This window comes from Acomys minous (genome assembly GCF_964271855.1).
Source record: "Acomys minous genome assembly, chromosome: 11".
Classification (NCBI taxonomy): domain Eukaryota; kingdom Metazoa; phylum Chordata; class Mammalia; order Rodentia; family Muridae; genus Acomys; species Acomys minous.
The window spans coordinates 61,096,590-61,239,813 of NC_140492.1; the positions used below are offsets into that span (position 1 = coordinate 61,096,590).

At 44.3% G+C, this 143,224-nt stretch overlaps 3 protein-coding genes across 9 annotated transcripts in view; all 3 read left to right on the forward strand.

The window, feature by feature from the left end:
- Positions 1–3,605: 3,605 nt before the first annotated feature.
- ATP13A3 (ATPase 13A3) lies at positions 3,606–98,793 on the forward strand. Of its 5 annotated transcripts, none has more exons than XM_084801720.1 (34): positions 3,606–3,995; positions 23,612–23,655; positions 47,530–47,630; positions 49,571–49,744; positions 50,679–50,861; positions 51,185–51,255; positions 52,908–52,988; positions 54,780–54,849; positions 56,264–56,398; positions 57,991–58,063; positions 59,007–59,138; positions 60,204–60,383; positions 60,499–60,656; positions 61,593–61,781; positions 62,480–62,541; positions 66,038–66,188; positions 66,742–66,858; positions 67,688–67,705; positions 67,799–67,952; positions 68,044–68,164; positions 71,370–71,494; positions 73,239–73,414; positions 73,712–73,834; positions 73,907–73,986; positions 75,049–75,091; positions 75,180–75,289; positions 76,000–76,096; positions 76,945–77,017; positions 79,179–79,347; positions 80,690–80,877; positions 84,113–84,201; positions 87,328–87,408; positions 88,610–88,699; positions 95,291–98,793. In XM_084801720.1, exons 3-34 carry the CDS (start codon positions 47,580–47,582, stop codon positions 95,486–95,488), a joined length of 3,762 nt encoding a protein of 1,253 aa, XP_084657846.1. In that variant the 5' UTR covers positions 3,606–3,995; positions 23,612–23,655; positions 47,530–47,579; the 3' UTR covers positions 95,489–98,793. The 5 variants fall into 5 exon arrangements, with proteins under 5 accessions (XP_084657846.1, XP_084657850.1, XP_084657849.1 ...); XM_084801722.1 differs by lacking the exon at positions 3,606–3,995 and adding an exon at positions 8,720–8,741; XM_084801721.1 differs by lacking the exon at positions 3,606–3,995 and adding an exon at positions 22,791–22,894.
- A 1,943-nt stretch (positions 98,794–100,736) lies between these two features.
- Positions 100,737–103,722, forward strand: GP5 (glycoprotein V platelet). The gene is given in 3 exon segments (XM_084801727.1): positions 100,737–100,866; positions 101,724–103,402; positions 103,405–103,722. Coding segments are annotated over 3 exon segments (1,800 nt in total). The 5' UTR covers positions 100,737–100,772; the 3' UTR covers positions 103,432–103,722.
- A 26,051-nt stretch (positions 103,723–129,773) lies between these two features.
- LRRC15 (leucine rich repeat containing 15) overlaps positions 129,774–143,224 on the forward strand; it is a 14,491-nt gene continuing 1,040 nt past the window's right edge. Inside the window, exons 1-3 of one of the 3 annotated variants that reach the window (XM_084801310.1) lie at positions 129,806–129,882; positions 134,006–134,088; positions 138,794–143,224. The exon at positions 138,794–143,224 is cut by the window's right edge and continues 1,040 nt beyond it. In XM_084801310.1, coding sequence (XP_084657436.1) covers positions 138,797–140,539 — 1,743 coding nt within the window. In that variant the 5' untranslated portion in view covers positions 129,806–129,882; positions 134,006–134,088; positions 138,794–138,796 and the 3' untranslated portion in view covers positions 140,540–143,224. Of the gene's footprint in view, positions 129,883–133,999; positions 134,089–138,793 lie in introns of all 3 variants that reach the window. The other 2 variants (XM_084801311.1, XM_084801309.1) reach the window with 2 other exon arrangements.

The following is a 143,224-nucleotide window of genomic DNA, read 5'->3' on the forward strand; positions in this document are numbered from 1 at the left end:
AAAAGTATTGGGGCGAGGAGGGCAGAATTGGGGGGGGAGGGGGAGGGCAGAATTGGGAGGTACATTCTGAGCAGAAGTGGAACCATTCACTCAACATTTTCTGTACACAGTTCTAGGCACGAGGGACAGGGTGGTGGGTTAAAAATAAAATAAAATAAAATGTCCTTATCAGCATTATGCTCTAGCAGGGAAGACACTTATCGACAATAAGTAAACTACTGCCTGCTCAATGGAAGATGTAAGTGATTCTACAGAGAGGAGTAAGTTTTGGCACGGAGCTGAGGTGTGCCCAGAGAAAGGGCTGCAAGCGCTCACTGCACAGGCAATGTTTAAGAAAAATCTGGAAGAGCTTGAAGAGAAGGCTCAGTGACTAAGAGCATGTGCTGCTCTTTCAGGGGACCTAGGATGGGTTCCCAGCACCCACACGACAGCTCACAAGCATCAGAAACTTCAGTTCCAGGAGATCCAATGTCCTCTTCCAGACTCTTCAGACCCTGTGAACATGTGGTGTACAGACATACAGGTAAGCAAACACTTGTACACATAAATAAAATAAATAATTTTTCTTTCTTTTTAATCTATGTGTAGGGGGTGTTTGGGTTACATGTATGTATGTATGTCTGTGTACCATCTATGTGCAGTGCCTGCAGAGGACTGAAGAGGGCATCTGATCTACCTTGGACTGGAGTTAGAGACAGTTGTCAGCTGTCATGTGGGTGCTGGGGACCAAGCTGAGATCCTCTGTAAAAGCAGAAAGTGCTCCTAACCGCTGAGCCATCTCTCCAGCCCAAATAAACTAGATACTTAAGACGGAAGATTTGAAAGGAGTAAAGGGACCCCAGTGTTATGGCTGCCTTGCTCCCTGCCACAAAATGGTCATAGATTCATCCCTAAACTCCAAGTAAGCCCCCAATTAGATGACCTTTTAAAATATAAGCTGCCTTCTTTCTTTCTTTCTTTCTTTTTTTCTTTTTTAAAAGATATTTTATATATTATGTATACAATGTTCTGCCTGTATGTAACACCTGCAGGCCAGAAGAGGGCACTGATCTCATAGATGGTTGTGAGCCACCACGTGGTTGCTGGGAACTGAACTCAGGACCTTTGGAAAAGCAGCCAGTGCTCTTAACCTTTGAGCCATTTCTCTAGCCCTAAGTTGGCTTTTTTCATGGTGTCTTCATAGCAATAGAACAGTAACTAAGACACTCCTATGAGCTATTGCTGAAGAAGCCCCCAGAGGCCCCCCTGTCTTGCCACACATGCACAAACAACTCAGGACACTGTTAGCTCATCAGATCTGGATGGTAAGATCCTACTGGTGAAGACACAGAGCCCTTTGGGTGCAAGGCATAGAGAAATTAAGATGAAACTCATCTGGAAATGTTCTTCTTTCTGGCTAGCTTTCCAAGTGCCAGGAGGGTGCTATACAGTCCACTGGGAAAGGAACGCCATTAATGTTATCACCTGGCGGTGACTCCTGCATGCTGCAACACCAACCTGCCAGGAAGATGTACCCACTTGGTGCAACAGTGGCATGGGTTATGGGGGTAACCAACTGATTTCGGATTGGATTTGAGGCCTGGTCCACAGGAGGAACTCATGCCTGGTATTGTAAACCCAGTCAGAAGCTTATGGTTTTGGAGGTTACAGGTCCTCAGAGGGAAAATACCTCAGTAGTCTTGCTAAGTGGACATGTCAAACTGCCTTCTCGTTTTCTGTTTTGTTTTTGTTTTTTGTTTTTGTTTAAGACTACACACGGTTTTTCTGTGTAGCCTTAGCTGTCCTGGACTCACTTTGTAGACCAGGATGGCCTTGAATTCACAGCGATCCTGAGTGCTGAGATTACAGGCCTGGGCCACCACACCTACCTCTCAAACTACCTTTTTTTTTTTTTTGGTTTTTCGCGACAGGGTTTCTCTGTGTAACCTTGGCTGTCCTGGACTCACTTTGTAGACCAGGCTGGCCTCTGAACTCACAGTGATCCGCCTGCCTCTGCCTCCCGAGTGCTGGGATTAAACGCGTGTGCCACCACGCCCGGCTCAAACTACCTTCTAAATATTTGTTTATAGATTGATGCTGCCTTATCATTCTGTGTCCAACAGGCTGGTGGTCTGCTGGTCCAGGCACTGCTTGCCTCTGGATGAGAATAGACAGAGCTTGGGATCAAAGGTCCCAAGGGCCTGTTTCTCACTCAGGGGTGAGCTCTTTAGGCCTGTTGCCTGGGACCAATTCCAGGTTTCCAGTCTCTCTGGAGGCTAGCACGGAGCTAGCAGCAGGAGTAGAGCAGACCTCAAAGGCTGCAAAGGCAGTTCCGCCATTGCTGCCTGACCACTGGGTGTCCAATGGTGGTTACCCCCAAGAATAAATGGAGGAGTCTCAGATGGTCATGGTGAAAGAATGGTGAGCAGGAGAGGGGGTGCAGCATGCCAGTCAGCCTTTGTTTATAAATGATGGACAAGCCTGGTGTGGTGGCGCACGCCTTTAATCCCAGCACATGGGAGGCAGAGGCAGGCAGATCACTGTGAGTTCGAGGCCAGCCTGGTCTACAAAGCGAGTCCAGGACAGCCAAGGCTACACAGAGAAACTTTGTCTCAAAAAACCAAAAAACCAAGCAAACAAACAAAACCAAAACCAAACCAAACCAAAACAAACCAAAACAAAACAAAAAAACCACATGGGCAGTGGGGAGGGATTTGAGGGTGAATGTGTTGATTTCGATAGGACTAAGGGTATTTAATCTACAAAGAGTGGTACAGAATCTCATTTAGAATCACTAACATGGGGCCCTATCACCAGAAGGAGAAAACAGTAGTTAATCTGTGTGTGAAGGGATGACTTCTAGGTACAATTAAAGATCCTTTGCAGGAAGCTAGAATCTCCTCAGCATAGGGTGGGTACCTCCAGGAATTCCCTGTGCTTGTTGAAGAAGTTCCTTATCAGGAAAGGGTGGGACCTGTACCCTTCCTTGAGGGCTATGTGCCACTCCTTACAACATCTGAGGTTACTAGATCAGGTGGAGTGGGAACCCGGAGGAGAAAAGAGAGTCTGCCTTCATAGACTGAGGTCAGAACAGCTATCCGGAGAAGTCAGACTTCAGCCTTATCCAGCAGGGTCCCACACTGTCCTCCATCTTAGCCAGAGAAATGTATGCTCTTTGTAGTGGGCAGCATTAGTGCGGAGTCACATAACTAGTCAAAGGGCTCAGAATAAGTGACTACTGAGTGTTAGGTCATAAATGGGACACCTATGCCACTGCTCCTGCCCCTAGGCTCTGGAAGAGGGGTTGGAACAAACTCAAGAGACAGAATTTTAGAGAGGAGCGTGAAGGAATGCCATCTTCTGAGCATAACATGGCTGCTGTGCTCAAGAACTCATGGGTTTTGTTTTGTTTGTTTGTTTGGCTGGCTGGTTGGTTTCATTTGGGTTTTCAAGACAGGGTTTCTCTGTGTCATGTTGGCTATTCTGGACTTGCTTTAGAGACCAGGATGGCCTTGAACTCACAGCGATCCACCTGCCTCTGCCTCCAGAGTGCTGGGATTAAAGGTGTGGATCACAGCACTGGGCCTTAATTCAGCAGAACTTTTTCTTCCTTTTTTTGAAACAGGGTTTCTCTGCGTAGCCTTGTCTGTCCTGAACTTGCTCTGCAGACCAAATTAGCCTGGAACTCACGGCAATCCTCTGCCTCTGCCTCCTGAGTGATGGGATTAAAGGCGTGTGCCACCACGCCTAGCTCCAGGAAAACTTTTGAGGTAGGAAGACGCACCTCTGATCTGGCCCACATCTGCTTTTAAGGACTTGGAAGAAGGGAGCTTTTGCTCTTTGCCTGCTTGTTTCAGCCTTGCTAGCAAGTCCACGCCTTCATTGGGATAGAGCCTACTTTGGAATTCCAGTGGGTACTGAAGAGCAGCTGAGACTTCCAGCCTCATGGACTGAACAACTACGGGATTCTTGGAGCTTCTTCTGTTCATAGGCAGCCAAGCTGGACCACACAGTCTGTGAGTCATTCTAATAATTTTCCCGTGTGTGTGTGTGTGTGTGTGTGTGTGTGTGTGTGTGTGTGTGTGTGTTCATTCTACAGCTTGTTACTCTAGAGAACACCAACTAATACAGTCTTAGTCTGTAGTCCAGGCTAGCTTCAAACTCATGGTCATCTGCGTACCTCAGCCTCCCAAATACTAGGCGTACAGGCATGTACCGCTCGCTCTATTGGACTTAAGAAATTTTTTACTTATTTATATTTACTTTATGTGTGTGAGTGCTTTGCTTGCATGTATGTCCATGTACCATACGCATACCTAGTCCCTGTGGAGACCAGATCAGGGCATTGCGTCCTCTAGAACTAGTGTTACAAAATGGTTGTGAGTGTTAAAGCAACTCTTTGTTTGTTTTTTGAGACAGGGTTTCTCTGTGTAGCCTTAACTGTCCTGGACTTGCTTTGTAGACCAGGCTGGCCTTGAACTCACAGTGGTCGGCCTGCCTCTGCCTCCCAAGTGCTGGGATTAAAGGCGTGCACCACTACAGCCCTGTTAGTTAAAGCGACTCTTATTCTGCTGATTTAATTGTTGTCTCGCAAGCTTGCTGCCTCTGTCTACTAACCTAGGCCTAGTCCTGGAATCCTCTAACCTCCATACAATCTACCCTACGCCTTGGATGTTGTCAGCCTCCGAGACTTTACTGTTGGATAAGCTCACCCTTTCCAGTTCTTTCTGAACTCTGGCTGGCTGGCTCAAACTCTTCTCCCAGCTGACTGATTCAAATTGGCCCCTCTCTCAGGCCCTGATTCGCTCTGCTTGGCCTCAAACTAACTCTAGCAACTTGTTCTAATCTTCTGGCTCTTCCTCATTCTCTAGCTGTGTCTAACTTGTTCTCTCTTCAACTTCTCTCTGTAAAACCCTCCCAGGAAAAACTGCCACAAACTGAACCCCACTGCACTGCCTCTAAATTCCCAGACTCATCCGAACTGCCTAACAGAACTGACTAGAACTCCGAGCTATCTGTCTGCCTCTCTGTGCTGAGAGTCAGGACTAAAGGCATGCTCCACCATGCCTTGACCTAAGCTTTGCTTTTCCTGAAACTTTATTTATACCAGGCTGGCCTCGAACTAAGCTATATTGATAGCGCTCCCCACCCCACCCCCACTCCCACACTGTCAAGGTTTCTCTTGCAGGCCTTGACTAGCTTTGTAGACTATGCTGGCCTCAAACTCACAGCGATCTGCCTGTCTCTGCCTTGCCTCCCAAGTGCTGGGATTAAAGGAGTGCGCCACCACACTTGGGCTCCCTTTTTTTATCCAGCATTTTCTGCAATTCAGGCTGTCCTTGAACTCCTTATCTTCAAGCTTCTAAATCCCAAAATCTAGGACTGCAAGTATGCACCGCCACACCTTGCTGAAAAGGTTTTCTGTTTCTGTTTCTGTTTGTTTGTTTTAAAGAAACCCTTGAGCTTGGCACTTGGTATACATAGGATGTATTCTTGCTTGGAATTTTAGTTCAGTGGTAGGATACTTGGCCTACCTACTCGGTGGGAAGCCCTGACTTGCGTTGCCTAAGAGGAGGGTGCCAGGGGGGATGAGAGGAAAAATAGTCTCCCGACTTTTTTCTTCCCTATGTCTGTGACAATCCAGCAAGATATGAGCAGGGCCACTGGCTTGTCACCATGAATGATGGCCAATAATAATTTAAGCAAACCTATACCAACAGAACGCATGGGGCAGAGACGTCTCTTGTGACTTGAGGACATGTCCAAGGCCACTGTGTGTGGCATGTGTTGGCATGGAAACACACATTTCTTCAGAGCTTTCAGAATCCCTTGCTAGTCAGTACACCTGTTTTTGTTCGTTCGTCTGTTTTAAAATTTTATTTATAGCCAGATAAGGTGGCGCACGCCTTTAATCTCAGCACTCGGGAGGCAGAGGCAGGTGGATCACTATGGGTTCAAGGCCAGCCTGGTCTACAAAGTGAGTCTAGGACAACCAAGGCTAACACAGAGATACCTTGTCTCGAAAATCCAAAAAAAAATTTTAATGTATTTATTATGTATATAGTGTTTTGGCTGCACATATACCTGCAGGCCAGTAGAGGGCATCAGATCACATTATCGATGGTTGTGAGCCACCATGTGGTTGTTGGAAATTGAACACAGGACTTCTGGAGGAGTAGTCAGTGCCCTTAACCTCTGGGCCATCTCTCTAGCCCTCAGTCTATCTGTTAATGTACAACTTCAGGCCAAGGGGAGACAATATGCAACCCATTTACAAAGGAAGAGCACCGCCAAAACACAGTCATCTTTCACAGAGAACCTGTTTTCCTTCTGAAGGTTAGTCTAGGTTTCTGGCGGGGCTGAGTAGCAGACTCTCACAGGCACACTTGTAGATGAAACAGATCATCTTGAAGGTTGCCGGCTCCCAGGCTCCTTCCCAAGTTTTAAACGGTGCAGAGTGGCATGTGGTGGTGCACATAGCTGCCCCCAGCACATGGCAGTGGCAGGTGGGTCAGAGGCAGGCAGATTTCTGCGATTTCAAGGCCTAGCCTGGTCTATACTCTTAAGTCAGCCAGAGCGGCCCACAGCAGGCTCAGGGCTGGCCCCAGCACGACTCTATTCACACATTGAGAACGCGGAAAACCCGGCACCTCAGGGAAAGATGGGGATCTTGGCAAAACACAGCTGCGAGCTGCGGCTTGTGTGTGGACATTCTATGTCACACTCGGGCTGTTTTCCAATTTGCTTGTCTCTGAAGGTTTAGCAGGTCAGGCTTTAAACTTAATCCCAACAGACCCGAGTTGATGCCTCTTAGTTATGTCTGTGATGTAGTAAATCAACAGCCTATTAGGAAGTTATTCAAGTATTTAATATCTAGGAACTTATTACAAGAAAATTGCAACATGTAAGCCTTCAGACAGGGCTGAGAGGTTGCTAATTTGGGATGGGTCCTGAGCAGAGCTAGCAGGCATCCTGCAAAGCAGGGCTGGGCTTTGGGTCATATTTACATTCATATGCTTCCTCAAATCAGCGGGGTTTCAGGTATCCTCTGGTGGCCTCAAACTAGACTTATTGAAGGGCTTGACCTTGGCCTGCAATCTTCCTGCCTCCACCTCCAGGCATTATAGCTATGTAATAATAAACCCAGTTTACACCACATTGGAGATCGAATCCAGGGTTCCCTCATTCCAGGCACGTGACTAACTTAGTCTCACATTAGTCTCTTGACCCTGGACAAGGCTTATTTCTGAACTTTTCTGAGCTTGATCATTCCCCAGGCTATCTTCTGATTTAGGGCCCTATGCCTTTAAGCAGTTATCAGCAACATGTGATTTGAATAGGAAGTAAATAAAGGCTCAAGGCCTTAGCTTTTCTGGAGTCAGCGGGGCCTCTTGGTAATAAGTCTGAGCAAGTGCAGTGGTATGAGCCTGAAGTTCCTAGTTCCTTGGGAGGCTGAGGCAGGGTTACTGCTTAAGCCCAGAAGTTGGAGACCAGTACAGTGAGAGCCATGGCAGTGAATTATCTGCAAACTAACACCCCAGATGAACGCAGTGTTGTTTTTTTGTTTTGGTTTGTTTTGGTTTTTCGAGACGGGGTTTCTCTGCATTTTTGGCTGTCCTGGACTTGCTGTGTAGACCAGGCTGGCCTCAAACTCACAGAGATCCACCTGCCTCTGTCTCCTGAGTGCTGGGGATTAAAGGTGTGGGCCACCACGCCTGGCCAGACCACTTGTTCCTGCAGAGGACCCAGCTTCCATTCCCAGTACCCATATGTAACTCCGTCTTCAGGTGACTCTGAATTCTCTTTTTGCCTTCACAGGCACCAGGCACAGATGAAGAGCAAAGACGTAGACACCAGGAGTGTGTGGAGGGTCCGGTGGTGTCGGTCTAGGGGTCTCTGTGACTACCAAGGCCAGCAGAATGTCACACACTAGACATGACAGGACTCAGTAGCCAGTGTTGGTTCAAACTTTGATAGTCTGAGCCTGAGTAGTTTATCTTAGGAATAAAACAAACTTTAAACAAGTTCCCTGGTGATAATTAGCCCAATCCCATTTGCACAGCAAAGCTTAAGACATGATTACATCTAAACTCTTAAAAAAAAAAATACAAGTGACATCTTCCATAAAGATAGGTTCCACAGATTAGCTGAGGGAGCAGATCCAACGCAAACAAGCTCATGATAAAGGTCCGGGAGAGTATGGTGCTATACATTGACCGAGACAAGCAAGCCTGAGATAAGGGTCTTTATAGGAGCTGAGCTGGTTGGTATGGCCTGGTCACACAGACAGTACAAAGGTCACCAGGCTATTACGGATGACATCCATCCCCAGTCATCTGGGCAGAAAACACTTCTCTCCCTTTGAAGTGACAACCCTTTGCGCTTAACATTCCTGGCTTCCCTAATGCTTATCTGTGAGCACAAGGACCTATTTGCCTCCTACAGAAAGGGTGGTACACACATTTAATGCTAGTACCTGGGACGGTAGGAGCAGGCAGATCTTTTATGAGTTCAAGGCCCGCCTGGTCAACGTAATTAAGTTTCAGGCCAGCCAGGGCTACATAGTAAGACCTTGTCTCAAAAAAAAAAAAAAAATGAAGGCAAAGCACCCATACATATAGATAAAACTAAGTAAATAACAATAACAAAAAATAATAATAAATTTGAGGCTAGGGAGATGGCTCAACACGTAAACTGCTTACCATACAAGCATGAGGAGCTGCATTCCAATCCATAGAGCCCACATAAAAGCAGGACACATGGTGAGTACCTGTAATCAGATGTAAACAATACGTAACAGACACACTAATAAAAGAATAAAAAACCCTCAAGCTAGGGGCGTGGCTCAGTGGCTAGAATGCTTGCCTTGCATGGATGGATAAGGGCCTGGGTTCCTCAGTTCTGGGGTTAAGGTGTACAACACCATGCTGAGTGTACATTGTACTGGGGAATCAAATCTAGGGCTCCATACATGCTAGGCAAGCAATCTACCAACTAACTAAACCCCAGGCCAGTTTGTGCCTTTCTAGCAACATAAACATTTATCTAGCTATCTGACTTCTTGGCAGTTGATTATGGTATTCCTCCACAATCCTTTTTTTCCCCTTTCTTCATAAATATACAACTAAATATGTATACAATATCCTATCATATTGGTGTGTTCCAAATTACATTCTAATTTTGCTGAATATTGTTGGAACTTTAAGGTCCTCCTCCACAGGAGAAAGATCCCATGCTATTTCTTCTTCTTCTTCTTCTTCTTCTTCTTCTTCTTCTTCTTCTTCTTCTTCTTCTTCTTCTTCTTCTTCTTCTTCTTGTTTTTCTGAGACAGGGTTTCTCTGTAGCTTTGGCTGTTCTGGAAAACCAAAAATAAATAAAATAAGAAGGTGGCAGGGAAAGGTCTTATATAGAGGTCAGAGGTGAAATGTTTGCTTATCGTGCACAGAGCTCCATATATCCTACGTATAGTATTGCAAATCATCTTTGCCATTACCACCATGTCTGTGATGGGTGTTAGTAATGTGCCTTAGTGGCATAGCACTTACCTAGTATTCATGAAGTTCTGGCTTTGGTCTCCAGCATCAAACGCCCCCCCTCCTCCCAAAAAAAAGCAAACTGGAGCAGAGTAAATAAACTGTGTATGTGTGTGTGTGCGCGTGCATGTGCAAGTGTGTTTATGGAGATCAAAAGACAACTTTGAGTGTCACTCCTCAGGTGTCACCCACCTTTTTTTTAGGGGGGGCGGGTGTATTTCTAGACAGGGTTTCTCTGTGTAGCCTTGGCTGTCCGCGACTCCCTTTGTAGAGCAGGCTGGCTTTGAATTTAGAGAGATCCACCTGCCTCTGCCTCCCGAGTGCTGGGATTAAAGGCATGTGCCACCACTATCCAGCTTTTTTTTTTTAAAGATTTATTTATTTACTTTATGTATATGAGTGCTTCATCTGCATGTACACCTGCAGGCCAGAAGAGGTCATCAGATCACATGATAGATGGTTGTGAGCTACCATGTGCTGCTGGGAATTGAACTCAGAACCTCTGGAAGAGCAGCCAGTGTTCTTAACCGCTGAGCCATCCCTCCAGCCCTCAGAGGTTATCTTTTTATCCTGTGTCATAAAAATGCCTGCTTTAGGAAGGAGAAGCTGGAAGCTCATTCAGAGAAGGAAAACTCTCTGCCCAGAAACTCCAGCACGACAGTTTCAGCTACGAGTCCCCAGCCAATTTCTGCCAGGTGGTGCAAGCCCCTTGACTCAATACATGACTTTTGTTTACTCTCTCAGTTGGGCTACTCCAGTCTAGAAGTGGGATTTGGATCCCTTGAAGGCCCAGATACCGCTGTTTGTGAGCTATCTGTGGCGCGTGAGTGCCCTGGCCTGCAGGGTTCAACTAAAACTCGGGAGGGAGGTCACCTGTGGAAAATGCAAGACACAAGAAAGGAGAGCAAGTCTGATTGATCAAACTCTCAAACTTTATTAGTCAGGCAGCAGCTTTTATAAGTCAGAAGGCAGGGAAGCATATTGCTATAGCAACCCAGCGGCAGGCTTTTCTCAAAACACAGGGAATTCCAGGCAGAGTCATAACGTCCTGCCACACAGGGTACCTGGCTCCCTCTTTGTCTAGTCTAGCTGCTAAACCACAACAGGGTTGCCCCATCTCTATCTGTCTTTAGTCTAACTGCTGACCCACAACAGGGTCAGCTAGTTTTTGGTGAAAGGCCAGCTCTGGGAAAAACAGAGACTTAAAGGTGCAGGCTCTGACAAGATGACTGAACATTGGCCATGTGGCCTATTGTCCCCCAACATGTGAGGATGGAGCGCTGGTCCTTTGGGAGAACAATGAGCACTCTTAGCTGCTAAGCTGTCCATCTCTCCAGTTCCTCTGCCATCTTCCAAGTGGTCACTCCCTGCTACTTGCTGCCCCAACTGCCCGGGGTATGGGACTCAATGGATGAAGTCCCAAACTTCCTTGAGGTTGTTTCTAGAGTTTTCTGACCTTTTCTTCACAATGACTCTGCAGCTAAGGTAATTCAGTTGCACCTGGCCCACTAAGGCACTTTCTTTTTTTTTTGTCTTTTTTTTTTGTTTTTTGTTTTTGTTTTTGGAGACAGGGTCCTCTGTAGCCTTGGCTGTCTTGGACTCATTTTGTAGACCAGGCTGGCCTCGAACTCACAGTGATCCGCCCGCCTCTGCCTCCCGAGTGCTGGGATTAAAGGCGTGCGCCACTACGCCCGGCTCACTAAGGCATTTTCAACATAAGATTTTTAAAATTACAACAGAGTTATCATTACATATTGCATCATGTGCTGAGGAGTTCCTGTATTAAAAAAAAAAAAAAAAAACAAGCTAAGGGGGCTGGGAGGTTGAGAGCACTTGCTGTTCTTGCACAGGACCTGGGTTCAGTTCTATATGGCAGCTCACACCTGTGTGTAACTGTAACACCAGTTCTATCTGTAATTCCAGTTCCAGAGGATCTGACGGCCTTGTCTCCATTGACACCTGTACATATGTGTTGCACATTGCATACTCTCAGACCTACACACATAAAATAAAAGTTAAAAAAAAAAACTATCCAGAGGCTGGAGAGATGGCTCAGTGCTTAAGAGTGCCAGCTGCTCTTCCAGAGGTCCTGAGTTCAATTCCCAGCAACCACATGGTGGCTCACAACCATCTATAATGTGATCTGATGCCCTCTTCTGCAGATAAAGCACTCATATACAACAAGTAAATAAATATTAAAAAAAGAAAACTAGCTGGGTGCAGTGGTGCACGCCTGTAATCCCAGGACTTGGGGAGGCAGAAACAGGTGGATTGCTGTGAGTTCGAGGCCAGTCTGATCTACAGAGTGATTCCAGGACAGCCAAGGCTACACAGAGAAATCCTGTCTTGAAAAACAAACAAAAAGCCAGGTGTGGTGGCACAGGTCTTTAATCCCAGCACCCTAGAGGCAGAGGCAGGAGGATCACTGTGAGTTTGAGGCCAGCCTGGTCTACAAAGGGAGTTCAGGACAGCCAGGACTACAAAAGAAACCAAAGGAAAAAAGAAAGAAAGAAAGACAGACAGACAGAAAGAAAACAAGAAGAAGAAGGAGGAGGAGGAGGAGGAGGAGAAGAAGAAGAAGAGAAACCAAACTAAGGCCATAATTTTTTTTAGATTTACCTTTAAATAAGTTTAGGGCTTGGGCTCTAGCTCAGTGTGTAGAACGCTGGACTGACATGTTCTAGGTTCATTCCATAGCACTTGAAAGTAAACTTACCCACACACTTGTTGAGCATCATGGCACACACCTATTACCCCATCACTCAGGAGGCTAAGGCAAGAAGACCATCTTGAGTTTGGAACTTTTTTTTTTTTTTTTTTTTTTTTTGAGACAGGGTCTCTCTGTGTGTAGTCTTGACTGTCCTGGAATCACTCTATAGACCAGGCTGGCCTCGAACTCACAGAGATCCGCCTGCCTCTGTCTCCTGAGTGCTAGGACTAAAGGCATGGGCCTCCACCACCCAGCCCTCTTTCTATCCTCGACACACTCTGTGGACCAGGCCTGCCTCTGCCTCCTGAGTGCTGGGATTAAATGTATGCACCACCCTGCCCGGCTGAGACACAGCCATGGCTTCCCGGAACTATGTAGACCAGGCTACCTTTGAACTCAGAGACCTACCTGCCTCTGCCTCCAAGTACACAGGTGCATGTGCCACATGCCTGCTGGCTGTGACCCTATTTTTGTTCCCTCTCTCTCTCTCTCTCTCTCTCTCTCTCTCTCTCTCTCTCTCTCTCGGCACTGCTTCTTGACCTACCAAGATCAAGCATTAAAAATGAACTTGTAGTTCAGTTCCAGGAGCTTTCACTTCATTTCACCTGCTAACTATTTAAATCAACCCACGGTTCACGTGGCCTAAGCTCTCCTCTGAACTAGATAGAGCCTGCCTGGCTTCTCCTTAGGTGGTGGCAGCTGTCTTGCACTTCGCAGAACCTCAAGCTATTTGGATTCTGCTTCCTCCACTGGGTTAGATTACAGGTAACGCCAGGCTGGAGGCGTGTTTTGGACAGGCTCACTTTTGAAACGTGTATGAAAGAAATTCTTTGGCAGGGGAACCCCCACACTGCAGCCGGTGATCAGTATTGCCGGAACATACCAGCTCTGTGGAGGTATTTTGCTTTGAGAAGGGGGAAAAAACAAAGAGCAAATGCCTCCCTTCTCTAACCGACAAGGAAGCAACTGCCTTAAGCAAACAGATGATAACTGCCTCTGGCTATCTAGCTCTTTCGAGAATATCTACAGAATGTGTCATTCGGGCTCCCATCTATCTGTCCTACTGTCCTTCCAATGAGCAGTCTTCTTTTGGAACTAAGAGCTAAAACCCCGGAGACCACCCCCAGAGGCTGGGTGTCCCATGTTTGCTCTAGAAGCCAGAGCCGCCAGCTCTGAAAATAGTGAAAATAGGCCATGGGTGACGGGCAGTCCCTCAGAGGCTCATAGGAAGTAGCTACAAAGGTCAGAGGAAGTTTTTAACGACTGACTGGAGGCCTATGAATGGCCAGGCTCTTCGGAATGTCTGTGTTTGGAATGTGAAAAGGACACTTGAGAGGAGCAGCCGTGGGTGCAGGATGACAGGTGTTGGTGCCAGCTTAATGCTTCAACCCCGTGGGAGAGCTAGCTGGCTTTGGGTGCGAGGCAAATAGCCCCTCTGCAGGCAGGGGAATCCCCCAGCAGGACTGCAGTCATGAGCGATGTGCTGTGCTAGCTTTAGAACCCCACCATGGTATTCCCTAGAGGACAGCCTGGATGAGCAGCCTAATCCCAGCACTTGGGAGGCAGAGGCAGGCGGATCGTTGTGAGTTCGAGGCCAGCCTGGTCTACAAAGGTGAGTCCAGGACAGCCAAGGCTACACAGAGAGACCCTGTCTCAAAAAAAAAAAAAAAAAGAGAGAGAGAGAAATTCTCCTTCCTTTCCTTTCCCTCTCCCCACTTCAGGATTGAACCTAGACCCTCACACAAGAGAAACAAGAGTCCCTACCACAGAGCTACATCGCTGCCCCAACCCTGTAATCACCTCCTACCTCTACCTCCTAAGTGCTGAGATTACAGATGCTTTGGACTCACAGGGTCTCACATAATTGTCCATCGTGACCTTGAGCTTCCTTTGTAGCTCAAGCTTGAATTTATACCCCACCCCTGTTTCATTCTCCTAAGCGACTGGAATTACAAGGTGGGGTTGCAGGCCTGGCTTTGAACCAGAAGATATTAGGATCCCAAGAAGTAGGAAACACAAGTATTCTCTCTGTCTCTGTCCCTGTCTGTCTCTCTAGATAGAGAGTTTATTAAGAATGAGAAAGATAGCTGGCCATGGTGGCGCACGCCTTTAATCCCAGCACTTGGGAGGCAGAGGCAGGTGGATTGCTGTGAGTTCGAGGCCAGCCTGGTCTACAAAGCAAATCCAGGACAGCCAAGGCTACACAGAGAAACCCTGTATAGAAATACACCCACACCCCCCCCCCAAAAAAAGAGAGAAAGATACTACTGAGAATCTGAGAAAAGACATCTACTCAAGGCCTTAAACCACAGATTTTTGTGGCATATTTGTCAACAAAAGTCACACCTTATGCTATTTAGAATGCCATTAGAGTACAGATGCTGGCTGGTACAGTTACTGCACTGACATTATTATGCTCATTGTTTTATTGGTCAGCAAATGTAATTTCCAAACCACTTTCACCCAGGACTAGTAACCAATGTCTCACCCCATACACATAGGCTGGATACCACGGAACAGAAGTCATCCAGCTTTCTCTGTGAAGAGCCAGATAGTTAGTGTTTTGGCCCATGTGTCCCATATTACAATTCCTTGCCTCTCTAAAAACTGCTACAGACAAAGCAACAGTGAGCGAACGAGTGTGGCCGTGTTCCAGTAAACGCTATAAGATTAGTACATTGGGTGGGGTGTAGCTCCTCGGAATACGGGGTGTAGGCACAAAGGCCAAGGATGGCTCCTAGCAGTAGCTAACCATGAAAACTCTAAAGAGAAAGGAAGGAGAAAAGGAAGGAAGGAAGGAAAAAAGAAAGAAGAAAGGAAGAGAGAGAAATAAAGGAGGGAACCAAGTAGTTAAATGACTTGGGGCTTAGACTTTAGAGCAGTGGTTCTCAATCTGCCTAATTGAGACAGTTCCCAGAGAGTGGCCCTTTAAGACAGTTCCTCATGTTGTAGTGACCCCAACCATAAAATTATTTTTGTTTTGTCTTTCAATACAGGGTTTCTCTGTGTGGCCCTGGCTGTCCCAGAATCATTTTGTAGACCAGACTGGCCTCGAGCTCACAGAGATCCACCTACCTCTGCCTCCTGAGTGCTGGCATTAAAGGTGTGTACCGCCACACCTGGCCCAATCTTGGTTTTTAAATCTTATTTGGGGCTAGCAGGGAGGTTCCTACCAGAAATCAAGTTTACAAACAACTTACCTGGGATTCATACATCTCTAGACATCTTGTGGGCAAGCAGTATGATTGAAGTATGTTATGTTATTGTATTCATCATCATTACCATCACCACCACCATCATCATCATCATCACCACCACCATCACCATCATCATCATCACCATCACCACCACCACCATCATCATCACCACCATCACCATCACCATCATCATCATCACCATCACCACTACCACCATCATCATCACCACCACCACCACCATCACTATTATCATCATCACCACCACCACCATCACCACTACCACCACCATCACCATCATCACCTATTCTATAAAATGCTGGGTGGTGGCAGGGGTGGCAGCGCACGACTTTAATCTCAGCATTCTGGAGGCAAAGGCAGGTGGATCACAGTGAGCCTGGTCTACAGAGTGAGTTCCAGGACAGCCAGGGCTGCACAGAGAAACTCTGTCTCTGAAAAACAAAACAAAAACAAGAGAGAGAGAGAGAGAGAGAGAGAGAGAGAGAGAGAGAGAGAGAGAGATATTCCTAAGGCTATTGTTAAATATTGGGTGAAATATTACATTAAACTAGTTAGAAGCCTAGAAACAAAAACATGAATAAGTCAAGTATGGTAACACATGTGCCTGGCATTCTAAGTGCTTGGAACAGAGGCCAGAGAATCAGGAGTCCGAGGGCAGCCTCAGCAACCTGGTAAGACTCAGGATCTTATCTCCATATAAACAAAGGGAAAAATCCCAAACCAAAAATGAGCAAGAAAAAAAAAAAAAGAAAGAAAGAAAAAAGAAATTTACAAGTAAATGCAGAGAAATGGGAGCTACAAACACTAAATGGATTCGAGGTTGTAAATGTAGGGGTGTGCACTTCTCCTGTGTGTGTGCATGTCATGGTGCACAAGTGGAGGTCAAAGGACAATTTATGGGACCATGTGGGTCCCAGGGATCAAATTCAGGCCATCAGGTTTGGCAGCAAGCATCCTTACTCCCTGACCTATCTCACTGAGCCTGGGTTTTTTGTTTGTTTGTTTGTTCTTCTTATTTTTTTTTCAAGACAAGGTTTCTCTGTGCAATAGAGTCTGGCTGACTCTGGCCTTGGCCTCAAATTCACTGCATAGCCAAGGCTGGCCTGGAACTCCTCTTCATGCCAGGATGATAGGAGTAGGTCAGGTCATCCAGCTGTAACTTAAGAAAAAAAATATTAACGAGGAGGGGCACACTGTGGAGGACAGAGGACTGGTTTAGGCAGTTGGTTCTCACCTTCTACCTTTTACATGAATTCCCAGGATTGAATGTGTGTTGCCAGGTTGTGCATCAAGTGCCTTGGCTAGCTGAGCCAGCGCATCAGCCTATCATCGGTCACTTCCAATGCCTCTTCTAGAAAAATGCTACAGCTGCAAATGGACTTAGTCTGGGCCCCACCCACCTACCTGTTAGCGCTGGGGATTGAACCCAGGGTCTTGTGGGTGCTCAGCAAGTGCCTTGCCACTGAGCCAAACACCCAGTCTATGGTCCCCATCTTTCCGGAGGTTATACTTTAACAGGAAAGACACATTTAAATAAACACACATTGGCAAGAAAGACTGGGACAACGATTACAAAGGGGTAAAGGAGATGATAAGAAAATAGAGGGAGAGAAGCAAAGGCCGGTGCCTTCTTAAGATCTGATGTGTGAGTGTTTAAGCCAGAGCTGAGCTCCTAAGAGTTAGCGTACAAAGGAGAAAAGGGAAGGCTGAGGAGGTTGTGCAAGGACTCTGAAGCAGGAAGGAACTTGGTGCATATGAGGAACTGAGAGAGGACCACGTGACAGATGAGGAAGGTGGACAGGGGACCTGGGGTGAAGGTGGCCTAGTGCCAGCGAAAGGGGAAAGGGTTGGATCTTGTAGGCCAACCAAGTGTACATTTTATTCTCAGCGAGACGGGCAGCCGTTGAAAATTGTCGTCAGTAGCTATGCTCCGCTGCAAGCTCGGTGACACTTTAGTCAGGATGCGAGAGTGATTGGAAGTGGCAAGGGTGACAGTGCAGGAGTCAGCTGGCGGCAGTTGCAACGAGATGAAGGTGACTGGCGTTGTTCCAGTGGTGATGGACACCGAGAGGTGTGGACAGATTTGTAATGGACGTGATATTAGTGGGCGGTGGGTAGCGACAGACTAGGAGATACAAGGAATGACATCCAAAAGGAAATGAGATCACCCCACCCCGGCTGGGATGCCTCACTCTCATGCTCGCGGCAACGAGATTCACTATAGCCAATATACAGACTCAGCCGAGGTGTCCTCTGAGAGAGGTGACTGGGCAAAGTGCAGTACATTAGCAGGCCTGATTACACATGCTTCTAATTCCAGCACTTGGGAGGTAGGAAGGTCATCTTTACCTGCATAGCGAGTTTGAGGAAAGCCTGGGATACATGAAACCCTGCCTCGGAACAACAGCGAGTGTGCTCTGGAGGCAGCTTAGTTGGTAAACTATGTGTGTGGCCTTCACGGAGCCCTGGGTCCTGTCTCTAGCATGGCATAAACCAGATATGGTAGCCTACACTTCTCTCCCTATGCTCTCTCAAGGGAGTGGAGGCAGAAGGACCAGAAGTTCAAGGTCATCTCTGCTTTTATAACAAACAAATTCAAGGCCAGCAAGGGAAACAGGAGACAACCTCCCCTCTTTAAAAAAAAACAAATATATATATATGTGTGTGTGTGTGTGTGTGTGTGTGTGTGTGTGTGTGTGTGTGTGTGTTGGCACATGTAGTCTAAGCACTCTCAACTAAGCAGTTGCGAACACTGCGATGTGCTTAGGAGGTCACGAGTGTTCTCAATGTCCAGTGATACTTTGTGTTTCTAGCTCTCTAGTGCCCGACAGAATACATCCCACCACCTCTCACTGTTATGTAATTATATTTTGTCTTATGCACACCAGTGTTTTGCCTGCATGCATGTCTGTGTGCCATGTGCCTGACAGGTGCCTTTGGAGGCCACAAGGGAATGTCACCGCCTGCAACTGGAGTTACAGACAGGCGTGAGCTGCTATGTAAGTGATGAGACTTGAACCCGGATCCTCTGGAAGAGCAGCCAGTTCTCCGCGGTGCATTATTCAATTTTGAGACAGGGTCTCTCTCTGTCACTCTGTCTGTCCTGGAACCCACTATGTAAGCCAGAATGCCTTAAGAATTTGTGGCAATCCTCCAGCGAGTGCTGACACTGCAAGCTTGGCCCTCTTCGCCCACCTCTCCCTCTTTGAAACAAACACCTTTTCTTTCTTTTCTTTTTCTCTCAAGCTGTCCTCAAACTCACATAGATCTGCCCTGCCTCTGCCTCCCTGGGGTGTGGGCCACTGTGCCCCGCTCTTCCGTGTCTTTAGAATAAGAAGTAGATGTAGGACTGTTGTCTGAGTCTGTGGTGCTGGGCTGAGCGTTTGTTGTTGCTGTTTGGTTTTGTTGTTGTTTGTTTTAGTTTTTGGTTTTTTGAGACAGGGTTTCTCTGTGTAGCCTTGGCTGTCCTGGGCTCACATCAGTCCACCTGCCTCTGCCTCCCGAGTGCTGGGATTAAAGGTGGGACCAGAGGCATGCGCCACCACCACCTGGCTATGCTGTTGCTGTTTTTTTTGTTTGTTTGTTTTTGTTTTTGTTTTTTTTAATATTTCTTTATTACATATACAGTGCTCTGCCTGCGTGCACACTTGCAGGCCAGAGGAGGGCATCAGATCACATTATATCACATTATAGATGGTTGTGAGCCACCATGTGATTGCTGGGAATTGAACTCAGGACCTCTGGAAGAGCACTCAGTGCTCTTAACCGCTGATCCACCTCTCCAGCCCCATTGTTGCTGTTTCTATTATTGTCTTGTCCTTTCATTTTTTTTAGAGGCACAGTCTCCATATGTTGCTCTGACTGCCCTTGAACTCCAATACTCATGTGCTCCTCCTGTAGATTCAATTTTAGGTGTGGACACTTAGCCTGAGTTGGGCCTTAAATTGTGATCAGAAAAAGGAAAGCCCCGATCCAGAATTACAGAAGTCTGGGGCTCAGAAATGTGATAGGTTGAGTATCACTCAAGCTTTCAAAAATTTGTAGACCGGCTTTCATCTCTGTGTCTTCCCACAGCCTTTAAACATGCCCAAGACCAACCCAACATCCCCTCCCAAGCCAGCGTCGACATTCTCTTTCCTCCATACGCAAAGCATACGTAGCAAATAACTTGTTTGTTTTCTCAAGACAGGGTTTCTGTGTGTCCTGGCTTCTTGGCACTTGCTTTGTAGATCAGGCTGGCCTCCAACTCACAGAGACTCACCTGGCCCTGCCTTCCGAGTGCTGGGATTACAAGCATGTGCCACCACGCCCGGCTGTAAAGAACTTCTTGACATATTTAACTGCTGTATTTCTTCCTGGAGTTTCCTTGCCCCGTGTGAGTTGCCTTAGCTCGAGAAATGTGGCTGCATCTTGAAGTCTGGGCTTTCCACATGTGTTTGTCTGGGTTGTTGTTTTGAGATAGAGTCTCATAGTCCAGCCTGCCTCAACTCACTATGTTCCTATCAGCTAAGTGCTGATTTTATGACTTTTACAGGCATGGTTCACCGAGCATGGGCTCTTAGTATCTTTTAAAAGCCTGAGTGCTGGTCTGTGGGGTGGCAGGTATCGGTAATTACTGCTGAGCCTGGCCACCTGAGTTCCATCCTTGGGACCCACAGGGTGGAACCAGGGCACCAAACTCCAAAACACTTTCCTCTGACATTCACACTTGTGCCATGGACCCCCAACAAACACATGTGACGACAAAACAAAGAAACAACAAAAAGCCGGAGTGCATTGACCATAGGGCTTTAAGTAGGTGTGTGTTTTTTAGGCAGGACTCTGGAGGCTGCCAAAGCAGCATAGCTCAGAAAGGATGGGTGCCAGTGGAATGGAGGTAGGAGTCTGAGGTGAAACGGACAGGGCTTAGTGATTCATCTTGGGTGACTCATTCATTCCTGACTTCCTAGTTCAGATGGCTGTGTGATGCTGGTGCTAACAGCTCCAGGAGGGGCAGTTACAAAGGCAGAGAGCCAGTTTAGTTCTGCACACAGCATTTGCTGTTTCCCTGTGAGCTCTAGATAGTGATGCAGGGCAGGCAGTTGGATATTTGGTTCTCCTGATTCGGGCCTTCAGAGCAAGGGTGGAGATGATCCTCCCAGAGCGAGGGAGGCAGAGAGGGTTACAGCTGCAGGCTTAAGAGTGGCCTCCCTGCATCGCAGGTGCTGCTCCACAGCTGGGGGCACTTGAGGGCGCCGCTGAAGAAGGCAGAGGTTGTCTGAGTTACTGAAACTACTTGACAACTGGGAGAGCAAAAATCCCCTGCAGACTGAGGCAGGAGAGTGATTTTAGAAGGTGAGAACATCTATAGTGTCAAATGTAGCAGAGGGGGCCGGGCATGGTGGCGCACGCCTTTAATCCCAGCACTGGGGAGGCAGAGGCAGGCGGATCGCTGTGAGTTCGAGGCCAGCCTGGTCTACAGAGGAGGGTCCAGGACAGCCAGGGATACACAGAGAAACAAGAGGTAGTGCTGAGGAAGAGGTAAGGTAGTTCTGCCTGATGGTGGGTGACATGGAGGTCATGGGTTACTCTCACTTGACAAGGTCCCCCCCCCACCCCATCCCTCTCTCCCTCTCCCTCTGTCACTTTGCCAAGAGCTGAGGAATGGAGAAGTACAGATAGGCAGTGGGAGACCACTGTTTAAGAGGTGTGCATGAGAGGACCAGGAACACTTGGTGGCAGCAGGCGGTTTAAGTGGATGGTTGGGTTGACAGTTTTATTTATAGGACCTGGAGAGGTTTGAGCTTTTTTTTTTTTTTAAGATCTGAGAGGTAAAGAACCAGAAGTCAAGGGAGCAGGAAAGAGTATGTGCAAGGTTTGCTCAGCCCTACCCGGGCTTCCTCAACCACAATCTCATTTACTCACGTCAGCACAAGCGAGGTTTGAAACACATTGCTGAACAGGAGGTGGGAATACACAGCTGTGTGGCTCATGTTTATTTACTGTGATGTCCCTGTCACCTGGCAAAAAGAGATGCCAGGGCCGTCCTCCATGCCCCACGGCCACCGATGGAGAACAGGAGTAGCATCCTTCTTGCCCCCAATGAGGTTTATTTGGGACACAGGTGAGGTGCCAGTCTGTGCTGTGGACCAGGAGGGCATGTCTTGAGAGGTGTCCAGGCTGGATGTTCCTTGCTCTTGTATTGAGGGAAACAGGAGCTGATCACACGCTCTTCCCTTTTCTAAGATGGTCAAGCAGTAGGAGTTATGTTTGCAGGAAGGCGGGAGAACAATAAGAAAGTGGAGGCCAGGTCGTCTAGGACGCAGGTGAGGTTGACTCAGGATGGAAAGATGGCGGAGCTGGAGGCAGCAGGTGGCAGGCTTTGCTTCCCGCGCTCGGCATGGAGCGGAAGGCTGTGAAAACCAAACCCGCCGATTTGGATATCCGGTCGGGGCAGTGCCCCGAGATAAATCTCTTGTGGAGCGAAGTATTTAGTTTGCACCCAGCGCTGTGGAAGAAACTCCTCCCCGAGTCCCGGGCGGTCTCGGGTCTGGAAGCTTTCTCTTGCCTACCTGACTCCGTTGTCTGTCCCACGTCAGCCGAGTGGGCGAGGAGTTGCACTGGGATTAAAGTGTTCTTTTTGGTGTAGATGGGGATAAAGGAGGGAAAGAATCTGGACCCGGAGCTAGGACTTCGCTCTCACTCTCACCTTACCAGCACAAGCGTCCTCTTTTGACTACCACTCTGCCTTTACCACTGGGCCTCAGTTTCTTTGTTCTTAAAATGGGGGTTTGGACTATGATCTCTTGGCAGGGCAAGGAAGATAGAGTTCATCGCCTTCCGCAGAACGAGTCCTGAGCAGCGTCCCGTTAAGCGGTTCTAGTTTAAGCGGGCTGGGGGGGCCCGACAAGAGGAGGTGGGCGGGACTGGAGGGTCGCCCCGCCCCCTGACGGCCCCTCCGCGCTGGGCGCTGGGGATGAGGCAATCACGTGACCTCACATCCGGCGCGGGAGTCCTGAGCTCGCGGGGCGCTCCCCGTGTGCCCGCCGGCCCTCCCCGCAGCGTGACCGGGCTCCGTAGCCGCGGGGAGGGGGTCCGCTTCGTCGCCGTCTGCGGGAGGTCGCTTCGCAGCGCAGACCGACCTCCCCTTTCTCCCCAGTCGGTCTTCCGCGCCGCGCTCCCTTGTTCTCGCCGGGCCCGGCTGCACGCCGCAGGCGCCGACAGCGGAGCGCGGACGCCCCTGCGCCCGGTGCGGCCCGGGCCCCGTCGCGGCGCCTCTTTCCCCGCTGCCGGAGCCGCGACGCGCGGCGGCGGCCCCTCGAGCCCCAGCGACCTGCGGCCGCCGGCGCCGGCCGAGGGCGATGGGGCTGGGCTGAGGAGAGGGGGCGGCGGTGGCGAAAGCGCCCCCCCGGCCCCCTGCGGCCTTTTGGCTGCCCCGGCCCGGAGGCTGCCGAGGAGTACGCACCGCGGCCCGGCTGGTGAGTGACTTGACTGGGCGAGCGGGGTGTGGGGCAGGCGGCGAAGGTGATCGGGAGGCTGGAGGAGGCGGACGGTGTCGCCCAGGTGGCGGGTACCTGGTGGATGTGCGGCTGTCTCCTTGGCCTGAATTGGACATCACCTGTCCGGGAAGGTGTGTGCGTGTGTGACGGGGAGAGGGCGCGGAGACCCGACACTGTCTGGGACCACGTGTGGCCGTGGAGGCCTGGAGTGGACCCGTTTCGTGCGGGCAGGGCGGGTGGGCCAGCCAGCTGCTCTAGAAAGTCCAAGAAGGAGATGTGCCCCGAGGAAGCCTGTGGGAAGGGCCCCAGATGGGTTCGCGCAGGTGCTGAGTGTCCGAATCCTAGTGCGACTCCAACCACTGAGAAGTAAATTATCCTGCCTATCAGCACACTTTACCCAGATAACGGAGGCCCAGAAAGGAAAAGTGACTTCGGGCTTGATGAGGTGTCAACACTTGAGATTGTGAGGAGGAAGGCTGACCCCTGAGGACTAGAAAACGCCCCCGACCCCTTTCTGCTTGCACACTCTGGCCTTCACACAGTCTGCCTGTTGGCCGATGATACCTTTTCTGGTGGGGTGTGGAGTTGGGGGGCAGGCTGGGAGGAATTGCATTGGCGATTGACGGGTAACTGGGTTGGGACTTCCCGATTTGGAAAGCTTTTGTGACAGGTGTTCATTGTTTACTTTTCCCTTAGGTCTGACAGAAGCATCCTAGGATCTTAGTGTCTGGGCATAAGAGGTATGAATCACTTATATAATTAACTACGAATCGTTAATGTTTAGAGCTATATTTAGTGGTTTATGTTACTGCAAAATGAATGGATAATGGAGTCATAAACCTAGAAATATACATGATTCTGAACATTATTGAACATACATGTATGTTAATGGTGATTTTTTGATCTATGAAGGACAATAGGATTTTTTAAATCAAAGGCATGTGCGGACCTTTCTAGAGGGTCTGTGGCTAACACGAAAGGTTATTAGTAGTTTTAAGTATGTGGATACCCTCGGAGGCCAGGCCCTTTGGAACTGGAGTTAAAGATGATTGGGAGCTGCCTGTTGTGGGTGCTGGGAGCCGTACTCAGGTCTTCTGAAAGAGCAGGAAGCACTCTTTTACTGCCGAGCCATCTCTGTAGCTCCAGTGTGATTTTATTTTGGGAGGGCCAGTCATTAAAAGCTCTCCATCTCCGATTTAGAATCAAGATTTTTTTTTTTTTCTAAAACACCCATTAATTTTGTTTTACTGAATATGTATGTACGTTCTTTTTGAGGATTGTTGCTTTCCTGAATAGGTCATGGTTGCCAAAATAGATCGGTGGACATCAGTTTCTGGAAGTTTTTTGAAATAGTAAAACTATTAATGATTGTGTAGAAGAAGGAAAAAAAAAAGCAAAACAAGGTTTGCTTGTTTACAGCTCCGACTGGTCTCTAATTCCTGATAATCTTGCCGTAGCCTCCTGAGCAGCTGCACCACAGGCAGCACCACCACCTCGGTCCTAGAAGCTTCATTCTGCTTCTTTGCTGGCATTATCATCTGCTCCTGCCCCCATCCTTCATCATTAGATTAGCCTGAGGGTGTAGGTAAAGTAGTTGAGGTTTTTAAACGTTATTAGAACAGTACCAATGCCTGGTTTTGGTTGTGGGATAGGGCAGGAAAAGTGATGAAAATATTAAGCAGTATTTTTTTTTTTAACAGAGCTGCTAGGCTTCAAACCAGGGTGCTATGTTGTAGGATGATTTTCTTTGCGCAAGCCAACCAGTAACTGAAATTTGAAGTTTTATTTTATATATATTTTTTGGGGGGGGGGGGCTTGAGACATGGTTTCTCTGTCTAGCCTTGACTATCCTGGACTCGCTTTGTAGACCAGGCTAGCCTTGAACTCACAGCAATCAGCCTGCCTCTGCCTCCCAAATGTTGGGATTAACGGCATATGCCACCACCGCCTGGCTTATTTTTATATATTTTGTAATTAGAGTTTTTAATTTAATTTTTTTGAAATTAGAGTTTTAATTTTTTTTTGAAAATGAAGTTTTAATTTAGAACTGGTTGTGAAATAATATAAATTCTTATAGTGATAAGTTTAATAGTAGAGGAAAAAACTCATGTCTGATGTGTTGCTTGGATCTGTTGTCAGATACTATCACTAACAGAATTCAGCTGATCTAGTTTGCCCTTAATAACTATGTAATGTCAGTTTTCCAGATGTTTATCTGCATGTATATCTTTGTGTGAGGGTGTCAGATTCCCTGGAACTGGAGTTACAGACAAGTTGTCAGCTGCTATATGGTGCTGGGAATTGAACCCAGGTCCTAGAAGAGCAACCAGTGCTCTTAACTGTTGAATCATCTCTTCAGCTCAAAATGTTTGTTTGTTTTTGTTTTTTCAAGACGGGGTTTCCCTCTGTGTAGCCTTGGCTATCCTAGGCTCACTTTGTAGGCCAGGCTGGCCTCAAACTCACAGCGATCCGCCTGCCTCTGCCTCCCAAGTGCTGGGATTAAAGGTGTGCACTACCACGCCCAGCAAAATATTTATTTTTTTAAATATTGATTCTTCTTGGTGTTGGTGTAGCTCAGTTGGTAAAGTGCTTGCTATGTATAAAGCCCTGTGTAAAATCCTGGGTGTGTTGTCAAATACTTGCAGTTTGTACAGGAGGCATCAGAAGTTCAAAGTGTTAGCCACACTTAATTTAGGGCTAGCCTGGGCTACATGAACCTGTGGTGGCCACATGCCTTTAATCCCAGCACTCAGGAGGCAGAGGCAGGTGGATAGCTGTGAGTTTAAGGCCAGCCTGGTCTACAAAGCAAGTCCAGGACAGCTAAAGCTACACAGAGAAACCCTGTCTCAGGAAAAAATAAACACACATACGTACACACAAAACCAGGAAAAAGGAAGAATGTGTGTTGACACTATAGAAAATTGTAAGAGAAAGAGTTCCTGGGGATTTGGGAATCAGACCTGACCACTGGGTTTCTTGATTTTTGCCAGTGCCAATGGCTTTTGAGATTATTATGTGCTAGGCTCTGAAGTAAATCCTTGTTAGTTATTTAACTTTGTTTTCTTCTTTTTAAATATATTTTATTCATATTACATCTCAATGGTTATCCCATCCCTTGTATCCTCCCATTCCTCCCTCCCTCCCATTTTCCCCTTACTCCCCTCCCCTATGACTGTGACTGAGGGGGACTTCCTCCCCCTGTATATGCTCATAGGGTATCAAGTCTCTTCTTGGTGAACTTTGTTTTCTAGATGAGGAAACTGGGGTTTTGTAATAAGTTCCTAGTCATATACTTTCACAAACCTAGAAATGAGAACTCTGTTATAGACATTAATATTAAACTTAGATTGTGGTTGTCTTCAGAGTCCTTAGACTATAGTAGCTTAGCTGTTTCCCCCCTTTTCCTGTTTCATTTCAATTTACAAAGAATGATATTTCAAAGAGGCCTGAGGGTAACTGAGTGTATGTAAAGGAACACGCAGTTCGCTCTTCCTGATACTTAGAGTTCCTTTCTTCTTCCCATTCTGTGTATTATGCTTCTGTATCATGCATGGTAGCTTTGTAGCCACTGAAGAGCGAGCTTCATTCCTGAAATAAATGGTGAGCTTAGCCATATGCTGGAGTCGCGTTACTGCACTTGGAGAACCCAGTCAGCGGTCTGACTGCAAGAACGAGTAGTGACAGAGAGCCAGCTGTGGAACTTGGTCTTCCTCTGTTTTTTTTTATTTTCCTTAGTGTTAGGTGAGGGTGAGATAAAAATCTGAAGGACCGCTAAAGACAGAAAATAGAATTTCAACGTTATCTTAATAATATCTGTTGTTTTTGTTGTATTTGAATTTGAATTCAGAATTTCACAGGCAGACATTATTTGGGCCTACATCCCCATCCCCTTTTGTGTTTTAAAATAAACTGTTTGGTATAAGGTCTCAATGCTGTTGTTCAGGTTGACTAGCCTTAGCTTTAAATTCTCCTGTTCCTTAATTCCTAAGTAGCTGGGATTATAAGCTATAGAGCCATTGTTTGGTACTGTACTTGGTGGACTACACTAACTATAAGTACTAAATATGAGCTGTGCATGTGACTAGACCATACATTGAGCAGGAGTTAGCAGCTTGTCATTATTTGACAAGAACATCCTTATAACAGTTCAGAGGTATGCTAAAAGTGGTTAATTTAGCATCTAACATCTGTTAAATTGATGCACTTAATGTATCCTAGAATTCTTTTTTTTTTTTTTTTTTGTTTTGTTTTTTGAGACAGGGTTCCTCTGTGTAGCCTTGGCTGTCCTGGACTCACTTTGTAGTCCAGGCTGGCCTCGAACTCACAGCGATCCACCTGCCTCTGCCTCCCGAGTGCTGGGATTAAAGCTCTCTCTAACCTCTCTCTCTACCCTCTTCTACCCTCTCTCTACTCTCTCCTTACTCTTCCTGTCTCTGCCTCTGTCTCTCTCTGGGGTACGCCTCCCCCCTTTCCTTCTCCCCGCCCCCCTCCCCACATTCTTATTTAATAAACTCCTCTACAGTATCCTAGAATTCTAATGATGAAATGTATTCTGAATACAATAGTATCTCTTCTATACAGCTCCTACTCATGAAAATATTAAGTGGAAAATCCCAGAAATAAACAGTCTAGACCACTGGTTCACAACCTGTGGGTTTCAACCCCTTTGGCAAACCTCTATCTCCAAGAAATTTATATTATGACTCATAACAGTAGCACAATTATACTTATGAAGTAACAACAAAAATAATGTTATGGGGGTCACCACACCATGAAGAACCATTAGTAAAGGGTTGCAGCATTAGGAAGGTTGAGAACACTGATCTAGGCGCTTACGTTTTGTGTTGTTTTGAATGGTGATGAAATTTTATACTGCCAATTGTTCTGGCCTTGACATGAGTCAGCCGTTGGTCCAGTGTACTCAGTGTCTGTTCCTACTAGTTGCTTATTAGTGATTATAAGTATCCCTGCTTATTTATATAGCTTGCAATTCATGTTATCTAAAGAAAACTAGAAATTGCTTCCTTAAATTAAAGGTAAGATATTTTAATAGAAAAATAAATGGAGGACTGGAGAGATGGCTCAGAGTTGGGCTGGAGAGATGGCTTAGAGCTTGAGAGCACTGTCTGCTCTTCCAGAGGTCCTGAGTTCAACCACATGGTGGTTCACAGCCATCTATAGTGAGATCGGTGCCTTCTTCCATCAGGCAGGCACACATGCAGGCAGAACATTGAATTAAATAAATTGTTAAAGAGAGAGAGAGAGAGAGAGAGAGAGAGAGAGAGAGAGAGAGAGAGAGAGAAATAGATTTAAAAAAACAAAAAAGAAAAAAAAATAAATGGAGATCACATTCACATAGCCTCCAGTATATTATAGTGTTAAGTTGCTTCATTATTGTTGATAATCTTACTGTGCTTAATTTATAAGTCAAGCTTCATTATAGACGTGTATGTATAGAAAATAGTATATACACAGTCTGGTACTTCTCCAGTTTCATGTGTGCATTGGGAGGTCTTTGGACTATCCAGCTGGATTTTGGTTTGTTTGTTTGTTTTCTGGTTTATTTATTTATTTATTTTGTTTTTTTTGAGACAAGGTCTCTCTGTGTAGCCTTAGCTGTCCTGTCCTTCCTTTGTAGACCAGTCTGGCCTCCGATATAAAGAGACCGCCTGCCTCTGCCTCCTAAGTGCTGGGATTAAAGGTGTGCGCCACCACCAGCTGTCCAGCTCCTTTAAGGGGACTCCTGTATCCCATATGTGATCTGGCTAAATCTTGACCTAAGAGGTGGTTACAGGATTTAGCCTTGGGTTTTTTGTAACTTTCTGTTATGAAGTTAACTGTCCTGCATATACAGGGAGTAACTATGTATCATCGAAGTCATAGTCTTGGATTCTTGAATTCTCTTACTTTGAGAGAAAAGTTCAGGATTTAGGTCCATTTTAAATTTCTGTTTGTTTGTTCGTTTTGTTTTTCAAGACAGGATTTCTCTATGTAGTCCTGGCTGTTCTGGACAAGACTGTCCTCAAACTCACAAAGATCCATTCTGCTTCTGCCTCCCAAGTGCTTGGATTACAGGCGTGTGCCACTGCACTCAGCTCACATTTTAATTTTTTAGTTCAGTTTTAGGTTAAACAGAACAAACAAACAAACAAAAAAACCCCAAGTGTTCTGGGCTTAGTCTTTTAAAATTTTATGAGTGTTTTGCCTCTATATACATATGTGTACCACACCAGATGAGAGTATCCGATCCCGGGAACTGGAGTTATGAATGGTTACAAACCACCATGTGGATGATAGGAATTGAGTTCAAGTTCTGCAAGAGCAACATTTGGGCTTTTTTGTGTGTGTGTTTTGGCAGGGGGTTTCTGAGACAGGGTCTCTAATGACTGGTATGGCCTTGGATTTACAGAGATCCTCTTGCCTCTGACTCTCTGTGTAGAAAAATGGGAATGAAGAAGAGATATATTCAAAATAACTGAAACAAAAGTTATTTGAGCTTGTGAGGCAGAGGCAGGCAGAGACTACACAGAGAAACCATGTCTTGAAAAAATAGAAACAAACAAAACACCAAAAATTATTTGAGGATGGGAATTGTTGGAGAGTTCCACAGAACAGTTCTAACACCATATCTCTTAGTATCTTAGACCTATAGGTTATATTGGGTCCTTAGGTAGAATCTGAAGTGGTAAAACATCTTAAATAGATCTTAGTGTATGAGTTTTTTCTGTTATTTAGAACTTTTTCTTACATTCTGAAACTCTTCCTTTGGAATGAGCAGTCTTGTGACACACAGAGTAGTTAGGAAAGCAAGTTTATTTATTTATTTATTTATTTATTTATTTTTTGAGACAGGGTTTCTCTGTGTAGCCTTGACTGTCCTGGACTTGCTTTGTAGACCAGGCTGGCCTTGAATTCACAGAGATCGGCTTACCTGTGCCTCCCAAGTGCTGGGATTAAAGGCGTGGGCCACCACTGCCCAACTTAGAAAGAATTTAAATTGTGTCTTAATAGTAGGTTGGATTTATTCTTATTTTAGTATTTCTTGCTTTTTTTTTTTTTTCATAAATGCACTGGGCATTAAAGTAAAGGTCCGAGTGTAGAAAATAATAATGCTGAGAGGTTTAGACTTGCTCACTCTTACAGAAGGAGCTGGTGCCTGGGGAGTAAGCAGCAGCATGCTAATAAGGCTCTCGGTTGACTTCCCATCCTTCTTGGTCAGGCTCTGTACTCTAGTAGTGGCACTGTAACCAGTGTGGCAGAGGTGGGGATACTCTAGAGAGACACTTGTGTCCGTTGGACTCTTGAAACAGTAGCCCCCCAAAATTGGAGCTGCACTCCCTCCCCGCTCCAGGAATCTCATGTTAGGAGAAGGGAAAGCCTATAGCCTAAGCCCTGTTGGGGAGAGGAGGGAGGATAGGTGGGCAGGGGCAACACTCCTCCTGGAAAGAAAACTCCTTTAGAGGAGAGAAAGCAGAACCATACCTTGACCTGGTTGGGGCTTCACCCTCTTCTTTAGCCTCACATTGGGACTCAGAAGATGGGTCTGACCAGGGGTCACTGGATCTCTTCGCTCCTCCTCACACTGTTTGACTCTGTTGCCTTATTGTGTGTCTATGGATGGTCAGACCTGACTTGTTGAGACACAGGCTGTGATCCGAAGACCATAACAGCACATCCCAGAATTCAATGTGATTCTCTATGACCCCCTTGGGGGTCACATCAGATATCATGTATCAGATATTTTACAGTATGAATCATAACAGTACAAAAATTAGTTATCAAGTAATAATGGGTCACCAAAATCTGAAGAACCAACTATTAAAGGGTTGCAGCATTAGCAAGTTTGAGAACCATTCTCCTCCCTGGAGAACCTTTTTTTATTTTTAAAGGGTACAGGTGTCTCAAGCCAAGGTTGCACTGTGTAGCCCCAGACTCAAAAGATCTGCCTACTTTTGTGCTGAGATTAAAAGCTCCTGGAGAAACAACTTTTAAGAGTTGCCTTTGCAGCCACATGTGCAGTGCATACTTTAATCCCAGCACTCGGGAGGCAGAGGCAGGCTTATGAGTTCGAGGACAGCCTGGTCTGCAAAGTGAGTCCAGGATAGCCAAGGGTATACAGAGAAACCCTGTCTCAAAAAACAAAACAAAATAAAAACAAACAAACCCAAAAAAACCAAAAACAAAAACCACAACAAAAAGTTGCCTTTGCTTGCTTGTCAAATTGCTTTTAAAATGTTTTCCTTTAGAATTTTTTTTTTTTTTTAAACAGCCTGGCATCCTAGCTCTCAGGGAGACAGAGGTAGGTGGATAGATGATAGTTCAAGGCCAGCTTGGTAAAAAAAAAAAAAAAAGCGAGTCCAGGACAGCCAAGGCAACACAGAGAGACCCTGCCTTGAAAAACAAAAACAACATTTATATGTGTGATTGTTTTGCCTTTATGTATGTATGTGTGTGCACCTCGTGCATGCCTGGTGCTCACTGAGGCCGGAAATGGGTGTCTCAACCTCTGGCATATGAATTACAGATGGTTCTGGGAATCGAACCCAGATTTTCTGGTAGAGTAGCCAATGTTCTTAACCTCAGAGCCATCTCTCCAGTTCCTTTAGTGTTTTTTATAGTGTTTTGGTTTTTCGAGATAGGTTTCTCTGTGTCACCTTGGCTGGCCTTTGTAGATAGTTATGAAAATCTGTCATCTTCCTAGGGTTATACCAAAGAATGAAACATAATGAAAAGGTTAACTAAAAGTCAAGACTAGTAGTAGACTGTTGGTAATTTGTGTATGTATGTATCTGTCATATGTATATGTGAATATAGGTGTACATGCAGGCAGATATTGTGTCCACATGCGTGCACACTTGTGTGGAGGCCAAAAAACCTCAGTGGCTGTTTGCCCTGATGCTGGGGAGGGTGTGGATGTTTTATGGGTCAGAGATTGACATTGGGTGTCTTCTCCACCTTTGTTTTTTGAGATAGCGTCTTTCTCACTGAACCTAGAGCTTACTGATCAGCTAGACTATCTGGAAGTAAGCTCTTGGATTTGCCTGTCTCCCTTGCAAGCCCTGGTTTTACAGATGCCTTCCATGTCTGGCTTTTATATGGGGCCTAGTGAACAGAACTTAGCTTTTGATGCTTGTGCAGCAAGACTTTCCTTCTGAGCTCTCTCTGCATCCTCCTACCGTGTGTGTGTGTGTGTGTGTGTGTGTGTGTGTGTGTGTGTGTGTATGTATGGGTCTGTTTTCTCAGTTTCCTGATTCCTGGAGGAGCTTGTGAGCTACCTGATAGGGGTTCTGGGTCTCCTAGTAGAACATGAAGTGCTCTTAACTGCCGAGCCATCTCTCTAACTCCTTTCTTTTTACCTTACTTTTTTTTTTTTAATGTTCTATGTTGCGTTTTATGTGTTTTGTCTGTGTGTATGTCTGTGCACCATGCACACATGTACTTGGTGCTTGTGGACGCTAGAAGAGAGTGTTAGATTCTCTGGAACTGAGTTTAGAGTTTCTTGTGAGCCACCATGTGGGTGGTGGGAATTGAACATGGAGTCTCTCAAAGAGCAGACAGTGCTTTAAAAAAAATTTTTTTTTTAAAGTCAAGTTTCTTTTTGTGTAGTCCTGGTTGTCCTGGGAACTAGATCTGTCTGCCTGCCTCTGCCTCCCAAGTGCTGGGATTACAGACATGAGCCACCACTGTCCTTGCCGGTGCTCTTAACCACTGATCATATCTTCAGCCCGTCTGTCTTGTTTTTAAGACCGTCTTTCTTACTCCTTTGAGACTAGCTGGCTCATGAACCTCAGGGATCTATCTGTCTTCAGGCTGAGTCCAAGCCCTGGTTATTTTGCATCAGTTCTGGCCCTCTTTACCACAGGTCTTTGAATCCTCTTCCCCAGTCCCCAGCTGCCATTTCTGTGTCCTTAACTTCTGAGCAGAATGACTCTTGAGCAGTGGCTCTCAGCCTGTGGGTCATGGGCTCTTTGCAGTCACATATCAGATATCCCTCATACTTTATGATTCACAACAGTAGCAAAATTACAGTTATGAAGTATCAGTAGAATAGTTTTATTGTTGAGGGATACCACACCACAGAATTAAATTGATGGGCATAAATAAAATTGCGATGGGTTTGTATAGGGAGGGTTACAGGTCAGGAAGGAATCTGGCTAAGTTAGTTGGAAAAAGGGCATAGGATTGAGATGTGGGAGCCCAAACCCAAGATTTTGCCCAGAAAAACAAAGATTTCACCTCTTGTTTTACCTCATTTCACTCATTTGCTTGCATTACCAGGTGCTGGCTTGAGTCTTAACTTAAGCTCCCCCCCTCCCCATTTTTTGAGACAGGGTTTCTCTGTGTAGCCTTGGCTGTCCTGGCCTCACTTTGTAGACCAGGCTGGCCTCGAATTCACAGAGATCCGCCTACCTCTGCCTCCCCAATGCTGAGATTAAAGGTGTGTGCCACCAGGCCTGGCTAACCTTAAGCTTTTAAAGCCGAGTTTGATGTCTTTAGTAACTGCTCTGACAGTCGGAGTAGTGGGAAAAGTGGTAGGAGTCCTCTACCAGGAGGTGGAAAGAACAGTCAACGCTTAGTGGCTTGAGTTGGCTTGAAGGATTAATAGCAGCTCCTTAGCCAGACTAGGCTTGGGAAGGCATTCCTGGCAAAAAGAGTATTGTATACAGAAGAATGGAGTCAGGAAGTGGTAGGGCAGTTTGAAAAGCTGCAAATTGTGCTCTGTGTGAAAGGGATGTAAAGTTTTTAAGTGGTAATGATACCAGTTGATAAGTGGTGATTCTAAAGGCTCTTACAAGTCTCATAGTTAGTATTTACTTTGTACCACACTTCCACATTGGTAAGGAAAGAAACAACATACTTTCGCATTGTGAGACTTCAGATGCTAGCTAGAGAGCAGTGTTTTAACTTTGTTTAAACTACATTTATTCAATTTATATGAGCAAGGAATCTTGAAACCTTTTGGAGGTACTCTTACTAATTTGAGAAATGATTGTAGACAGTGGCAGACTATTAAGACTATACACAGGGAGAGCAGAGGTCATAGTTGGTTTGCATATATAGATGCGAATGAGGAAGACTAGGAACAGGACCTGAATTAAGGCAATGTTTGTAGAGATAGGGCTGGTGAAGTGGAGCAAAAGGCTGGAAGGTGTTATCATGGAGTCTAGGGTGACGTGTAAATTTGTTTTAGACAATCATAATCATTAAGTGGTAGAATGAGTTGATAAGTTAGAAGGGCAGGATATTTTGAAGAAAGGTTGAATTTTGGTTGTCTGTAAACAAACATGAAGAGGTTGAATCTGTGGTTGCGAAAATTGAGAGATGAGTGCAGAAAACTGATGGGTGGTTGTTGCCATCATAGACATTCCAGCAGCGCTACACTTTGTCACTGCTGACATGGTTACCAAAACAGCCCAGGGGACATTAACAGTTAAGTGATCATACAAGATAGCAAGGCTGGAGAGAGGGCTCAGCCGTTAAAGGCTAGGCTCACAACCAAAAAATATAAGGAAGCAGTAGCTTGGTCGCCTGCCTAATTGCCTTTCTTTTTAGGCTAGTATAATGTAAACTGTAGTTAAGCAGAATTGTGGGACATAGAAAGGGCATGTGTGGGCCATCTCGGAAGCCTGGTTACTGTTTTTTTTTTTTTTTCACGAGTAGATGGACCAGCTCTTTTAATAGCAACAGTTGATTTAATGGATTTTTGGGAAGTAATCCCATGAAAAAGTACTGCTGTTGTTGTTCTTTAACTTGTTGGAAAGGCTTTTTAACTTAGTTTTATCTCACACTTGCCTTTCCAGAGAACATGTTCTTGTTTTTAAGAAGATGCTTCTTAGGCCTGGAAGTGTGCTAGAGTGGCCAGGGGTAGAGTGCTTGCCTAGTGTGGGCAAGACCTTGCTTCAGTCCTCAGCACCTCAAACAACTAAGCTGCAACACAACAAAATGGCATTACATTATTTGTAGTTGTGTAGATGCCTGTGAAGGTGGCTTATAGACTAAAATATACGTGTACAGATGTCAGTTATTGTTTTTTATACTTTTTAGCCTTTACTGGCTGGGACACATTCAGTAGAGCAGCCCTGGCTGTTTCTGCCTCCTGAGTGCTGTGATTACATGAGAGCGCCACCACCATACCTTCCACCACCAGCCCAGCCTCCAAAAGGCATGGCCCTTGCTAGGAAGCACTGACTGGCCTTTGCTACCTGAGTATATTTTTAAATTTTTTCATAGATTATAGTTGTTTGAGGTCTTATATTTTGCAGGCTTTAGTTGAGGAAAGGAATAAAGCAGAAAAACAAATTCATACAATTTCTGAAGTTCACATAATCCAAGTGCATGTGCCTTTATAACAGCTGCCTGGGAGGCTGAAGTAGGAAGATTCACAGGTAAAGGCCACCCTGCGCATTATAATATCTTACCTCAATACGAGACTCTCCAGTTCTGACACACAGTTGACCTAAGTGCTTGTTGGTTACAATTGTACATATACAAGATTGTGTCTTTTGTAAAGAATGATTTCCTACTGATTTTGTGTGTCTTTGCGATTGAACCTTCCAAGTCATCAAGCCTGGAAGAGTGAACTATGAGTCATACTGTAGTAAAGATCATGAATGAAACAACAAAAAAAAATTTTTTTTTTAAAGCAGTGCAGTAAGCCTGAAGCAAATCATGCTGAGCTACTGTAAGCATTAGGCTTTCTGTTAATGTATGTATGCGTGCGTGCGTGTATATAAAACTGAGGTGCTAAGGAAGTAGAGCTTCACTAACACATGCAAAGCTCAGGGTTTTAAACTCCCTACCCGAGTGCTGGGATTAAAAGCGTGCGCCACCACACCTGGCCATTTCTGGGGTTTCTATCTCCCAAACATACTGAAGGTTTAGGAATAGAATACATTCTCTGGAAAACTTTCTTCTCTTGTTTTCTTCTTTTCCTTGTTGTTCTGTATTTACCTGTTCTTCCTGCCCACTCTGCGGCTGTATTTTGAGTCCTTTCTGTGCATGCTATTACCTTTTTTTTTTTAACCTTTATTTTATGTGCCTTGGTGTTTGCCTGCATGCATGTCTATGTAAGACCATCAGGTTTTGGAGTTACAGACAGTTGTGAGCTGCCATGTGGGTGCTGGGATTTGAACCTGGGTCCTCTGGAAGAACAATCAGTGCCCTTAATCACTGAGGCATCTCTCTAGCCCTCATGCTATTACTTTTTGTTTGACAATCCAACTGTAGTGTAGTCGTTTTAAATGCATTAGTAACATTAATAATAATGTACACATACCACTTAATTTTGAGAACTAAGAGCAGTGACACCAGCTTTGAACACTCTGTGCAGTGACCCGGTATCACCAGTCACTCACTGACAGCAGCAATAACATTTAAAAAGCACTCCAGTTTTAGCTGTGGTAAAATGTGGAAAACAGCAGTCTGAGAACTAATGCATTTAGATTTCAGCCATCAATTTAAATGTCAACTGAGTTATTAGTGACTTTAGTTAATAGTATTGCAGTTTTAAGCTGGCACTAATTTGCATTAATTGAGAGAACTTTTCATTTATTTATTATTCACAGAAACCCTTAACTTTAAATCTGAATTATAGATTTTAGGTTGGAGTAATTAGACTTATTTGGCAATTTGTCTTGTTTACATAGACTATTTGTTTTCTTAATCTTTATTGTATTCAGTCAGTGTCTCTGTTATACTATTTAACTTTTGCTTGTTTTAAAATAAGCTTTTACTTATTCCAGTGAGTTTTTACTTTCAAGTTCCATTGTCACCCTGTAAGATAGGGGGAGATTCATAATTTTACACTCAATTATAAAGAGGAACTTGAAGTTTATGACACTGGTGACCACTACTCTACAATACTTATTACACTTCCTGAGTTAATGGTAATACTTTGGTGAATTGTCTTACAGTGCTCCTCTGTCCCTTTTCTCTCCCTCCTTTTTTGAGACAGGATCTCACTATGAAACCGTGGTTAACCTAGAACTCACTCCCTAAACCAGGCTGGCCTAAGACTCACAGTGATCAGTATACCTCTGCCTCCAGAGTGCTAGGATAAATACATATATGCAACTTTTTGATTACTACAAAAGTTGTGCATTGGTCATGTTTAATTTCATAAGTTGTCTGTGCATTCTGTTTTCAGACATTGAGATAGATTCTAAGGGGCTTAGGCTTTGTTACAAACAATGCAGTAGGAAATGTTTTATGTACACATTCTTTTCAGGTTTTTGTTTTTTTGTTTTTTGTTTTTGCTTTTCAAGACAAGGTTTCTCTGTGTAGCCTTGGCTGGCCTGTCTTGAAGTTGCTTTGTAGACCAGGCTGGCCTTGATCCACCTGATTCTGCTGAGGTTACAAGCCTTCACAGGGCTCATTATAATTACTTTTGAGTTGACCTATAAAGCAATAATTTTATTATGGCATATGTGTGAATGCTCAGACACATACGTGAGTAATTATACTTTGTTTTAATTAGTGTCTTTCCCCTACTACCCTCTTCAGAATTCAATTGTATTAAGGGTATCTCTTGCTCGCTCCTTCCTTCCTTCCTTCCTTCCTTCCTTCCTTCTTCTTTTTATTACCACCTTAAAAGCTAGGTGTTTTACCATATACTTTTCTTTATCTATTTGTGTTTTTAGTTTTGAGAGGGTCTAACTATTGAGCCCTGGTTGGCCTGGAGCTCACTGAATAGACCACTCTGGAATTGAACTCAGGTTGCCTGTCTCTGCTTCCAGTTGCTGGGATTTTAAAGGCCCATGTCAATCATGCCCAGCTCTTATTATGGTTTTTGTTGCATATCTTATTTTTCTCTTGATATGTGAACATGAAAGCAAACCCTTTTCATATTGACATCTCCAGCCTTACTAAACAGATTGGTGTACTATGCCTTAACTTTAATCACTGAACATTTAACGGAAGCCCGTCTCTTTTTCCTTAGCAGTGTTGGAATGCCACCTACAGGTGAAAGAATGCAACAGCAGGCTGTACGAAGTGCCCGTGCTGGTTTGTTTGTTGGTTGGTTTGTTTTTCTCTTCGAGACAGAGTTTCTCTGTTACACAGAGCCCTGGCTGTCCTGGACTCTTATTTGTAGACCAGGCTGGCCTCACAGAGATCTGCCTTACCAGTGCTGGGATTACAGGTGTGTGCTTCAACTGTTTTTGTTTGTTTGGTTTTTCGAGACAGGGTTTCTCTGTGTAGCCTTGGCTCTTCTGGACTCCCTTTGTAGACCAGGCTGTCCTCAAGCTCACAGTCCGCCTGCCTCTGCCTCTTGAGTGCTGGGATTAAAGGCCTATGCCACCACCCCTGGCTGTTTTGGTTTTTTTTAAAGAGACAAGATCTCTGCATAGCCATGGATGTCCAGGAGCTCAGGATATAGACCAGGTTGGTCTTGAGCCACCTGCCTCTTTCTCCTGAGTGCATGTGCCACTACATTTGGTGCCTGTGCTCTTGTAATGCAAAGCCTTTTCATGGTTGAATCCACCTTGGGCGTCATTTCATCAGCTTTGTAGTAGTGGAGACATTGAGACCAAGATAAAGGAAAGGACATGTGTAATACTTCTACTGGATTGTCTCTGTGGACAAGTTAAAGCTAATGCTCCTGTTCTGTGGCCTTTTGTTTGCTTTCTTTGGAAGGTAGCAAAGTTACATTCTGCTTTTTGTTGTTTTTTTAGTTTCTCAAGACAAGGTTTTTGTTGTTGTTGCCTTCTTTTTGGTTTTTTTTGTGTAGACTGGCTGCCCTTGAAGTCACAGAGAACCACCTACCTTTCAGCCTCTCAGTGCTGGGATTAAGGTTAGTGCCATCACCTGAAAAGCAAAATACAAAAACAAAAACAACAACAACAACAAACAGCAACAACAAAAAACAAGGTCTCTCTCTGTAGCCTTGGTTGGCCTGGATCTCACTTATGTAGAACAGGCTGACACTAAACTCACAGAGCTCTGCAGCCTCTGCTCCTGACTGCTGGGATTAAAGATCTGTATTACCACACCCAGTTTCTTCTGCTCTTAATATGATATACTTGCCTACTTGATTCTATAGATGAATTCAATTAAAAAAAAAAAAAAAGAATATGCAGCCAGGCAGTGGTAGTGCACTCCTTTAATTCCAGCACTGAGGTAGAGGCAGGTGGATCTCTTGAGTTCGAGGCCAGCCTGGTCTACATTTCAGGACAGCCAGGATTACACCGAAAAACCCTGTCTTGAAAAACAAAATAACACTTTGCTAACTTTAACGCTGAGTATAGAATTTGGAAATGTCATACACATAAGAAATAGGAGACTTCTAGGACTTGAATAAGTAGACTTGATTTTTTTTTTTTTAAAGTCCAGATCATATGAAGTTGAAGCTGAGGTTGAACTCCCACGCACCTGAAGAGATCTTGAATTTTTGTTTTTGTTTTTGTTTTTTTTTCCAGACAGGGTTTCTCTGTGTAACAGCTCTGGCTGTCCTAGAACTCGCTGTGTAGACCAGGCCTGCCTCGGACTCACAAAGATCCACCTGCCTCTGCCTCCCAAGTGCTGGGATTAAAGGCGTGTGCCACCACTGCCCGGGGAGATCCTGAATTTATGGTCCTCCTACCTCCCCCTCCCAAGTACTAGCATTACAGGCATGCACCACCATGGCCAGCTTATTTTTTAAATTATTAGGTTAGCATACAGAATAGTAGTTTTCGGTATGGTGCTTTCATACATGAGCATTGCTGTCTCACTCCTCACTCCTCTACTGCCTTTCCCCATTCCCCTTTCCTCCTTAATGTGCAGACCAAACTGGGTGGTGTGGCACATGCCTACCTAAATCCCAGCACTCTGGAGGTAAAGGCAGGAGGGTCGTGTGTTCGAGGCCAGCCTCAGTTGCATAGGAAGTTGGAGGGCAGCCTGGGTTACATGATATTTTGCTTTTTTTTTTTTTTTTGTGGGGTGGTGGTGGTGGTTGTGGTGGTGATGGGGTTCAAGACAGGGTTTCTTTGTATAGCCTTGGCTGTCCTGGACTCCTTTGTAGACGAGGCTGGCCTCAAACTCACGGCGATCCTCCTGCTTCTGCCTCCAGAGTGCTGGGGTTAAAGGCATGTACCACCAAACCTGGCTGAGACTTTGTCTTAAAAAACCTTAATAAGCTGGACATGGTGGTGCATGCCTTTAATCCCAGCACTCAAGGCAGAGTTGAGGCCAGCCTGGTCTACAAAGCAAGTCCAGGACAGCCAAGGCTACACAGAGTAACCCTGTCTTGAAAAACCAAAAAAAACAAAACAAAACAAACAAACAAAATACCTTAATAACTAAATAAACCAAACTTACTATTAGATAAACTATTTTGTCTTTGAGGACAGTCTTAACCATATGGGATACCTCTAAATAAAAGTGTTCATTTAAGAAGTTATATATAATAAAAGTGATTTTAAAATAGTGTAGACTAAACTCATTCTTCATATTAATCCTAACACAGGTAATTATAGTGTGTGGCCTAATTATATTTTGTTATGCCTATCATGTTGCTCTATAAAATAAAAAACATATTATAAAAAGTCTTCACTTGACAAATGTAAATAGAGTCTTGGTTTGGTGTATATTGGACACAATAGTCTTCCTTAAGCCTAAACACAGAAACAAAAGCATGTATTATAAGAGAAAGTCTGAGATGGGAAGTGATAAAATGGGTATTGAGTAAACCTTTGTTAAAATTTAGCTGGTATCTTTGTAAAATTTCCAGGTATTCATTAAGTTATATTATGTCATTTTTATTGTTAGGAGCTGATTTGAAGTTACGTTCTGTCCTCAGAGTTGTTGGAAGATTTAAGACTTTATTATTCTTTTTACATAGATACTTGTATAGGTCACAAAACTAGGATTGTTCACTGGATTGAGTTAGAACTTAAATGTACCAGAGCATATTTTATTTCAGTTGCAGAGTAGAAATTTTGAATTGTGGGTTTGTGATGGGTGTTATAAATTTGAAAATAAAAAATATTGAGAATGCCAGTTGTAGTATTTATAATTCAGGACCTTTGAGGCATCTTTTGCTTTTGTCCTTTGTATTTTAGCTGGATGAGGTGGTAAATGCAATTGGAAAACTCTCAGCACTTGGGAAGTTAAGGAAAGAGGCTGGGACTAATTTAGACTATATATGGAGAGACCTTACCTCAAAAAAGGGGCAAGGATGAAATGTTTAAGAAGCTTTATTTGTACATGTCATGAGGGGGTGTGGCATGGATGCAAGTATATACATGTCGCATCACTTCCGTGAAGGCCAGAAACACCTACATAGTAAGTGCAGGTTCAGCCTGGGCTGCATGGGAGTCTTCACAAAGAAAAACAAAATGTAATATGTAAAATTGCTACATTTAAAGTTTTACTTCAGTTACTGACCACTGAGTAAAGTACCTTAGGAAATTAATCCTTTGGGAATTAGACAGTTTAAATTTTCATGTCATGCTATTTTGATACAGGCCTCAGACCGACCTTGAACTCATTATTCTGACTCAGTCTGCCTGTTGCCTTGTTTTAAGAAAAAAGTCTCAAGCCTTTAATCCAGCACTCAAGAGGCAGAGGCAGGCGGATCTCTGTCAGCTGGAGGCCAGCCTGGTCTACAAAGTGAGAGTCAAAGCTACACAGAGAAACCCTGTCTTGAAAAACCAAAAGAAAGAAAGAAACAGTCTCACTAAAGACTATTTTCAGTGGTTCTTAATAATTATGGAATGTGGGTGTGGGGAGTGAGCATTATGTTAAACTTGATGACTTTCGTTTCATAGCTTCACTTTGTCCTCCACTGCATTTTTTTCTTTCCGTCCCCACGAAGCAAATCCATTTCATTATAAATTCAGGGAAGGGCTTGGTTAAGGACAATAGCCTAGCCCTTTGCTGCTTAGATAACATCAAGATTCAGGCATGCACTGTGGCCGGAACTTGTGTTGTGTGTGCTAGCAGGATAGGATTTACTCAAATAGGAGTTCTGCCAGTGACAAAGGACAGAGCGTTTATCTTCTAAAATCCATGTAAATTTGCAGAATTAAAAAGTCCTAAATTTTAATATCTTAATCATTTTGAAGCAATTTAAACAGAATTAATATTTGGCATAAAAGTTTGATGTCTGTGTGGATTTTTATGGTTTTATTTTATATGAAGAGCCAGCTTTTGAAAGCTGAAGTACCAAGATCAGAGAGGAATAGTGGTAAGAAATATTTATTTTTTATGAGAAATTGACTTGATTGGAAAAAATGCACTCTAGCAAGTTACCAAAGGTGTACTTTACTTAGTGTATTTTTGAAGCTTGCTGTTAATGTTAATGCTTCAAATGTCTTAATTGGGGGTATAACATAAAGGTATTTAATATGCATCTTGGCTACATTGTATTTTAATATTTTATTTTGTCTTTATGGAGTCTTTGAAATGTTAAAGGTTTATTATTTATATAAACATTTACATTTAATTATATACTTATAATATCCATGATTTAAATGTAAGCACAGTTGGAATTACTAGTTTTATAAGTGTATTTGAAGAGTTAATTCTTGGCAATTTTGTGATGTCTATGATTATATTTAAAGTTATGACAATGCATGATGTTTAGAACAATTTTATATTTAAATTAATTTTATTATGTTGCTAACTTTGGTAAAATTTGGTAAGGCATTATTTTTCTCTTAAAGCGGTTGACTTGCAGAGAAATAATTCTTGTATAAAAAGCAAAGCTGCACTGTGTCAAGGCTAACACAGAGAAACCCTGTCTCGAAAAAACAAAACAAAAAAAGCTGCAATGTAATATGGTCAGTGATTGTTTAAGAAAATTTAAGCACAGGTTGTCCTACGCAATAAATTACCATATGATAGAGTATTTCTTGCTTTTTTTTTTTTAAACTATTTAAGATCTTGGGAATGCTAGACTATAGTCAACCTGTTAAAGAAATTTAGAGAAAAAAATTTAAGTAGTAAAGGGGCCCACTGAATTTTAATGGCAGTTTCAGCTAGTTATACTGGTTCATTTCTATAATCTCTGGAGGCTGAACTAAAAGGATTGCCATGAATTTCAGCTAGCCTGGACTACATAATAGTGAGTATGATGTCAGGCATCTGTACATAGCAAGGCTTATGGGAAAAGAGCAGAGTGTATGTGTGTTGGGGCATGGGTTTTGGCACTGACAATATCTTGGCAAATACTGATCAGTAAGTATTCAGTTGAAGGCTTTAGGCCAGGTATGGTGGAGAATCTCCATATGGTGGCAGGGCTTCCCTGCTTTTGTTTTTTCGAGACAGCCTCTGCCTCCTGAGCGCTGGGGTTTTGTTTATTTATTTGTTTGTTTGTTTTTTGAGACAGGGTCTCTCTTTGTTAGCCTTGGCTGTCCTGGAGTAGCTTTGTAGACCAGGCTGGCCTCGAACTCACAGCGACCAGCCTGCCTCTGCCTCCCAGGTGCTGGCTGGCAGGGCTTCTCTGAAGCCAGCATGGTATACATAGTGGGTTTGAGGCCATACTTTACCGTTAGTAAATAGCTAAACCTTACCCAAAAAAGGCGGGGCTGCGCTAAGGGACCTTCTTTCAGATCTTTTCCTTTCCCCTTGTCTGTGTTTTTTCAGGCAGAGTTTCCTGTAGCCCAAGCTGGCCTGGAACTCGTGGTAACTGAGGCTGACCTTTAATTCTTCTCCTTCTGCCTCCACTTTCTAGCTTCTAGGTTTATTACAGGTGGCCCCTTGCCCACATTGCTCTTTATTTGTGTACAGCTCTTCTGTGTCTCCCGTGACTCCCAGCCTTAGCAGATGAGGGACTCTGGGCCTTGTTGTCCTCAGTGAACTGGAACATGTGTAGAGCTTACTGGATTAGCTTCACAGAGCTCAGTTACAAGTTTCCGTCATTGCCTGATGTTTAGTTTTTAAAGTCATTATGCATTTTTTGGTTTTTGTTTTTGTTCTTTTAGACAGGTGGAAAACTGATAACTATTAGAAACTGAAGATTATAAAAACCGGAAGCAGGGGCTAGTGAGATGGCTCCGTGGGTGTGAGTGGGGGTCTCATAAACCTACTGACCCGAATTCAATGCCTGTCACTCAGTAGAAGGCGAGAACTGACTCTGTTGTCCTGATCTGCACACATTTTGTGAGCTGCCCATCTGACTTACCCTCTGACACGGGCAGGACTGCACTGTACCCTACAGGTTCAGCAGTGCCTGCTGATCTTCATGGTAGGGAAGGGTGCTGGGCTTGCTCAGTCCTCCGTATTCTAGATAGATAGCCTTGAGAGTAACTGCCACCGAGGCAGAGGTTTGATGGGCTGTTACATTGTGTGTTGGAATGACTATCAGGTGTGCTCGTACCTGAGTGCTGTCCTAGACTGAGAAGACATTATTCCAAAACTGGTGCAAAGGGTTTGGATGATCACCTGACTTGTTTTGGGGAAGATGGACAAGATACTTATAAAGCCCATTCTGCAGTGAAATTGAGTTTAATGTTTTTCTTATTGATAAACTGTTTTAAACAGTTTTATATAAGGGGCAGCTTAAAATTCATTTGAATTTTACTTTGTCATGATGAAAAATGTTGTTGTCGCTGGGTGGTGATTGCACTCAGGAGGCAGAGGCAGGCAGATCTCTGAGTTTGAGGCCAGCCTGGTCTACAAAATGAGTCCAGGGCAACCAAGGCTACACGAAGAAAAAACAAACGAAAAATAAAAATAAAAATGCTGCTGTCTTAGCACAAATACCTTTGTCAAAAAATTAACAGTGGCAAGTGTGGTGGCTCAGGCCTTTAATCCTAGCACTCAGGAAGAAGCAGGTGGATCTCTGTGAGTTGGCGGGCAGCCTGGTCTAAGGACAGCCACGGCTCTGTTGCATGGAGAAACCTTGCATGAAAATCACAAAAAGACCCAAACAAATGTTCTTCTGAGTGTCTATGTGCCAGCTGTGATGTTCATTGGTTGGAGGAAAGTGTGCCATCTAAATTGAGGGGGGTGATAGTGTCCCACTGTGTTCTGCAGAAACAAGCCTGTTTTATTTTTTTAGTGTGGTGTGTGTGTGTGTCGTGCATATGCATACTCCCTGTGGAGTTTATGCTGGATGTTAGAACAATTTTCAGGAATCTCTTCTCTTTCAACTGTGGGTTCAGAGTGTCAAATTCAGGTCATTAAGCGTCTGTGGCAAGGCCATCTCACCAGCTCCCTACTCTTGTTTTAAAGCAGTGATTCACTCAGACCTTTTAGATTTAGTCTTTCCTGTAGACTTTACTGTTGGTGTTAAAGAGGTTTTGTTTACACTGGGTATGTGTATTGATACTGTATTACAAGTTAGAACTTTCCAAGTGTGGTGAGTGATGCCTTTAGTCTCAGCACTCAGGTGGCTCCATGAATTCAAGGCCAGGCTGTGAACTGTACGTAGTGAACTGTAGGCTAGTGAGTAAAGAAGCTGTTGGAACTGATGACTTAAATGTACCTGGCCATTACTATTGTGGAGGACTCATGTCAGTACTGCCAAGTGCTAAAGTCTGAGGTGCTTGATGGCTTCTTTCAAGTGGTGGAGTGTTTGCTCTTTGCTATTCCCAGCAAGAAACAAGTGTGCATGTTCAGTTCAGGTGCTTCCTTTTCCTGTATATTTTTGATTCCTGGTTAGTTGAGTTCACTGGAAGTCTTCTGAGGGCTGCAGATACGGATGAGTGGGAGAACACTCAGCGTCACACACAGTGTCCTGGCAGGCTTCCCCGGCACCTCAGAATCACAATGAGTGACATGCCACTTTTTGGCCCTCCACTACTTATGGCCATAAAACTGAGTATGCTTCATTAACCTATACCTGCTGCAGCTTTGATATGTAACAGTTTAATTACTGGGAGAAGTAATATTTTTTCATCTTTAGCTTACTCATCTACCTCTAGCTGAAATGCTTTAGAGCAAAGCAGCAAGCACCAGCCAGAAAACCAATCTTAATAGCCTTTGTGGGGGGCGCGTGTGAGGTGGGAGAGGAAGAGTCTCACCAAGCCCATGATTACCCTGGCTCTGTCTCTCGAATGCTGGGGTTATAGGTGTGCATCGCCGGGCCTGTGTCTCAAGATACTTGCTGAATGTGTTACATACATAATAGTAATTACTAGCCCGATTTTTATTAGGATAGCACTCAGCCAACTATTCCAGTGCACTGAGCAGTCCTGATTGTTTCTCTATGAAGCTTGTCTAGGGTGAAAACTCACAGAGGTCACTGATTCCTAGCCAAAGAGATAATAAAAAGGGGAGATTACTTTTATTACTAAAAGAGAATATAAAAGAAATTAATAAAATATAAAACACTATCATTTTTCTTGCCAAGGTAATAGACATTAAAATTTGTTGAAAATTTTTGTTTGGCTAGGTGGCGGTGGCACACAGTCCCAGCATTCTGCAGGCAGAGGCGGATGGATCTCTGAGTTTGAGGCAAGGCTGACCTACAGAAGGAGTTTCAGGACAGCTAGGCTACTACACACAGAGCGAAACCCTGCCTTAAAAAACAAATCTAGTGAGTTTGAGGCCAGCCTGGTCTACAAAGGGATTCCAGGACAGCCAAGGCTAACACAGAGAAACCCTAAAGCAATTAAAGGTGGTGGTTGTGACAGGGTTAGAGTTCACTATGTAAACCAGGCTAGCCTTGAACTCACAGATTTGCTTACTCTTGCAATGGACTAGCTACCACACCTGGTGCACTAAAGAGTTTTGTTTTTGTTTTTATGATTACTTATTCATTCTTTGACGATTTCATACACACACAAAACATATTTTTACACACACCCCTATTGTCTTGCCCTCCATTTCCACAGAATGTTTGGGTTTTTCCCACAACCTCTCTTACTTTCATGTTCTTGTTTTGTCTTGGTATTACCCACTGAGTTTAATTAGGATTGATTCCACTGAAGAAATTTATTCTCCTCCCCTAGCAGCCATTAACTGCCAATAGCTCCTCGGGGCTGGGTGGCGTCCCATGAGCCCCTGTCCAGGATGGAATGCTGCTGGGCATATTTGCCGCTGTGAGTTAGTGAGTGCTGCTGTCCTGTGCGGAGGACAGGGTTTCACAGTGTTGCTCCCCATCTTTTGGTTCTTTGTTTTCTGTTCCCTGCCTGTTGTAATTCCATGATCTCTGAGCTGTGGATAGGGTGACAGAGATGTCCTGTGTAGAGCTGAGCTCTCAGCAGTTACTTACTCTACCACTGTACTTAACTGCAGGAAGATGTTCCGTTGCCCAAGCCGAGAGCAGCGGTAATCTATGGGCATAAACATTTGAAGGTAGTTTGGACAAAATAAGAATAATAGGTTCGTTCACTCCAGGTCCTGAGACCTCCCAGCTATGGGCTGGAGTCCAGGTTTACAGGTCAAAGCATGATTTCACCCCTGTGGAATGGGCCCCAAATCCAGTCAGAAAGTACTTGGTTAGACCAGTCATGATGCTATTGTGCCCGTGAGAGTATTTTGCCTGGCAGGTTGGTCTGCATCTGGGTAAGACTTCTCTCCAGTAGCAGCCTGCACAGCACCTTTTGGCACTAGGAAAGCTACCCACAGGGGACAGTTTCTAGCTCAGTTGCAGCTTGATTTCTCAGTGGTGGTGTCAGCAGCAGTGGGGTTTACCATCTAACAAGACCTGTTTTTAAAGAAAGCCAACATTGTTTCTTTTCCTGCAGTTATCTTCACCTGTCGTGTGAAGCACAGCACCTTTCAAGCCACTGTAGAAATGGACAAGGAAGAAAGAAAGACTATCAACAAGGGTCAAGAAGATGAAATGGTAACCAGCTTTCATCATTTCTGAGGGATTAAAAAGATAGAATTAAAGAAAAACCAATGCAGGCTGGAGTATAGCCCAGTGGTGGAATGCCTGTCCAGCTAATATATTGGGTCAGCCTGAGCGCTGAGATGTGAAGCAGGAGCCATCATTTCCCGTTTTTCTTTCCTGAGTAAACTGAGGCCACCTGGGGACAGAAAAGCGGTTTTGTATGTGGTGATTTACAATGTTAGCTAGTGCCAAAGTATCTTACACTTTCTTCTTGACAGGCTCTCTTTATGTAGTGCTGGCTGTCTTGGGACTTGGTACATACATACATCTATACTTCCTGAGTCAAAGTTTCTATTTGTGGTTTATAAAGTTGAACAATCAGCCGGGTAGTGGTGGCGCACTTGGGAGGCAGAGGCAGGAGGATCTCTGAGTTCAAGGTCAGCCTGGTTTACAGCTAGAGCTGTTTGTTACACAGAGAAACTCTGTCTCGGGGTTGGGGGTGGGTGGGGGGAGTTGAAAAATCAGCTTACTTAAAACAAAAACCTCAGTTTTTTTGTCAGGTAAAATAAATGCCTTTAAAACAATCAAAGAATAAACTTTTCTCCTTACTATAGCTCAGGGTGTCCTCAAAGTCACAATTCTCTCCTATTTTAGCCTCCCAAGTGCTGATATTATAAGCATGTATCACCACCATGTTAATAGGTTTTAGTATATCGCAGATGTTGCCATGGGATAAACAAAATTTCCACTGCTTGCAATGTACACTTATCTAGGCCTTCAGTGGTTTGAAATGCTGTATTTGGCCTCCTCTGTGGGTATAAATGCAAGAATATTTAAGATTTAGGGAGTGAAGTTAATCAATTACAGTGTCATTGGAACAATTACCAAGTCGCTTAAAGAAAACAAGAAACCTATCCAAATGTACAGTAGTGCTGGGCATGGTGATGCATATGTTGCAATCCTATAGGCAGGAAGCTGAGGAGTTGGAGGCCAGCCTTGAGTACATCACTTATATGTGAGATCCTGTCTCATGACAAACACTTTTACTGTCTCAGCCATCTCAACAGTCTTAAGACTGTTTCATTCAATCAGCCCACCACAATCAACCCACCAACCAGTCAGTCAGTCAGTGATGTAAGTAGGAAAACTGGTGAAATCTTGACATGGATTCACTGGAGCACTGTGTTTTTGACAGAAGCACCAGATGTTAAGGTCAGAGGAAACTGGAGGAAAGAAACACTTATCTTTTACAGTTTGCTGTAAATTTGAAGTGGTTATAGAATAAAAACTTTATTTTATAAAAACCTGTGTGGAAGACTTAAACTTTTAAAAATGAAATGATAAAAATTATAAGGTATGGGACTAGAGAATTGGCTTGGTGGGTGCCTAAGAGCCTTAGCTGCTCTTCTAGCGGACCCAGGCTTGAATCTCAGCACCACATAGAGGCTTACAACCATCTGTAACTCCATTTCCAGGGGTCGCCCATTGCCTATTTCTGGTCTTAGGACACTATACACATACAGTATATAGACAGACATGTAGACAAAGCACGTGTGTGTGTGTGTGTGTGTGTGTGTGTGTGTGTGTGTGAGAGAGAGAGAGAGAGAGAGAGAGTGTGTGTGTGTGTGTGAGAGAGAGAGAGAGAGAGAGAGAGAGAGAGAGAGAGAGAGAAATATAAATATGTACATTACTATGTATCTTGGAAGCAAGGCCTTATTTGCTCATTAATCATATATATACACACACATATATATTGTGCTAGTAGCAAAGAATTTATTAGACATAAATACAAAACAAATTTTACTATTAAATCCAAAGTTGGTATAGTGAACTTACTGAAAATAACTTTTAGGTAAATTATCAGTTGCAAAATTAGTACATAGCTTAGAAACAAGTTTTAATTTGTCTGCTTTATCATTTGCTCATTATCCTGTGATTGCCTTACTGTGTAGGAGATTCATGGCTATCACTTATGCCGCTGGAAGCTTGCCATGGTTTCTGTAGGAGCGATTTGTACTGGTGGTTTTCTTCTCCTCCTTCTCTACTGGATGCCCGAGTGGCGAGTGAAAGCCACGTGTATTAGAGCTGCAGTTAAAGACTGTGAAGTGGTGCTCCTCAGGACAACTGTAAGTGCATGCATGTATTTACTAGTAGCTGATTATTCAAAGAGTGAAATAGTGGCTTTGTGCAAACTGTTCAGAGTAAGTCACTGGGGCTTTATTGGTAGGACATAGTGAGGAATGTTTAGTACTTACTTCTCAAGTATGGCTTTGATGTGAATACTGTTCCAATGATTAGGATAAAAGGAGTCTTTTTAAAGATTTATTTATTTCTTTTTATGTATACAGTGCTCTTCTTGCATGTACACCTGCAGGCCAGAAGAGGGTATCAAATCACATTATAGATGGTTGTGAGCCACCATGTAGTTGCTGGGAATTGAACTCGGGACCAGTGAAAAAGCAGCCAGTGCTCTTAACCTCTGAGCCATCTCTCCAGCCCCAAGATTTATTTATTTATTTATTATATGTTGTTATGTATTTATTATGTGTTTATTTATTATGTATTATGTATGGGAATTGAGCTTTGGACCTTGGAAGAATAGGCAGCACTCTTAACTTCTGAGCCACCTCTCCAGTCTGATAAAGCTAATGAGGTTAGCCTCTTATAGCTCTTCACATCCAAGGTAATAAAGATGCCTTAATTGTCTTTTAAGCCCTTTAGGACTATAGTCCAGATGCCTTATTGCCTAGGCCAGCTATTGACTGTGATGTCGTATCTTTAGCAATTTGTTTAGAACCTTAACTGGAAGCACTTTTTAAGAGGCTGTAATATTAAATGTTCAGTATATAGGTAAGTGAATTAGGGAATTGTGAACTTTTATGCAATCTATTGATAGTCATATTGATAAAGTCTGTCAACATTGAAATTTTTCATGCTAAGTAGGAAATAATACTTTCTCAGTAAGAGAACTTGTAAAATTTGTAAATAATAGGGTTTGCATGAAAATATAGGCAGTTTAATATGCACAACTTAACTTGATCTTTCTCTCTTCCTTCTAAGGATGAATTTAGAACGTGGTTTTGTGCAAAAGTCCACTTTCTTCCTCTGGGAAATCAACCGAATTTGAATGCAAAATCTTTAGCTAATAAGGTTTCTAATGGCCATGCTGTTCATTTAACCGAGAGTCTGACTGAAGAAAATAAACACGAGATAAATAAATATTCACAGACCCAGTCACAGCAGGTACTGTGGTGGAATGCCAAAGCTTCTTTGAAAAGCTGCATTTAATATTCTACATTATTAAAGATACATTATAATTTTACATTTGCAGTTACTGCTAGCGATAAAATTATATGCTTTGTAAAATATCTGTGTCACTAAACAAAACCTTAAGGGTTTATGGCTTTTTTGTTGTTGTTTTTCTCTCATATACTACATCCTGACCACAGTTTCCTTTCCCTCCTCTCCTCCCAAAACTTTAGGATTAATAGAAACAGTTTATTGTTTTGACATGTTATAAGAGGTGACAATAAGCCTTTTGATGTAGTATTATCTGTGTTCTACAGATGCGTTATTTTACCCACCATAGCGTAAGATATTTCTGGAATGATGCCATTCACAATTTTGATTTCTTAAAGTAAGTATCTTTCTTTCTTTTGTGTGTCATAAATATTTTGTAAATGCTTTAGTAGTAAAAGAAAGGTTATATTCTAATGGTAACAAAATCAAGGAGATTTTTTTTCATTATTCACTTATTAACAACTCTAGTTTTATTTGAAGTTCTATTAACCCTTTTAAAGTGAGTATCACCGGCAACTTGTACCTTGGAATTTTTTTTGCATAAAATGTAGAAGAAAACTAAATGTAGGGGTGCATGCCTGTGACCTCAGCAGTCGGGAGGCTGGGGTGTATGGAGAATAACTTGAGTGTACTTTACAGCTTAACTTTTCAAGTCAGCCTTGTGTTGTTACTTTGTTTTACTTTGGTTTTGGTGTGCACTAGGCTGAACAGCCTAAGCAGTGACTCTACCACTGAGCCCACCCCCTAGTCCCTATGCTGTTCTCCAGAGCATTGAATTATTTCTTCCTTTGTTGATAGTCCCATTTAGTTGTATTTAAAGAATCATGTACCATGTATTCAGAAAATTTTACTCTCTTGATGAGAAATGACACCAGCAAATGTATTATCTTTGGCTAGGACAAATTGGAGTAATCCCTTACTTGTGTTATTTGTATGTGTAGAGATCGAAGTTATATAAATGCTATAGTTTAGATTTTATTTATAGGTTGAGGTCTTGCTATTTTTCTCAATTTGTATCTAGTTTCCTGTCTTAGCCTCCTAAGGAGTCTGTTTTGCTCTTATTCACTATTTTAAACACTCATAGAAAGCCTGAGAAGTTTATAAGTCTTAACAGTAAAATAAAAAATCAAACATATTTAATTTGATACCTGGAATGCTTGCCTGGAATACTGAAGAATGTTCAGGAATAGGCCTGATGATTTTCTCAGGTCTGGTTCTAAAGTTGAACCATTACTTTAAGGAAAAATTCCAGTGTCCTGCAGACTTGTTAAATGCTTTGTTGCTAGTCCCTCTTGTTGCTGCATTCTGGAGAAATCATCAGCTCAGGTGGGGAGAATGTCTTACATACTTTTGTGTGATGTAACAAATTTTAGAGCTTAGCTTTCCTATATGTAAATGTAGAGAATAAGTTTATTTCTCTTCGCTTTAGAGTTGTTTGGCTGGTATCAGTTAAAATAAGCGTAATTATGACATTTTGGGGGAGAAAGCAGATATGTTAGTTGGACCATAGTTGGGATTGTTCTGGGTTTCAGACGCTTATGATAGTAAATTCTCTACTTTAAAACTAGGTATGTAGTAGTTTGAGAAAATACTTATATTGGTGTATTGTGAAAGAAAATGAATAGGATTTCTGAATTTAAAGCCTAAAAGATGATAAAAATAAAGTCTTTAGTTTGGAATTCTCATTAGTTACAAGTTATCTTGTTTTATTAGTTGATTGTTGACTCAAGCTTTAGAAATTAAAAGATAATGCTACTTTGTATGTTTATTTATATATGCAGTAGATAACATAGTTGTGTTTTGAGACTTAAAACTATTCATTGTTTCATATTAAGAATTTGAGATTTTAAAAGTCTCACAGGTTGCTTTTTTGTTGTTAAGAACTTGTAAGGAAGTTACAGTTTAAAAGCAAGTAAATAGCAAAATGAGGCATTAATAAATTTGGATATTTTAAACTTTGTTTAAAGTAAAAACTTTGGATTTATTTAGGGGACTGGATGAAGGTGTTTCTTGTACATCAATTTATGAAAAGCATAGTGCAGGACTGACAAAGGGGATGCATGCTTACAGGTAACTTTATCCAACTCAAGTAGATCTAATCCCTAAATCTAGCATATGTAACGTAGGCACTTAAATACTACATTCTGTTAGTTACTTACTGATATTTTGAGCAAAACTCCTTCAGTTAAAGAATTATATATATAAAAAAAGTTAAAGCTAATATCCCTTAAATTTTTACTATTTCATCAATTCTAAGATGCAAATTTCCTCACATTTTCCCGTCTCTGAAGTTGGGATGTGTTGTGCAGTGGGTGGAGTGTCGTTCTAAGTCACGTGTGAGATAATGGTGCGTTCTGTGAACTAGTAGTACCTTAGATTTTCTGAAACGGGAATTTTAAGCATGAACTGGGATTTCCCACTATAACTGAAACTATAAACTGAGTCTTTTTTTTTTTTTCTTGCTGACACCTGTTATATATAAAAATATGCCAGGTGTGGTGGTATACACCTTCAATCTTAGCACTCTGGAGGCAGAGGCAGGTGGATCTCTGAGTTCGAGGCCAGCCTGGTCTACAGAGTGAGTTCCAGGACAGCCAGGGCTGCACAGAGAAACCCTGTCTTGAAAGAAACAAAGTGACAAAATGCCAATGTATTGTATACTTCAAAGACAAATGTTTTCTAGTTGAATTGGGAATTTTTGTACTATTGTAACATGTTTTTCAATGTTTGAACAAGAAAAATCAGTCTTAACACCTTATAAAAGGCTACAATTAGAATATATCTAAAGTACTATTTCAAGAGATTAAAATGGCTAACCTATGTGCTTTAGAGGGAGCAGAGCTAGGGTGGAATTCAAGGCCTTGCTGGGGTAGGCAAACACTCTACACTGAGCTCTGTACATCCACAGGCCCTGATGACACCCCCCACCCCCCCCCACCTCCCCACCCCCCCCCACCCCCCGACACACACACACCCCTTTTATTTTGACAAGGCCTCAGGTAGCTAACCCTGAGCTCACTCACTGTGTGCCAGGAGTGGATGTCATAGAACTCCTGATCTTGCATTTGTTTCCCATGTGCTGGGCTTCGAGGAAAGCATCACAGCACACTCGGTTTATGTAGTTCTTTGGGACGGAAGCCAGGGCCCTGTGCATGGTTGGTAACTACTCTGACTGGAGCAGCAACTTTAAGAAAGTGTTTTCTAAAAGCTTTGTAGTGTGCAGTATTTTGAAATGAACTTTCTTAGTAAAATATTCTTGCTAGAAAAAAGTAGGGTAAGATCAGCAAATGCATTTAATTTCTTACAAAAGTTAGTTGTAACTTAGCTCTTAATAAAATTAGTTTTGTTTTGTTTGGGTCTGGAGAAGATGTCTCAGTGGTTAAGACAGCCTACCCATCACAGGACAAAGGGCCTTTTACTTCCATGGGTATTATTGACTAGTAAGAAAGATACTTGCTACATGTAAAAGTGGGAGTCAAAATGAAGTAAGCTGCCAAAATTTTGGCAGTTACCATAATTGACTTCTTTGATTTAAATAGCCTTTTAATTTAATTTAATTTTCCTTGCTTATTTTGTTTTTTGAGACAGGATTTCTCTGTGTATTCCTGGCTGTCCTGGAACTCACTCTACACCAAGCTATCCTTGAACTCAGATCCAGCTGCCTCTCCCTCCTGAGTGCTGAGATTAATGGTTTGCACCACCATGACCCAGCAACTTTTTATCTTTTAAAGTAGAGAATTTTAGTCATGGAACGTGGGATTTTAAAAACACGAATCTAAGAATGGTTGGCTTTAACCATATCTAGCAATTCTTTTTCCAGATCATACTATTAATACAGTTAATTGTGTTTTTCTGTCATAGAAAATTGCTTTATGGAGTAAATGAAATTGCTGTGAAAGTGCCTTCTGTTTTTAAGCTTTTAATTAAAGAGGTAAGACTTTATATATAAATCAACAGTAGACTCATCAATTTCCAAAGAGTCATGTTTAAGAAGATATGCTTGGCTTTTCTATTCCTTTGCTTCATATTTTATTTGGAAAAAAAAAGTTCTTGTCTGGTAGGAAAGGTAGGAGTATGAAACTTTTTTAAAATGCAGATTTCTTTTTTGTGTCTCACATCTAAGTCTTACAGGTGTGTGTAACGCCTTGCTCCTTTCTTCACACAGTCTAGTACTGGGCACTTGACTTTAAACAATCGTACTGAAAGGCAGCATGTTAGTTCATGCAGTGAGTGCCTTAGTGAATAAAGGATTATAAATATGTAAAGGAAGTTGGTGAGTAAGTGCCAAGTAGAAAGGCTTGCCAGTCTTTGTTGAGGTTTTTGGCTAGAAATAAAAGTTGTGTTGGGTGGGTACTTTACTAGAAACACGATTGTTTTCCATCAGTGGACATTTGTTGCTCCCAGTAAGCATAGTTTAGTGTATGATTAAGACGTTAGGGGCTGGGCATGGTGACACCCACCTTTGAGCCCAGCATTAGGGAGGCAGAGGCAGGCAGATCACTGAGAGGCCAACCGGGTGTACTAAGAGAGTGCAGGACAGTCAAGCCTGTACAAAAAACCCTGTCTCGAAAAACCCATGCTTTATTAATCATCTTTGATTTTTTGTTTTATTTTGTTTTTTGCTTTTTCCAAGACAGGATTTCTCTGTGTAGCCTTGGCTGTCCTGGACTCCTTTGTAGATCAGGCTGGCCTAGAATTTAGAGATCTGCCTATCTGCTGGGATTGCAGGCATCTACCACCATCACCCACCCTGCTTTTTTTCCCCTACCTGCTATTCCTATTATGAGTAAAATTGGAATAATTTAATCTCATTTGGGCTTGAAGTAAATTGGTACTATATACATGAAAGTGCTTTGAAAAGCTCAAAAGCAGCAGTTGAAAGATTTATTTAAAATCAAATCCTGAGACATTTCCTTTGAGACAGCAAAGTACTTTCCCCTTTATCACATATTTATGTTTTTATATATCAACAGACTTTTGAAAAGTAAATTTTTCTATTGAGTTCATTAAAAGCAAACATTTACTTTGTTTGATTAAAAGTTTTCTGTTTTAGCTCAGAGCCCAGCATTTATTACAAGTAAATTTACTTTAATGAAGTACAATGCAGAACAGCTAAATCCCTACAGGCTAGCTTCTTCTCGGTGAACCTGCGTTTGGGTTTGGTGTGAATCTAAACAAGCTAAGCTTATTGGCCCACGGTTAGTATTTAACGGGAAGGAAAATCAGAGCTCGCCCTTCAGTCACCTGATTTCTGTGAACCGGTGGGGAGTCCATGTGTCTACACCTCCTACTTCATTTTTGACTGTTAGTAATAGCTTTCTTTCTTTTTTGTTTTTATTTTTTAGGTTCTTAACCCATTTTACATTTTCCAGCTGTTCAGTGTTATCCTGTGGAGCATTGACGAATACTATTACTATGCTCTAGCCATTGTGATTATGTCCGTAGTGTCCATTATAAGCTCACTGTACTCCATTAGAAAGGTAAGTCAGGAGTTGTTACATAGTTCACGGATATATTTGACTTTTAAATAACATGCAAGGCTTATAGAAAGAACAGTACTTGGTTTAAAGTAGACTTAATGTTATTTACATAAGCAAACACAGACCTCCCTTTTGTTTGTTTATTTGAGACAAAGCTTTGGGTTGACTTTAACCAATCCTCCTGCTCTGCCTGGCCTTTTAACATTTTGTTTTGTTTTAATGTGTACTGATATTGTGCCTGCATTCATATCAGTGCACCACATGTAGGCCAGGTTCCTGTGAAGGCCAGGAGAGATTATTGGATTCCGTGGGATAGAGCCACTATGGTTGTGAGCCGCTGTGTGGGTGCTATCAAACCCAGGCTCTTCTGAAAGAGTAGACAGTGTTCCTAACCACTGACCTCTGTCTTCAGCCCTGGCCTTTTTTTTGGGGGGTGGGGTGGTAAGAGAATCAGTGTTATTTACTTTTTCGGGTACTAGAGTTTTTCTTTTTGGTTTCTCTGTGTAGCCCTGGATGACCTGGAACCCTCTTTGTAGACCAGGCTGGCCTCTAACTCACAGAGATCCTCCTGCCTCTGCCTCCCAAGTGCTGGGATTAAAGGCACACACTACCGTTCCCGGCTAAGGTTCTGGAGTTTGAACCTAAGCCTTTGCATATATATGTTCACTGAGCTATTCTCTGAAACATGGTTTTTAGAGTCAAATTGCCGCATGGTTATTGAGAATCTATAGACATTTGCTTATCAAAGGCTGAAGTGCTAAAAGGATGTACTGTTGGTTGTTCACGGCTGCCTCATTTAAATGCTTCTTGTTGAGCAAAACAGTAATTTTTGAATCTCTGATTTTTTTGGGGAGGGGCGCTTTCATGGATGTGTTCACGTGTAAATGAGTCCAGTTGTGCCTGGAGGCCCCAGCCCCAGGTTGATACACTTCCTGGGATTGCTCTCTACCTCATTCATTGAGGCAAGGTCTCAGTCAACCCAGTGCTCACTTACTGGGCTAATTCAGCTAGGCAGCTTGCTCTAGGAATCCCCTGTCTTTGCCTCTGGAATTATAGGCAGGCTGTGATGCCCATTTGGCTTTCACATGGGTGCTCAGATCTGAACTATCTTAGTTAGAGTGTCTGTTGCTTGAAGAGACACCATGACCACAGCAACTCTTATAAAGAGAAACATTTAATTAGGGCTGGCTTACAGTTCAGAGGTTTAGTCCAGTGTCATGGCGGGAAGCATGGTGACATGCAGCAGCCGTGGTGCTGGAGGGATAGCTAGGAGTTCTGTATCTGGATCAACAGCAGCAGGAAGAGTGTGACAGCGGGCCTGACTTGAGCTTCTGAAACTTGAAAGCCCACCCCCAGCGACACACTTCCTCCAACAAGGCCACACCTCCTAATATGCCACTCCCTGTTGGTCTATGGGGCTGTTTTTATTTAAACCACCACAAATAGCAAGTGCTGAGCTATCTCCGGTCCCTCAACTTTATACCTTTTATATGGGCTAGTAATAAATAATGATCACAGTAATTGAGCTTTTCTCTTCCTTTTTATATTGAGGTACAGATTTGTATTTATTTTTGATTTCTTTCTTCTTTCAGCAATATGTTATGTTACATGACATGGTGGCAACTCATAGTACTGTAAGAGTCTCAGTTTGTAGAGTAAATGAAGGTAAGTACTCCAGATGAGGGATTATAGAGTAAATGAGCACAAATGTCCAGTTAAATGCTCATATATAAAAGTAAGATCATTTTGTGTGTGTATATGCATATTATTTTTTTAAATTGGATTTATTTAATAGTATGTTTGCATAGTAAGGCATATATATATGGAGATCAGAAGACAACCCATGGGAATAACTTCTCTTTCTGCCACATGGGTCCTGGCATTAAACTAAGATACTAAAGTTTGGTGACAGCCACCTTTACTCTGCACCACCTCACCAGCCCTATCACCACCATCATTTCTTTCTTTTTTTCTTTTTTTTTTTTCTCTTCCTTCTTATTAGAAAATAACACATCTAGATTCTGGAATTTGTGGCTGGTTTGTCCCTTTATATAAAATTGTATCATTTTGTACAACTTAGAAGCACTCTGCTAAGCTCTAGGGAAATATGAATTCATTTTGCCAGCTTGAGTGGAATTTCCCTGTGGATTCATTCTTGTATTTTAAGGTAGCTGATAGTCAAAGGTGGTGATTGACAGGAATATGGAAGTATGATGAGGACTTTCTGTCAACTTTGCTTATTCAGCATACTGTCAGGAGACAAGCCAGCTGACATTTCTCAGTGCTGGTGCCCATGGAGGCCAGAAGAGGGCGCCAGGTCCCCAGGAGCTGGTGTTACCTCCAGGTTGGCACTGAGAATTGAAACCAGGTCGCCTGGAGAAACAGCTAGTGCTCTTAACTGCTGAGCCATCTCTCTAGCATTTATGCTAATTTGTTAACGTATAGTTGAATTAGTTGAGACTATTCATGCGATGCAGTTTTGTTCTTAACCTCACTGTATCAATTCTTACTGAGAACAAGAGAGTTTTAGATAGGTCATTTGTTTATTTGCTGTGTTTTTATTAGAAATTAAAGAACAATTTCTTCTAACTTTTTTTTTTAAATTCAGAAATAGAAGAGATCTTTTCTACAGATCTTGTACCAGGAGATGTCATGATCATTCCATTAAATGGGACAGTCATGCCTTGTGATGCAGTTCTTATTAATGGTACTTGCATTGTAAATGAAAGCATGTTAACAGGTAAATGCAATCAGCAATATAATGCTTATTGTTTATGATGGTATTAATAATAAGTAGTTTACATTTTTCAAGAACATATTTCTATCATTTTCCCATAAATGTGGTGGGTAGTGATTTTGTGTGTATGAGTAGACAACATTCTGAGATAAAAACTATAATTTTTCTACTGACCATATTCCTGGACCTGCTTCTTGCCACTTCTTAGACATGGGGAAATGGTTTACAATAAGGGAAGAGGAAAGAAATCCTTTGCCTACAGAGGTTACATGTTAATTGGGAAGAAGTAGACTGTATGGTAACTCTGCTGGGAATTCACAGTATAGAAATGGATCTTTCTGCTTTTTAAATTGTGAAATTTTTCTTTTAGTATTATAGTTTGACTAGAAATTATTTTCTACATAGTATATTTGAGGCTTAAAACACACTGTCGTATGTATTTTCATCACTCTTGTCTTTGAAAAAATGGGACTGCTATAAAGAATTAAATTAAAGAACCTCATACTACTCACTTTTCCTTCTTCCTTGTCCAAATTTTCTGTGTGTCTTTCTCTATAGTGGTGGCTAAAGATATCATGACATCACTGGGTACAGAAAGTAAGAGTACTATTAGTTCTGTTCTTTGTTTTTTTTGAGACAGGGTTTCTCTGTGTAACCTTGGTTGTTTTGGACTCGCTGGCCTCGAACTCACCTTGATCCGCTTGCCTCTGCCTCCCAAGTACTGAGATTAAAGGTGTGTGCCACCAAGTCTGGCTAGTTCTGCTCTTTTTTTTTTTTTTTTTTTTTTTTTTTTTGCTAGTTCTTTGAAATCATTTGAAGGTTAATAAAAGCAGTGTTCAAATAGTGGCAGACATTTATGAATTATGACTCAATCACTCTCTGGAATTACTGTGGGAAACAGCTTTATTTCTCAGTGAATCAATTGATGGAAAAAAAAGATGATTACACTATGTTGTCCATATATAGAGCAGTTATTAACTACTTTTAATAATTGAAATATTTTACTATTTCAGTATTTATTTGACATTGATTTCTAATCTATCCTTTAAATTTTTATTTTCCTAATAGGAGAAAGTGTTCCAGTGACAAAGACTAATTTGCCAAATCCTTCAGTGGATGTAAAAGGAATTGGGGAGGAGTTATACAGTCCAGAGACACATAAGCGACACACTTTGTTTTGTGGGACGACTGTTATTCAGACCCGTTTCTACACTGGAGAACTTGTGAAAGCCATAGTAGTTAGAACAGGTAGATAAAATTGCTTTTGAATTTGAAACCCAACTGGATGTTTACAAAGGGATTCTGGTGGGGAGGTAAATTCTTATAAAAACATGAGTAATTTTTCCCTTTAATTTTTTGAAAGGATTTAGTACTTCCAAAGGACAACTTGTTCGCTCTATATTATATCCCAAGCCAACTGACTTTAAGCTCTATAGAGATGCCTACTTGTTTCTGCTGTGTCTTGTGGTGGTGGCTGGCATTGGCTTTATCTACACCATCATCAATAGCATTTTAAATAAGGTACGTAACTTCTGACAACTTTGTTCCTTAATTATTTCATATGTGGTGAAGTTAATTTTAATTCTGAAGAAAACTATGACACTAGTATTTCATATATTAGAAAACAAAAACATATTGGGTGAGCTAGGCAGGGAAATAAGAAGTTCTAGGCAAGCTTGGGCTATAGCAAGACTCCATCTCCTAGCACTCGGGAGGCAGAGGCAGGTGGATTTCTGAGTTCCAGGCCAGCCTGGTCTACAAAGCGAGTTCAGGATGGCCAAGGTAACATAGAGAAACCCTGTCTTGAAAAAACAACAAAACAAAACAAGACTCCATTGCAACAGCAAAACATAAAACAATCATAAAACATTTCCACCATAGCATACAGTTCTTCAGCGTGGGTCAAATGCTTTTTCTTATTTGTGGGATACACTAAAATAATATACACATTAATAACTTGTTTTTTGTTTTTTGTTTTTTTATTATTGTACCTTTCCTAACTCTTCATCTTAAGCACTGGGATTATTAAAATTATGCTAAAACACTTAATTGAAGGTTCATGTAAGAGGCCATGTTCATCATTTTTTCTAGGTTCTGTGAAAACTTGCCTAGGTGCTTGTGAATTAAACAGTATCAGATAAGACTTGTTCAACTTGATTTGGAAGGTAGTCATGAAGAACCCAACCTGTTAAAATGGGACAAGCTCTTAGTCTCCCTTAGCTGACATTCTGTTAATCCATTGGACAGTTCATTGAATCTTCTGTTTGTAAAGAATTTCCACCCCCTTTCCAGCATTGGAGTTTGAACCTAGGGCATCAAACATGCAAGCATTTATATGTCTTTTATAAAATCTGAAGAAAAATTTATATCAATGATAGATGAATGTATATATTTACAAAATACAAAAAGTATTTATTGAATATTGGGGTTTGACATTTATTTTTATGTTAATTATAGAAAGAAGTTCAGGAAATAATTATTAAGTCTCTTGATATCATTACAATTACTGTGCCACCTGCACTTCCTGCTGCAATGACTGCTGGGATTGTATATGCTCAGAGAAGACTGAAAAAAGTTGGAATTTTCTGTATTAGTCCCCAGAGGATAAATATCTGTGGGCAGCTGAATCTTGTTTGCTTTGACAAGGTTGGTTTGGTTTCCTAATCACCACTGTGTTACTTTTACATATTTATGTTTACATTTCCTTTATGAATTAATTTAGCCTTATTTTTAATTTTTCTGTAGTTATCCTCTTTTCCAGTTATTTACATATGCATAGTTTGAATATTTTTCTCCTTTCCCTCTCCTTCTCCCTTGAAATGAGTTTTCACTATACAGTCCTGGCTGTCTTAGAATTCATTTGTGTAGACTAGGCAGGCCTCAAACTCAAAGAAACCTGCCTTCCTCTGCCCTCTAGAGTGCTGGGATCAAAGGCATGTTGTACTACCATGCCTGACCCCCTTTCTAGCCTCTGTTTGTTAAATCTCTGTGGTGTTTTGCTTGCATCTTTGTTTATACAGCACGTGTGTGCCATGCCCACAGTCTAGAAGAGGGCCCTACCATTACCCTTCACCAGTATAGACACTGCTTGTTGGTTGACTTTGCTTAAATGCAGTCAATACAAGTAGATGCCTTCTTGTACTTGAAGGAGGGAGCCATAGTGAAGGTACTGTTCTGTGTAGTTCTCACTGTGGCCATGTCCTCAGTAGTCTGTGTGACTCCTTTCTTTCAGGCTCTGTGGCTCACCATTGTGCATACGTAGTATAGTTTTACTGATTTGGTTCTTTGCATTTTATTTTTCTAAGGTATTGTCCTTACTTTGTGCATGTGTACTTTTTATTTAGACTGGAACTCTTACCGAAGATGGTTTAGATCTGTGGGGAATTCAGCGAGTGGAAAATACCAGGTAAATATTAGCTACATTTTATAGATTATTAGTCTAGTTTATTTTTAACCTGTTAGCATATTCAACATTCTAACACAATAGGCAACTGTGTATCTACCCCCAGCAGTAACAGTTCTGTATAAAATCTCAGGTGTGTGTGTGTGTGTGTGTGTGTGTATGTGTATGTGTGTGTGTGTGTGTGTGTGTGTGTGCGCGCGCGCGCGCACGCGCGCCAGCATTCCAGAGTGTGCTTGTAGTCAAAGCCCCAAGTGTTTGTTTTTTAAATAGACAGATTTTCTTTATGTGATCCTGGCTGTCCTGGAACTTGCTGTGTAGATCAGGCTGATCTTTAACTCACAGAGATCCTCCTGCCTCTGCTGGGATTAAGGGATTAAAGGCACGTGTCACTACTCTTGGTCTGGAAGTTGGAATGTTTCTGTGAAATGTTGACTTAGTCCTTGGGATATAGATCATAGAGTGTTAAAGCAGGGTTATGTGGTAATTTAGAAACCTTCATACTTGTTTTCGTAGTGGCTCAACATAAGGGTTCTTTTTTTCTTCACATCTTCACCAGCATTGGCTGTTTGTTTTGTGGGTGGTAGCAATCCTGACTGGGTATAAGCTGGTATCTCAAACATAGTTTTAATTTGCATTCCTTGCTGCCTAAAGGTAAACACTTTTTCAAGTATTTCTTGGCCAGATGGCCTGTATTTTTTCTGTTGATAAAGTGATTTGATATTTTGTTGTTGAAGTTTTGCAGTTATTTTTATGTTCTAGATCTTATTAACCCTCTGTCTGCAGTAACTGGCAAAGCTCTGCTCCCACTGTCTAGGGCCTTCCTCATTCTGCTGACAGCTTCCTTCGCTGTGGGAAACTTCTTAATTTCATGTAATCCCTTTCCAGTTTTTGGGTTTATATCTTGTGTTTTTGGGATACTTTAAAAAACTTCTGTCTATGCATGTATCTTAAAGTGGTTTGCTTATGTTTTCCTCTAGTAGTTTTACAAGGTCAGGTCTTCTGTTAGCCGTGTCCATCCTGAGTTGGCTTTTGTGGAGGCTGTGGGATGGAGGAATAGTTTTACTCCTCTACATGTAGACATTGATTTCCCAGCACCGTTTGTCGCTTCCCCACTTTTTAATTTAATATTTCTGGCTCCTTTATTCATTCTCATACTACTTTAGCAGAGACTCCGAGCACTGCAGTAAGAGTAGAGAAAGTGGGCATCTTTGGTTTGTTCCAGATTTTAGAGAAAATGTTCTTATTTCCCTAAGTGTGTTGTGTTGAGGCGTGTTCCTTCCATTCCAGTTTCTTTGTAGCTTTTGTCTTGAAGGCTGTTGAACTTTGTTAAGAGCCTTTTATATATAGATTGAGATGGTGTGACTTTTCTAATTAAGTATATTTATTTGCTGTATTGCCTTGTCTCACCCCTGAAACCAACTTGGTGTCATGTACATAATTTTAATGTGTGGGATGTTGGTGGTGGGGTGGTGATACAAGCACCATGTCACCTAAGCTGGCCTCTAACTCATTGTGTAGCTGAGAGTAGCTGTGCCCTCCTCCTCCTGCCTCCATTTTTCAGGAGCTGGGATCTCAAGCATGTGCCATGCCCAGCTGTTCTGACTCTTGGTTCTGCACGATTGCAAGGCTGAGCACTCCACTTCTGACACATTACTGCTGCTGAGAAGCCCCATTCGGCTCTAGTAATCTTAATCCTAGCACTCAGGAGGCAGGCAGATTGATATGAGTTCAAGCCCAGCTGATCTACAGAGGGAGTCCAGGACAGCCAAGGCTACACAGAGAAACCCTGTCTCCAAACAAACAAGCAAACAAACAAACAAGAATCCCAACAAACAAACAAATTTTTTAAAGACATATTTACCCTAAACTCTAATTTCACTGTCTTTTTATATTTCCTAGGCATGTAGGTCAGTAGTAGAATGCTTGACTAGCACGCACAGGGCCTACCACTGACCTACGTTCTCTGCGTTCATTTGCTGCTTGATTCCAAGGATTCCTCATTGTGCAGCTTCTGGTGCATTTCAGCCTCTTCTCCTTGATTATTTCCTTCTTCCTTATGTGTTTTCTTTCCATCTGGAAATCCTTAGTGAACGTTCATTTGTTTCTTTCTAGATCTTCCTATGATGTGTTCTGAGAGGAGTAATATTTTTATTTTTATTTGTTTATTTTTATTAAACATTTAAAATTTTACATACACCTTTATATTATTACAAGAAGCAATAATTTTATGTGTGGTGCATGTGAGTGTGCAAATGTGTCTGCCCTACCCTGCACATGCAACGAGCAGAACACAGGAGGTCTTCTCTTTTGCTTCTACCCTACTGCCTTGAGACAGGGTCTCTCCCTGTACCAGAAGATCACTGCTTTGGTCAAGCTGGCTGGTCATCCCTCTATTGGTATGAATGCAGCCCCCTCCCCCATATGTGTGAGTGTTGGTGCTGGCGTTCTTAGCTCCTGAGGCATCTCTCTATCCCTTCTAAGTCTAGTTTTAAAACGCCCCCCCCCCTTTTGGACATTTTTTCCAATTGTCATTTTATTATTTCAGGTTTACAGAGTTCTGTCTTTATTGATGTCTGCACACTTTCCTGATGAATTGTTTCCTAGTGTGTTTTCAGATTACAGGGTCATCATTGGTTGGATGTTTGTATTATACTCTCGTAGCTGAGTTTATGGATGCTGTCTTGTAGAGATTGGGACTTTGCTTAGCCAAAAAGCACTGGTGGTTTTCATGTTACCAAATAAGCTTGACTAATTTTTTATAATTTGGGGATTTTGGACCAGACAGTAGCAGATACTCACATCCAAAATTAATTCTGTATAGTATAGCAATTCAGATATTTTACAGAGGACACTAAATCTCCTATGTTTCTGTCCTTGCTCTGCTAACTTGGGCTGTGTAACTTACAGAAAACTACTTGGCTACTGTACTTCAGTTGCCTTATCTGGAGTGGGGACAATAACCTTCCTGGGCTGGAGATATAGCTCATCTGCCTCATATTTGTGTGTGGTGCATGTGTAAGTGATTTCAGTATCCAGACTCTGGAGTGAACAAATTAAAGCAAATGAAATGAGTCTGTGTGCAACCGTTCTTAGTTGGTGCCTGGTACATTATACAAACGAAACAGCTTGCCCAGTGGGCTATTTTCGTTTAGTTAGTTGTTTTGTAGCAGTCTCTTAACTATTCTACTCTTGTAGACTGAACTCCTGATCATTTTGCCTCTGTCTCTTTTGTCCCTGTATCACTGCACCTAGCTTAAAGTATATTTCATATATTTTACTGTAAATAAAATACAATTTTCAAGTTCAAGTCTCACCTTGAACTCCTGTCTCCAGCTCCTAAATGATGGGATTACAAGTAGTCACCACCCAGCCCAGCTTACTCCCTTGCCCCCGCCCCCCCCCCCCTTTTTTTTAAAGTACAAACCTTTAAAGGCATGTTAGGATGTTGGCTTTGGTCTAGAGGCTTTTGGACCTAATTCAGTGTGTATTCTCTGTTTAGATTTCTTTTACCAGAAGACAATGTTTGCAGTGAGATGATGGTAAAATCTCAATTTGTTGCTTGCATGGCTACTTGTCATTCACTTACAAAAATTGAAGGAGTTCTTTCTGGTGACCCACTAGATTTGAAAATGTTTGAAGCCATTGGATGGGTAAGTTCAACCTTTTCTTTTTTTAATTAAATTTTTATTTTGTAAACTTTATGTATGTCTGGGTGTGAGGTCGTATCCCTGAAGCTGTCATGTGGGTACTAGCAGTTGAACCCAGGTCCTCTGGAAGAGCGACCAGTGTTCTTCCTGCTGAGCTACCTTTACAGACCCAAATACAACCTTTTTGTATTTGAAAACAAGGTTTTGTGTAGCCTAGGCCTACCTTAAACACAACTGTCTTGCTAGGATATCCTGCCTTTACCTCCTCCTGAGTCTTGAGCCCTTATATGTGGTGCTAGGCTGTATTTTCACCAGTGGCTTTTCCAGCTGCTCTCCCTAGACTCCAGCCCCAACACGGTGCCAAGCCTTAGCTGCTCTCCCTGACCCCATTCATGCCTTCAAAATGAGTACCACTTAAACAGTTCAGACACATTGCCAATTCTGGGTGTCATCATAAGATGCAGCCTTGGCTACCCTGGACCATAGCGTTTTTTAATGGTCCACTTAAAAATGAAACGAATGTGGACTTTTGTGATGTGTTATATTTTCCTTTTAGATTCTGGAAGAAGCAACTGAAGAAGAAACAGCACTTCACAACCGAATCATGCCCACAGTGGTTCGTCCTTCCAAACAGCTGCTTCCTGAGTCAACAACTGCAGGAAACCAAGAAATGGTATGATGTCACTTAGTTCTGGCAAGCATGGTGGCTGCTCGCTACCAGGTCTACTTTGGAACTATCTCTAGAAGAAGAAGTCGGCTGTTTCATTTTACTCTCATGCAGTTACAGTTATTTTAACTGAGTTTTAACAGAAAGGTTACCCTGATGTGCTAAGGCATTCTCTGTAGTGTTGAAATTCAATTCTCAGAGCCCTTATGTTCCTTTGCCATTTACACATGTGATAGTTAATCTTTTTAGTATGCATCTGTTAACTAGAATTGCATACAAAGAATGAATATATATATAATCTTATAGTTTTACTTTTAGATAACCTTTTCAGCATTCTTCTCATTTATTTTAGCTTTTTTTCTTTCTTGTTTTGGTTTTATTTTTTGTTTTGTTTTGTTTTGTTGAGACAAGGTTCTTCTGTGTAGCCTTGGCTGTCCTGGACTCACTTTTAGACCAGGCTGGCCTTAAACTCCCAAGATCCACCTGCCTCTGCCTCCCGAGTGCTGGGATTAAAGGCATGCACCACCACACCCAGCTTATCGTAGCTTTTAATGTGTCTATATTTTATGATTCAAATATTTGAAAGTGTTAGAACACCATTTCCCACCCTCCTCTGCTAGGAATTGAGCTCTGGCCCTTATGCATTCTGGCCTGATGGTCACACCATGGAGCCCACCTTGGCAGTACACCTTTTTCTTGGGAGGAGCTATAGTGGGACTCTTAGGTTCTGACCTAAACAGCCGAATTTGTTTGATGCTTTCTAAATGTGTTTTCAAGATGTTGTAGTTTTTCTAGCTGGTGTATATTAATCTGTTCTTTATTCTCTTGTCTTTAGGAGCTGTTTGAACTTCCAGTAAGTGAAGAATGCTTTCTTTTTAGATAAGTACATTTGCTTTTATTCTTAAAGAATAATAAATCTTTTGTGTGCATTTTTGAAATTAAATAGGCTATTTATGAGATAGGAATTGTTCGCCAGTTCCCATTTTCTTCTGCTTTACAACGGATGAGTGTGGTTGCAAGGGTCCTAGGCGATAAGAAAATGGATGCATACATGAAGGGAGCCCCTGAGGTCATTGCCAGTCTCTGTAAACCCGAGACAGGTAAGGAAATAAGTAGGCTCCGGGTAAAGTTCTGATATGTATATGAACTTACAGCAGCAATTCTAAAATTAAAATTTTTTTATTTTAAAAGTTCCAGTTGATTTTGAGAAGGTTTTAGAAGACTATACCAAACAAGGCTTCCGTGTAATTGCTCTTGCACACAGAAAATTGGAGTCGAAACTGACATGGCATAAAGTACAGCATATTAACAGGTAAGGCTTGGGCAACATTCCTACAGTTCTCAGTAATGCGTCACTTACTCCCTATAAGTCATGTACAGCTATGGCATGTGATCGTATATTATTAAAGGTTGAATGTGTGAGGTGTTTGTATTGTTGCTTTGTTTTAGGTAAAACTATGATTCCCCCCTCCCCTTTTATCGTATATTGCCAGTTTCTCTGTATCCTGGCTATCCTGGAATTCACTGTGTAGACCAGATTGGCCTGGAACTCCCAGAGCTGGGATTAAATTCTGTGCTACCCTACCTCACTCTCTTTCTTTCTTTCTATTTTTTTTTTTTTTTGGCCTGTGTTTTATGTTCCTGAAATAATTGTCTGCTTTTTAAAAAGAAGTGTAGAAGTACTACATTTTTCTGATTTTTTAAAATTATGTGTAGTCTGTGTGTGAATTTGTGGATATGAATGTAGGGTCCATGGACTCCAGAAGTCAGTGAGTGATCTCTTGAGCTGGAGTTACAGGTGGTGACCGCCTGTTGTAGGTGCTGGGAGCTGAATTTGGGTCCTCTGTGAGGAATGGGGCTATGTACTCTTCACCAGTGAACCATGTCCTAGGAATAGTCAGCTGTTATGTTTATTTTCCCTAAAAGATACCACCCTGGCGCTGGAGAGATGGCTCAGAGGTTAAGCACTGTCTATTCTTCCAAAGTTCATGAGTTCAATTCCCAGCAACCACATGGTGGCTCGCAGCCATCTGGTGCTCCCTTCTGGTATGCAGGCAGGATGCTGTATACATAATAAGTTAAAAAAAAAAAAAAAAGATACCACCCAATGGGAAACAAATACAAAGTTGGCTGGTGAACTGTTAACCTGCTATTGTTCACCCCCCCTCCCATTTTTCTCTGCCCTTTGTCAAACGATATTACTGATGTCTTTCTTTTCCTGTACAAAATGGCTTTAAATTTGACTTAGTTTCTTTTCTATGATAAAGCTCTCTGACAAAAGCAACTTAAGGAAGAAAGGGGTCATTTGTTGTGGGGCAGTCAAGGCAGTGGGAGCCTGAAGCATCCAGTCTCATCACAGTTAGGAAACACAAGTGTGAACAGGTGCTGCTGTTCTATCTTCTCTTTTCCATGTCTGTGGTGGTCCAGGATCCCAGCCAGAGAATGGTGCCACCTGCAGTGGGTGGGTCTTCCCACCTCAGCGTAATCAACAAAACAGTCCCCTCAGGCGTGCTCAGAGTCTTGCCTTCCAGACAAGCTGACAGTTGTTACCAACCACCACAGCTTTCTGATTCTCGCTGCTGTAACTGACAATGCTGTGCTTAGTATTTTGTAAGCAGACAAGAATATTTTTTGTCCTGAAACTTCTGCCTGATCTGAACATGAGTATATTTTTGAAAAACAAGAACTAGAACCAGCATGCTGGGGATGTGGCTTTGGCTCCTGGCGCCTCTGTGGCGGTTGACAGCCATCTATAACCTCAGTACCGTGGGAGCCAGCACACGTGTCTGTCTTCTGTGGGCACCAGGGACACCACAGTCATACATGAAGGTAAACCACACATACCAAAACCCAGTGCACTGATAGACACATACCACATTGAAAACTACAGGCATGTCCTAATTCCCACACAAGGCAGGTTAGTCTTTTCTTTCTTTATAATGTCACCTTTGGTCATTGGACCCTTAAAGACTAATTGTTCAGTTACCTATACCTATACCTATAGCCTGTCATATTCAGAGAGATCTTCATGTCCTTGAATAGACTGTTTTGACCAGATCACTTTATCCCTCATTGTTAACTTTATTTTCTTCCTTTCCTAGTAGGAACAGATTACTACTATTTCTTATAATTTAAACCTCTACATTTTAAAATTGTACAATTCATTAGAGTGCAGGATGTCCATGGCATTTGGCATTCATAAGATCTTGAGTTAAGAAGTCAGCTGAACTCAGCATGAGAGCCTAATACAGAACTGATTCAGAGCTACTAACCTAGTAGTTTCCCATTGTTACAGCGATTTTGAACACAGTCAGATTTCAAGAGACCTTTCTTTTCCCTGTACTATCTACCATTTGTTATGAATTAAGTATTTCAGAGATGTTTAGGTTTCAGGCACCTTTATTGTCAAATTTATCCATGTTGTGTGTGTGCTTGGGTGTCCATGTTTGTAGGCTAGAAGTCAGTGGTAAATATTTTCCTCTATCACTCTGCACTTTGATTTTTGAGTGAACTCTCGCTGAACCTGGAACTCATCAGTTGACCAGTGCTGGCTGGCTGGCAAGCTTTCGGGGTCTTGCTGTCTCTGTTTCCTCAACACTAGGATTGCAGCTGTGCACTACAAGCCTCACTCACTCGGCATTCTCCTGGCTGAGCTATTCCCCCACCTCTGTTGTTGACCAATCATTTGGTGATTTTACATCTGAATTTTTAGTTTGTAACTTAAGGCTTTCTTTTCCATTTGATTAAAACTAATAATATGGGAAAGTTTGGCAGCTTAAGAGTTAGTAGAAATGTGGCTGTCACTGAGCAGACTTTGTCACCATGGTGATGCTGAAGTATGCTTTTGAAATTTCTATTAGAAAAATGTCTTTATATATTTGACCTGAGGACTTTAATATTGTGGGTATGCCAGTTTCTCAATTACTGAAGGAGCAACCTTCTGAGGATTCTTGCTTCTCACTAAAGACACATGTATATACTGAGTGGATCTTATTATAGTGTTAAGGGTATTTTTATCATTTTGCTAAGATAAAGAATTGTATTTTGTAGAATTGATCAAGTCTTAATGAGTCCATTATAGGTATATCTAGAATATACACTTCCACTGTGCCCTGCCACCTAACATTTAAACTAGGCTGGTGAATGTTTTCAAAGACAAACATTTTCAGATTATCTTTGTATTTTGTCAAGTTAACTTTTATTGCAATATATCAAAACATTGCTTGGAAGTTATTTTCTGAGATTTAGGTTTTTGGATATAGTGAACTGGTAAGTGTACATATGGTTCATTCAGTATATGATTGTTTTACTTTATTATTATTTTATTTTGTTTTGGATTTGGGCAGATGTTGTCTTGGTTTTTTGGATTTTGAGACAGAGTTTCTCTGTGTAGCCTGCCTCTCCCTCCCAAGTGCTGGTATTACAGGTGTACACCACCACACCCAATGGATATTTTAAATTGCTCTGTCAATCTTTTGTCTGAACTAAACCATTATGTGTTAACTCTTTTTCTTCAGAGATGCCATTGAAAACAACATGGATTTTATGGGATTGATTATAATGCAGAACAAACTAAAGCAGGAAACCCCTGCAGTACTTGAAGATTTGCATAAAGCCAACATTCGAACTGTCATGGTCACAGGTGAGCGTGACTAGAGCTCACGTTGTCTAATATTGAGGGATGGTCACTTATAAAGGCTGTTGAAGAGCAGGTGCGTTCAGGCTGTTCAGCAATCCACGGAGGGGATGTGGGGTTGGCAGCGAATGTAAAGCAGGCGCATGCACAAAGTTCCAACCATTTTACATATATACATACATATTCACACACAGGGTGCACGGAGCAAAGCTCTAACAACTTTTTTTTTTTCCTCCCACAGCTTTATATATCCCAGCAAATCCTTTCAAGCAGTACAAAAATCACAATGTGGTTTCATTCTATTTTTTAAGTGAATGATTATATGTAGAAAAACATGTTCCCCAGTCCCTTCACATGATCAAATGTTTTATGTATTAGTGAGTAAAAAGCCACATACATTTATAACAAAGCACCTTGTTATAGGTTGACAAAGTGTAAGCAAGCAAGGTCATTTTCTCAGCCAGCTTCTCTTACTGGGAGGCTACAATTTGCAGTTACATAGATCTTTGAAGCTGAAGGCAGAAGTCATCACCTTGATCACCAGCGCAGCTCCAGCAAGAGAGAGGCACATCAGCCAGTGCCAGCCTGGCGGCTGCTGCTCTTGTTTCTAACCACAAAGCCCTGGCTCAGCTACCCAGAGTGCGCCTTTCTGAACTTCACATTGACCCCTAAGGTTTTCTACGTCAGAGCCATTAACAAGATACCTTAACCTAAGGATCTTTTTCACTAAATTAATTCTCTCTGAGGATAGTGGTCGTTGCTAATAATCTACATCTCTGATTTCTTCCTGAGGGTTGTGGGTGAATCGCTTATCTGCCCCAGCTGCAATGCTTGAAAAAGATCAAGCACTATTATTGTAAGTGCCAACGATACTGCCCAGCGAGGCCTGGAAGCCCCCTTAGAGTTTTCGTACAACAATAGATTAGGAGGGATGTGGTGACTGCAGGGCAGCAAGCAGAGCAATGCTCCATGACAGCGTGGTGTCCTCGGGACACATTGTCCTCACGGTTCTTCCCCTCTGAGGCAGGCCCACCATGTGTGTGCTAACCAGAGGGCCCCGTTCATGAGTTCTAAAGCGGTTTTGCTGTCTCTCCTGCATGGCTGACAGCAGTCCTCGCTGTGATTTATTTTATTTTTTGAAAGACAAGGTTTCTCTGTGTAGCCTTGGCTCTCCTGCTTCTGCCTCCTGAGTGCTGGAATTAAAAGCCACCACAGCCTAGCCCCTCGCTCTGATTTCTAACAAAATCTGTTTATATACAGTAGTGAAGAAGAAACTAAACCTATTCTGTACTTTTTGTTCTTTTTCCTGTACCACATGTTGTACCATGCCTTCTATGAATTATCTGTGTTTCTTAGCTGTAATATAAAATTCCTGAAGAATAAGTGCATGCCTTGTTTTGGGGATTGTTTACAATTTTTAATAATGACATATATATATATACACACACACATACATACATATATATAATGATTACCAGGTGTTTGTTAGAATTAGGTGAGAAATTTTATCAATTACATTTCATTTCTGTACTATGTGGAAGCCAGAAAATCTCCTGCAAGAGTCAGTTCTCTCCTTCCATGCAGGTGGTGGTAGCAAAGCTGCTCTCCCTGCTGAGCCGTCCTGTGTGGCCCCTCCTCAGCATCACTCTGTTCTGCCAGCCATGGGAGCTGCAGTAGAAGCCTGTGCTTGTCCCACACACCCATATTTCCCTTTCAACCTTAATGTGTTTAAAATATTTTGGAAAAATAGGTGACAACATGCTGACAGCTGTCTCTGTGGCCAGAGACTGTGGAATGATTCTACCTCAGGATAAGGTTATCATTGCTGAAGCATTACCTCCGAAGGATGGGAAAGTTGCCAAGATCAATTGGCACTATACAGACTCCCTGACACAGTGTAACGAGTCATCAGCAATTGACTCAGAGGTAATATTTATATTGTATTTTTAAGTTCACTTATTTGAATTTAGTCTGGGGAAAAAAAAAGATGGTACACGAATATCCAATATTAACAAAACACTGAATGAAAATAGAAGCCAGGACTATCACTCCGGAGATGGATTCATTCTAAGAAAATGGATGTTTACATTTTGATGCTGGCTTTCCTTTTCTTTGAATAAATACTGTTTTAATATAATTAAATCTTGGTATAAACATATTGAACATAGAACTGTATTTCTTGGTATGACCGCCTGCATATTGTCCTGAATGTCTCACCCACAGGCTATTCCAATTAAACTTGCTCATGATAGCTTAGAGGATCTTCAGTTGACTCGCTACCATTTTGCGATGAATGGAAAGTCATTTTCAATTATATTGGAACATTTTCAAGATCTTGTTCCTAAGGTAAATACTTGGGATTTATGAATGTGTTCATGGGCTTACTGTGAACATGTTTTAAAAATGTGTATTTTCTAGTTGATGCTGCATGGCACCGTGTTTGCTAGAATGGCGCCAGACCAGAAGACACAGTTGGTGGAAGCGTTGCAGAATGTGGAGTAAGTATTGATCGGCTTTTATGAGTTTTTCTTATGAATTACAGTTTCATTTTTAACTTCTGAACAGTAGTTAATATTTCTTATGTATAAGTTGAACATCTTTAAGCCAAACACCAAAAATCTGAAATTCTTTAAAATCTGAGATTGTTTTGAGTGTCATAATAGAATTTGAAGCAAATATTCCAAGATAGGAAAAACTGCAAAAATCTGAGACCCATTTTTGTTCCAGGCATGTCCCACTGCACCAGGCCAAGTGTGTTTAAAACAAGTTCATTTACATGTTTATCTGGCTAAAGTAAAATGCTCATAGTTCTTTCTTGAGGTTATATGTACACAGAGATCATAATTAGTGCTTTTTAAAATTGAGGTTGTTATACATGCATATAGTTTATTATGACAGACCAAACCCCACTCCAGGCCCCTCCTCCAGCTCTCCTTCACTTCTCCCTCCGCTTCATGTGCTCTTTCTGCCTTTTTAAAGCCTACTCAATCCATTTGGTGCTTGTATGTGCATTAAAGTTGAAGGGACTTTATAACTAGAATTTTGGGGTATTTGTTTTGAGGCAATGCCTCAGGTGGCCTTGAATTCTTGCTCCTCTCAAGTATTGGCCTCACGGGTTCACACAGATGCACTTGGGTCATGGCTCTGGAATTTTAGTGACCAGTAATGTTAGAAGTTTCTAGGGCAGAAATCTTTACAAATAATTCAAAAAGTATGTTCAGAAGTATGCAGGCTCGGGCCTTTTGTTCTCTGGTAGGGAAACTGAGACACCAAAACCATTTTCCTCATTTATAGACAGAAGTTTCCCAGCTCATTCCAGTCCCAGCCCAGCGCTGTCAGCCCTGTGTGTGATCGCCCAGCGCTGTCAGCCCTGTGTGTGATCGCCCAGCGCTGTCAGCCCTGTGTGTGATCGCCCAGCGCTGTCAGCCCTGTGTGTGATCGCCCAGTGGGAAGAGCACTTGTTTCATGTACCTGTTAGCTCTCTGTGGCTCTGGAGAGTCTACTTTATATGTGAATTGTAAGAAATTAAAATCTTAAACTCATATTTTTTGTTGTTTCAGTTACTTTGTTGGGATGTGCGGTGATGGTGCAAATGATTGTGGTGTAAGTACACTTTTTGTGACTTATTTTGTACTTAGTTCTTTTGCTTGAGTCATTCACAAAATTTAATGAGTTTTCTTGAAACTGTTAGGCTTTGAAGAGGGCACATGGTGGCATTTCCTTATCTGAGCTTGAAGCTTCTGTGGCATCTCCTTTTACTTCTAAGACACCCAGTATCTCCTGTGTGCCAAACCTCATCAGGTATTAAAAATCAGAATTTTTCTTGTTTGTGTTTCTGGAAGAGACTTGAGAGAGAGGGAGAGGAAGGGGAGAGGAGAGGAGAGGAGAGAATGAGAGAGTAAGAGTATGTGCACCATGTGTGTTTATTACCCAAGGAGAACAGAAAAGAGCATCGGAGCCCCTATTACTAGAATTATGAGTGGTTTTGAGTCACCATGTGGGTGCTGTGAGCCGAATCCAGGATCCTCTGGAAAAGCAGCTAGTGCTCTTAAGCCAGCTCTCCAGCCCCAGAAGGAAACACCGCTCCTGTCCTCCAAACCCACCTCCCCACATGCACCATGCCCCCTTAGCTCGTGCTCAGTCTTTTGAGGCAGGGCCCTACTTTGTAGCACAGGCTGGTCAGAAATTCACTATGTAGCCTGGATGAACTTGTGATCCTGCTCTCTGTTTCAGTCCCCTGAGTGTTTGAGAGCACTGATGTGAGAGCTAGTATTCCTGGCTCAGGTTTTAAGTGTCTTGCACTTAAAATATAGTAGAATGAATTATCATAAGGAGCATGTTTGACTGTGACTCACTAGCAAGGGACTGGTGGTCCTATGGTTGTGCTGTGGTATACATGTTTTGGTAGCCAGCCAAGAATATTGTTATAGCAGTGAATGCTGATGCTCATCTGTCAAGATGGAAGGACAAGCTCAGGCTCTGCTAGTCACAGCCAACATTTCTGTTCACAGGGAAGGTCGTGCTGCTTTGATGACATCTTTCTGTGTATTTAAATTTATGGCATTATATAGCATCATACAGTACTTCAGTGTTACTCTGCTGTATTCTGTGAGTACCGACAACCATACATAATGGTAAAGCACCAAAGGTATTGGACATGTGCCTTAGAGACTTAAAAATGAAATTTATGTAGTGTATAAAATTACCTTGAGGTATTGAAGTTTGAATAGCGTTAATTTGGGATGTATGTTCCTTAAAGCCTGCACCCATAGCTATAGCTTTTTATGGAAACTCTGCAGATTGTGTTCTTTTTATCTGTAGTATAGACTGACTTTGCTTGCTTTGGACAGGATTTCAAGTTATTAAGCTAGCCTCATATTGAGTATAGTTGAAGAGAGCATTCGATCTGTGCTGTTATGCTACGGGTAGAGGTGTGTGCTACCTGTGTTACAGTCACAGTTGTAGTTCACTTTGCCGTGCATTTACAGAAAGATATTTCAGTAATTGTTGATAGAACTGTATGTATTTGGAGAATAAATAACTCTTAGATTATGATCAACCTGATCTCACTGTAGATTTCCTATTGACCCACACTCACTTTCTAAAGGCATATGAACACTCCCTTTTTACTCTTTATAAAAATATCAGAAGGGAAGAATTAAAACATGAAGAAACTTGAAGATACTGACACTTGAAAATACTGAATATTAGAATGTTAAATATTTGGAGAAAACAATCTGTTTCTAAATTTTTTGGGGGGAGTCAAATAAGTTTTAAATTCAAACCTTTTATACTAACATTAGGTCAAATTTATGCAAATATGTTATTGATGATTAATTTTAAAGGCAGATATTCAAATATCATTTTGAATGTGTTATTCTTGGGGAAAAAACAAGACTGTAGACTGGCAACAACACTGTGAGAATACCCCTAAGCTTTCACAATTGCTTTTGTAGATCTTGAGTAACCTGGGAGACTTTCAGTTTCTCTTCATTGATCTGGCAATCATTTTGGTAGTAGTATTTACAAGTGAGTATTTTACTCATTTTCTTCATTTCAAAGCATATGAAAATTGGAAATTTTTATGTATTAAATTTTGGTAAATTTGCATCAACTATTATAAGTAGTTTAACCTGCTCTAGTTTTCCTGTGTAGGATTTATTACTGGTTGTTTGTATTTTCCCCCCATCTTTTTTCTCTTATACAGTACATCCCACGCTCAGTTTCCCCTCCCTCCACTCCTTCTAACTTTCTCCCAGATACACTTCTCCTCTGTTTCCTTTTCAAAAAAGACCTCCAAAAGACAACAGCAAACAGGACAAAACAGGGGCAATATGGCAAGGAAAAAGCTCCCATAGAGGCTGGACATGGAACCCAATAGGAGGAGTAGAGTCCCAAGAGCAGTCAAAGGAGTCAGAGAATCACCTGCTTCTCCTTTTAGAGTCTCTCAAAAACACCAAGCTAACAGCCAAAACAAATAACGCTGAGGACCTGGTGCAGAACTTGCAGGCCCTCTGCTGTGTCTGTGAGCCTTGCTTGTTGATTCCATGGGCAATGTTCCCCTGGTATCGTCCATCCCACACTCTTTCCTCCCCCTCTTCCACTAGGACCCAGTGGAGTTCTCCAGTTTAGACTCTGCACAGTGTCTAGCTGTGGGTCTCTGTACCAGTTCCCATCTCCTGCTGTAGGAAGTGTCTCTGATGATGACTGGACAAGCCATTCATCTGTGAGTGTAGTAGAGTGTCATGAGGAATCATTTCGTTATTACTATTTATTTATTTTAAGTCCAGTCATGTTTGGTTCTACCAATCTCCGGTTTCTGGCCATCCAAGCAGTGTTCAGCAGGAGTTCCTCTTGTGGAGTGAGCCTCAAGTTAAATCAGACATTGGTTGGCCACTCCCAAGTGCTTTATGCCACCGTTGCCCAGCATATCTTGCGCACAGGACAGATTGTAGGTGGAGTGTTTTGTGGCTGGGTTGCTGTGTGGTTTCTTCTTCCATAGCCTTCAGAGCACCTTCTTCTGCCAAAGAGAATTTAGTGAGTGCTCCTAGCTCCTGGCCACTTCAGCCTCTGTACGTTGCATGAGCTGAGTGTAAATTGTCCTCAGCAGTGGCGCCCTGCTATTAGTTTTCAGAGTGTGATCTTCTGTCCTAGCATCAGTGTGGGTTGTAAGGACCTCCATAGTTCTTAACTGAATGTAACCCGTCCCACCATGAAAAGCCTTCCCTGGCTACAAAAGACGACAGCTCAGACTCCGTATCCTCCATTGCTAGGTGTCCTCATCCGCGTCACCCTCCGAGATTCCAGGAAGTTTCCACTGCACTAGGTTTCTACACTACCCGCCCCAGATGCACCCCAATTCTAGCTGTCTCTCCCTGCACTCTCTTCATTCCTGCCCAGTCACTTCCTTTCCCAGGCCCTCAGGCTATCCTCAGGATCTGTTCTGTTTCCCCTTATGGGGAGATCCATGCGTCCCCCCATAGCCTTCCTCTTTACCTAGCCTCTCTGGGTCTGTGGATTGTAGTTTGATTATTATTTACTTAGTAGCTAACATTCACTTATAAGTGAATACGTACCATGTCTGTCTTTCTGGGTCTGGGTTACCTCACTCAAAATGATTTCTTTTCCTAGTTCCATCTATTTGCCTGCAAATTTCATGATGTCATTAGTGTTTTTTTAAACCACTAATACACCATTGTGTGAATGTACCACGATTTCTTTATCCATTCTTCAGTTGAGGGGCATCTAGGTTGTTTCCAATTTCTGGCTGTTGTGAATAAAACTGCAATGAACAGAATTAAGAAAATGTCCTTTTGGTGGGATGGCATATCCTTTGGGTATATGGTCGAGCGAGGGGTATATACAGATGCAACAATCCCCCATCAGATGCTAACACTTTGTTTGTTTATTGGGGGTGGAGCTTTTTCGAGACAGGGTTTCTGTGTGTAAAGCTAGCCCTGCCTGTCCTGGACTCACTCTCTAGACCCTGCTGTCCTTGAACTCAAATAAATCCACCTTCTTCTGCCACCCTGAGTCCTGGGATTAATTTAAATGTGTATGACATTTGGCTTGTCTAGAAACTTTTATTAAATACTTAGTAGAGAAAGCCAGTTTATTTCCAAGTTTATTTCATTATGTCTTAGTGGAATAATTTAGACAAAAATTTTCTGTCCTTTCCTTTAAAATACAGTGAGTTTAAATCCTGCCTGGAAAGAGCTTGTGGCACAGAGACCACCTTCGGGCCTTATATCCGGGGCGCTCCTCTTCTCCGTCTTGTCTCAGATTATCATCTGCGTTGGATTTCAGTCACTGGGGTTTTTCTGGGTCAAGCAGTATAAAGTGTGTGATCCATATTCAGAGTAAGTTGGTAATCCATTATAGAAATTTGTATAAGATAACTATAAAAAGGTGAGCCTTGAAATGTGTGTAGAGCCTACATGCAGTTTTTTTTAAACACCTAAAATTTTTGTCTTTTTGTCATAGTAACTTCAATCCTTAGGAGACAGTGGCTTAATTTTCTGTTCATCAGTACCACAACTAAACTATAAAGAAAAAGGATTTATCTTGCCTCCTGGTTCAGAAACTACATATGCTGTCTTTTTTGATGGTGGTATCTAGGCAGTACCAGACATTGCACAATGACAGACCTGTTTAAACTGGGTTTTATATCAGACCTACTCTGATTTGCCCCCATTCATACATTAACTGCATGAATGAATTTATCCACTAATGAGGGCCAAGCCCATATCACCCCTTAAAGTTCCCACCCAGTCTCTGCTTTTAGTGTCTCGGGGGTTGGGGGCAGGGGCAGGGGTTAAATTTGAGTATAAACTTTAGAGGCAAAGTGCAACTCATTACATAGACAGGACCTTAGAATCCCTTGAGGAATTTGCTTCTCAGACCTGATTATCTGTAAAATGAGAAAAATTGCCATCAACCTCCAAGAGGCATAGTGCTTCCAGTATTTATTTGTGTATTTATGTATCTATTTATTATGTATTTGTTTATTTTTAGATATCATTTTAGAACTTTATGAAAGGAATATCAAGTCTAGCTCTACTGTTCACAAACTGTGATGTGAATAATTTTACAAACTCTTCAGTTGTGAATATTTTAATTTGCTTGATTGATATCATTAAATTTTAGAAAATTAAAAATAATGTCACTATTTTCTTAAGTGTATGTAGACATTGCCTATGAAAAGCAATGGACAAAATTGTCTTGAATCTTTCTAGACTCCATTTATAGGGGTTTAACATTTAGCTGTGTTTGTTGCAGTAACATTCATTATTTATGCACAGCAGTAGTATTACTTAGAAATGAGGACAAGCTATAACTAGAAAACATTAAAGATTATCTTGGTGCCAGTGCTTGGCCAAACAGTATAACCTCAGAGAAGTACGAACCCTAGAGGAATCACATGTATTAAATAAGATGCTATATCCCCACTTACTGTGGAATAGTGTTAAGACAGACCTGTGGCCTTTAATTTAAAAAATTACTTTATTATAATTTAAACTGATTATAATATACAGCTAAAGGGGAAAGAAAAAACATCTGCCTGCCCTCTGTGTTGCTGCTGTTTCATCTCTCTCTATAAATTGTATCTTCTGTATATTGGAGTGATCTAAGCCATCTAAAATAACACTGGCCCCTTGGAAAGATGCTGCTGTGTTCTTACGGGTTCTTTGTTTATTGCAGTGTTTGTAATATAACAAGAAGTGCGTGTTGGAACTCATCACACTTATACAATGGAACTGAACTTGATACATGTAAAATACAAAATTATGAAAATACCACAGTGTTTTTTATCTCCAGTTTTCAGTACCTCACAGTGGCGATTGCCTTTTCAAAAGGAAAACCATTCAGGCAGCCTTGCTATAAGAATTGTAAGTATAACATGAATTCCACCGTCTTCTTTGCTTATAAGATTTTAGAGAAGAAAGCTGGGCTTGGTAACATGCCAGTAGCTAGACCTGTCCCAGAATAAACCTAAAATAAAATAAATAGAATAAATGAATTTTAACTAGTAAATCTATAATAGACATGTTTTTAATAAGCTGAATGTTTACTGTCTTGCTTTCACTTTCATGAGCACTCCTACTCCTAAGTTTAAAGATTAAAGCAACAACTCTGGTTTTCATATTCTGTTACTTTGAGCCCTTTTCTTTCTTTGAGTATAGAGAATCAGAATTAAAAGCAGGAAGCTATAGTAGGCTTTCAGGGAGGCAGCTGGTATGCTTTCTTTTTGCTGTCCTTTTCTCTACTCACTGGTGTCAAGGTCAGTGTCTCTGGAATTCCTAATGTTTAGTCACTTTTACTCATCACAGAAGTGACCAACAGCATAGAGGTCTGTGTCTGTCTGTAGGTTTTATGTAAGTTGCTAGCTTTTAAAAATAGGACACTGAGATGGCTTAGCAGGACACCTGTCCTGCCAGAAAAGTGTGACTGGAGTTCAGTCCTTAGAATTGTGCAGAAAGTGCAGAAAGAGACTCAGCTGCACACAGATGTCTGTGACTTCATATGTGCCATGACGTGTGCGCCAGTTCATACGCAGTAATGATAATTTTAAAAATTGAAACCATTAGTTGACGTGGCTTTTGCAGTATCATGGAGCAAATGGCCAAGTATTTGTGTATTTGTTGTAGCTGTGAAAAGATGTCATTGTTCAGTAAAACTGCCAGGTCTAGATTTTGGACATCATAGAAGTAATCGCCATTAGAACCCAGCTCTCATTTTGGAGTTGAAGAACATATCCACGTGCACTATCCCTCTTTGACCTTGTGTGTATTTGCACAGGTAACATTGGAATTTGTTTTTACTGGTAATTTTTGTTTCTGTTTTTTAACTGAGAGTTCTTCTCCTTGGTGAGAACTTTATTACTGTGTACTTACTAGTTGTACATGTTTCTGTGTAACTGTTACTGAGACCCACCAGACCCATGCTGTGATACTTAAAACAGGACTTTAAACCTTTTGTAGGGGAGAGGAGGAGGGAATATTAGCTTAAACAAGCTAGGTGGGTACTATACCATTGAGCTCTGTCCTCAACTCTTTTCACTGTTTGCTTGTAAAGGTAGGCTCTTGTGTAGTCCAGCCTGTAACAGGGTAGGTGACCCTGAGCTTCTGAGCGTCCTTGTCTACTTCTTGAGTGCTAGGATTGCAGGTATTTGCTACCACACCCAGTTTATGTAGCACTAGGGGTCCTACCCTGTGCGTAATGCACACTAGGTACAGCATTCTTCCAACTGAGCCCTACCTTTCCTTCCTTATTTATTTATGTATTTATTTTTAATGTAGTATGTGGAGGACAGAGGACAACTTTGTGGAGTCACTTTCTCCTTCCACCTTTTACATGGGTGTCAGGAATCAGACGCAGATTACCAGGCTTCTGCAGGGATCACCTTCCCCTGCTGAGCCATCTCACCACACCCTTGCTAAGATTGCAGGTGCGCTGCACTATGTCCAGAGACAGTGGTTTTTCTTTGCTTTTCTTTTTCTTTTTCTTTTTCTTTTTCTTTTTTTCTTTGTTGTTGTTATTAAAAAGTCTGGTCTTCAGATTTCTTCCCTACTAGAAAAATTAACTATGGTGATTTAAAAAAAAAAAAAAAAAAAAAAAAAAGATCTACTCTGAGATTGAGTGAGTGAGTGGTCTGAGTCGATTCAGGCAGGGAGAGTTGTAGGAAAGTGCAGCTTTCAGGCAAGTACTCTACCATAGAGCCATACCAGGTTTTCTGTTTTGTTTTGTTACTGTGGGTTTTTTTCCCCTCCTCTTATGGCAGAGCTGGGTTTAAAGTTGTGTGCCACCCTGCCCAACTTCATACCCAGCTTGAAGCTACTTTAAATATACATTTGGAAAATTTCCAAGGTCACCTTTTCATTTAGTTATCAATTGATGTGAATGACCACTTTATTGTTGGCAGTGATACTGATTTCTTTTAAATCTGCTAAGATATTTCAGCAGAAATAGAATCATAAAACCACTTTATTTTCTGTAAGCTTGTGCTTGTGCGTACAGAGTGTATAGAGGAAACAATAGAGTTGGCCATACACATTTGTGCTGGTTTTCACCCCTACTTTCCTGTCAGTAATGTACCTCGCCATTGGGATTCTTGAATAGTTCCTTGCTAGGACCATTCAGTTGTTCTCTAGCTCTAATTAGTGTGATATATTATATTTATTTTGAGGTTTTGTATGTTGCTGTTGTTAATATTAGTAGTGGGTGTTGGCGGCATCCTCTCCACAGTAGCATTCCCTCCTGAAGTCAAACCTACTCTCAGTTTAGCTACACATTTTAAAACTATATATGCACTGTTGTGTTGTGCTTCCATTTTATGTACCATGATGACACATACTTTATTCTTAACTATAATTTCTCACTAGATTTAGCTTTTTTGTTTGAGGCAAGGGATGGCTTAGCAACTGTTGAAAACATGTTACGTAAATGTAACAAATTTTATAACTAAAGATATATTTATCAGGAACAAAGTTATTAAATATAGTAAGATTTGAAAAGCAATATAGGTTGTCTTCATTACATTGACACTTCATCCATCCATCCATCCATCCATCCATCCGTCCGTCCATCCATCCATCCATCCATCCTGATTCATTCTTCTCCTGAGATAGATCTCATCTTGCAGGTCAGGCTCACCTCAGACTCAGCCTTCCCACCTCTGCTTTCCAGGTCTGTGTCATCATACCTGCATCCCCATTTCATCTGCTTTATTTTTGTAATTCCCACTAGCATTTTATTTTACTACCATAATAACATGTATTACTTTAGTTATACATGTGTAATAGAATATTACATTTTCATTTGTAAATGTAAAGTTGGGGCAGGGGAATCACTTGACCAGGGTCTCACTGTATATGTATATGGACCTCAGCTCTGCCCACATCTGGAATGTTGGGATTAAAGTATGTGCATAATCAGAGGGGGTGTGCATGCTCAGAATGTCTTACACTGTAGGAAATAACAGCATATGCTTGTGTACATTTCATCAATTTTACTGGAGGTATTCAAACCAAATTTGTGTGCTTAAAGTAATTGTATGTTCCTTGGTGTTTGGTACCTTTTAATGTAAAGAAAATGCCTAATTTAATTTTTCACTTTCTTTTCCAGATTTTTTTGTTATATCTGTGATTATTTTGTATGTTTTCATATTATTCATCATGTTGCATCCAGTTGCCTCTGTTGACCAGGTTCTTGAGGTAAGGCTTAGCACTGCATTTCTTGCTTGTGGCGTGTCCATAGGAGGAGCTGGGATAGCAATAATGAGACATTGCAGCATTGTGTGGAATGTAGGGCTGAATGGTATTTTGGATGTTTGGTATTGAAGAGGAAAGACTAAACTACCTTTATTTCCCCTGTGTGTTTTCCAAAAGATACTCTAAAGAGTGAGTATAACTGAATAGATTTTATTGATTATACTGATCAGCTCTTTGGCCCATCTTTCCCATGTTGTCTTGTCTTTAGTGGTGCCTCTGTCATGTAGCAGTTTCCAAGTATGAAGTTTGTGTCTTTTACCCTGCTGGGAGCTAGTTTGCTTGATTTATTTGTTTGTTTGCTTGCTTTTTTGAGACACAGGGTTTCTCTGTGTGGCCATGGCTGTCCTAGACTGACTATGTAGACCAGGTTGGCTTCAAACTCAAATGGGTGAAAATTTGCACCCATTGACTTATTTCCATTTTCATCATTGCAGATTTGTTTTTGGGTGCTGGGAACTGACCTTTGGACCTTTGGGAGAACAGCACATTATCTTTAGCCCCATGTTTTCAGTTCTTTAAAGATTTATCTGTTTTATGTATATATGTGTCTACACATATGTATATGTACTGCTGCTTGTATCTATTTGTACTGCAGCTTGTCTAGTGCCCAAGCAAGCCAGGAAAGGATGCTGCTAATGTCTTGGAACTTGTGTTATAGGCATTTGTGAGCCTGGGAACTGAGCCCAGGTCCTCTGCAAGAATAGTGAATATTTAGCCACTGAGCTATCATCACTTTAGCCCTTTAGTGTATTCTGCTGCCATAATAAGATACTTGAAGAAAGATAATTCATAAAGAGGAGGGGTTTTTGGTTGATTGGTTTGGTGTTTTGGCATACAGTTCTGGAGGTCCAGGAACACTGCACCAGCATCCGTTCAACTTTTAGTGAAGACTGGCATTTCTCCTTTGAGAGCCCACACATGGAAGGGCAAGTTGGCACGCATGGAATAGAGCGCATAGTTAGAAGTGAGAGAGCCAGGGAAGCCCAGATCACTTTTGAACAACCTGTTCTTGGTATAACTAAGCACATGAATCCTTCCTTGAAGGTGAAACCCCTGTGAACTAATTGCTCATGAAGGCACATCGCCACTTAACATCTCAATAGGTATTTTGAGTTCTTTTCATAAGAAGAACTTTGAAGAGCAGTATATGGGTGTGCTCATGAGTTTCATTGAGAGCTTTAGTTGAGGACTTTAAACATGTATTCTGCTGACTTCCATACATTCACCACCTAGCATGCTTGATCTGCTGAAACTGCCCTTGCCAAGGCCATTCATTAACCGTTAATGTCCAGCGGGCACTTTGAGGTTTTTTCCTTTGGCTTTTCTCTAGTTTCTGAAGTATTGAACATTGTGACCAGGCCACTGTTGAGACACCTTCCCTTTAGATTGTGGTTCTTGGCTCCCTTCTGGCTTCCTCCTGCCCGGTGTGATCTCATCTCAGCCTCTGTTGCGGTTCTCTTCTCTTGCCCCACCTCTCAGCATTAGTTCCTTACCGTTCTGTTCATGTCCCTCTTCCCCTCAGTACTCAGACACTCTTCCTTGTAGTTGTGGTTTGCCTGTAGTCCACATTAATAAGGTAAAGACTCTTACCCAAGTTTAGCTGTCACTACTGAGCTGTATAGACCTAATGCATGGTGACAGCAACTCCCCAAATTGAGCATTTTAAGAAACTAACTTTGGGGCTGAGGGGGCTCAAATCCTTGGAACCATGGTGTGTATGCTTCTAATCCCAGCATCAGGGGCATACACTGGAAACTGTCATCCTCCTTTGGCCGCCTTGTGTTAACATACGTGTATGCATACATAATATATAGAAGCAAAGGCTTAAAGCTAAGTTCATTGTGTTTCATTTCTTGGTCTCACCATTTTTTAAAGTGTATTTGTTTTGTGGGTTCTTTGGTTTCTTTGTCTTGTTTGTTGTTAATCTTCTCTATTCTGGAAATTCTGTGTTGGGGTTCATTGGCCCCAGTCTGGCTTTAGCCTTCTATCTCTTGCAGATTTACCCTACTGGAGCAGTCATATATTAATGTGACATACATCAGGTCATCTCATTCCTTAGCCTCTTTCCTAATGTCTTAGGTGCTCAGTGATCAATGTATGCTAACTAAAATGCTCATAGAGAGCAGTCAGATTTCAGTTGGATATAATGGGGTGTGTGTGTCTGTGTTTTCTAGCTGTTTGGAAGGGGACATCAACTTGAGATAAGACCAGCATTAAATTAATATTCACCTTGTTTTTATTTGTTTTGTTTTGGTTGTTAGTTTTTACAAGACAGGGTTACTCCGTGTAGCCTTGGCTGTCCTCTACTCACTTTGTAGACCAGGCTGGCCTTGAACTCACAGAGATTCGCCTGCCTCTGCCTCCTGAGTGCTGGGATTAAAGGTGTGTGCCATCACATCACCTCATTTTTAAAAAGCTTTATTTTTAGTTATGTGTATGTTAGAGAGATGTGCATACTGGCTACAGTGCCTGCAGTATCAGATGAGGGTATTGAATCTCCCGGAGCTGCAATTAACAGGGAGCTGTGAGCTACCTACCAGGTTTGCATGCTAGGAGTGGGACTTAGAGCCTTTGCCAGAGAAGGTGTGCTCCTAAAAACTGAGCCATTTCTCTGGCCTCTGACTCATTTTTGAAAGATAGATTTTTATTTTAAAGCTATAGATTTGTAAAAAAGTTCTAATACTGTAGATTAGAGCATGGAATTTTGAATGTCATGAGATAAAATGCTGAGTTGTCACTTTTATAACTGAGTTAGTTTTGTTGTATGAAAAGATACATGCTTTGTGACATTATTGAAAGTTAAATGGATAAAATACATGTATATAAACACTTGGTACATAATAGGATTTCACTTTCAGATTTTTTTGTTCGCTTTCTAAGACAGGGTCCCAGCCTGGCTTTGAGCCCACTAGGTATCTGAGAATTGCCTGAACGCATGATCTTCCTGTATCTACATTTCTAGAGCTAGAATTGTAAGCACATGCTACCATACCTGGCTTCAGATACTATGCTGTAGCACTGTAATATCAGTTACGTTGACAACTTTAACTAAAATTTTTTGTCTTCTAGATTATGTTTGTACCATACCAGTGGCGTATATATATGCTTATCATTGTTCTGATCAATGCCTTCGTGTCTATCACGGTGGAGGTAAGCTCTCAGCCTTGGCATTCTTGGGTGACTCAGTGGTGGTGGTGCTGGGGAAGAACAGAGAATAGTATTATACAGTAGCCCCAGATCTCATTTCATTTTAGGCAGAACCGTTTAGCTTCCTGACCTGGCCTTTTCTGTAGTTCTATCAGGAGATTTGATGAAGTTGCATTCATGAACATAGGCACTGGATGGTGAGGTGGCACAGAGTGAGTGGTGACTAGAAAGAGACGTAGGTGTCCATGCAGCTCACAGAGCCGTCTGTGTCCCCTAAGAACACAGAGTGTGCCACCCAAGGAAGAGATTGCCCTCAGGCCAGTTCCTCTAAAGGGAGCCAGTGAGTTCTCAAAGCTACCCTTTATACCAGTGTAAGACACAGATAAAGCAGGAAAATTGTGGTACTCTTTATACCAGTATAAGAAACAGATAACGCAATAAGATTGTGATACTTAAAGGTTTTTATAGTGGAAGCTTTTTAAAGAAAGTATACATATATTTTAGTGTTAATTCTATTTTTTTTTTTTTATTTTATTTTTTTTTTTTTTTTTTATTTTTTTTAGTTTTTTTTTTTTTTTTTTTTTTTTAGTGTTAATTCTAGATTGAGAAATTATGCTGAATTTCAGCTATCCCAATAAAAGATGGCGTGGGTTTTAAATGAGATACGACGGGAGCATGGCTATTTGTAGTTGTTGTAGTGGGTTGTTTTAAGTTGTTCCATAGACTGTATTTTCTATTCATGTGTTCTAGAAAGCACATCTAAGACTGTATCTATCATAAACATTCCTTTCCTACAGTGTAAGTTCATCTTCTTAAATGGTTTTTATTCTTTTTATCTAAAAAATTATTTGTATTAGATGCTAATGAAATGTTTGTATACATACGTAGATGGAATTAATATTAGATATTAAGTGAAAATAACTCCTGTAAGAAAAAGGCTACGAATCATCAACATTGTTAATTTAGAGGGAGCACTGGGGATCAGAGCCTTATTTGTAGAAAGTCTAGTCTTATTTAATCAAGAATTTTATTATTTGTATTTGTTATAAAAGTTTATTTCTTTATCCTTTTGTAGTACTTGCTGAGGTTTACATATGAAAAGCAAATCACATTATTAATGCTTGTGTGAATGTTATCAAATGTGCGTGATAAAAAGGAATGACCTGTTTAAGTTTAATTCCTAACTCACTGGAATATCTCTCAGAGCTTCTTCCTTGACACGGTCCTTTGGAAACTTGTGTTCAATCGAGACAAACAAGGAGAGTGTCGTTCCACCACCACACAGCCACCACAGGTTGGAAATGAGCAGTTGCTGTCAATTCTTCACATACATCTTGGTTTTTCCACTTGTGTCCTATGTTCTGTTACTGTGTGTGCAGCTTCAGCTGTCTTTGTTGTGTCTAGCCTCCTCCACCCCACCCCACCCCACCGCCGGCACTGCCCCCTTCTTAAAATAAGTTACAGAAAACTCAGCAAGCACGTGATACAGGCTTTAGGAATTTGGAGATTTCATAAGCCTTTTTTATTCCAATCCTAATGTGTGCTGTGTGTGTGTGTGCTGTGTGTGTGTGTTGGTCTGTTTGTCTTATCCTCAAAAGTGAGAGTCAGTTCTTTTTGTTTGTTTGTTTGATTGATTGATTTTTGTCTTTTCAAGACAGGGTTTCTCTATAGCCCTGGCAGTCCTGGAGCCTGGCTGAGGTTAATTCTTTCATTTCTGCCTGCTTTATATTTTATGTGTTTGATTGTATGTAATTAGTCCCATTAGAAAGTAAATGATAGGGGCTGGAGAGATGGCTCAGAGGTTAAGAGCACTGACTGCTCTTCCAGAGGTCCTGAGTTCAATTCCCAGCAACCACATGGTGGCTCACAGCCATCTATAATGGGATCTGATGCCCTCTTCTGGCCTGCAGGTGTACATGCAGATGGGGTGCTATATACATAATAAAAAAAATAAAAATTTTTAAAAAAGAAAGTAAATGATAGTTATGTAAACGAAGTTTTGAATCAGATTTTTCCTCCTTGGATTAGAATCAAGAGACACATTTGAGAATTTCTAGCTTTTATTTTATTATTTGTTTCTAGTTGTTGTGCATTAATTTAACATGGCTTTTGGATTTCCCTGACTGGTAATTCAGAAAATTATTTGTTTATTTCTGTATGAGCAGTGGTGAGCGCTTTTAAAGGCAATGAAATACCCTGTGATTTATCAGGTAGCACAAGGTTTGTCTGACAAAAAGAAAGAAAGAAAACAGTGAGTAAATCTGTTTCCTGGTGCGCGGAGTTGCAGTAGAGCTCTTGATAGAACTCACAGATTATACTTGAGGCAGAGGCAGGCGGATCTCTGAGTTCAAAGCCACCCTGGTCTACAAAGTCAGTCCAGGACAGCCAGGGTTGTGATGTTACACAGAGAAACCCTGTCTCAAAAAAGCAAAAATTAAATAAATCACAGATTAGACCTAGTCTATAGACTGCTATCAATCAGTCTATGAAAACTTTAACATTTAATGTCTCTCGTCTTGACTGGAGTTGCAGCATACAATCCCAATATGCGAGAGGTGGAGGATAGATTGTAGTACATTAGACTCTGTTCCAAACTTGTTACCCGCTGCTCTTTATGGAGTAGGCGATGTGCCGAGGCTTCCCCCGGCCATCTTTATGTGATGCGCTGAAGAGGACTGGCTGGCACCTCGGACATAGCCTCTTAGCTCATTCTCACACCTAAATGTGACTTCCTGAGTTTGTGTTGTACTTGAGCAGGCATGAGATGCAGGTTAGACGCCAGGCTTGCTGTGTAAGATGTATAATGCCACTCTGCTCTGTGGTGAATGACGTGGAATGCAGAGACAGCAGGAAGTACAGCCTGAAGTCAGTTCCAGGTTCTTTTTCCTCAAAGTAGTGTGAAGCCTGGGCAAGACCAGAAGGAACTGGCCTTGGGTCCTTCAGCTGAGTCTCCTTTGTGGTAACGGCATAGCTAAGGTCCCACTGGCGCTCACCTCACCCTTCTCATGTGAAATACTGGTATTGGAAAACTCTTGTCCTCAGAAGTGCAGGCAGGTTCTAAAGAGCACTTTATTTGCTTATTTAGTCAGATGGGTCCCCTATAGAATATTTGAATTAGAAATCCCCAGTCTTTTCTTCCTTCCCTCCCCCCTCTCCTCTGTCTGTGTGTCTGTGTCTCTGTCTGTCTTTCTAAATCCTACCCTCCCACCCACCCCAACAGGGTTTCTTTCAGTAACAGCTCTGGCTGTCCTGTCCTGGAACTCGTTCTCTAGACTAGGCTGGCCTGAATCCTGTCTCCTAAACGCTGAGATTAAAGGTGTGTGCTACCACACTCAGCTCAGGGAAATCTCTGATTTTTCGAAGTATCAGTTCTTAATTTTTAAGCACTTTTATTGTTTATAAGAAGGAATGAAGATAGGGGCAGTCCAACAGATTGACCCATTCTGGGAACCACTGAGTAGACAACAGTTTTGACCTTAGTTTTGTGGTTTTAAGAAAGCACTCTTTTGCCAGGTGTGGTGGCACACACCTTTAATCCCAGCACTTGGGAGGCAGAGGCAGGCGGATCTCTGAGTTCCAGGCCAGCCTGGTCTACAGAGTGAGTCCAGGACAGCCAGAGCTACACAGAGAAGCCGTGACTGGGGGGCGGGGGTTAGGGGAGGAAGAGGAGGAGAAGAAGAAAGCACTTTTTAAGCTGGGGGGCAGAGGCAGGTGTATCTCTTTTGAGTTCAAGGTCACCCTGGTCTACAGAGAGAGAGAGTTCAGGGCATCCAAGGCAACACAGAGAAACCGTGTCTTGAAAAACCAAAAAGGGGGGGGGGGCGCTTTTTGGAGCTTTGCTTTTAGAAAAGAGAGGTCTTAGTGGAAAAGAACTACTTTTCTTCTGATAGATAGATAATTCTGTGTGTAATGCTTTGCTTCTCATTCAGTGGCAACTCTCTGTCCAGCTCGCCTTCTCTCCCTGCCAGTATCTATAGATAATTTTGGTTATCAGAAATAAGGGAGAGGTTGTTACTGAGACATGCAGAATGGGTAGAGGCCACCGGTGCTGCTAAATAAGTGTCCCGTGGTACATAGACAGTGAGCCCTGCCAGAAAGAATGATGTAATCGCAAGCTGCACCCATCCTGAAGTAGCAGTCTGTATCAGAGGTAAGAAGGAAGGGAAGATGGCTGCTGGCAGCTTTACTCAACCCCTGTGTGGTGCTATGCTTCTGCCACTGTCCAACCAGTGCTCACACTTTTACTTCAACTCCCAAACTTAGGGGGGGGAAAGCAGCCCATCTCTTCCTCTTTCTCCTTAACTGTACTCATGGCGATTGTGAAGGACTCGGCTGTAGGCTGCAAACTGATCCTGGGTGGTTCAGCTGTGAGGCTGTGAGAACTAGAACGGGGCTGTGTGCACTGTGACCAACCCTGTTGAGGTTATGCACCTCTTTGGTGAAAACTGTGAACTGTAGCCACTATGCAACTAAACTGTACTGTACTATACTATACTATACTATACTATACATACTGTTTGAACTTATGTAGATAGAATGCTAATTTGGATTATATTTGTTTTATGTTGAGGATTGAAGTGGAGGATGATTTATGAAAACCACAATACATGCCATGCATGAAAATGCTTCCTAAACAACTGCTGGTCGTAAAGAGCTGGGCATTAGCATGTGCACCTTGGGGTGTCTCAGAAGCAAGATTGTGGCTACATTCTGTATGGTTGCTCTGCTGACCTGTGGCATCCGTGCCCTTGTCTCAGGGATTCTCTTTGACCCTGTTAGCCATCCCAAATTAACTGAAGCCAGGGCTCCAGTGTTCCCCTGCTTCAAGGACTGAGACTCGGCTTTGGGGAGATCCAAGTGTTCATTCTAAGCCCCGTGACTAAATACCCCTAGTGTCTGACTTTTCCCCTTACTACCTGATTTACTCTCCTGGTTTTTCACTCTGTCATGCCTATAGCCTTTAATTTTCTCTTCCAGTGAATTATGTTTTTCTTCACTATGTGTGTGGTACATTTATGTGCACCTTGTGTACAGTGTATTTTTTGTATGTGACATTTAGAGGAGATAAGGAAACAAACCTGTTTCTAGTTATGGTGAATTAGGGTATCTCAGGTGTTGCTTGTAATTTAATGTGTAGTGAATATACATATATACATGTGTGTGTATATTTACCCCAAAATGTTAAGACTACTGTGCAGTTATAATGCCATTTGTGATTAACTTTAACTATATTGCTTGCCTTAGTTTCCACATGTATTAGAACAGTGATTTTAGAGGTCAGAGAGACAGAGACACTCAAATGCCATTACTCTTGGCTTTCTGCCTATTATACATCAGCCCTCAATCAAAAGACTCATCTGCACAGACAAGCATGATGCATGTCTCTGTGATGCTTTAGCAATAAATGAAAGTGACAGCTTTCATATTTAGGAACATGATAAGGAAGGATCTTTTCCACGATTGGATTGGAGAATTCAAGCACTAGGGAAGGAGTAAGTGTATTGTCATCTCAGATGCCTGACTGTTGTGGGACAGCGACTGCCCCACAGTTGCTTGGGTAACCTGAGGGATCCTGTGTGTGGTGATTGCTGGATCCTAATGCAGAATACTGTGATGTAGATTCTCTTTTAAAGAGAGTGATACAATAGCACAGCTGCTGTGTCCCACACTCCCAGCTTTGCTTTGTTGTTGTTGTTTCTTTCTGATGCAGGTTCTCACTTTGAACTCCCTACGTAGACCAGGCTACCCTCAAACTTGTGAAGATCTGGCCTCTGCCTTCTGAGTACTAGTATTACAGATAAATGCCACCACACATGTCTGAAAACTTTTCACTGTGGTGATAATAGAAGTTACTGGATTGATAATGTTCAAATCTTTTAGGTTCCCCTTAAGTGTAATACAGCTTATCTGTGACCACAATTTTGCCCTTTAAAAATTCGTGGGAGCAGTGCAGCTTGATGCTTTATCTATAAACAAGTAGAGGGCCAGAGTTCCTGATGGTTGATGTGAGAGAAGCAACTAGGGAAAGGTACAGCTTTTAGAGCTTTATTCTGAAGTACTTTTGGTCCTTCCCATTGGCTAGTCTTTGCCTTAATTGATTGATGGATCAATCACGGTTGAGACAGGTTTCACTTTGTAGCTTAAACTAGCCCAAAGTTTGCTGTTTAGCTCAGGCTGGTGATGAACCCCAAAATTTCCTGCCCTGACCTACCCAGTGCTGGGTTGCAGGTGCTACACATGTCTGGCTCCTGTTGGCCAGTTAAGAATGGTGTTTAAAGTATACATTCTAACACATTTGTCCTCCTTGGCTGTAGGTACTTTGTATGTTCATATTAGAATGTGCATCTGTTTTACTTCCATTGTATCTGGTTGTTTCTGTTGAAGTTGGAGCCTAGTATGGGCTGGGGTGTTGTTGATTGGCAAAAACAATCTAGGATTTAAATTTTACTGTTTTCATAGGTGAAATATAGTCATTTGATTATTTCAAATGTCATTCCAAACTATTTCTGTTTATTTTTTTTCTCCAAGAACTTTGCTTTCCCATTCTCCAGTTTATCTAAAGTCATATTCATCAGTAACATCATGATTGGTGACAACTGTTTGGGTTTACTTTATTTTATGTATTGGTGTTTTGTCTGTATGCATGTCTGCACCCTGTATGTGCAGTGCCTGCAGAGGCTAGAAAGGAAGCATTAGATTTCCTGGAAGGAGAGTTACAGGGGGTCTTGAGCTGTTCTGTGAAAGAGAACTAGATGCTCTTAATCACTGAGCCATCTTTGTAGCCCATTACTTGCTTGTATAGCTTTCACTGTATCTCCTTCCCATTATGGAATACTAAGGGGAACTTACTAGATAAAAGCAGTTTTATAATAGGGAGTGTGTAGTGCTAACTTGTTTTGTTTTGAAACAGAATTTTACTTTGTAACTGTGTTAGTTAGGTTTTATTGCTGTAGTAAACACAATGACCAGAAGTAACTTGGGGAGAAAAGGGCTTATTTAGGTCATAGGCTACATACTGTCCATCATCAGGGGAAGCCAAGGCAGGAGCTGAGGCAGAGACCATGGAGGAGCATTGCTTACTGCCTTGTTCCCCATAGCTTGCTCAGCTTGCTTCGTTAGACAACCCAGGACTGCTTCCTGAGAATGATAGCATCCTCTGCAGTGGTCTGGTGCCTCCCACATGAATCATTAGTCAAGAATATGCCCCACAGACTTGCCTACAGGCCAGTCCAATGGAGGCGTTTTCTCAGCTGAGGTTTGTTCTTCCTACATGTCTCTGACCTGAGCCATCTTGACAGAAAACTAACCAACATGGTACCCAGACTAGGAGTGCAGGTGTGTGCCACCATGTCAAGCCAAAGCTGTGGTTTAAAAAAAAAAAAAAAATGAGACAGTGAGATCCTGGTTCTCACCTCATGCTTTGTGTTTTGAAAGCGGTATTAGCAGTAGCAATGATCTTTTCACTGCCTTCTCCTAAAAGTGATTGGTGGGCATCAGGAAAATAATTGGGGATAGGATAAGATTTCCAAATTAGATAGTAAAAATATCTTGTAGTTTAAAGTTACCTGTAATACAGTAGGTATTTTCTGTTAGAGAAAGCTACTTTAAAAGTTTATCAGTACAGAAGAAGATTTGCGCACAAAACTAAAGGATCTGGGGAAAAATTCTCTTTTTAAAAAACAGTCTGTTGCTAAATTGAAAGCTGGCTTTTTGTTTTGGGATTTTTTTGGTTGGTTGGTTTTTGGTTTTTTGTTGGTTTGGTTTTTTTGTTGTTGTTGGTTTGTTTGCATGAAGTTTTTCCTAGTTGCTTGTTATATTCAGAACTTATTTCATATTATTCTGTGCACAATGCAAGCCCTTACTTGTGGTGTTTTTCCTTTCCTAGGAGTCAGTGGATCGATGGGGAAAATGCTGCTTGTCCTGGGCCCTAAGTTGTAGAAAGAAGACACCAAAAGCAAAGTACATGTACCTGGCACAGGAGCTCTTGTTTGATCCAGAATGGCCGCCTAAGCCTCAGACAACGACGGAAGCCAAAACTGTAGTAAAGGAGAATGGACCCTGCCACATCAGCACCATAACATAGCGACGGCAGGCGGTCTCTGCTGTGCTAGGGACAGCGTTCAGGAGGATGACGCCGTGTGTCAGGATGCACTGTTTCAGTTCATATCCCTCTCCTCATACAGTAGTTGATTCAAAACAAAACAATAAAGCACCATTTGCCTCACAGTTAGATATTAACTATAAATCCGGCTACATCTTCATGCAGTAAACTAAGTATGACATACACTTTATGTTGGGTATGAGAGAACTATGTTTAGGTTTTCTAGATTTTAACTTTTGACACTCAATAGTTTGCTTCTTTAAATTTAATTTTCACAAACTTCCTTATTAGAAAGTTCTCTTTATATATAGGCCCTAAATTTTTGATGGTTAAAACTAATACAGTTGTGTTTAGCCTTCAGTGAAAATAGGTTGGAACCTATTTTGATCCAGTGTTTCTCCCAAAGAATTATATGTTAAACACACACCAGTTTCTTTGTATGTGATTCTGTGTTATTGTTGATAGAGCAACTCAGGTAATTTCCATTTCTGCTTTTATGTTCTCTGTGTAGCCTGCCTGGGTGTCACTTTCTAGCCAGCAAGGTGCTCCACTGCTGTCTTGAGATGTCCTTCATAGCGTTCTGTGGGTCCTTCGCTGTGTCTGAAGTCAGCCGTTTAGTTAAGCGAAGAACTCTTTGAATAGAAAGGTCTGTTTCTGAGCCAGGCATGGTGGTACAGGCCCATATTCCTGCACAGGAGGCTGAGACAGGAAGATTGTTCTTAGTCCAAACCTAGAATAGGCAGTAAAGCCCTGTCTCAGAGTACACCCGTGTAAAGAGACTGAGCTTGGCTGGTTGTCTTGGCAGATCTCATTCTCATCTCTTCAAACCTGTTGTTGGTTTTTCTTTCAGGATTTCTATCATTTAAAATGGTTTCTTGGCCAGGCGTGGTGGCGCACGCCTTTAATCCCAGCACTCGGGAGGCAGAAGCAGGTGGATCGCTGTGAGTTCGAGGCCAGCCTGGTCTACAGAGTGAGTCCAGGACAGCCAAGGCTACACAGAGAAACCCTGTCTCAAAAAATAAAATAAAATGTTTTTTCGTTTATCTCTTTTTAACCTAAATGAATGAGATAGTATAGTATTTTTGTTTTGAGTTAGACCTTATCCTTGGTATATGAGGCTAAAAGAATAATGACTATTGATGAATTTGGGTGATTTTACAAAGCTGTGTGAACCGACAGAGCCTTTTGTGCCATTAGGTGGCACCAGAGGTCATCACATACTTGTTCGTGACAAGGGAGCTTGAGAAAAATAAAGATACACATTTATTGAGCCAAAAGATACAGAAAGAATTTTTCACATTTGTGTTTTATCTGACTAATGGTCAGTTCTCAAGGAACCTTCACAATGCCCTCCTAGGTAGGTAGGACCTGGCAGTTTGGCAACGGCCTCTTAGGATAAGCTTAAGAAACTGGCATTACTATAAAATAGGCCCTAAATTAGCAAAACAATATGACATTACTCTATGTTCTTTCTACACTAACCACATGTATATGCTTTCGACTATTAGTTGGTCATTACTTTCCTAGTACATACTTAACCAGTTTACCAAATGTTACCCAGATTTGTGGAACCTTCCAACCCCCCTCCTTATTTTTATGTTTCAAAGGCCTAAATGATGTTTGATAATTGTAGAAAAAGTAAATTATTCTCAGGATCACAGTTACTGTTATTGCCACTAGTGATTCTTAAAGAATACATAACTAAAAATTTCCAACAAAATGTATGATATTACTAGATGTTAGATAATAAAAACTATTGTCCCATGAATGATTCTATGAAGCTATGCATCTTTGACCTCTTGAGCTGTGAATTAGCACTGTTTTCTATAGTTACTTAATCTTTATTGTTTTATATTTCCCATGTTCATTTCAAATAATGCTTATGTCATTCTTCAATGATTTTTCTGAATCTTTAGGTCTTACTCTTTGGTTTGGCTGAAGCATATAATTAATTGCTAACTACAGCTTAAAAACCCAATATCAGTTGTATTTAACATCTTTGAAAGCATGATCATAAAGGCTATTTGGGGCACATAGTTTTGACATTTAGAGTTGATAAGGGTTTATATCTCATCTGTCCATATTGTTTGCAAAGGAACAAGGTTTTGTGTAGGTGAGAGAAAGCATTTGTAGGAAGTTAGATTTGAACATAGACAGGGTAGGTTATTCCAGTTGAGAATGTTGTTTGAAGAATGTATGTAAATCCAGATGTGGGTCCTGCTTAGTGCCATAGGTAGACTTGAGTCTTCTGTAGGTCATCATTACGTAGTAATTTTGGTTCTGAATCTTACATTAAATTATTTGAGTATATACAGACCTAAATTTTAAAATCTGTACATATATTATTTTGATGTATTAAGATTGATAATATTGCTGATTTAAATTTTATTTATGCACATACTTAGAAGGACAGAAATGTCCGGGAAAGTAATTGTTAAATAATGATATGTAACTTTTTAACTTTTTAAATAAATAACAAGATTTTTTAATGTGGGTTTCCCTCAGGGTTGTTTAAAGTTGTTTGTTTTCCTCACTTAAATATAAATACATAGTGGTAACTATGTTTTCTATCTTCTAGCACCAACTGCTGTTAAAGCAATTCTGCAAATAGTGCTTGGGTGGGGGTGGCGAAACCAACAATAAACCAATACTTTTATACGTTTTATAAGCCTGAAATTTGAAAGCTTTCCAAATTGCACTTCCATTTAAGCAAACCTATTATTGTTTTTACACTATTTATTTTGTTTCCCATGTTGATGAAAGTACTGAACAGTTTCAAAGGCATGGTAAATAATATATCATTCATATATTACCTGTTCCAAAAGCAGCAAAAGCTCATAGCCAGCAAAGAGCAACTTCAAGCTTTAGAGAGCATCTAATATCTCATGCATGCAGTTTTGTTGTATTAAGAAAGGGGTTTTGTATATTTATGGTGGGAGGCTACTGGGAACTTTTAACAAGATAGGTAGGGTATTAACTTTTGTACAGTCATGGCATTTACACATTATTTTTAATGTATTAAAATTTGGTAATTATGTGCACATGAAATTAATAAAAGTTACTTCCTGTTATGATTTGTGAATTCCCTAAGAAGGTAGATTTTTTTAAGTAACTTTATATATCAGAAATAATACATCTTTATATTTTTAAAATTGTATTGCTGCTCAAGAATGGTACCCTGTTGTCAAAAAGGTAGATATTCATAATTGTACATTCAACATTGTAAATAACCTTATGAAATCTTTTTTGATTGAAGCTATTAAAAATAAAAATTTTATTGAATTAAATGCTATTTCTATAATTTTTCTTGAGTCTCGACATACTTGCTTGATTTTTTTTTATGTAAATACAGCTCTCTCCAATTTCTCTGTAGATCCCTTCTTTCCTCACTTGGCTTTCTCCCCCCCCCCCCCCCCCTCTACTTTTTTGTCTCCCTGGGAGGATCAGTCAACAGTATCAATGTAGTGATGCCATGAGCACCAAAGGAGCCCTTGGGAGAAAGATATAGGTGGGATAAATTTCTTCATTCCCTGGGTGGATGGTTGAGAGGAAGGCAGCATGACTATGTAGTTTGATGGGCTGGTTGGGGGAAGGGCTCGCTGTGCAGACTGAGAACTAGAGCCCGTCAGACCTTGAATGGCATTGTTTTAGACCTGTGGCTCAGAACTGTGACTAGATGGTCCCAGTTAATGACAGTACTTGCTGGGCTTGATTACACTTGGCTGTATCAGAGATTGGAGTCTGAGGCTAGAGTTGTAGCTCTGACAGGTGGAGGAGGGCTTGCCCAGTATCTACAAAGCCCTGGGCTCAGTCCAGCACAGAAGAAAAGGTATCTTCAGAAAGAGCTTGATGGCAGTATGTGTCTGGCCAGCAAGCTCCCTTTGTTTGCCATGCCTAGCTTCACTTGTGAGTTCTAGGTATTTAAATGAGTCTTCATGCGCACAAGGCAAGCATTTTTGCTCACTGAGCTACCTCCCCAAACCCTGAATGTTCTTAAAGTGGTTGAAGAATCATCTTCCACTTGGTGTCAGAAATGCAAGTTAGTAATGGAAGCACAGTTAAAATACCTGCCTCTTAGGAACATACAGAGGAATCTGTGTATCCATGGAGATCTGAATGCCAGGGGAAAGATGCATTAGAGCATTTAAAGGAACTGGAGGGGAGTGTGTAGCCTTGGAGGGGTTTACTTGAAAACACCTATGATTTGATGCACTAATAGGATGTATAAATAATGTCTACATTATAGTTGCATATAGGAAAATGAGCACAGCTGGCCATGGTGGTGCATTCTTTGTGATTCCCAAAATTTAGGACACTTAAGGCCAGAAGATAATAAATTGGAAGCTAGCCTGGGCTACATAGCAAAACCGTCTAGAGCAGAGAAAAAGAGACATGTAAAGAAGGGAACCCAAGTTTCTCAAAAGCTGAAGACTAGGCGGGCCTTCATTGCAAGACATCAAGTACGTCATTAAACAGAAATGCAAAATTAAAAAGCATATTGAGACAGTAGGTTGATGGAGTGATAGGTTGTTTCGCTCTCTTCAAGAGGGGCCTAAGCTGTGCCAGGTGAGGGATAGGCATCCATGGAAACTGAGTGACAAAGATCGGAAGAACACAAAACAAGCCAGAGATGAGAAGCTCGGGAGCTCTCACTTGGTGTGTGGCACGGTGTCGGTGCCATTGTAGGCAATTTGACGTGAAGCTAAACTGAACATGAACCCTTAAGTAGTGCCATTACTGAACATGTTTGACAATGGTTAGACTAACCGTTAAAAGCGGAAGGGGTCATTTGGGAATTCGATAACTTCATTTAAAAATTTTAAATGTTGGGCAAAGGAGATGGCTCAGCAGGTAAAGATGCTTACCTCCAAGATGGATGGCACGAGTGCAGTCCTTGGGACCCACATGGTGCAAAGTGAGAACTGAGTGAGTGCCTAAGTTTTCTGACACCCACAAGTGGGGGTGTGACATGTGTGTGCCCACATACACACAACAAGTAAATGTGATTTTTTTTTTAAGGGGATGAGAATCGGTGCAATGTAGCGTGCAAAAATAAAATGTGGCCTACGGTGTGGCTGCTGCAAAGAGAGTCTTAGCAGGCCATTTATGGAAAAACGTTGGCCTATCAGCTGTGACAATAGGACCCTTATATACAGCCTCTCACAATTTGAAAGCTCGTGTCATTAAGACCTTGAACACGCCCTCTTGAGATACTCTTTTTTTTCCTCCCCTTGGCTTTTTTTCTGGTAAGGTCTTTATCCTCAGGATGCAGGAGTACTCCCTCTTCCTCTGTCAAGTGCTGAGTCACAAGCTGAGCTGTAAGCCTTTTTCAGTCAGTCCAGGGTGCATCGCTGCTTCAGGTAAGGCCTAATATTCTTAAATTAGTGTCTGCAATTAGAGGGTCAGTCTGTATGGGAGCAAAGGGACGACCTGGCACAAGAAATAAGACAACATTGTTTGGGTAAACTAGTATTAGTCTGTTTCCCAGAGAATTCAATGCCCAGAGAAGTTGTATTAGGGAGCTTGGCTTATAAACAAACAGTAGCTCATTATTTAAATGTGTGATCAGAAAGACTACCTTCAAGTTCTGTTTATTTGACCCTTAACGTGCATTGGAGCACTCAGCCTAGTGTTAACTGTACCAGTGCAAACTGCAGAGAAGCATGGCATAAAGCGAAGAAGGGCATTATCCCTGCCCCACAGAGCTTGATGGTTACAGGGGGCTCTAATGTGAGGTGTTGATACTTCGAAAATCTGGTTATGGGGAAATGAATGGAGTGAAAGTGGACCTCGTGGCTCCCTTGCTGGCTGTTGTGGGTAGAGCTTCCCTGACTAAGATGTTAAAGTCAGTGGCGCAGCCAGTCCCCGTGGGCGCTGCTTTGTGTTGGCTGAAGGGTGACAGTTTTCATTCATTCTCTAAGATTTTAAGGCATTGTCCATTCTGTAGCTTGAAAGTGCCCACATTGTAATGCTCTAAACTGACAACTGGGACGATGGTTCAGTGGTTAAGACTGTATTCCACAAGCCTGATGGAGACACTCCAGTCCCACATAAACTAAAAATAAAGTGTTTTTTTTTTAATCGACCCTTTAAAAAATGGAGACTTGGTATATCGGGGCAACATTCTAAGGCAGTGAGAGTGCTGGCCAAAGAACAGTGGTTGCAACAGGGGCAGGGCCCTAAAATCTGCTCTGAGCCTTGTGTCTTTGCCTTTCAGACATGCTAAGGAGCGCCCTGCTGTGCACCGTGCTTGCACTCTTGCGGGTGCAGTCTTTTCCCTGCCCCAGAACTTGTAAGTGTGTGGTCCGCGATGCCGTTCAGTGCTCCGGAGGCAGCGTGGCTCACATCGCCGCGCTGGGTCTCCCCAGGAACCTCACACACATCCTGCTCTTCCAAATGGATCAGGGTGTACTGCGGAACCACAGCTTCAGAGGCATGACGGTCCTGCAACGCTTGATGCTCTCAGATAGCCACATTTCCGCCATCGACCCAGGTACCTTCAATGACCTGATAAAACTTAAAACCCTCAGGTTGACCCGCAACAGAATCTCTCATCTTCCCGGTGCGATCCTGGATAAGATGGTGCTCTTGGAACAGTTGTTCTTGGACCACAATGCACTAAGGGACCTTGACCAAAACCTGTTTCAGAAACTGCTTAACCTGGAGGAGCTCTGTTTGAACCAGAATCAGCTCTCTTTTCTTCCTGCTAACCTTTTCTCGAGTCTGGGGAAGCTGCAGGTGTTGGATTTATCTCGAAACAACCTGACCCACCTGCCCAAGGGATTGCTTGGGGCGCAAGTTAAGCTTGAGAAACTGCTGCTCTACTCAAACCAGCTCGTGTCTGTGGATTCGGGGCTGCTGAGCAACCTGGGCGCCCTGACTGAACTGCGGCTGGACCGGAATTGCCTCCGCTCCATCGCACCGGGAGCCTTCGACCGCCTCGGAAACCTGAGCATCTTGACTTTGTCCAGAAACCGCCTGGAGTCTCTACCGCCCGCGCTCTTCCTTCATGTGAGCAGTGTGACTCTGCTGACCCTGTTTGAGAACCCTCTGGAAGAGCTCCCGGAGGTGCTGTTCGGGGAGATAGCTGGCCTGCGGGAGCTGTGGCTGAACGGCACCCAGCTGCGCACGCTGCCGGCCGCCGCCTTCCGCAACCTGAGCCGCCTGCAGACGCTGGGGGTGACGCAGAACCCGCGCCTGAGCGCGCTCCCCTTCGGCGCGTTCCACGGCCTGACGGAGCTGCGCGTGCTCGCGCTGCATTCCAACAGCCTGGCGGCGCTCCCCGAGGACGCGCTGCGCGACCTCGGCCGCCTGCGCCTGGTGTCGCTGAGCCACAACCGGCTGCGGCTCCTGCCCCGCGCGCTCTTCCGCAACCTCAGCAGCCTCCAGACCGTGCAGCTAGAGCACAACCAGCTGGAGACGCTGCCGGGAGATGTGTTCGCGGCTCTGCCCCAGCTGACGCAGATCCTGCTGGGCCACAACCCCTGGCTCTGCGACTGTGGCCTATGGCCCTTCCTCCAGTGGCTGCGGCATCACCGGGACCTCTTAGGCCGGGACGAGCCCCCGCAGTGCCGTGGCCCGGCGCCACGCGCGGGCCTGTCGTTCTGGGAGCTGCTACAGGGTGACCCGTGGTGCCCGCACCCTCGCGGCCTGCCTCTGAACCCTCCAACAGAGGACGCTCTCGAAGCCCCGGTCCCGTCCCAGTTGCCTGACAGTTTGCCGACCCAGACGTGGGTCCAGCTAGTGGCCAACGGTGAAAGTCCCGATCACAGCCTCTACTGGGGCCTTTACATTCTGCTTTTAGTTATTCAGGCCAGCATAGGCGGGGTCATCGTGTTTGCGATGCTTAAGATCGGCCAGCTGTTTCGAACATTAATCAGAGAGAAGCTCTTGTTTGGGGGGCGATGGGAAAATTGTGTAACTGATTAAAACGTGACCAGAGCATTGTGGACAGGGGGGCCCCCAACGAGAATCCAGTCAGGATGCTGCTCCCTTCCTCCTCCGTTTCCCATGCCTTTTCTTCCCTCCCCTGCTCTCCCGGTCCATCCTCTCAGTGTCTCTTCTCCTTTTCTCTCCTCAGAAGTGCCTTGTGTAAATTGCTACTGCCTGCTAGCCTGGCCTGCGTCTCCTCTCCTGTTGTTACCTTCTGGCGTGGAAGGGGAAGATTTTTGGCTCGTGTTTGGCTCATCCATCCCACCGTGCAGCACTGGGGGCCTAGTGGGTGGAGAGAGGAGCTCTTTCTTGGTTTCCGAGTTTGAGGACACTCCTGCCAGGTGGGCAAGACCTCTCCTGCACCCAGCAAGGGTTGGGTAACTTTTGCTGAGGGAACACCGTCGTAAAGCGACCCCTAGATCCCAGAGGTGATGGCGCTTCCCAGGAGAATCCTGCAGTGTTCTTATCCCGTTTTTACCTGAAAGGGGAAATCGTGTCCTGTTTTTTTTTGTTGTTGTTGTTGTTTTGGTTTTTTTCCCCCCTGTTCTCATTTTGAGTCCCTTCTGCTGGCTGTTTGGGAGGGCGCTGGTTTCTGATCCAGTGACGAATTTTAGGGCAAGCCTCCCGCACTGACTCCTGACCTGACTAGAATGGATGCTGCCACAGGAGGTGGGAATGGGCGCGTCTGTGTGCCATAGCTCAGCTCATCACAGAGGGGGCTTGCTCTGAAATAGAGGTTCCCCAGGAACTAGAGCCTGCCTGAAGGGTTCCGGAACTCATCTGGAGAAGCCGGTGTGCCGGGAAACTGCGGCTTCTTGTGTGTGCCGTCGGCCTCCCGGGAGAGTTCCCGTTGCTACGCACTCGGGAATTATGGCATTTGGTTCCCATTTCGTAGAGGTAAATGCCACCTCATTTCACAAGCATTTATGGGGCTGCGACGATGTGACAGCTGTTCATGAACATAATGATAGTTTGGTTTCTTGTGGACTGTGCTTGTATCACATTTCTCATTTATCCTTCCAATTGAAAGCAATTAAGCCCTTGTTGGATTAATTGGCTGGCTGTGCTTGTGAGAGGCAGTGGTTAAACACAGGCGCTGGGAGCTGACAACTGAGGGTTCAGTCTTGGTGTCCCCATTTACTAACCCCTGGGGACTCTGTACGCACATTCTGCAAGCCTGGGTTTCCTCATCCTTGAAGGGGGAACAAAACAGTACCTGCCTGGAGGGGTTGTTGTGAGAATCCAAGGCAATAAAACACACAAGACTTTACCCAGAGCCCTGCATACAAAACTGCCTACTGGATGATAGCTATTACTAACAAGCATTGCGTTACATCCTCACCCCGCTGGTATTTTTGAGACACTGTCTCATTATACAGCCCAGGCTGGTTTTGAACTTGAGATCTTCCTCATCTTACCCTCCCAGGCTCTGGGATTATAGGCTTGGGCCACCACACTCAGCTGGCCTCATGATTTCTAAAGAAGAATGTCAAGATATTTCCCCTCTCTGTGTATAAAAGAGCACACTTTCTCTAGCTGGATGCTGTACCCGAACCGGCTATATCTGTCTACGGGTGGCCTCAGTCCTGCGGGCTCACCATCAGGCAGATGTGGAGGAAAGAGCTGGTCCTGGCCTCTACTGTATGTGTGCTTCAATCCATTTCCCAGCGTCTCCTCCTGGTGAAGCCTTCGCGTTCCTCACTGTGTGCTTCTGCACTTCCTGCCTCTCAGACACTGGGCACCACCCTTAACCTGGGCCCGGGTGTGACTTAGAGTGCCTGTTTAATTAGCCTCTTGCACTATAAACTCCCTGGTCAGTTTTTGCCTTGTTTATTTCAAAAAATTGGAGCCACCTACAGCTCAAAATCCGGTTTTGTTTTGGTTTTTGGTGAAATCCAGATTCAATTGTAACTACTCTTTCCTGAGGCAAGCTTCCTCTAGCTATTGGGTTCACCTGTAGGATGCTACCGGAGTTTCTAAAACCAAACAAGCTATTCCCTGTCAGATAAAGACAATGGGCCATCCCTGGGGCCCAGTGGCAGCTGTAGTGGGGGGGAAAAAGCCACCTCCATGGAGTTATACCCTGAGATCCAACCAGGCATGCCGCTGCTCCGAAACTCTAGGACACTCAGAAACATCCATAAAAGTGTAGAGGACAGCTTCAGACACTTGGCCGGCTTCATAAAATATTCATACTTTGCTCTATTCGATTTGATTTTTAAACAATGTCAAAAACAACAGATATTGAAAACATCTTATCATCTTTTCTCTTTACCAAGCAATAAAACTACCCAGGAAATGTCTTTTACACCTTTAAATGTGTTCTCATGATGGCACATTTTCCGTTTTTTGTTTGTTTTGTTTTGTTTTTCGAGACAGGGTCTCTCCGTGTTAGCCTTGGCTGTCCTGGACTCGCTTTATAGACCAGGCTGGCCTTGAACTCACAGCTATCCACCTGCTTCTGCCTCCTGAGTGCTGGGATTAAAGGCATGCGCCACCACACTGGGTGATGCCACGTTTTCTATGTAAGGGTGTTAGACCTTGGAGTCACAGAGAGTTGTGATCTGCTGTGTGGGTGTTCAGAATTGAACCGCGGTCCTCTGGAAGAGCAGTCAGTGCCCCTTAACCACTGAGCCATCTCTCCAGCCCCAACAATGGCACATTTTCGATTTTTACCTTAGCGATGCTAACCTGAACACAGCATCCTCGGCTTTCCTGGACTGATATTCATTGATATTTATCAGTATGGTTATTAGGCTCAAGGACACTTGATGTTTATATAATAGTCTGTTGAGTGAGTATAACACGATTTACCACTTCCTTTTTGTTTGGTTTTGGTTTTGGTTTGAGACAGGGTCTCTCTGCATTGCTCTGACTGTCCTGGAACTCACTATATAGATCAGGCTAGCCTCGAACTTATAGAGGTCCACCTGCCTCCCCAGGACTGGGATTAATAGCATGTGCATCAACTCACCTCTTTTTTGGTTCTCCCTCTCTCTCTCTCTCTCTCTCTCTCTCTCTCTCTCTCTCTCTCTCGTTCTCTCTCGTTCTCTCTCTCTCTCTCTCTCTCTCGTTCTCTCTCTCTCTCTCTCTCTCTCTCTCTCTCTCTCTCTCATTCTCTCTCTGTGTCTGTGTGTGTACATACATGCCACAGTGTGCATGTGGAGGTCTGAGGACAATTTGTGCAGTCAATTTTCTCCTTCCACCTTTATGTGGGTTCTGGGGATCGCTGGGCAAGCCCCTTTAATGCCTGAGTCATTTCCATGACCCTAAAATAGTTTCTCATTCTTGTTTTATCTTGGTTTCCTGACAAGTAGTAAAATTCATTTGTTTTAAAATGTCGTTTTAAACACTGAGATTTCTTTTTTTGGAAACTATGCACGCACATCAATCAATCTCCACTGGGTCATTTTGTCTTTCTCTTATTGATTTTTAGGGTGTTTTGTTTTTTACACCTGAACATTAATCTTCTATAAAATATATGTGTTGTAAGTATCAACTTTCAATGGTGGTTTTTATTCTTTCTGCCTTGTCAGGGGCTTGTTGTTTGTTTATTTGCAATGTTGTCACCTTTTTCCTTCAAATTTGCTGTCAGAGCCCAGAGCCTCCCATACACGAGACAAGTTCTCTATCACTGACCTATGACCCGAGCCTTTAGATATGGCTATCTTATGTCTGGCAATAACCCCAAAAATTGTTGCTTCCTATTAAAGCCTGTTTCCCAACATTTATTTATTTTTACATTTAAAAACCTCATCTGCATCAGCTGACACATGGCTGTCATCTTGACAGGGAGTGGAGCCATACTCCACTGTAACCTCTTGGCTGGCTGGTTCCTCCGTAAATGCATCACTCCACGTTCTCCTAGCACTCAGGGATACAGAGGCAGGCGGAACTCCGTGAGTTCGAGGCCAGCCTGGTCTACAAAGTGAGTCCAGGACAGCCAAGGCTACACAGAGAAACCCTTGTCTTCAAAAACAAACAAACAAAACCCAAAAACAAAAACAAAGTTCATGACTTGATGGGCTAGGGTGGATGGGAAGGGGGGGAGCTCCTCTTTTCGGAGGAATATGGGAGGGGGGACAGCGGAGGGGGAGGTTGAGAGGAGAGAAAGGATGGGGATTCAACCAGAATGTAAAATGTAGAGAAACAAACAAACAAACAAACAAACAAACCCAAACCTCATGAGTAGATTAACAGATTTTTTTTCCCCACATATGTGAAGATTCTTGTATGCTTTTCTCTATATAATGTCTTGTACATATGTGTTCTCTCTGGGATGTTTTTGTTGTTTATTTCCTTTTTTTTTCTCAAACCCTTGGTTATTACCTCATATTTTAAAACTGGAGGGGGGGGGAACCCTGACTTTGAGAGATCTATGCGCAAGTGAAAGAATTTTGAGGGCAAGGCTTCTCTTAGGCCACTAGGGTAGCAAACTGTTTTCATTTATTAACTTTTTTTTTCTTTTGAGAATTTCATACATGAGAACTTTATCCACATCAGTCCTCCTTACTTCAACTCCTCTTGTGCCTCCCTGGATCGCTCCCAAATTCATGACATCATCTTTAAGTGTGTGTGTGTGTGTGTGTGTGTGTGTATCTACAACCTATTGAGTTCATTTACTGTTGTTCATCCTGACCAATTGGGATTGAACAACCTATGCAGAAGGTTGTGCCTAGAGGAAATGGACCCCACCCCACACCCCACCCCATCCCCCAACCACCCCCACCCCCAGACACTGACTGACCACCTGTAGCTTCTCATCGAGGGGCAAGATCTTGTGGAATTTGCCCGTCCATGTTTGGCATGTCAACTGGTGTGGTCACTGTGCTGGTCTTGTTCAGGTGCCCATAGTGTTGAGAGTTCACGGCTACAATTTCCCTATCATGTACGTCTAGGGTTTGGGACTTTGTTTTTTTGTTTGTCGTTGAGTTTTGTCTGTCCAAGACTTTGCCATCTCTTTAAATAACTTGTCGGTTTTTCCTGTTGACCTAGGATGGACGTAGAAGCCACTATTATACACGAGCTTTCAAATCACTCCCTGGCCAGTTGTGGAAGTTTCCCTGTCTTCTGGGAAGAATGTGGTCTCCTTGCCCTGGGTGTCTCCTGTCTCTCCTCCTCTATCCACCCCCAACTTCCCATTGTCCCTGATTTACCTCCCTAGGGGTCTGAACCTTTCTGATGATGTTGGAACTGCCTCGGTCCATTCTGAGAGAAGTTTCTCTTGGGTTTCCCAGCCTTTGAAAAAAATCACCATTCCTTCCAGGGTGTGCCGCAGGCAGGGAGATTCCAGGACTCCCTACCCAACAGCCTACACCCCCTTATTAGGGCCTGGAATGTTACAGGATGATCCGTCAACATCATAAAGAAACAAGCATTAATTGAGTCCAGTTGCTGGTCTGGAGTGGGAGGGTTGACACCTGGGGCCAGAAAACAGTGAGCAGCCTCCACCCAGTGCTACCAGCCCTCTGCCTAGCCCTCTGCCCCATACCTGTCTGGCCATGGTACCAGGGACTCCTGGGTTTTATTAGTCAGCACTGGCCCTGATGTTTTGAAATCCAGCCCATGGGAGAGTTGTCTATGTCAGGGGCTGTGCAGCTGAAGTGCCTTTAGTGACATTCAGCACACTGTTTCCTGTGATGTCAGTTGTCCTAACGCTTACAACCACCCAGCAGGTAAATATTATCAGCCTTCTTTAAGGATGAAAAGAGCCACCTGTGGTGGTAGTGGTAGTGCACCATTTTAACCCTAGAACTCGGGAGGCAGAGGCAGGCAGGTCTTTGACGTCCAGGTTAGCCTGCTCAACAGAGCAAGTTCCAAGACAGCCAGGGCTACACAGAGAGACCTTGTCTCTGAAAAGAACTTGAGGTCCAGAGTGGAAGACAGCTGTCACAGGATCTTCAGTCTCCCAGCTACCAAGTGCCTACCCCTGTTTCTCCTGCCATGGGCCAGACCAGCGGATACAAAGCCCTGTCAATCAGGATCACAACTACACCCACCTAGGGGTTCTAGTCCTTCAAGCCTGAAAGGAGCTCCCTGAGAGCTTAAGGTTATTCGTGGGGGCCTTGGCTTTTGGTGAGAACGAGGAGGAAATATGAATATAAAAAGAAAAGTAGGGGCCAGGCCTGGTAGTGCACATCTTTAATCCCAGCACTTGGGAGGCAGAGGCAGGTGGATTCCTATGAGTTCGAGGCCAGCCTGGTCTACAGTGTGAGTCCAGGACAGCCAAGGCTACACAGAGAAACCCTGTCTCGAAAATCCAAAAAAAAAAAAGAAAAGAAAAGAAAAAAAGAAAAAGAAAGAAAAAACAGGAGAAGGAAAAAAGAAGGAAGCAAGAAAAAGGCATTTCTAAGGGTGGGCACTTGCTGACCGCACCTAGGCTGCTCCCTACCCAGCAGGAGCCAAAGCCTACCAGTCTCCACTGACTCAGTTTCTCCATTCTTACCTGGATGCGCTCAGTCAAAGCTGATAAGGCAAATACAAGTGTTGTGTGCATGGAAGCTCTGCTGCACCGGGAGGAGTCCACCTGTCACTACTGTCCAGGAGAGCAAGCGTGTGTCTGCTCTACTCCCTCCACCCTAGAGGCAGGGGCCAATAAAGAGACACAGAGAGAACAGGTGAGTGGAAGGTCTTCTTCTTCTTCTTCTTCTTCTTCTTCTTCTTCTTCTTCTTCTTCTTTCTTCTTCTTCCTCTTCTTCTTCTTCTTCATCATCTTCCCCTCCTCCTCCTCCTCCTCCTCTTTCTCCTTCTTCTCCTCTTCCTCCCTTCTTCTTCTCCCTCTTCTTCTTCATCTTCCTCCTCCTCCTCTTCATCTTCTCCCCCCCCTTCTTCCTCTCCTCCTCCTTTGTTTTGGCTTGGTTTAGTTTGGGTTTTTTGGTCTTTTGATTTTGAGACAGGATTCCTCTGTGTAGCCCTGACTGTCCTGGAACTCATTCTGCAGGCCCAGCTGGCCTCAAACTCAGAGATCTACCTGCCTCTGCCGTCCGCGTGCTGGGATTAAAGGCGTGCGCCACAGCTGCCCAGCTGGCATCGACAGGAAAGTCTTCTAAGCAAGCCTTTCTCATGTCCCTTCTACATCCAGATACTCCCATGGCCAAAGCTGCCACCCTCTCCCCACGACACAGCTGGCTGAAGCCACCAGACCCCCCAATTTCTCTCAGAAAACAAAGGGTTTTCTTTCTCTTTAGCTCCAAGCCCTGACCTATTTACTTCCCATATGACATGAAAAAAGAAAGGAAAAATGTCAGTATATGAGTTTTTGTTTTGTTTTTTATTTTTATTTTTCCGTCCCCTTTAATCTCAAAGTTTAGATTCATTCTCAGCTCGGGTTCCCTTCACTTGATTTGTAAGTCAGGATCAGAGAAGATGAAACCCTACCATCTGCCCTGCTTTGACAAAGATATTCTCTGCTAAAATGTTGGCTTCAGACCTACCAAAGGGACTTAGGACAAACACAGGCTACCTCAAGAGGACCCTCAGGGAACTTCTTGGATCCATTAGGCCACTGTGCACCATTGCCCTTCCTCCCTTGCCCAGTTCTCCCTGCTGTCTAGCCAAAGCCACCGAGCCCTGAAGGGCCGTTAATATTTCCAACAATGGTAGAGGCATTGGGACTGTAGTTCAATTGATATCGCTAAACAGAGAAAAGTCCTCCTTAATTGAGCCCTGCTGTTTGATTGCTCCTTGAAGGGTAGTGAGCCTCTCGGGACCAGAAGCAATCAAGCAGATCTTGGCTCTTTCTTAAAAACAAGCGACTGTCCCAGCAGGGGTGGTGCATCCCTTTAATCTCAGAACTGGAGGGGTGGGCAGAGGCAGGCGGATCTCTGAGTTTGAGGCCAGCCTGGTCTATAGAATGAGCTCCAGGACAGGCAGGGCTGCAAGACAGAAACTGTGTCTTGAAAAACCAAATCAACCCAAAAGAAGAAGAAAACAGGGCTAGAGAGACGGCTCAGAGGTTAAGAGCACTGCCTACTCTTCCAAAGGTCCTGAGCTCAATTCCCAGCAACCACATGGTGGCTCACAGCCATCTATAATGAGATCTGGTGCCCTCCTCTGGTGTGCAGGCAGAACACTCTATAAATAATAAATAAATAAATATTAAAAAAAAAAAAAGAACAAAACAAACAAGTAACCAAACCAAGGACAAAAGCAAAGCATGCTTTCAGGCTTTGTGTGAGGACGCACTTCTTTCTGTATCTCCCACCCATACCATACATCTGTATAGAGGTCTAGCAAAGCCTTAAGCCAGGCCAGTGTAATCGTCCCTACAGGGAAGAATTTGCGGTTCTCCAGCCGTGGGAGTCCTATTAAAAGCCTCAGATATGTCCCCTCCTAACTCCAGGCCATTCAGATATGTCATCCTAAACACCAAAGGAGACTCCATAGACATCATTAGATCAAAGATTCAATGCAAGGTCCCTGAGTTATCTAAAGAGCTCTTGTGACCACAGGAGTCTTCTGCAGCAAAAGAAAGATAAGAGAAAAGGGTGTGGCCAAATTGTGATGCTGCTGACCTTAAATACAGTGAGAGGAGCCAGGATCCATGCAATGGGTACCCTTTAGACGCTGGAAAGGCATAGAACAGATTCTTCCCAGCCTCTGGTGGAGCACAGCTAGCCTGATGCCTTCATTTCAGCCTAGAGATGCATTTCAGGGTTGTGGAAACGCAGGACAGCAATGATAAGAAAGGAACCTTTCTTGTTTTCCTGTTTGATATGTGTCATCTGCATTACTGTGGCTCTGTGTGAATCAGTTTCCTTAACCAGAGTCCCTCAGGCAAAAATATATATATGCTTAGCCTTCCTCTCATGGAAACAGTGGGTACTCAGGGTGGATGCATCCTGCATGGATAGATGTGGCTTCTGTGAGCTGGCAGCTGGGACTAGCCATCTTACTTAACACTTGATGGGCTCTTGGGAGCTAGGTATCTGTTGGTCCATGGCCCCATGGCCTTCTGAAAAGGTAGCTCTTCTTTACTGAGGTTTTATTTTAGAAACCTTCACCACAAACATGTAAGTATCTTGAGCCTTAGATGTCCATAGATTTGTCTCTTCTTTTTTTCTTTCTTTTCTTTTCTTTTTTTGTTTTGTTTTGATTTTTCGAGACAGAGTTTTCCTGTGTAACAGTCCTGGCTGTCCTAGTCTTGCTTTTGTAGACCAGGCTGTCCTTGAACTCACAGAGATCCACTTGCCTGTGCCTCCCAAGTCCTGGCATTAAAGGTATGCGCCACCATGTGCGGCTGGCTTTTAGGACCAAGGCATCAAAGCAGGAGATGGCAGGAAGGAAACGGGGTCTCAGGTCGCTAGAGGAAGAGTGGTTTGTACTGCTGGCTTCCGACTTGAACACGCTGTTGCATGCTAGCAACCGCAACCAGGGTGGATAGTGTGGGTCTATTTAGTGTTTAACCCGTTAGCAAGCAAACACCAGGTGCCTTGTCCTATGTCATTTCAAAGCATGGGGTCCAGTGGGAAGACCTGGAGGAAGTAAAGGCTTTGCTGGGTCAGAGGAAGAACTCAAGGGCTGTCCAGGGTGGTAGTGTCTCAGCAAGCCACCAAGAGCTTCCTCCTCAAGCCAAGCAACTGGGAGAGAGAAATCTTGGTGTTGATAGGGACAGGAGTGAGCCCTGTACCTGTGACTCACCACCCCTACCCTGGCCTGAACTGGGTGTAACCTGCCGCCTGGGCACTGGTCAACTGAGACACTGACCCAGGCCTTGCTGAGCCACCTGCTTGAGTCCAAGGGCAATTTGCAAAGACTGTCCTGGCTTGGGTGATTCACACCCTGGGGTCAGTCCACATCCTCCCTCAAGCATGCCAAACAAGCTGCTCCAATAAACATGCTTTTTGGGCTGCTGTTTCCCGGGTGTCATCTTCTTCTGGGCTGGCTGAGTATCTTTAAAGACACTCGGTCTACATTCACAGAGTCCTCGAAGGACTTACGCAAACAAGAGGAGGTACAGGTGTGGCCCGGCTTTGCTGTTTCCTGTGCCGCCTTCTCCCCGACATCCTAGGTCTCCCAGACTTCCATCCCTTCTTCCTCCCTTCATTCCAGTTTGGTCCTCCCATGCCACACCCCTTTTCCTGCTAAGTACCCCACTGGAGAGCTCTGTGTGATGAGTCTACAGAGGGGACAGCATGATAATACTGATAGGCCACCTGGTCCTCCTGTGTGAGGCCTCACAAGCACATGGGCATTTCCAGCTGCAAGTCCTGTCAGTTTCTAAAGCAGGATTCCAATAGTCTCCTTGACTCAGGTGACCCTGAGTGAGTCACTTGCCTTCCTCTCTGTGCATTGGGACCCTTGTGTGTGAAGTCGGAGTCTGGGGCAGAAGGACTCTCCAACTCAGGGTCTGACTGCTGGAGCCAAAGGCTCTTCTTTCTCACCTTTCTTCCCCCATCCTTGACCCTGATTCCGTCAAAGCCACCTCTAATCACCTGTCCTTCCCACACAGTCTGCGCCCAAAATGGCGGGACCTGCTCACCTCTCCTGATGGGCAAACAGCTGGACACAGTGCACCTTTCCAGAATTGGTGAGAAATCAGTGCCTGTGTCTGCCCTACAGTCCTCATCCATGCGTGCTCCCACTGGTCCTCGCCACACCTAATGGAAACACCTAGGTCAGTGGTGCTCACGGGGCCCTGATTGAAGTTAGGATTGAACTCAGAATAGGCCTTTCTGAGTTCCGAGCTCTCGGCGTCGCTGGTCCTCTGCTGGTTAGCTGTTGACTGGAGTACTGAGTGGTGATGGTTGTGAGCGAAGGCGAGGCCTTCCTAGGTGGTTCCTTGGCCTGCATCTGTCATAAGGAGAACACCGGGAGAGCTCAGGGTCCCCTGCCTAACCCAGGACCCTACTGTTGCCTCTGCTGATGGCTGTGAGCAGTTGTTTTGGGGACAAATGTGGTGGTGGCACAGATAGAAGGAGCTTTGTGACTGGGAACTCTGGAAAGATGGACACCCTCAGAAGGTCACAGTGAGGAACACAGTGAGGTTCCTCAGGGACTGCATCTCTCTAGTAGAATCTGGAGAGGCATACAGCAGGTGCTCACGGTGGGGGTGGGGGTGGGGGTGGGCAGGATGTGGCCGGGACCCTTCCTGGGAATATAGGGGACAGGACTGTAGCTCCTGGTCCTGAACACTGATGTCTGTCTGGACTCTGAAATGTAGAAAAGTGTGTTTCTGAGCCTCAGTCACCCAAGCACCCTAGCATGGCATGACACTGGGGATCCAAGTCTTCCCCCTGAGACCCCCACTAGGGGCACCAGCTCTTGCTAGTCGCTGACGCTGAGGCAGTGGGGAGAGCAGAGGGATCTGGGCAGCTCCGTGACTAGGTGTGCAAATCGGCGGGGCAGTGGGATTCTGCACAGAGCTGCCCCTGAGCGCTGTGCGATGGAGGAGTTAGTGAGGGTGAGCACCGGCAGCATCACGGAGTGGGCCACACGGCTTCTTCCCAAGCGTGTCACCATTCTGCAGGCCTGAGTCTTCTTAAAATGAGCACAGCCCTTCTGAGCCTGGTGTATAGACTGAAGTCTGGGTGTCATCTGTTGCCTGATTGGACCCAACCCCTACATTTTTCTTTCCTCCTGAGGCATTGCTCCCTTTGCACAAGATGACCCAAGATGAGCTCATTGCTTTGTAGGGCATTTAGGATCCTTGTATTTTAGATGACTTGGTACAGGAAATGAGGTCAATTCCAGTTTGATGGACTGATTTCTGAGGAGAGGAAAGGTCCCACACATTGTCAGACTCAAGGTCTGATGTTTCTTTGTTGTTGTTTGTGGGGGTTTTTTTGTTTTGTTTTTTTTGTTTTTTGGGTTTTTTTTTGTTTTTTTTGAGACAGGGTTTCTCTGTGTAGCCTTGGCTGTCCCGGACCCGCTTTGTAGACCAGGCTGGCCTTGAACTCACAGCGATCTGCCTGCCTCTGCCTCCCGAGTGCTGGGATTAAAGGCGTGCGCCACCACGCCCGGCTGTGGGTTTTTTGGTTTTGTTTTGTTTTTTATTTCAAGACAGGCTTTCTCTGTGTAGCCTTGGCTATCCTAGCCTCACTTTGTAGATCAGGCTGGCCTCGAACTCACAATGATCTGCCTGCCTCTGCCTCCCAAGTGCTGGGATTAAAGGTGTGCGCCACCATGACCAGAAAGGTCTGATGTTTCAAAGCCCACACAACGGGATTAATGTGTAGGGAGAGTCACTGGGAGGAGAAACATGGCTTATCCCTTCCTCCTGATGGGATATATTTCCTCCACAGATGCATCTCAGATGAGCCTGAAGATCAGAGGGTAGGAATCTGGCTCTCGACAGGGTCACCTCAGTCTGTGGTGGCACCTCAGCCCTGTGGAAAGAAATATCCCTAGTGCTCACAGGACCCTGTAGTTGGGGTGCCTGTTGGGCATAATTGGACTAGTGTTAGTGTCCCCTGCAAACACCTTTATGGGGGATGTCCCATCTGGCCCTTGACTCAAGTCACTTATACACTCCTGTGGTGCCTTATCACTGTGTTTGGCCAGATTTGTGAACCTTTCCCTGGCTGCCTGCTGGGAGGCTTAGGGAGACATCTGGTCTACCATGGCAAGGCTCCTTCCTCTTCCTAGTTCTCTGGCCGTCTTACCCCACTTTCCCTCACATGCTCAGCCTTTTCTCTCCACCTCCGAATGCGGAAGCCCGCTAAGCCTGGATTGCCGTTCGGCCTCACCCCTCAAACTCTGCTTATCCTAAGGCAGGCTCATGGAGCCCTTAGCACCCGAGCAGCAGTCAGCTGTGTGTCCTGATCCCGCTGGGATCATTGCCTGGCAGATCATGGAGGAATGTCATCACATGCCCACTGGCTAGCACAGAGGCAGCCACGTCATTGTCTCCTCTACCCAAGCCCTGAAATGTTTGTCTCGGTGGTGGCTCTGGCGTCTGCTGCTTCTTGCCTGTGTCACAGGCAAGATGCCAAGTCTACCTTGAAAATGTAAATGTGTTTGTTTTTGTTGTTTATGGTACTGGGACCACGGGGCTTGACACATGCTAGGTGAGTGCTCTTTCACTGGGCTATTATTATTTAAGAGACTAGTCTCATTAAACTGTCCAGGCTGGCCTTGAGGTTTTTAGACTTCCTGTCTCAGCTTCTCAAGGAGCTGGGATTACAGGTCTGCACCATTAAGCTTGCTTTACATGTATGCAGAGAAGCACTCGAGTCCTGCCTATGTGTGCTTCTGGGTATATGAGCTCAAAATGAACTTTGGGCATTTACTTTGGTCTTTTGCTAGTCTTTCTTGTTGTGTTTTATGTGAGCTGCTTAATTCTCCGCTGGAGCCAGGCATTAGAAGGATACATGAATAAATGGGTGGGTGGATTCTCAGTTGTCTGACTTGATCATGAAGCGCTTAGGCCTGAGGACCATAGCTCTGTCCTCCATGTGAGGAACTTTCTCATGTCAGATAGAAGGGTAGAGTAGGGTCAGAGCAGGGCAGAACCCAGGAGCTGTCCTTGTCCTGCCTCACTCCAGCTGTGCCTTATATATATGCATGCTGTAACCACTTGTTCCCTTTGCCCTCTGGTGCACTACACAGCATCCCGCCTTCCTTCCCCTCAGAGCCCTCTGCTGTCAGAAGAAGCCCAAGTCCTTTCCATCCCCTTCACGCCTTGGCAGGAAGCAGCCAATGCTGACGCTGAGCCTGTAGCTCTGAGAGGTCAGGTGTGGCTCTGAAGTGGAACCCAGGTTCACTATTGTCATATCTATTTTTTTAAAAAATATTTTATTTAGTTTTAACCTATGTGCATTGGTGTGAAAGTGTCAGATCTTGGAATTACAGACAGTCGTGAGCTATATCTATTAAACGGCTATTTGGTGGCTCTTGCTTGTATTCTCACCATGGGAAAGGTTGAAGCAATACGATTGCTTGAGTTTGAGGCCAGCCTGGGCTGCACAGCGAGTTTCATGCCTGCCAGAATTACAGTGTGAGACCTTGTCTTAAATAAGTGAAAACACGACCCACAAATGAGAACCGAAGCTGAGCAGTTACCATGGCCCAGCCATGTGTGGTCCCGGCATGCATGTACTGAGTAGGTGCCGGGGCAAGAGGGTTCTGGGTGATGGCTTAATGGGTAAGGGTGCTTGCTATGCAGGCATGAAGATCTAAGTTCTGATCCTCAGCACCCATGTTAGAAATCCAGGAGTGGGCACACACGTCCCCTCCCCAACCCCGTCATGTAGGGGCTAGAGACAAGGCGATCAGTTCATCAGGACTTGCGGGTTGCTGGCTCAGCTTCAGGCTCAGTGAGACTATCTCAATGAAATAAGATGCAGAGTTATCACCTATGGAGCAAAGATTGGTGGATACAAACATGAACCCTGAACAAATTTCTCTCCCTCTCCTCTCCTCTCCTAACTCCTCCTCCGCCCCTCCCCCCCCTCCCCTCCCCGCCCCTTCCCTCTCCTATCCCCTACTCCCCTTCCTCCTTTGTTCCCAGATGAAATGAGGTTTTAAGAACATAAAGATACAATTTCCCTCAATAGCCTAATAGGTTGTAGGTTGTCTTAAGTGCTGCCCTGCTGGATGGATGGGAAACCCGAGACCCACTATGGGAAGTGACTCAGAACCTTCCATGTCTTGCATGAACATGTTCGCGCTAGCCTGTTTTATTTTTCTCTAGCCAATGGCACTTTTCTATTCCTCTTAGGGTCTCTCTCACTAAGAGAAGTTAGGAGAGCTGCATTCAGAAATTAAGAGCTGTTCTTCCTGAGGACCCGAGGAGCCACAATGAGGCTCACCACTGTCTATAACGACAGTTCCAGGGGATCTGACACCTTTTTCTAGCCTCTTCAGGCAAAATACACATGTGATGCACAGGTATACATGCAAGCAAAACAACCATACACATTAAAAAAAAAACAACCCAACTTAGAAACTGAAAGGAGTAACTGGGACAGTGCAGCTGCCTAGGCTGGGTACGGCTGTCCCCCTGTCTCTTGCAGCCTGTCGTGGAGAGCATCCGGAACAGACCTGTTCCTTCATGCAGAGACTGAGGGAAACATCACATCCCTTGCACAGCCCATCCCTGACCTTTAATTAGGTGTGGTGACGCTCTGGAAGCTGCTCTAGCCATAAGGACTTGGAGGTTGTTAGTTTAATCATTTCAAAGGCTGCTCTGTTTTATTGTGATGTAAAATTTGGAAGTCTCATATTAAAATGTACAATTAAATGTAAGTTGAATAAATTGCTTTAGGCCAAGGAGAACTTTTTCTTCCTTTGCATCTGACCCAGCCCTTCCTGACCCTCCTCCCCCCATTTGTTTACTGTCTGCCTTCAGACTCCCCCAACCTCTTCCAGGGAATGGAATACAGGGTTCTTTGCAAATGAACATTTCAGAGGCATTTGACAAGCTTTGCCACTTGGGCTTGGATGATTCTTCAGGCTGATGTGACAGTGGGTCAGTGGTTCTCAACCTTCCTAATGCTGCGACCCTTTAAAACAGTTCCTCACATTGTGGTAACCACCAGTTCGCCCGCCCCCCCCCCCCATACCATAATATTATCTCATTGTTACTTTGTAACTGTAATACTGCTAGTTATGAATCGTAATGTGGATGTCTGATATGCAGGACATCTGATACCCGACCCCAATGGAGGCACAACCCAGGTGGAGAACCACTGCTCTGAAGTGATGGGCTGAGGGCCACAGCCAGCATCACCTGCTAGGTGTGCAAGGACCTCGCTATCCTGTTAGCTGTTCCAGATCACCCTTTCCCACAGCAGCAGCCTTCCTTGAGTCAAGCTTTGCTCCTATCTATCGGGTCCCCATCCCATTTCTTTCCTCCAGAGCCCACGGCTGCCCAAGTTCCCTCAAGCCCCCTGAAGCTACCTGTTCTCTTTTTTCCCTTTGCCTCATTATCTTGCCTGGATCACCCTCCCTCCCCTATTGAAGCCAGATGCGTGCCTCACAGAAGACTAGGACCTTTTTTTAGTTTGGGCCACCTTGGGTTCCTAGTTTAGGGGTCTTTGTCTCTTGGGATGTGAACTGACAATCATATTCCAGCGTGTCTCTGCAGGGCCCCCTTCAGGGATCTGCTCGGCCTTTTGCCCTGGACCATGAGTCCAGTCCATCCTTGTAAGGCTACCTGTATGACTCACCCCGGGAAGATGGCATCACTGGTCACTCCCAGACCCACTTGAGAAACACAGCAGGGATGCTTGGTGGACAGGGTCTTTAAAATGGAGAATCCAAGGAATGTATGTACTCTTCACTATTAAAAAAAAAAACACACACCTTCGATTGGCATCAGAAAAATGTGAGAAAAAAAAAGTGACAGACAAAATTATAGGGACAGGAATATGAGCCATATTCCTGTCACCTTGAGACAATCCAGCCTTCCTCAAAGGCTTGGGCCATGCCTGCAGGGTGAGGGGAACTCGGAGTTGGCAACGCTCCTGGCAGAAGCAAGTGCCAGGGTGCTTAGGTTGGTTTTCTGTGGTCTTTGGTTTTTGCTTAATAATTTGAGAAAGCACCAGTTTTGATTTTTGTAAAATGTCATCTTACCACTGCAGTGAGGGACCTCAACTCTCTGGAACGTGATCTTACCTGGGGGTTACTTTGTGTATTAAAATATATGTAACACACAATCTATTATTTTCCTCAAATTTTACTATGATAAAATACATAGAAAACTTACCAGGTTAACTACTTTTTTAAAAAAAAATTAAATTATTACTTTAGTTTTAATTACCGGGGGTGAGGCTGGCAGCCAAGGACAATTATGTGGAATTGGTTCTTTCCTTTCGTCTTTACACGGGTCGAGAGATCAGACCCAGGTTCAGGTCTCCAGGGCTGAGCAGCTTTACGTGCTGAGCCATCTTCCTAGCCCCTCTTGTTTTGTTTGAAGCAAGATCTCATGATGTAGCCCAGCCTAGCCTAGGCTCGATGGTAGCAATCCTTCTGCCTCAGCATCCCAGTTGCTGGGATTATAGCTGTGAATCACCACACCCAGCTTGTCTCAGCCATCTTTAAATGAACAGTTTGTGACATTGAGCACACCATGATTGTGTACAGCCATCACCGTGACCCACCTCCAGGAAGTTTCCAGCTCCCCAAACTGAGATGCAGCCTATTACCAATCCCTGTCCCCCACCCTCCCTCCACGGCAGTCACTCTGCTAGACTCTGTCTCTGTGAATTTAGCATGTGTGTGTATGTGCACATATGTATATCGTATATATCTTCCAAATAATGAAAGCACACAATATTTGTTTGTTTGAGATTGCTTTGTTTTACCTAGCAAAATTTCCGCAATTCCTTTTATCCTTAAAAAGCAGATCAATACCCATACACATTTTCACACGCCGCACATTCTATGGTTTGTTCAGTAGTTCATGTGTTGATGGGCTTGGATTGCTCCCGTTTCTGGCTGTTGAGATGAATGCTGTTGTGACTATGGGTGGGTAAACCTTGCTTTGGGAATTGTGCTCAGAGGTGGAGTGGCTACATGATATGGTCCCTTCTATATTTCATTTTTTAGAGGTGCCATCCTGCTCGCTGATGGTTGTGTCATTTTATATCCTTGCCATTATCAAACAAACAGTTCAACCTCTCCACGTCTGTTCCAACATGTTATTTTCTGGGTCTTGTCCCTTCTCATAATAACACTTGTGTGTGTGTGTGTGTGTGTGTGTGTGTGTGTGTATGTATGTATGTATGTTTATGTGTGTGTTTGTGTATGTATATGTGTGTTTGTGTGTGTATGTGTGTATATGCATATGTGTATGTATATTGTGTGCATTTGTGTATGTATGTGTTTGTATATGTGTATGTGTGCGTTTGTGTGTGTATATGTATATATGTATGTTGTGTGTTTGTGTAGGTGTGTGTGTATGTGTATGTATATGTGTTTGTATGTGTGTGTTTGTGTATATGTGCGTGTGTGTGTGTGTGTGTGTGTGTGTGTGTGTGTGTGTGTTTGTGTGTCCTTATGCTTTGGTTTGCATCTCTGTAATGGCAGTGGTGTTGAGCATTCTTTTGTACGCTCATTGGCCACCTGAGTGTATTCCTGGGAGTGCTGCCTGTTCAGACCCTTTACTTGTTTGTTTGGGATTGCTTTCTCACTGTGAGCCACTCTCCCCTCCACCCACAGCCCCCAGGCTCCACACTCTGAGCAACACTCATGACTCTGCAGTCACCATTATGAGGAGCACATGCTGGGGAACCAGAGGACTCTTAGGAAACTCATCTCTGGAGAAACACCATTAATAACCGGGTACGGATGGCGATGAGTCTGGGAGTTGTCGCTAAGGGTTTTAAGAATGTGACTGTCTGCTTGTTTGCCCCATTATTATTATTCTATATGTTTTCAGTATTTCTGGCATCATCCTTCCGACTTGAGTGTGGTGCCTGACACACAGTCACGTGCTACATAGGACGTTTATATCAACAGTGCACCATATATATGCCAGCTGTTCCCCCAGATTCTATCTCCCATGACTTAGCCTTCTAAGTTTGTGCAAATGCCCCCTGATGTTTACACATGATGAAATCCCCTGACGGAGCATTTCTCACAGGCATCCTTGCTGTTGAGAGATGTGCAGATGAACTTTATGTAGTTCACCTTCGGCCCCTTTGGTACAGCAAAGGATGATGAAGTCACTTCCTCAAAGGCTACCTGTGCTTTTGGTTGTGGAGAGAATCAGTCCTAAAGGCATGGAAAGCTGTGGAGGTTCAGGATGCTCCCGCTCCTCGGCAGCCGGGGTCCCGCACTGCTGCTCTCGGCAGCTGGGGTCCCGCACTGCCGCTCTCGCAGGTCATTTGTCTTCCAGTCCTGTGTTAATCAGGCGAGGCAGGTTCCTAGTGAAGCTCGTCGACTTCATGCCTTGGGTCACAGAGGCTCAGAGAGGGAGGGGAAGAACTTGCAGAGCCGAGATTTGAACCCTCTCTGCAACAGGGACCCTGGTCCAGGCCGTTGAAAGCACACTGAGTGCTGGATTGGCATTTACAGTCATTTGCTCCAGCTTCCTCTTCTGGGTCCCACCCTTGCCACTAGACACTCTCATTTGATCTATGGGCGACTTGAATTATCTGTTCTTAAAAATCCTTGTGTGTTGTGAGAACTCTCTATATGAGACTGATGGCAGACCCATAAGAAGCCAGGACTGGTGAACTCTCACATAGATGATGGACTCCACATGACGATACCTTGGATGGGGTGACCATCAAGGCACCCCAATGGAGCATAAGCTAAGGATCCAAGTTTAGATCCCTAGCACCTATATAGGGGTAGGATATGGTAGGATGAGCCCGAAATCCCAGTGCTAGGGAGGCAGAGACTTGAGGATATACCTGGGGCTTGCTGACCACCTACTCTATTCAGGTTCAACCAAAGGCTGTATCTTTAAAAAAATGAGGTGAAAGGCTACAAGACGGCTCAGCAGGTCAGGGTGCTTTCTGCCAAGCCTGACAACCTGAGCTGGATCCTTGGACCCACACATTAGAGAGAGAGAGAGAGAGAGAGAGAGAGAGAGAGAGAGAGAGAGAGAGAGAGAACTGACTCTTGAAAGTTGTCCTCTGAGCTGGGTGTAGTGGCCCACACCTTTAATCCCAGCACTCGGGAGGCAGAGGCAGGTAGATCTCTGTGAGTTCAAGGCCAGCCTGGTCTACAAAGTGAGTCCAGGATAGCCAGGGATGTTACACAGAGAAACCCTGCCTTGAAAAGCCAAAAGGAAAAAAAAGAAAAGAAAAGAAAAGAAAAAAAGAAAGAAAGAAAGAAAGAAAGAAAAGAAAAAAAAGTTATTCTCTGGCCTCCGTGTATGTTCCGAAAAACATAAATGAATAAATAAATAAATAGGATTTAAAAATAAAAAAAATCAGGTGAGGAGTGATTGAGGATGATGCCTCTGACTCTCACATGCATGCATACACATGTGCACATACATGTACCTGTGCACACAAATACACACACAACACACTGAGCTTCCCCTTGGGGCCCTGCCTCCTGCTTTGCCTCCTTCCCCTCACACAGAGGTGCCCTGGTTAAGTTAGGCTTCACCATACCCGCAAGGGCTTGGCCTTTTTCTCCATCCCCTCCTCCCTTCTGCCACTCACTGCTACCTCTTTATAAGAATCAATTGTATGCATTTAATGTATTACAGCTATGCATGGTTGGAGACATGCGTGTGCCACATTGTGTGTATAGAGGTCAGAGGGTAATTTTTCAGAGTCAACTCTCTCCTTTAGATGAGTACCAGGGCTCAAACCCAGGTCATCCGTCAGTGTAACCAGCTCTACGAATGCCTCTTGGTCTGTTTGGCTCCTCATCTCTTTCTCCGTCTCTCTCTGCCTCTGTCTCTGTCCTTATCTCTCTCTTACACACACACACACACACACACACACTTCAGGAAGATCAGACTTTGTCTTCCAACCAGCCCTTTCATCTGGAGTCTTTTTTGTTTTTTGCTTGTTTTTTCGAGACAGGGTTTCTCTGTGTAGCCCTGGTTGTCCTGGACTCACTTTGTAGACCAGGCTGGCCTCGAACTCACAGCGATCTACCTGCCTCTGCCTCCCGAGTGCTGGGATTAAAGGCGCGAGCCACCACGCCCCATTCAGCATCCCATGCCTACATCTGGCTGATTGTCTCCACTTTTATCTCTGATGGCACAGACTGCTGACATCCCCCTAACTGTGAAAGGAGAGGCTTGTTTTGTACATGGTGCTTGGCTCGAGATTACATTTCTCCTGGCAGATAGGAGCAAACACGTGACTAAGCTCTGGCCAGGAGGATTTGAGTGGGACATTCGAAGTGTGTGGCTTCTGGATCACCTCCCTAAAGAGAAGGACCAAGCCCCAAGCTTCCTTTTCCTTGCTTTTCCTTTGGCAGGGACGTGACCATGAAGATAAGCTCAGAAACAGCTGTTTGGGGTCATAAGGTGACAAACCATGGCCCGAGGACCAGTAGTAGATGACATCTCCGGCGCAGCAAGGCTAGCATTTCACGTCTAAATGGCAACACCACCGTGACTCAGCTCTTGCGATATTGGCTTCCCTGGTGATAATGCCTCAGCAAGCCTGTTTCATCAGTCCACTATAAACACTCCACCAGCCGACTTCACCAACCGGTTGCTAAGCAACCTACCCATCCATGCTTCAGGCCTCCATCATCTCCTGCCTAAGCTGCCACTGTCGTTTGTGTATCAGGTTTCCCCATCCCACGTCCCTTAGTAAACCCGAACCCTACACTGTCACCCACACTACCAATCTTCCACATCAACCTTTCTTCTCCTTGGCATCACTGATTTCCCAAACCATATAGCTGCCTGCCTGGGGGTCCCTTCTCCCATGCCCCAGATGCCGGTAGCCTTTTCCAAATGATGAGAACAAAATTATCTTTAGACGCTGCCAAATGTTCTGTGGAGGCCACCACAGCACACTGATCTGGCCATACGCCCCCAGTTGAATGCTACTTATCCCATTTAGTGAGGTCCCTCCTGTGCCGGCCACGCCCTTCTGGATTGTGGGTCTGCTTCTGACATAAGCCTGCTCTGGAGACTGCTGTTCTGTTTCTCACACGCAGGATATGTTGACTGTTGCGCCTTTGCAGGTGCCCTTGTTTCTTCCCAGAATGCCCAAATGCCTCCTCTCACTCCAACAGGAGCAGTTTTAATGTCAGCTCTGTGGAGAAGCCCTGTTCTGCGGCCCTCGAGATCTCTGGGGTTCCATGTCTTCCACTGCTTGATGAAGGTGTTTGGGTCCTCTTAGAATGAATTCACTTCTGCGTGTTAGCACCTAGTCCAAGACCTGGCACAGAGTTTGTGGAAAGAACACTGGTGCTTGCTAGAATGGTGAGGTGAGGTGGTGTGCCCAACCGTACGAGGGCAGAAGAGAGCGTTGAGAGGTCGACGGAGCCTGCTCATGGGTCCTACTCATAAAATGGCTTCCACCTTCGGTTTTGCATTCTGGATAGCAAGGCCGTGAAGTAAAGGGGACTGAGGTCATGCAGCCTTTTCTTCTGCCTTCCTTTTCTGCGCTCCTCACAGTTTCCAGCAGTGCCATGTTGGGCCAGAGTCTCCAGAGGCTCACCACCTCCGTGGTCCATCGCAGCCACTCTGAGGTGGTTCAGAAAAGAATTTGCCGTGATCAGTGGAAAACAAGTGGCAGTTCCTGGCTATGGTGACTGTGAACTTCGGGTCCAGATTTGCTGCTCCAGTCTTTATAGTAAGGCACCAGCTACTTAAAAAAAAAAAAAAAAAGATGTTTAATCCATCCCTCTATCCCTTTAATAGAATGAAGAATGCTTAAGAGGTATGGTCTGAAGACTGGATTAAACTCTTGAACTCTTAAACTTGATTCAATTGTAAATAAACTAATGAAGTAAGTACTTAATGCCTCCTCTCTGGGAAAAAAAAAAGTGGCCTCCAGGTGAGAGCTGTCGCGATGGGGTCCCTAAATGGTTCAGAGCCCATGGTGGAGTTTCAGCTTAATAAAAGGCAAGACAGTTGGAAATGTAACTATTTTCACAGTGTATGATAGTTGGCCCAATTACCTAGTAGATGCAATACAAGAATCAGGTTTATTTCAATAAAACATGAACTATCTCTCATGGTAGTACACATTTTTTTGTTTTCGGGTTTTTTTGTTTTTTGGGTTTTTTGTTTTGTTTTGTTTTGTTTTTTGTTTTTGAGACAGAGTTTCTCTGTGTAGCCTTGGCTGTCCTGGACGCACTTTGTAGACCAGGCTGGCCTCGGACTCACAGAGGTCTACCTGCTTCTGCCTCCCGAGTGCTGGGATTACAGTCGTGCGCCACTGCACCCGGCTGGTAGTGCACATTTTAATACTAGTAATGAGAAGGCACAGACAGGTGGATCTCTGTGAGTTTGAGGCTAGCCTAATCTACATAACAAGTTATATATATATATATATCCATGCTGTCCCTTACAGAAAAGCTGAAACAAGCACCAGAAAAGACGAGTGCCTATCTTGGTGCTTTCCTGGGATGGGTCATCCTCTGGCAGTTTGGCCCTCACGTTATTCTTATGCCCAGCATGCGGTTTCCTGGAGAAATCTTCATCCTTCTGGTCCCCATACAGAGGTTCAAGTCTTTTTTTTTTTTTTTTCCTGCTCGGTCTTATGTCTTGGAAAATGCAGACATGCCTGTTGAGCGCTCTTGTGTGCAATGCTTTGATATATTCACTGTCATTCTGTGGGAGTGAGACTGCCCCCCGGGGCAAACAGCTGTAGACATCTTGCCTTTGGTAGAACAAAGTAGGTTGTCTTTGTTGCTCACAACCTTGCCACCCTTGGGTGCTCTTTGTCATCTTCACTTTGTCACTGTAGGGAAGAATTCATGGGGTGAGAATGCCACGTGGCAGGGTGCTATGAGGGAGTTCCTCCATAGAGCACAAGCTGGGTCCCAGAGCCCCAATTGTCCCTACTCATTACAGAAAGATATATATACCAGATATCTATATCTTTATATATCTATATATCTATAACTATCTATCTATCCATCCATCTATCTATGTACCTATATCTATATCTATCTCTCTATATCTAGAGATATAGAGAGAATGCATGTGTATGAGATTTGTGTGTGTGAGTCTGGGCACCAGAGGACAAATTTTGGGGAAGGTTCTTTTCTTCCACTTTGTTGAGGGAGGGCCTCTCTTGTTTCCGCTTTGCTGTGGCTCCAGCTGAGCTGGCCTGCAAACTCCCAGGGGTCTCAGGGGATTCTGATGTCTCCGGGTCCTCTCTTGAAGGGGGAGAGTCGGGCCTGGAGGTGTGTTCATCCAAGCTCTTTTACGAGAGTTCCGTGGATCTGTCTTGGGTTATCAAGCTTGCGCAGCGGGCACTCTTACCCACTTAGCCATCTCACAGGCCCCTGTACCCTTCTTAATCAAAATAAATCCTCATGGGTCTGGAAGAGAGGCCAGACTCCCCTTGGGCTCTCCAGAAAACCTGGCCCTTCTGGTTCTCCCCGTGGGACAGATAGAAAGTGTGCCCTGAGGCCACGGGGCCTTAGGGTGGTGACTCAGCCTTTTCCTTTTAGCAGTAATAGGTCTCACTGTGGGGGCTGACTGGGCTCCACGTTGCTTTCTCCTCCTTGAGGGAAGCACAGGTATAAGAGGATCTATGGGGCACCCCAGGGTGGTCCTCCTGCATGGTCCTGGCTACCGTATGTCAGCCACAGTTACCCTGATACCCTCTCCCCATCCCAGCATCCTAGTGATAGCTCCAATCATGCTTCTAGCCCCTTCCAATGCGTCTGGTGGCTCCCCGCTGCCAGCAAGGTCATCGCACTCCCCAGGGAGGCATCCCAGGCTTCCGCAGCTCCATCACAAACCTGAGCTTCAGGCACACTTGACATTTGGCCAAGTGCCCTTCTTTGCCTGCCTTGATGCTTTTCCTCATCCACTCCACTGCACCATGCCTGCCGATGCTTCTCTCGCTGCCCTCAAGGACTGGTCCGTCCCTTGCATCATCTCCCCTGTCTGTTCACCCCTCCACGCAGCCTATCTATCTAAGCAGTGCGGCATTTTTACCTCTTGTAGTCAGGCCTGTCTGAGCACTTCGTCCCGCGGCGATCCAATCAGCACTGAACCCCACAGGTTTGCATCCTGGCTCTGCTCCTGCTTGTGTGACCTCTGGAGAGAGTCAGCACCGGCCTGGCCTGGGCCTCGTGTTAGAGATAATGACTTCATTTGCAGCATGGAGAACTGCTGAGAGGCCAGTAGTTCTCTCTCACCCCTCCCCCATGGAAGGGGACATTTGGCAATGACGAGGGGCGGTTTTTTGGCTGTCGCCATTTGAGTCTCTGATGCTACTGGCATTTGGAGGGTAGAGGCCAGAGATGCCCTTTGTCATCTTACCCTGCAAAGCCCTGGGAAGTTCCACAGGAACCGTCACCCAGCCCTGAGTGTCACTGTGATATATGGTTGAAAAGCAAGGTGTAGAGGAAGCAATATAGAAATGAAATACAGATCCTTCAGGATGATACCCGTCTTATGTGCTACGTAATGGCCATACTTACATGGACCCAGTGTGTTGACAACAGCTCTCAGCACAGGGGCTAGCACGGTAACTGTGTGTAGAAACTGAAGGAAGAAAACAGGACTAGGAAATTATTCTTATTTTTGAAGGTCCATGGGTCAGAAGTTGATAGCCCTGGGTTCATGGACGATGTGGAGGCTCCAAGGTTGGGGTGACAAGGAAGGCACTGTCTTGTGGAAAGGTAGTGGAAGGGAGGCTAAGGTTGGGGAGCTGGGGCCGGGAGGTGTGGTGGCCATGCTCTCCTTGTTTAATGGCCAGGGCACTTTTGTTGCTGGCTGTGATTCATGGGGCCATGGTGAGGCGTGATTCAGGCTGTCGGCTTGACCACGGTAAGCCACCCAAATGACTGTCTCAGTAATAACACTGCACTTTTATGTCTTCCTTTCATCGCAGATCTTAAAGCACCCTGCAAACATTAATTAAGGCTCTTGGCGTTCCACCAGGTGCTGGGTGCAAACATCACTCTCGCCGCTTGGTGGAGAAGGTAAACTGAGCCAAGGCAGCTTCAACTTTTAAAGTGCCTTGTTTGAGGGTCAGGCTTGGGAAACGAAGCTGAGGTCTGACTACCCCCTCCCCAACTGTGACTCCTCCACTCTCTTCCCCCGTCCCCGACTCTTTCTGGGACTCCTTGAATAGAGATAGTATCCTGCCTCCCTACTTGGGTAGGGAACTGGCGGGCAGGTAGGGGCACCAGGGCATGCTCAGGCTGTGATGCAGAGGTGAAAGGTGGAGATCAGCCCTCAGTCTCAGTCACCACCTCCATGGCTCTCACAAGCCTCTCTGAAGTAGCAGCCTAGGAGCAGAAGATGGTTTCGGAGGGACATGAAATGCTTCTTCAGAAGAGATATGGCACAGGAACTTAATGTTCTTCTTTGGAACTTAAACGCCTTTTTCCAAAATGTTAGCAATGGGTGGGAATTGGGTGGGAATCACTTTGTTCTTGCATAGTTTCTGTAAAGTTGGATATATTTCTATATTCAGAGTTTAGAATAGGGGGGAAGAAGGGGGAGGGGGAGGGGAGGAGGAGGAGGAGTGTGGGCTCCAAGGCCCCAGAAAGCAGGATGTTGACCATCCCTGGGCTGGTGCCTAAGGCACTTGCAGGTTCCCAGTCCCTCAGAGACCCACTGAGGTTGCAGAAAACCCCTTTCCAGTGCCACAGTGAATCCAAAGGAGATGGGGAAGGAGAGGTAAAGAAGACATTTATTTTCAACTGCAGTCGAAGACCGAACTTTTGAGTTTGAAAAATGCTCTGGTGATGCGCCCAGAGTCGGGCTGCCCCGCCCCCCCCAGGCCGACACTGCCCCCTGCGGTGACTCACAAGGGGATGTTTAAATGACAGGGAGGACCCAGAAGGTCCTCACTCATGCTGCAGCCTTGAGCCCGACTGGTCCTCCTCCTCCTCTCCCTCCTGTTGACCCGGCAGGCAGCCGCGTGGAGCTGTTGGTAAGTGGGTGTCCGCCCTCCCCCTCCCTGCCGCTCCCCACCTCCTGGCTGACCATAGGATCCCTGGAGAGACTCCAGAAGGGGCAGGGCTGGCGCGTGCCTGGGATGCGCTGAGGTACAGCCCGTGCAGGAGCTGGGCGAGCCTGCCCTCACTGCGCGGATGCCAGGGTCCAGCTGTGAATCTTGGCAACCCCGTTTGCTTTCTTTGTCTTTATGGACTGTGAAGTCAGCTTGGCGTGCCGTGGGGAGAGCTTTCGACCTGCAGGGAGTTAGTTGAAAGTTGATTGAAGCACCGGGTTTTACCTCTGCCAGGAAACCAGATCCATAAGGACAGGAGTTTTCTCTAAGGTTCTTGCTCTTGGAACCGTATCATTTCCTTCGCACCTACAGAGGTGGCCGCTTTGGGAGGGGCGTGCACACGGTTCTGTCCCAGAGGGTGAGCTTAGATTCACAGGGTTTCTGCCTGGCAGAAATCAGCCCTGGGACTCTCATCAGTTTACAGTGTTGTTACCTGATGGGCTCCAGCAGACATGCAGCTCCTAGTGAGGAGAACCGATTTGGACCTCAGCTGCCAGCTTAGATGTCCAGGCACTCTGTGTGTGTGGCTTAGAGGATCCCATTCTGGTCATTTAATGTGTCACAGGGTCTAGGTCAGGGAAGCTGATGACTTTGGGAGGTAGAGGCTGGGAGTAGGTTTGTGATGAGAATCAGGTGTCGATATGTACGTATGAGTGTGTGTACGGATGGATGCATGTATGCGTGTATATGTATGCAAATTCAGGACCTCAAGTTTGCTACGGGAGAACTCTGTTACTTAGCTACAGTCACAGCTGACTGGATGAATTTTTTTGTTTGGTTGTTTGTTTTGAGACAGGGTTCCACTATGTAGCCCTGGCTGTCCTAGAACTCACTCTGTAGACCAGGCTGGTCTCGGACTCACAGAGTTCCTCCTGCCTCTGCCTCCTGAGTGCTGGGATTAAAGGCGTGCCGCTGTGCCCAACCTGGGTGGGTTTTAACCCTACCCCTTACCTGTGTCTCTGCCCATATGCAGAGGAAAAGCAGATCCTTCTGGACCTTCCAACTGAGCCATTCTACCTTTAGGGGCAGACTGTGACTCTTGTCATGACACGTACACTCAAGGTGCTGTGTGCCACCTGCCACACACTGGCATCTATTCCAGGATATCTAGCTGGTGTTACCTACTGGCCCTGGTCTACAACTTGGAAAGCCCCCTAACTGGATCTTCTTTCTTTCTGCATCGCCTGAACATCTGGGATAAATTCAGGACCAGACAGTCCAATTTGCCTGCGGTTATGAGTCAGCTGTTGGTCTCGGCATTGACAGTGACAGGGGAGGCACGCGAGAGTGTCGTGGCGGGGAAGAGCACTGAGGAGACCCCACAGCAAGTGTAGGAAGGTTCTTCCCAGGTCTGGGGGGGGGGAGGGGGACACACTCTCCAAACCAGCACTGTAAGCAGAGGGCTGGGAGGCCTGAGTGGAAGTAGATCCAGATGTGCAGGAATAGGAGGCGGGAGACATGCTGCCCAGACTTTGTCCTGCCAGCAAACACTTGAAGGCTGTGATTACAGATGACAATTTGCTTCCTATCTCCCAGCCACTGAGGAACTACTGAAGCTGAGGGTTCTAGTGCCTGCCTTGTGGGACACAGGACTGAGCAGAGAGCACAGCATCTCCCTCTGCCAGACCTAAGTTGCTACAAAGGAGAGCCTTTGTAGACTATGGCTTCTTATGAAAAATCCCCACTTTCCAACTCCTGCTGTTGTGCTGGGCAGTTATTGCTCTTATAGCAAATTATAGCCCTGCTCCGGCCTCTGCAGGAAGTCAGGCTAGGCCTGTCATTCTCTTTTTTAAAAACAAAACAAAACAATCACCAATATTTTTGAGGGTTTTTTTGTTTGTTTTCTTTTATTTGTTTGATTTCTTTTTTTCAAGACAGGGTTTCTCTGGGTAGCCCTGACTGTCCTGGAACTCACTCTGTAGACTAGGCTGGCCTCGAACTCAGAGACCTGCCTGCCTCTGCCTCCTGAGTGCTAGGATTAAAGGTGTGCGCCGCCAGCGTTGTTGCTGCTGACGCCGCCACCACTGTCACTACCACCGCTGCCACCGCTGCTGCCGCTGCCACCGCCACCGCCACCGCCACCACCACCACCGCCACCACCTGGCGACATTTTGGCTTTGAAGGACCTGGAGGATGAAGTTGTAAAAGTCTTGCCCTGGGATTCAAGGGTGCTTTGTGCCTGGGGTAGAGTGTTTCTAAGGCTGTGTGTGCTGAGGTTACCAGACTCAAGCCTCCTGGTGCCTCTCTGAACCTCCTCTCCCCTCCTCCAGGTTACTTCGGCGACTCTAAACAACACACCATCTGTGTAGCCTCAGAGGCTAAAGCCACTTGCAGAATGAGTTTGGGGAGGATTTGGGCTTGGCTAAATAATGCTGGGTAGGTGGAGGCAGATTGAATATGAACCAATCAGATTGGGGGAGGGGCAAGGCCGACTCCTCCCTCGTCAACCCCCCCCCAAACACTGCTGGAGGAGGTAGCCCAGACATTTATAAAGCCCAGTAGTAGCCTTGTGATGAGGTCCAGAGGTTCGCCAGGCTCTGTGAAGAGGCTTCACTTGCCTGTATGACCTTGGACAAGTCCTCTCCCTGATACGGATCAGTCAATTTCTCATCTACAAAACAGCCAAATGGTCTAGGAAGATGACTTCAGAGTCTCTTGTACCCATGGTGGCCTGGATTCCGTGAACTATATCTGGGAGCAGCTTCTAGGCTCCCCTGGAGCAAGCTGCAGGTTCTAGGCTGGGGAGGCTATTAGCACGGGTTGCCAGGTATTCTAAACTACATCTGAGGTACTTTCTGAGCATGGTATGTGGACACTTGAAGGGAGTCCCTAGCATGTGAGTCTAGGCCTCAGCCCAACCTAGAGGCTAGGAGCTTGGTGGGTGGAGCTTCCGGATATCCAATGATAGCAGTAATCACCCCTGACTTTTATTGAGAAGTCGCTTTGTTCCTAGAGCCAGTTTTAGTGTCTTGCATGATTAAGTTACTGCACAGTCCTAGCAGAGGTGCTGGGAGGTTAGAGCTACTTAACAAGACCCTTAGGCCATTGTGTGTGTGTGTGTGTGTGTGTGTGTGTGTGTGTGTGTGAGAGAGAGAGAGAGAGAGAGAGAGAGAGAGAGAGAGAGAGAGAGAGATACAGATAGAGACAGACAGAGGGAGAGACAGAGAGAGAGAGACACTGTGTGAGTGTGTGTCTGAGTGTGTGTGTGTATGTGTGTGTATGTGAGAGAGAGAAGGGGGGGAGGGAGGGAGAGAGAGAGGGAGGGAGGGAGCCCGATGTCTGAATTCCACCCATTTTTTAAGCCTCTCTGACTTCACACTTCTCAGAATATGCACCAAAGAGCAGCTGAGGCCAGCACTGGGTGGGAATGGGGAGGGCAGGCCCAAGCCTGGCCTCTCTCTTGGGTGGCCTAGAGTCCATCTCACCCCAGAGGAGGCTATGATTACGAAGCCGTCCTCAGAGAGTGTCACAGGTATGGCAGGAGATTTTTTGAGAACCTCATTCTGCCCCTCCGACCCCCTGCTCCCCACCCTAACCCCCGAGTGCACTGTGAAGGGCAGGAGCTCCTCTCCTGTCTGGGTCTGTGTGAAGATAGAGTGATTAACTCAAGAGGAAACTTTTGAAACAAGCAGGCTTGAGGAAGTGAGGGTTTTCAAGCCTTGGCATGCAAGTGGGGCCTAGCCAGGTGGTTCTTCATGGGGACGAGAAGATGGGAGAAAGGTTAGGTCTTCGTTCCCGGTTCCTTTTTGCCTCCATTTAAAACACACTAGAGCTATAAGGGAGCCAGAAGCTTTTACAGAAGGGGAAACTGAGGCCGGCAATAGTTACCTAAACTCAGGTTGCTAATGTCAAGACCAGAATCAAATAAGGGAGCTCCATGGCCCTCTCAGAGTCTCAGTCTGTGGTATTTAAATAAGGAGTCTCTTTCCAAGGATCACTGTGTTTAGCGCACATGAACAATGGTACAAATCCAAGAAGGCCCCGGCTCCCAACCAGCAAGGCCTAGGGCTTCAAGGCTAATTATGCGTTCACTTGTGAGTCACAGGGTGTTTCTGCAGAGACCCACAGCCAGCGAGGGCCCTTATTCAGTCGTTTCCACTGCTGGGGAGGGACCGCGTCCATGTCCAGGTGAGCTGTCTGTCCTTCTGTCTGTCTGCCAGTTCTCTGATTACGTGGATGTGACGGACGCCAGGTGTACCACCACCCCCCTCCCCAGGGGTTGGCCGAAATGAATGAGGACGCGCTGGATGCCTGGGTGAAGAAGCTATAATTAGGGCAGCTTTGAGGGCCTTTAACTGCCATTGTCACGGCTGCCAAGCGGCACTGGGCAGCGTGGGCTATTAGGTCACCTTACGTTGGTTCCTTGAGGCCAAGGGCCGTGGCCTGCAGCACTGCCAAGAGTTCAAGGCCTAGCCCCAGGCCTGCTTTGGGTGCTCCATCCGGTTGTTGGGAGCAGGCTAGAGGTGGCAGAGTTGGGGTGGAGTAAGGGGTTGGGAGTGCGGCTGAGGCACCAGCTGTAAGAACCACTGGAAAACAGGAAACAGCTGCAGGCAGCACTGGGTGGGCTCAGTAGACAAAAAGACATTAGAGATTCTTGTAATATTTGTGGTGCTGAGTGTGGTCCTCAGGGAATCATCTCCTCCCAGGTCTTCTTCAGGCTACAAAGTGCCAGAGCTCGGAGGCTTCACAGGACTTCCCTGATACCCCTGCCTAGCTGGGGAGATAGTGCTCCCAGGATCTCCTTCCTACAGGAAGAGACAGCAGGTAGACCTTCCAGATGATGCGCACATAATCGCTCTCCATTGCTTGTGCTATGACATCATCCTTGGAGCTGGGCAAATTAAGATTTATAAGCTGGGCATGGTGGCGCAGGCCTTTAATCCCAGCACTTGGGAGGCAGAGGCAGGCGGGTCACTGTGAGTTTGGGGCCAGCCTGGTCTACAGAGTGAGCCCAGGACAGCCAAGGCTACACAGAGAACCCCTGTTTCGAAAAACCAAAAGAAAAAAAAATTTATGAAAAATAAGTAGTTCAGACAGCACCGGGAGCAGTTGAGCCAGTGGTGCATCTCCTACACATCTACCAGGGGGGTGGACACAAGCCCTGCCTGCCCAGCCTCCTGGGAGATGGATGGTCCTCTACTTTCACTCTCTGGGATGCAACCACAGAACCTGAACTCTCAGCCGTGGGCTGGACCTCCTCGGTCTTCTCCACTGACCCCTTGCTCTGGGTAGGAGCTGTCTCTGCATCTCATTGATCTACAAGTGCTCATCTATGCTTGAGCACGGAGCTTGCTGCCTCTGTGAGACTGTGCAGGCCAAGTGGGAACTGCACCTTGCTGTGCCATGTCCCAAGCACACTAGTGATGGCTGCTGGGACTGTATTGCATCCTTTATCCCATGGCAGTTTTTCACACTTTGGACAGGCTTATGGATTCTCCGGCTGCTCTCTTGGTATTCATCTGCAGGTCTTTCAATGGACGCTTTAGTTTCTCTGTCCTCTCAGCATCTTCTAGGAGTTCTTTAAGAAACCGGTTCATTATTGGGCGTGGTGGCATATGCCTTTAATCCCACTACTCGGGAGGCAGAGGCAGACTGATTGCTGTGAGTTCGAGGCCAGCCTGGTCTACAAAGTGAGTCCAGGACAGCCAAGGTTAACACAGAGAGACCTTATCTTGAAAAACCAAAGAAAACCAAAACCAAAACCAAACCAAACCAAAACAAAACAAAAAAAAAAAAAAAAAAAAAAGAAAAGAAAAGAAAAAAGAAACCAGTTCATCAATGGCCTTGAAGTTCAGAGGAGCTGAGTGGGGCACAGAAAGATATGGCCTGATCAGTGGAGTGTAGAGTAAGGCCACCACCTCCTCCCTTCCAGATCCTTCTGTTGAGGCAGTCTAAGATCACGTTACCTTTTGTAGCAGCGTTGTTTCTTCATTATCACCAATGAGAAACCTTGAGTTTTGGACACTGAGCCATTTTTTTTTTCCTGTGTTCCCTTGGTGTGTATGTGTTTGTTGGGGGAGGTGCACACCCGGAGGTCAGAGGTCAACTTCAGGTGTCTTCCTCCTAGCATGCCACCTTGCCTTTTGAGATAAATGCCCTCACTGAGCCTGGAGCTCCCTCATTCAGCAAGGTTGGCTGGCCAGCTAGCGAGCTCCCAGGATCCACCTGTTTCCACTCTTTCAACACTACGGTGACTGAGGTAACAGAACTCTCTGTGCCCAGACTCTTTTTTTTTTTTTTTGGACAAGGTCTCACTCTGTAGCTCAGGCTAGCCTCAGTCTTGCAGGGCTTCAGCCACTTAAGTGCTAGCATTATTGGCACGAGCCTCTACGCTTGGCCCTGCATGCCCTCTGTTTAAGCAGTTCTCTCTCTCTCTCTCTCTCTCTCTCTCTCTCTCTCTCTCTCTCTCTCTCTCTCTGGACCTGCCTTACTGCTTAAATGTGATCAACGGCTTGGCTTGCCTCCTATTCTTTCGCCACCCGACTTGAATGCCCACGGTGTTCTTCTCTCTTCCTCCACAGGGAGGTACACTTAGGCAAGTCCTTCAGGAAAGTTCCACAGGCCAGGCCTAGAGAGGGGCTGTGAATACATGAAAAGTTGAGGTCTGTGTGGGTGAGAGGCAACTGGGGTCTTTCTGAGTTGCTTGCTTGTTGGGGGGATGGAGGGGCATAAGAAGTCCAGGTCAGACTAGGGATCCAGGCTCAGGACCCCCATGATCTCAGGGCATCAAGAGATGCTGCAGAACACTCATCCCCCAGTGTGTGCCTTGACTGCCTGCTGACACCCCTGCCTTTACTCAACGGCTTCACCCCTTAGGAGAGGCATTGCACCCCACTAAAGTCCCCACTTAACAGCTTGGAGGCTGGAACCTTAAAGACTGAGGCCTCGGCTTCCCTGCTTCCTGCCTCCCTTTAACATCGCGAGAAGTGGCAACCGCTTGGGCCTCAGGAGGGATACAGGCTTCTTTGACCTGGGGTCAAGGGTCATGGCCACTCATGCCTACGCACAGAAATCCTTAGCACCCCGAACTAGGAACACCAGACTAGAGACACTTTGAGGACTTCCTGCCTTCGGGGGACCCCGTGAGTGTATGCTATGGGTAAGCCAGGAACAAGGAAGGACGGGCATTAGTATAGCCATGCATAGGATACCCTTGAGTGTACTCTCTCCTGTCTACCCTGCACGACAGCCTCAAGAAAAAAACAAAACAAAAACAGAGGTCACCCGCCACCATCACTTATCAGATGAAGAAGGTGAAGTCGGAGGCCTGAAAACTCTCATTCAAGGCAAAGCAGTATCTTACATATCTTCACGGAAACAAATGCCCGTGGCTCTGCATTTATCATTGCCATAGACCTCCATGTATTTGGCTCCTGTGTCAAGGAGACATCTGGACCCATTTACACCCTTGAGCTTAAAGTGTGTCTTGTTCTCAGGGACTTACTGCAGGCCACCCAGTGTCTCTCTGTGGGAACCAGGACTCACACCAGAAGCCACGCCCTAGGCATCAGCCGGAGGCCCAGCCACCTCTTCCAGACAGACAGCATGTGGCGCAGACAGTTGCTTCTTATCATAGGATGTCTTGGATTAAAGCCAGATGGAGCACATATGGACAGGCTGAGGCAGACAAAGGGCCAAGGGTGGTGCTGGTGGCTATGGGCTGGTGGGGAGGGCAGGAGAGAGGGTAGAAAGAGCTGCTTGCCCTCACTGCCCCCCCTCCCCGCCCCCCTTGCTGGCCTTCTCTGTCCCTCCCTGTAGCCTGAACAGCTTTCCCAGGCTCAGGCCCTGCGGATGTACTGACTTATTCTCATTTCTCTTCCGGGTCCTTTGGACAGGGCCATCTCTGTTTGCCAGCCTCCTCCTGTGCTGAGAGATAAAGAGGTTATACGACAGAGGTCTTCAGGGGATGCTGTTGAAGTGGGGCGTGGGGGGGGGAGGGGTGCAGAAAGATGGTAAGAGCCGTAGGTAGGGGAGGACTGGACGTGAACTCACTACAGCGGTGACTGTCCGCAGAAGACGTGCACAAAGCGAAGCCCGTCCGCATCCCAGCACGGGTGGGGGAGGGGCGCGCGCGTGGAGCGAGCTCCCACCCCTAGCTAAGGAGCTCCTGAAAGTTGACGGCTGCTAAGGGAGAGACAGTGAATTTTATTTCAGGGTGTGGCCCCTGGTAGGTATACTATGCTTCAGCGGATGGCCCCACACCTACGTGTATATGGGCAGCACAAACTGGACTCAGTGGGTTATTAAGAAAAAAAAAAGACATGAATTGGTATGGGGTGAGTGGAGAGGTGGGGGTTGGTTGGGGAGGGATTTGGAAGAGGAGTAGAGGGGGAAGTGAATATGATTGAAATACAGTTATGCGTGTATCAAGTTCTCAATGACTTAGTTAAAAATATAATATTTTTTTATGCTTAAATATTTCATATTTAAAGATACAGGTTTTTTTTTTTTAATCTTAGCAAACTATAGGATTGTAAGATAACACCATTAAATAGCTTGCTAATTAGGGAAGGAGACAGATAAATGCCACTTAAGGCTGGCAATACAAGAAGTTGGGGTTATCATTTGCACAAGGGCGTGGCTGGTACCCACTGATGAAATCATGGCCGGGCTTGAACTTGGCATAGAAGAGTGGGGAAGACTTGAATAAGCACGAGAAGCCTTCCAGGTGAGGTGATTGCTTGGGCATAGGTAGGAAGGCCAAGGGCTCTCCGACCAAAGCAGAGAGCGTGGAGTTCCGTGCATGAGGGTAGGGCTTGAAGCCACTGTTGAAACTGAAAGTTGGTGGTGGATGAGGCAACCAGGACTCACGCATCTCTCTCTCCCCACACAGGCCATGCCACTGAAACATTATCTCCTTTTGCTGGTGGGCTGCCAGGTCTGGGCTGCAGGCTTGGCCTACTATGGCTGCCCTAGTGAGTGTACCTGTTCCCGGGCCTCCCAGGTAGAGTGCACAGGGGCACAGATCGTGGCAGTGCCGACCCCTCTGCCCTGGAACGCTATGAGCCTGCAGATTCTTAACACGCATATCATGGAACTCCCTGAGGGCCCTTTCCTCAACGTCTCAGCCCTCATCGCCCTGAGGATGGAGAAGAACGAACTGTCAAACATCATGCCAGGTGCCTTCCGCAACTTGGGCTCGCTGCGCTACCTCAGCCTTGCCAACAACAAAATATACGATTTGCCTCTTGAGGTCTTCCAGAACCTACCCAATCTGGAATCGCTCCTCCTGTGCAATAACCAGCTGGTGCACATCCAGCCAGGCCAGTTCTCCCACTTCAGTAATCTTAAGGAACTCCTGTTGCATGGCAACAAGCTGGAATACATCCCTGAAGAGGCCTTTGACCACCTGGTGGGACTCACTAAGCTGGACCTGGGCAGGAACAGCTTTGCCCGCCTGTCGCCTAAGGTCTTCCAGCACCTGCGAAACCTCCAGGTACTCCGGCTGTATGAGAACAAGCTTTCAGACATCCCCATGGGCATGTTTGATGCGCTTGTCAACCTCCAGGAGCTGGCCCTGCAGCATAACCAGATCGCCACACTCACCCCCGGCCTGTTCCATAATAACCACAACCTGCAGAGACTGTACCTGTCCAACAACCACATCGGGTTGCTGCCGGCTGGCATCTTCATGAGGCTGCCCCAGCTTAACAAGCTCACACTCTTTGGGAATTCCCTGAAGGAGCTCTCTTCCGGGGTCTTCGGGCCAATGCCCAACCTGCGGGAGCTTTGGCTCTATGACAACCACATCACCGACCTCCCCGACAACACCTTCAGCAACCTGCACCAGCTGCAGGTTCTGATTCTTAGTCACAACCGCCTCAGCAACATCTCCCCGGGAGCCTTCAACGGGCTGACGAATCTCCGAGAGCTGTCCCTCCACACCAACGCTCTACAGGACCTGGATGGCAGTGTCTTCCGATCACTGGCCAACCTGCAGAACATCTCCCTCCAGAATAACCGCCTCCGACAGCTCCCTGGTAGCATCTTCGCCAATGTCAACGGCCTCCTGACCATCCAGCTTCAGAACAACAATCTACAGAACTTGCCTTTGGGTATCTTTGATCACTTGGTGAACCTGTGTGAGCTTCGTCTCTATGACAACCCCTGGAGGTGCGACTCAGATATCCTCCCACTTCGTAACTGGCTCCTTCTCAACAGAGCCAGGTTGGGGACAGACACCCTTCCAGTGTGTTCCAGCCCCGCCAACGTCCGAGGACAGTCCATTGTCATCATAAATATCAATGTGCCCAGTGTCCAGGCAATCCCTGAGGTATCTAGCTACCCAGACACATCGGGCTACTCTGATACACCCAGCTACCCCGACACCACATCCATTTCCACTACCACAGAGATGGCCGGCGCCACAGAAGACTACACTGATCTGATCACCAACGAAGCCACTGAGGGCCGCAATATAGGGGGCATGACCGACGCCCAGAGCGGGCTGGCCATCGCTGCCATTGTGATCGGCATCATTGCTTTGGCCTGTTCCTTGGCTGCCTGCATCTGCTGCTGCTGCTGCAAAAAGAGGAGCCAGGCAGTCCTGATGCAGATGAAGGCTCCCAATGAGTGCTAGGGAAGCAGGCTCAAGCAGGGCTGGGGAAGGACGGAACCAGAGGATCTGAGAACGTGATCATTCCAAACCTGGGTCCATGCAGCCAGGCTTTGATAGCCCCGGGTCGGGGGTGGGGGGGGGGGAGTGCCCATCTTATCCAGAGCCCCCCCCCCCAGGCTTCTATAGAGAAGCAGGAATTTCAGAACCTTGTACTCCTACAGGAATCTAATTGGTCATTAAGAAAAGGAAAAAAAAAAAAAGCCCAGGGGCATTCTAGGCACTGCCACCCAGACAACCTTCAGAGGGCCCTCTGCCAAATCCTCATTGCTTCCAAGAACAAGCTTTCCCCGTGCCCAGCCCCTTCTAGCCTCTGTAGACTTAAGGATGATAAGGCCTGTTCACATGGTGAGATAGTTCTCTGCCAGGTCAACCCCCATGCCTCAAAGTATTACATATGCTTCTTTCTTTCTTTCTTTCTTTCTTTCTTTCTTTCTTTCTTTCTTTCTTCCTCCTCCTCCTCCTCCTCCTTCTTCTAGCTTTTCTTTCTGTACCATGTCTTGACTCTGTCCCCTCAAATGAGAGGTGTCCCTTTGTTTTCCTGCTGCTGAAGGCAGACTAAGTTCTCTCTTAGGTCAGGAGAAGGTTTGGCTCCTTTAGTTCACGGCACTGGCTCTGTGAGATAGAAAGACATCTATGCTATCTGATCCTGGGCAGGGTTGTCATCGGCTTCTACTGCTACAAGTTCAGCCTTTTAGGGCCTCAGGCTTTCCTTCAAAGATCTTATCCCGTTACAGTCTAAAACCACGTGGAACGGCTAAAGTTCTCTCAACATGAAAATCAGTCCATTGAAACTGGCTGGAGGAAGCAACCCGCTGCCTGGGTCTTTGTACGCACTCCCACACTTTCCCCTCTCTGATTTTGTATTGAAGTATCACAAACATGCCAACATAATTGCCTCTGTGATGATGTACAGCCCGGCAAATTCTCACCCTCCGAATAGACACCTGTGTGATCAGCACGATACCAAGAAATGATGTCGCAGGGTCCCCACTCCAAGCTTGTTCTGGGGCACTGGGGATGCTGTAGACTTTATAGCTTTCCATATAACCTCCTCTCACCCTCCGACTCCATGGGCAGCCTTTGCACAAGCCCAGCTGTTAGGAGTAAAAAAGAGGTAGGTACAGTCAAGACAAAAGGCAGCCAAGCTGGCCAGACCAGAAGCATCCAAATTACAGTGGCCTGTGCAAGCACACTTCTCCCCAGCTAACAAGCCCCATACTGCTCATTGGCAGCCCCTCTGATGATCCTTTTATGGGCATTATATGCCCATATCTGTTTCTAATTTTTGTTCTTCACATGGAGGAAGCAAAATAGCTCAGAGATGAGGTCTTCCAGTTGAACAACCAACTGTAATGGAAAACAGGAATCTTTCTACCCTGTGGTCAAATTCTCCATCAACGTCAGTCAGTTGCAGCTAAACTACAGCGTGTTTACAGACAGCAGGCTTCAGGGCACACTGGAAGGTCAAGTAGGGGCATGAGCTGGCTCTGTAGCGCCTACTGCCTAAGGTCTGGTTATGTACCAAATGGCTTAGAGTGTTCTCTTTGAAAGCTGTCATAATGTATCTGCCTTAGCTGTGGTTCCTGCTATACACATATCTATTTCCACACATTAAACAGTTATGGTCAGGGCAACACAACTTTCTCAGGACAACTGATACATCTATGCAGAAGCAAAAGCAGTGACACAACCGGTCGTGGTGGCGCATGCCTGTAATCCCCCCAGCACTAGGGAGGCAGAGGCAGGCGGATCTCTGTGAGTTCGAGGCCAACCTCATCTACAGAGCAAAAACAAAACAGGGAAACAGAGTTTCAGGTTTTTCTATCACTGAGGGAAGGACTTCACTGAACACAGGGAATCTGGACGTCTACCTCCAACCTGTGGGGATGCTTATAAGGCAAATCAGAGCTTACCCAATGTCCAGGCTTTCCCTCCAGTTCCCTGACAGAGTAGTTCATAAGGAATGCTTGTGAGAACCAGCACACCCTATTGGCCCAGGGAAGCTGATGTCAGCCAAAAGACATCATCTCTCCAAAGCATCTCCCAAGTGTTAGCAACGTATCTATAGCAATGGGTACCCATGAACCAAAGTTGTCTCTAGCCCCAGAGTGAGTGTGAGCATGATTCTGCTGACTGGGGCCTGCTGGTGGGCCTGTGGATGAGGAGAAGGAGCTGGACTACTTTACTGCAGATGGAGGTTTGGCATAATGGTGTGTTCCTCAGAACCATCAGGTGCTCCTTGTGAGCTATGTCCAGCCTCAGTGGGCTAAAGATGAAGAGAAATGGCATCCACGGTACCCAGTATCCCCTGCCAATTGTAACCTGGAACCACTGGCTGCTTCTGACATTGGCCATGACAGAGGCGTACCTTGGTGGCCCAAAGGCTGGCATAAGGGCAACTGTTCTTCTATTGACCTGCCCAGGAGCTCACAGGTAGTGAGCTAAGTACTCAGGTGCTGGCAACATTGGAGCCTTTCCCTGGACCTTCTGATTCCACCTTTTTTTTTTTCCTTTCTCCCAACTACAGTGTCCAGATGGAGTCATCAGGCTTGCCCCTTTATTTGTGGGCCTTTCAGTTCCTCTAAACTATGTCTTCTATTCAGGGAAGGAGTTGCCAGGAACACTGGGTGGAGGGTCCTTTGCAGC

Coding starts and splice junctions, on each gene's coding strand:
- ATP13A3 (XM_084801720.1), top strand. CDS start 47,580: ATGGACAAGGAAGAAAGAAAGACTATCAACAAGGGTCAAGAAGATGAA. Junction 67,953..68,043: donor TCTCTGTAAACCCGAGACAG/GTAAGGAAATAA, acceptor TTATTTTAAAAG/TTCCAGTTGATTTTGAGAAG. Junction 73,835..73,906: donor TTCAAGATCTTGTTCCTAAG/GTAAATACTTGG, acceptor TGTATTTTCTAG/TTGATGCTGCATGGCACCGT.